This window comes from Panthera leo, chromosome C1, assembly GCF_018350215.1.
Source record: "Panthera leo isolate Ple1 chromosome C1, P.leo_Ple1_pat1.1, whole genome shotgun sequence".
Classification (NCBI taxonomy): Eukaryota; Metazoa; Chordata; class Mammalia; order Carnivora; family Felidae; genus Panthera; species Panthera leo.
In genome coordinates, this window is record NC_056686.1 from 33,194,912 (window position 1) to 33,336,460 (window position 141,549).

The following is a 141,549-nucleotide window of genomic DNA, read 5'->3' on the forward strand; positions in this document are numbered from 1 at the left end:
GGGGCTCAATCCCCCCACCCTGGGATCATGACCTGAGCTGAAATCAAGAGTCAGCCGCTCAACCGACTGAGCCACCCAGGCACCCCAGTAGGCTGTAGTTTGTAATTTGCCACTAATGGTCCATGTGGCACGGACAAATTAAGGTAAATACAAGGGACTCTTGGACTTGTTGCCTCCATTCTGGTTTTCTCTTTTAGTTTCTCAGACACCTTAGGTCCGGCTTTAGTGTTAGACTGTGTTCAGGTCTCAGTTTCACTAATTATTAAAATCAACGAATCCCCCATTTCCTCTTCTGGAGAGTGGAAACGCTAATGCTAACGTCAAGAGCATTTGAGAAAATCCAGTAAGATGATAATGTGTGTAAAGCACCGTGAACAGGGCCAAAGGCTAGTCGCCACTCAGGACACGCTCCTCTTTCCCCCTCCAGGTTGCTGGGAGAGACAACAGTGTCACAGGACCGTGCAGCTCCACCCCTTCCCTTGCATCTTCTCCCGTGGGGTCCTGGAAGCCAGTGCTGCTCTGACTCAGCGTTAGGGCAGGTGGGAGGATGTGGGGCAGGTGTTAGAACCTGTGCCTGGGAAACTACCCAGTACTAACAAGCTTCTTTCTGTAGTGCAGTATTCATCCAGTTGCCAAATCCAGACACCTCTGAGAGGCTCTTAGCTTCTCCCTCTCACACCTCTCCCACACCCTGGGGATTTCTTTCACAATGGCTCCTAGTCCGGCTACTTCCATTCCCTTCCGTTGCTGTCCAGCGAATGAGTCCTTGCTCCAGCCTGCCTCATCTGTCCTGTGGTATTACAGACCCTTCTTCCACGCTGGCTGCCAGAATCATATTTCTAAACCAAACTGACCATGTCATCCATACTTAAACCAACATTCAGGACAGTGTAAATTACTCAGCTTGCCATTCATCTGACAAATACTGGGGTGGGATGGGGTGACTTACCATATGCCAAAGCAGTTCTTACAGGTACAGAAATACAGCAGTGAACCAAACAGCAAGAGCCCTGCTCTAGGGACCGGTCACAGTCTGGACCCCAGCAACCCTTTACAGCCCTGTCTTCCCCAAAGTCCTTCCAGCCCACCTCTCCTGCACCATGCACTCTGGTCTCTGCCTCTCAAGGCTTCCTTTGCTGGCCACGTTGGAGAGACCAGTACCCTCCTCCTAGATCCCTCCATTCCCCAAGTGGCCCACAGGGTGGCCTAGGGCTCCTCTGCAAATTGAGGCCCCTCTTCCAGCCAGCTAGAGCCCCGCTGCCCCTCCCCTGCCCTTCCTGGATTGTGAGCTAAGAGCCAGGGGTGAGAGGCTTGGGACCTGCGTGGCTCCCCCAGGCCTGTGGTGGCCGCCACCCACCACACAGGAAGCGGGGAAGGAGTGCGGCCCTCACCCCACCCAGGAATGTCTGGTCCCCAGGTAAGCATCCTGACAAAGCGCGTGACCCTCCCGAGATTACTGTCAGAGACCAGGACCCTGTGGGTAAGCGCTGCCCTAGAGCCCAGCCTGCCTCCATCTCTTCCATCTTCTCAGAGGGGGTGTCTTCCTGGGACCCCGGCAGGGCCTGGACAGGACCGAGAACTGGGAGAGGGGGCGTGGCTATCTGTTGGGGGTGTGGTCTGTAGGGCTGAGGGGTGGGGAGCATGTCTAACTAGAGTGGCTGCGCTCCGGAGTCCCTGCGCCTGATGGAGCGCCCTACCTGAGCATGCTCACTGCAGTTTGTGCCCTGGATGCCAGACACAGAAGCTGTGCAGCCTCGGGCCAGGCCGTACCCTTCTGCCCTCTCCTGCCCACAGTCCCCGCGTCTGCAGTTCCCGCTTGTTCACTTCTCTGTCCTCTCTCACCAGCCTCAGGGCTGCCTTCCTTTTCTTCACTTTCTCCCCTCCACTCCCAACCATATCTGACCCAGACACATCACTGCTACTCAAGGTCATTCAGGGACACCCTCAACTGCGACCTCCCTGCCCACTACGCCTCCGCCTCCGGTCACCCCCCTTCCTCCCGGGGATCCAGCCTCATCGTGCTATTGCACCTTTTACCCCTTTGCCCCTTCATCCTTGGAGCCCCTCCCTAAATGTCGCCACATCAGAGAAACCTTTCCCCACTGCCACCGCAGACTCAGTCTGGTGTTCCCTTGTGCGCCCAGAGAAATGGGACAGCGTCTTGCCCGTCGTAACACTTGCCGCACTGCCCCTACTCGAATCTACCTCCCCTGCCAGACCCCTTCCTTCTTGGCGATGCAGCCTGGCTCTTGTTCTTTCTGCCCCAGAACGTAGTCCTGGGGGTAGCAGGCATCAGCAAATGTATCTTAAAATGAGTAAATGGAAGATTGTAGGCATTAGGTAGATGCTGGGTGTGTGGAGGGTCTGGATTGTTGAGAGTTCATTTGAGAGGGCTTCTTGGAGGACAGACTGAACAGGCTTTGGTGCGGGGGAGAGATGTGATTTGGTGCAGTGAGAGGATCCTGGGGAAGCACCAGAGTGACACATTCTACCGATTTAAGGATCCTTCAACAACTTCTATTGTCAGGCTTCATGCTGGGCACAGGGGACCTCAGTCTCCACTCAAGTTGCTTGCCCTGCAGTAGACAAGGAAGACAAGAGAGGCGGTGCCAGTGTAGAGTGCCGAGTGTCACACGGTGAGCACACGGACATGTGGCAGTGGGGAGGAGGAGTACTCACTCCAGGGGAGAGTCAGCTCAGCCTTCCCAAAGAGGACCACCGGCCAACCCGAGAGCAGAGGGAGGGCCGGAGCCAGGGGCAGTGGAGAGAGGAGGCTGGGGGCTGAGCCAGCCTCATCATAAGGGCTTATACGCCAAAGGAAGGAGGTGGACTCCATCCCCGGGAGATGAGCCACTGACGGGCTTCCGCAAAGTTCGGGAGTGACACGATCTAGTCCTGCAGGCCAATGCTGCGCAACGCCTCAGCTCTGAACCCCTCCTCAGAGAAGTCTTGTCTGAGCCCTCTGTCAGGCTGGACCCTCTTCCATGCTTCCCTGGCAGCCTGGTCAACTCCCCTTTTGGTTGAACACCTCTGCTGGCCTGAGCTCCTTGAGACACGAGGCCAGGTCTTAATCTTCTCCATGTCCCAAGCACCAGGCGCTCATTCTTGCTCATGACCAAATGTTTGTTGAATGAATGGATTGCTCCTTTCTTGTCTGGATTTCTAGAGCCCTTACTCTCAGGTCCACATCCTTTTACACCCGGAACCTGTGCATTATGTTGGAAATAGCATTTAATTGCGAAAGAGGAGGCCCAATTCAAGTCCTGGCTCCATTTCACTGGGCCAAGTCACTTGACTATCTTGAAACCTCAGATTCTTCATCTGTAAGATGGGGTACCATCGTGAACAGAGTCTGGGAGTCCCCACATGCATGCGTGAGTCTTGTGTCCCTGGGTAGACTGTATGCTCCGTGAAGGTGTTCCCCAGCACCTAGTGCAGTCTGAGCTTACAGGGAGCACAGTGCTCAGTCCTGTTGGTTGGTAGACAGCAGAGTGCAGAGTGGAGGGGAAGGAACACCTAAGGTGAAGTTGTAAGCCCTGTCCTGCCACTTCTGTGTGACTTTGAGCAAGGTTCTTCCCCTCTCTAAGTCTTCCTTGCCTCATCTGGCAATTGTGGATATTAACCCTCACTTGGCAGACCTTACGGGCCAATGGAAACCATAGACATGAAAATGCTTCATGAATGAAAGATGATAGAGTAGATAACTGATCATTAATTAAAAACAAAAACACACACAAAAAAAACAACTCAAGGAGTACAGATGAGGTGTGCGTGGCAATTGGTAGAAATGCCCCAGGCATCTGCTGACTACCCCTAGCAGGCAGAGATGCTGGGTTGCTGCCCTGGCAGCAGCTGGGCTGGGGACAGAGGTGTTTGGTCTTGCTGGGGTCAGCCCTGGGGCCCAGGAGAGACCGGGAGGGACGGGTTTCTGAGGAGGGACTGAGCAGCCGGCCTTGGCTCTCCTTCCCTCCCAGATTTCTTAGGCAGCGTTCTTCTGTCTTAGGTTTTGAGGGGTCTCAGGAGTCCTGATGGCCTTGGTGAATGGGACCTGCCTGGGGGAGCAGTGAGCCCCTTAGTGCTGCCTGATCAACTCCCAGTTCCAAACTCCCAGTCTAGCCCCCTCCTCCTGGCCTCTGACATCTTGGTGGCAAGGCTTATGGGCCCTAATTTGTCTTAAGTCCAGCCTGGGGCAGAGACAGGGGCTGGGCAGAGGGAGTCTCAGCTTTCTCACTTCTAAAATGAGTGAGGATGAAACGAGAAAGCTGCTGCGACAACACCTCGGAACTTGCGTATTTTATTCAGGTGCAGGATTGCTGTTTATGGGCAGCGTGTTTATGGTGACCAGTGGGGCGTCCCTGTTTCAGGGAGCACTGGGGCTCTTTCTCCCCAAGAAACTTGGTGCCACAGGCCATTTATGTGTATGGAGTGCAGGTTTGGTGTTGGAGGCAAAATAGAGCCAGCCAGGCTGTGGAAACAGGCAGGGCCAGCTGATTCCCTGGGCTCTGAGGGGCCCGGGGCAGGGCCGCTTCCTCTTGGGCAGGATGAAACCGCCCCGTGGGGCTGGCCCCCTGAGCTCCTCCTTGGCCTCCTACCCCACAGACCGCCTCCTTCCGGACCTGTGCCCCCGGCAGAGGAAACACCAGACTTAGAATCCAGCAGGCAGGATTACCTTTCACTCACTGAGGATGTGATTTGAGCCAATATATCTCCATTTCTCTGAGGCTCAGATTTTGCATTCATCAAATAATGACAGCACCGTCTCCTGAGGTCGTCAGGATCAGGAGAGAGAACAGAGTGAAAGGTGCCTTGTGCACCGTTTTGTGCTGGACCCATTCATCTCTTGTCTCTCATCTCTTCCCCTGTCGGAGCTGGGCCTGATGTTCTGGTTGGGGCTTGTCAGAACCAGGACCTCGGGGCACCCCCGGTGCAGCCCCGTCCTTCCAAGGGAAAGAGCAAGGCCTGCAGGACAAGGGAGGCTGACTCTGCCGTGGGTCCCTTTCGTGCTTTCTACCCCTCGGGTAGCCTCTCACCCCCTGGAACATTCCTGGGGGTGAGGGGGTTGCCCTTTCCCAGTGTTATTTTTTATTCCTGTGGGGCTCACCTCACAGGAATAAAAAATATGAAAAGTAGCTTTGTAATTTTTTTTTAATTTTTTTTTAACGTTTATTTATTTTTGAGACAGAGAGAGACAGAGCATGAACGGGGGAGGGTCAGAGAGAGGGAGACACAGAATCTGAAACAGGCTCCAGGCTCTGAGCTGTCAGCACAGAGCCCAATGTGGGGCTCGAACTCACGGACCGCGAGATCATGACCTGAGCCGAAGTCGGCCGCTTAACCGACTGAGCCACCCAGGTTCCCCTGTAATTTTTTTTTTAAAGGGCTCACCTATGACAAAAGGCTCATCTCCCAGATAGGGGAAGGGCCCATATCCCTTATACCCTGGGCCATGGGGGTACCAGGAGGGCCAACCGTGGGCTGGAGGGAGGTCTGCACTGTAGGCAAGGGGGCAGACAGAGGGGTTGGAGACTGTGGCTGTACTGGCGTGGGGGCTTTGCTGTTGTGCCTTCCCAAGACGCTCATTTTTAGCACCTTGGTCTTTACCTCCTGGTGTCCTCCAGCTACCTCCTGTCTCATTCTAGTCAGTGAAACAGTGTTGGGAGGGTACAGTTCTGGGATGAGGTCCAGGGAACAGGAGCTGCCTGGTCCTGGGAGCCTCTTTTGGGACACTTTGACCTTGGGAACCCCTGACCCCTCTCCCCGGAGCCCCAGATCCGTGCACCAGGTTCTTCCTGACCAACGACCAGATCCATCTCTATCTGAATGAATTTTCCTGGAAGGACGTTACCAATGCCTTGTCCCTGGCCAACATGATCCTGGGGCTCTTCTCCATCTTCTGCAGCTTCTGCAAGTAGGTCTGGGGCCCAGTAGGATCTTAGCCAAGAGCTGGAGCCAATGGCATGCAGGGAGGAGTGGGGAGCCTAGGTAGCCAGGCACTGAGGCCCAGGATCAACCGGGGGCAGGAGAAAGGGTAGTGATTGGGAGTCAAGAGGCCAAGATCCTGGCCTCAGCTCTACTACCAGCCTGATGTGTGACTTTAGGTCACATCCCTGAGCCTTGGTTTCTCCATCGTTAAAACAAGGAGCTTGCACTGTGATCTCTAGGTGCCTTCCAGCTGTGGCAGTCCAGAATGGTCTTTATGAGAAAACCAAGAGATTCTATTCTGGTGGCCTTTACATAATCCTTGGGGTAGGCAGGCTATCATGAGAAATTTTTGATTCTTAAATTAGAACATATGATCTGGGGAATATTTACAGTCAGCACTATTATGGAAAATCTGGGACATGTTTATGGGCCCCTAAAAAGTTATAAGCAAATTATATTTCTACAAATTGAATCATATTTTAATGCCTTGTCAAATCAGTTCTTTTTTTTTTTAATTTTTTTTTAACGTTTTTTATTTTTGAGACAGAGAGAGACAGAGCATGAATGGGGGAGGGGCAGAGAGAGAGGGAGACACAGAATCCGAAGCAGGCTCCAGGCTCTGAGCCATCAGCCCAGAGCCTGACGTGGGGCTCGAACTCATGGACCGCGAGATGGTGACCTGAGTCAAAGTCGGACGCTTAACCGACTGAGCCACCCAGGCGCCCCTCAAATCAGTTCTTTAAAGATAAATCCTTTATAATGCAGCCTCCTAACCTGTTTGATTCTCTATAACCATCAGCAAATGCCTTCTCTGGATCTGTTTCTCATCCATTAAATCATTTTATCTGATGATGTTTGAGTTCCCTTCCAGTTAAATTTTATGATTCTCTAAGTCTGGATTTTTGGGGGTCTTATAAAGTAGAGCATATCTACAGCAGAAAATCTCTAACTTCTTAGTTCAGTGCAATCTTCTGGGAGTATAGCTAAAAAATTTTTTTTAATGTTTATTTCCTTTTGAGAGAAAGGGAGAGACAGAGGCATGAGTGGGGGAGGGGCAGAGAGAGAGATACACAGAATCCAAAGCAGGCTCCAGGCTTTGAGCTGTTAGCAGAGAGCCCAACGTGGGGCTCAAACTCACAGACCATGAGATCATGACCTGAGCTGAAGTCAGACACTTAACAGACTGAGCCACCCAGGTGCCTCAGTTTTGGGAGTGTCATTTTTATGGCACGGTGGTGGGCCCATTTCCCTTTAGACACATAGGTATGGCTCTAAAGAAAGGTAGTGCTGAGCATGTTTGGAGACAGCTGAAGCCTGGGGTGAGGTTCTCTGCTTCTGCTTGGTCATCAAGCATTGCAATCAGGGTGTAGACTTAGGAATGGCATTCTAGGGCAGCCTTGCCTGAGACTATGGTGGCTGCTTTTAGAAAGGGGTCTGGGAGCATGTGCTGGACTAAAGCACAGAATCCTTGAATGTAAGATCTGAAAGAGATCTTGGAAATCATATAGAGCATCAAAATATGTAGACAAAAAAACAGAACTGCAAGGAGAAATGGGCAAATCCGTTATCGTAGTTGGGCATTTCAACACCCCTCCATCAGAAACTGACATCCATTTGGCAAAAAATCAGTAAGGAGATAGTTGAACTGAACAGCACCATCAGTCAACTGGATCTAATTGATATTTATAGAATACTTTACCCAATAACAGCAGAATACACATTCTTCTCCTCACACTTTGGGGTATAAGACATACCTCAACAAATGTAAAAGAATAGAAATCATATGAAGTATGCCCTCAGATCCCATGGAATTAAAGTAGAAATCAATACGGGGTGCCTGGGTGGCTCAGTCGGTTAAGTGGCCGACTTCGGCTCAGGCCACGATCTCGCGGTCCGTGAGTTCGAGCCCCTCGTCGGGCTCTGGGCTGACAGCTCGGAGCCTGGAGCCTGTTTCGGATTCTGTGTCTCCCTCTCTCTGACCCTCCCCCATTCGTGCTCTGTCTCTCTCTGTCTCAAAAATAAATAAACGTTAAAAAAAAATAATAATAAAGTAGAAATCAATAACAGAAAGATAACTAGAAAATCCCAAAATATGTGAAGGTTAAGCAACACGATTCTAAATAATATATTAAAGAAGAAAAGTATTTTGAGCTAAAAGAAAATGAAAATACAACTTATCAAAATTTGTTGGGGTGCCTGGGTGGCTCAGTCAGTTAAGCGTCCGACTTCGATCTTGTGGTCCGTGAGCTTCGGGCTCTGTGCTGACATCTTGGAGCCTGGAGCCTGCTTCAGTTCTGTGTCTCCCTCTCTGCCCCTCCCTTGCTCGTACTCTCTGTCTCTCATAAATGAATACATGTTAAAAAAAAATTAAAAAAAACCCAACTTATCAAAATTTGTGAGATGCGGTGAACGTGGTAGTTATAGTGAAATTTGTAACATTGAATGCATGTACTAGAAAAGAAACCTCTGCGAAAGACAACATCAGGAGAATTAGAAGACAAGCTATAGGCTGGGAGAAAATATTTGCAAAAGGTACATCTGAGAAAGGACTGTAAAATAGACAAAGCTTAAAATTCTTCAATAAGAAAACAAAGAACTCAATTAAAAAATGGGCCAAAGACCTTAACAGAGACGTCATTAAAGGAGATATACAGATGGCAGTAAGCATGTGAAGATACTCCACATTGTATGTTATCAGGGAGATGTAGTGAGATATTACTACACACCTACCGGCCAAAGGAATTGCCCAGAACACTGACGACATCAAATGCTGGCGAGGACGTGGAGCAACAGGAACTCTCATGCACCGCTGGCGGGAACACAAGATGGTTCAGCCGCTTTGGGAGACAGTGTGGCAATTTCACAAAGCTACACCTAGTCTTACCATATGATCCAGCAATCACACTGTTTGGTATTTATCCAAATGAACTGAAAACTATGTCCACACAAAACCCTGCACTGGGATGTTTATGATGTTTAATTTACAATTGCCAAAACTCGCAAGCAACCAAGATATCGTCTAATAAGTGAATAGATGAATAAACTGAGGTATTTCCAAATTTTCCAAACAATGGAGGATTGCTCAGTGCTAAAAAGAAATGACCTATCAGACCATGAGAAGACACAGAGGAATCATAAGTGCATATTACCAAGTGAAAGAAGCCAATATGCAAAGGCTACATACTATATGATTACAGTGATATGATATTCTGGAAAGGCAAAAATATCAAGATAATAAAAAATCAGTGATTGGTACAGGAGGGTGGGGGGAATGAATAGGTGGAGCACAGAGGATATTTAGGACATTGGAAATAATCTTCATGATACTATAATAATGGATACTCATCATGCGTTTGTCCAAAACCACAGAATGTACAACACCAAGAGTGAACCCTAAGGTAAACTATGGACTTTGGGTGACTATGTGTCAACATAGGTTCATCCTTGGTATGTGTCAAGAATTAGAATGTACTGTTCTGGTGAGTGATATTGATCATGTGGGAAGCTATGCATAGGTGGGAGATGGGGGGGTAGATGGGAAATTTCTGTAGCTTCCTTTCAATTTTGTTGTAAACCTAAAACCTCCCCCAAAAAATAAAGCCTTAGAAAAATTGGGAAAAAAAGAGAGATAGAAATCAATAGTATAAGGCTTCCACCTTAGCAAACTAGGGGAAAAAAAAAAAGCATGTTAAATCCAAAGTAAGCAGAAGAAAATAATAAAAATGAGAGGGACACCTGGGTGGTTCAATCGGTTAAGCATCTGATTCTTGACCTCAAGTCAGGTCTTGATTTCAAGGTCGTGGGTTCAAGGTCCGCATTTGGGCTCCACGCTCTGGGTGCAAAGCCTACTTAAAAAAGGGGGGGTGGGGGACCACCTGGATGGCTCAGTCAGTTGAGCGTCCAACTTTGGCTCACGTCACGATCTCGCAGTTCGTGAGTTCAAGCCCCACATTGGGCTCACAGTGCCAGCCTGTCCACACAGAGCCCGCTTCTGATCTTCTGTCTCCTCTCTCTGCCCCTCCCCTGCTTGTGCTCTCCCCAAACTAAATAAATATTAAAAAAAAAAAAGCAGCCATCAATGAAATTAAAAATAAGAAATCAGTAGAGACAATCAACGAAACCAAAAGCTGATTGATTCTTCGGAAAAATCAATAAAATTGATAGGCCTCTAGGCAGGCCAACCAAGAAAATAAAGAAAAAAAGAGAAGACACAAACTACCAGTATCAGAAATGAAAGAGAGCCATCACTACTGATCTCATGGACTTTAAAAGGATAATAAAGGAATATTATGAACAACTCTGTAAGTGATGTAGCCTAAATGAAAGGGACCAAGTCCTTAAAAGTCATGAGTTACCTAAACTTGCACTAGGAGAAATAGCTTATCTGAATAGGCCTCTATTACATCATTTGGCACAACCCCCTCACTTTCCAGATGGAGGAAGAGAGGCCTAGAGGGGTAGGGAGTGGTTTATCTGAGAAACCACAGTGAGATGGTTGCAGAGGCTGGGAACATAGGACCCCTGTGCCCTCAAATATGCCTGGGATTTAGAGTTGGAAGGGACCTTAGTGATTGTCTAAGGGGCTCGAGGCACCCCCTTTAAGACTGTGGGTTGAGAGTGTGGCAGGGGTGTGTGTGTGTAGTGTGTAAAGCAGTGTATTTCAGAAAGAACACGAGTGTGGGGAACACGCAGGGCAGGGTGTGTGTGTGTGTGTGTGTGTGTGTGTGGAGGGGTTGCCCAGTGCAGCCCATGACACAGCTGTCCTGTCGGGGCCTGCTGCCCTACACTTCAGGAAATGCTACAGTGCCTCCTGGATGCTTCTGATCAGCTTCCTATTAGACATGGCAGTTGGGACGATAACCAGACACCTCAGCCTCTGCTCCAGATCGGGTGAGTCCAGGCCTCAGACCCCTGATCCCTGACCCCAGGAGCCCATCTCGGGTCACCCTCCATCTTCTCACATCCAGCAGGCTTTCAGGAGTCAGCACTCCTGCTCACCTCCCTCCGAGGACAGCAGAAGCAGCCGGAGAACCGTCCCGGAGCCCCATAGTCCAGATCTAGGCCCCCCGCGGGCTCACCTGTTGATCCTTAGCCATCCTTGCCCAGGCCGCAGTTTCCTTGGCGGTGCTGCCTCCCCGCTAGGGGTGCCCCAGGAATTGGGAGTGGGTGGTGGCAGCGGTGCTTGGGAGGGGGGAAATGAAAAATCACCCCAGCAGAGCGGCTGGTTTAAAATACAAGAAAATATTTCCATGTAAGAGTTTGCTTGAAAAAAAAAGGGTTCCGTGGCTTGTGAATTTGTATCAAGTTGTGGTCCAACCCTGGATGTTAAAGGGCGGGAAAACTAAGACCTGAGAAGGAAAGATTTGCCTCAGGCCGCATGGTCCATGTGAGGCAGAGCCAGGAGGCCCCTCCACCCCCCGCCCCGCCCCCCGCCCTTGATCCCTAGGGGAGCAGCTGTTGCTCTCTGGGACCTCAGTCCCGGCTTGGCACCCCTGCAGCTCCCCCACCACAGGGGACTAAAGTGCAAGACAAATGAGCATAAGTTCTGACCTCGACCTTCTGGAGCAGGGGTGGAGCTGAATGACTTTGCTGTCTTCACCACCTTTGGCCTGGCCTCAGCCCTGCTCCTAGGCGTGGATGGGCCTCTGAATGCGTTTCTGGCCGTCATCTATGTGTTAGCTGCTACCTTCCGCCTGTGTTTTTATTCAACTGGTGAGTGGACCCCAGCCTTGTAGCTAAGGGTGGGGAGCCACGGAGGGGCGCTGTTGGATGCCAGAAGCCTTGGTGGGGGGGCGGTAACTGACTCCTCCCCTCCTCTTTGGTTCCTTTCCCTTCCTTGTCCTGTGCCCCAGGCCCACTGGAGGCTGCAGGCTGCAGTGGCAGAGACCTGGAGAGGGGCAGGGGCCCATGGTTCTCGGACCAGCTGTGCCTTTTTCTCGTTGTATGACCTTTGGGTGGTGCACAGAGACTCACAGAATCCAGAACTAGGGGTCATCCTCCACAGTTTTCTATAACAGATAGAGAAACTGAGCAAGGCAACCAAGGGCAGTTGCCTTGCCCAAGGTCACAATGCAAGGGGGCGTAGAGGTGGACCAGAAGACCTCAGAGGACCCTCCTGCAGAGCCTTCCTTGGTGCTGGGGCCCACGCCTTGTCCCAGCCGCCTGCTTCCCCGTGGGGATCCGGCGCAGAACCCACACACCATCTCTGCGAACGGCTGACCGCTTTACAGCCTGCCACTGCCTGGCGAGGAGGGGGATCTGGAGTGGGTGGCAGGGAAGACCCAACGGGCTGGCTTTGCTCAGCGGGAGGCAGCTAATCTCCACCTCTTCCTTCCCTGGCAGGTGTTCCCTTCACGTACAAGGGTCTACCCTGCCGCTATGCTTCCTGTGTTTTGGCCTCCACCTGCCTTCTGACCAAAGGCAACACGTTCATTCTGTCTTGCATGGCCTCACTTATGATTCTGTTCATGATGGACCAGAGCTACTATCCACGTGATGAGATCCTGGGGTCTGAGAACTGGAAAAAATTGATTTATCTGGGGGGTGAGTGAAAATACTGCTTTCAAATGTCACCAGTGCTGGTCTATTATCACTGCTGCTCATGGCCACCCTGTACCTCGCCCCCACACTCCCGATCTCCCTTACCCTGTTTTATTTGTGTCCATGGAGTTTATCACCATCTGAAATGTATCTACTTTTTTATTGTCTATACACACTCAAACTGCCCCCGGATAGACGACTCTCTTTCATTCGTGCAGTAATCCCTGGGCCTAGGATTGTGCCAACCACGTGGTAGATGCCCAGTAAGTATTTGTTGAATGCTATTAAGTTCAATCAGGAACACCTACCATACGCTGGATGCTGGGAACCAAACTGATAAACTAGACCAACCCTTCCTGCCTCAGGATTCACAGTCTAATAGGGGAGACAGACCCCAACCAAATAATGGCAGAAATAACTAGAAATGCATAGTTGTTTTTTTTTTTTTTTTTAAGTTTATTTATTTATAATGACAGAGAGGGAGAGAGGCAGAGAGAGAATCCAGCAGGTTCCATGCTAACAGTGCGGAGCCCGACGCGGGGCTCAAACCCATTAACTGTGAGATCATGACCTGAGCTGAAACCAAGAGTTGGACACTAGAAAGGCATAGTTTTGATGTGTTGTGGAGCACAGCGTTCTCTGAGAAGGGGACTTAATGAGACTGAAATGGTCTGAAGGGTGGAAAGGATGCTTCAGAAGGTAACATTTAAATGGAACCTGGGTGAAGGTGGTCAAAGGTACAGACTTCCAATGATAAGTTCTGGAGACGTAATGGACAACACGGTGACTACAGTTAACAATACCATGTTGTGGGGAGACTGGGTGGCTCAGTCGGTTAAGCGTCTGACTTTGGCTCAGGTCACGATCTCACAGTTTGTGGTTCAAGCCCTGCCTCAGATGAGCATGAGCCCTGCCTTGGGTGAGTCCCACTTTGCTCTCTCTTTCTCTCTGCCCCTTGTGGGATTCTCTCTGTCTCTACCCCTCGCTCACTTGTGCCCTCTCTAAAAAAAAAAAGAGGGGCGCGTGGGTGGCTCAGTCAGTTGAGCGTCCGACTTCAGCTCAGGTCATGATCTCACGGTCCGTGGGTTCGAGCCCCGCATCGGGCTCTGTGCTGACAGCTTGGAGCCTGGAGCCTGCTTTGGATTCTGTGTCTCCCTCTCTCTCTGCTCCTCCCCCACTTGTGCTGTCTGTCTGTCTGTCTCTCTCTCTCTCAAAAATAAATAAACATTTAAAAAAAAGAATATTGTATTTGGAAGTAGATAGGAGAGCAGATCTTAAAAGTTCTCGTCGCAAGAAAGGGAAATGGGTAACTGTGCAGTGGCAGACACTAACGAGACTGCTGGTCGTGTCACAGGATACACAAATATCGAATCATTACGCTGCACACCTTGGACTAATACAGTTTTGTGTTATATGTCCATAATATCTCAATAAAACTGGAAAAAATAAAAAAGGTGACCTTCAAGATGACTGGCTAGGTGGGTAAGAGAGGTAGTTCAGAAGAGAAAACGGCATTTTCTAGGCTCTAGGCTAGAAGGTGCTGGGTGCGGTCGTGCAGCCATGTGGCTGGAACTTGGTGAGAGATCCTAGTGATACAAACCGAGTCCGTGAAGGGGGTGGGTTTGGGGAACTGATCCTAGCGGCAAACGGGAAGCCTCTGAAGGGACTTCTGAGCAGCGGTTTTAAGTGGCCACTTGGAATACAATGTGGAGACCAGATGGTGGGAGACTGAGAACAAAGAGGAAAAGTGACTTGCTGTCGTATGAGAGGTGGTGGCAACAGAGCAGACGAAGGGACTTCAGATGCATGTTGGGAACAGAACCGATATTGAGGAAGCCCTGAGGTCCTGGCCACACTGGGGACCTGGCGGATATCTCCCTAGAGTTCTCCCTGACTTAGGGCTTCCTTCAAGGAATACCAGTGTTTCTTCTTTGGGAATGTGCTCATGGGGACAAGACAAACATCTACAGGGATACTTGGTTTCTTTCTTTATTCCCTGTGGGTCCATTCTGGTTCATAGGGTCCCTGCTTTCATCCTGACTGTCCTTTTTTCTTTTAATTTTTAATGTTTATTATTTATTATTGAGAAAGAGAGAGAGAGACAGAGTGCAAGCAGGGGAGGGTTAGAGAGAGAGGGAGACACAGAATCTGAAGCAGGATCCAGGCTCTGAGCTGTCAGCACAGACAGGGGCTCAAACTCATGAACCGTGAGATCATGACCTGGGCTGAAGTCAGATGCTTAACCGACTGAGCCACACAGGTGCCCCCTGACCTTCCCTTTTAGGCTCATACCCTTTCTCTGTACCACCAGCACCGACACCCCTGCTCAAGTTCTAGGCAGTGGCTCCTCTGTGGCCCAGCTAGCAGAGGCAGAACAGTGTTGAGAAGCATCTGGGTTTGCTGCTAAACAGACCCGAGTTCAAGTTCCAATGCCAGGACGTGTTAATTGCATCAACTTGGGCTGACGACCTCATTATTTTGAGTTTAGTTTTCTTCATCTATAACATGAAGCCAATAATTCCTACCTCAGGATTCTTGAGATTAAATGGGATAATGCAGATCAATCCTCTGGCACAGATGTGTCCTGTAGGGAAATTTCTAGTCCCTTCTTCCCTCCACCTGCCCTCCTATCTCTCAGCAACAGTGTTTCCCACAATGCTCTTTGCTTCTGTAGATACCACTGCTCCCCTTCTCTCCCAATAAGACATATGCTTGGCCTCAGCCTTCCTTGGATTGTCTTGGCTGTGAGAGTAAAGGAGGAAACTGTACCTCACAGATTTCGATACCACTTAATACCAGAGCCCAACTGGACAGATTCCAAAATGGCCACTCTTGATATTCCTCTTACCTGGAGTGCAGCCAATCACCTTTTTAGACGGAGGTTCCGTCTCCCCCACAGAGCTTCTGAAAAGCCAGCCTGTGGCTGTGAGACCTCATGTCACGCATTTTCCAGGACAACTCTGGTTTAAAATATTGTCCCATTGCCTCAACAGGTCAATGACTGTTCTGAAATATTATAAGTATTCCAAAGCTCCAATACATCTCTGTAACTGAAAGTGGTCTTCTGTCAGATCATATGTTCTGATTTCTCTTGAGGAATGTATGGTAGTTATCCCCACGGAAACGATGTTGCCCCGTACTCTCCAACCCTCTTTGAGCTTTCCGAGGCTGTCTAGTTTTTACAAGTCAGGCAGACACGGCTTTGAATCAAGACTTTGTACAGGTTATATCCCCTCTGTCTCTTCATCTGAAAAACAGACTGGATTCTGAGTCACAGAATTATTGTGAAACGTAAATGGAGCAATCTTTGTAACATACCTAGCAGATTGTCTAGTGCAAAGTAGATATTCCACAGGTGTTGGGGCCCTTTTGCCTGTCGGTGGTGTATCTCAGATTCAAATGTGTTGGGGGTCCCCCAAGACCACCCCAGGTTCAGTGGTTCTCTTGGGGATTCACAGGATGCATATAGTCATACTCATGGTTAAGACTTATTACAGCAAAAGACACAAAGCAAAGGCAGCAAAGGGCAGATGAAAGGGGCAAAATCTGGAGGAAATGAGGCACAGCCCCTCAAGTGTCCTCCCTGTGGGGCCACCCTGCACAAAACTGTGACAACACCCATGAAAGTCTTGTGTACCTGGAAGCTCTTTAGAGACTCAGGGTCCAAGGTTTTTATAAGGGCTGGCCACATCAGCACCCTAGACCTAGCGGTACCAAAATTCTAGACTTACACAGAAGGAAATCAACACTCAGCACAGTCTAAGGACAGGGAACCATTCTTGCCCATTAGGGAAAGTTCTATATTAGAAATAGGCTCTTTTTTTAATGTTTATTTATTTTTGAGACAGAGAGAGACAGAGCATGAAGGGGGAGGGGCAGAGAGAGAGGGAGACACAGAATCCGAAATAGGCTCTGGGCTCTGAGCTGTCAGCACAGAGCCTGACGTGGGGCTCGAACTCACGGACCATGAGATCATGACCTGAGCCGAAGTTGGATGCTTAATCGACTGAGCCACCCAGGCACCCCAGGAAAGTTCTATATTGATATAGGGAACTGTTTACTAGCCATGTTCCTGGACTCCAGTTAAAGGCCAACCTGGCAAGCAGGCCGGCCTTCGTTCATTTGTTTGTTCGTTCGTTCGTTCCTTTCTTTTTTATTTATATTGAGAGACAGAGTGACCAGGGGAGGGGCAGAGAGAGACGGAGAAAGAGAATCCCAAGAAGGCTCCATACTGTCTGCATGGAGCCCAATGCAGGGCTTGAACTCACAAACCCAGGCACCTTGCAAGCAGGCCTTTCTAAAGACAGCTGTCCCAGGTCTGCTGTGCTCTTCTGCATATGTGTAACATTGTATTGGCCACTATCACATATTAAACTTGACACAATTGGAAATATATATGTCATTCATATATATATATATTTTTTTTCTTTTTAATGTTTATTTATTTATTTTTGGAAGAGCGGGGAGGAGAGAGTACAAGTAGGGAAGAGGCAGAGAGAGAGGGAGAGAGAGTCTCAAGGCTCCATGCTGTCATCACAGAGCCTCACACAGGACTCGATCCCACGAACCCTGAGATCATGACCTGAGCCAAAATCAAGAGTCGGACGCTTAACTGACTGAGCCACCCAGGCGCCCCTGGGATGGATGGAGATATATACATATATTTCTAACAAGGGGTCTGGACAACTCAAATTTATTCTCGGCTAAGACTGATTTCTGATCTGAATCCAACCAAATGGCACCTGAGTTTGCATTACATTATAATTATCTAGTTACAAAGAGACAAAACCTCTTAAAGGCAGGGCTCGGGTCTCGTTGGTTCTTGTTTCTTAGGCCGATGAGTAAAAACTGAAGGATGGGAGGATGGGGATGAGAGAGAAGAGGGCGGGAAATACACGAAGACAGCTTCATAGACATGGAATGCTTGCCTTTTTTCTCCCTCCAGGTGTCATCATGCTGCTTGTGTCTCCATTCTCCCTAACTGCTTTTTACTGCCTGATGTGGTCGCTGTCCTACATCTTCTTTCCAGATGCTCTGTGGGGCAAGGCAGCATGCTTCAGGCTATAGCACCAAAGAAAGTGAACAGCTTCACCCACTCCCACTGGCCTCTGTGGGGTTTGCACCAGCATATCGGGCCAAGCCTTGCCTTATCCTCACTAAATCTTTCTTTGTCCCTATGTCTCCTGTGTGCTAGATACGTGTGCCTTGAACCAGAGCAAACCACGATAGGGCCAGTGGCCTTCACTTCTTCCTCTTTACTCAGGGTTCCGAATCCCTTGGGGACAATAGCTGTGTCATACAGAACAGAATTCTTTCCAAGGTAAAGTTGGGTTGGGTTTGAGTTCCAGCCCTGTTACCGGCTGGGTGATGTTGTGTACTAAGGTCAATCCCTTGAAGTGGGGTGAAACCCTTTAGCATTGGTACAGTCTCCACCTTGGCCTGATCCTTATTACTCCAGGGCGCGGGGGTGAGGGGGCGTGGGGGGTGCTTATTAAAGCATTTCTTAAACTTGCAGATTGGTTCAGTAGAGCAGAGCTAATCACAGGACAATCATGCTGCCCAGTGTGAATGTATACAGGATTTTGTAACTTAAAATTCTATATTTCGACAAAGCTTCTGCCTTTTGCTTCAGTTAGAGATTAGACACATTGGCAGCTTGAAGGCGTCACCTGGTTCCCATCTGGTTTTTTCCTCAACTATAAAATACTAACCTCTAGATATTCAGATGCCACTTCATATTTTTTTTTTAAGTTTATATATTTACTGAGAGAGAGAGAGTACCAGCAGGGGAGGGGCAGAGAGAGGGAGAGACAGAATCCCAAGCAGGCTGCGGGCTGTTAGTGCAAAGCCCAACCTGGGGCTCGAACTCCAGAATCGTGAGATCATGACCTGAGCTGAAGTCAAGGGTCAGACACTTAACCGACCGAGCCACCCAGGCACCCCACACTTCATATTCTAAAATCCAAATTGAATAAAAATAAAGAATATTGCATGGAACCTTAAAGTTGCCCCTCACAAAGAATTTAGGCCCGAAGGCAGTGACTCCCCAGCACGGCCTCTGGGCCATCTACCTCCAAGCAGTATACCAAAGGATTGTTGGCTGGCTTGGCCCCTTCCCCAACTCTGGCGCCAGAGAACCTTTTACCTCAGATCTAATTTCTTGGTTTGCAGAACAACGTATTTGGTAAATAGGTAGGAAGTCTAAAATTAGATTTTAAAAATAACCATCTGGTGAATCACACTGCCAGGATCTGGCTTTGAAGGAGCAGGTCGCGCCCTCCTCGTCCCTCCTGCTCTCCATTCGTATCTGTTAGATCATTTATATTTTTTCACGGGTAGATGAATATGTCTGTGTGCCACCAGATTTTAGGCTCCTTCAGTTCGCATGTTTTTATTTCTGCTATTTGCCACAGTGCCCGGCACTCAGAAACGTTTGCTTTGCAGGTGAATTGATTTTGTTGTGCATTCTAGCAAATTAGATCCAAGATTACTATAATGTAGTAAGAACCTTACAAATATACGTCTATATACCCGTACAAATGCATGATGTCCTTGGTCCTACACCCTTATTTCAGAGATGCTACGCTTCATCAGAATATTTTAGAAAATCCAGTTTGAGAACGGTCTTCACATACGCTCTTAGAGGCCAGCACGTAGCACAGTGCCTAGACATAGCAGGTGCTCCAAAAATACTTGTATTCTGAACCAACCAAATCTAGTCCCAAAAATCTACTATTGAAGATTAGCCAATGATGTTTTTTTCCTGGAGCCACGTTATTTATCAGATTTGGCCTCCAATGACTTCTGGCTTTTTCTAAAATTTTCAACTACATTCAAAACAAGATGCAGTCTGAAAGAGGATTTCTGTGTCCATTTTGAGCCATAGCAGCAGAGTTAAAATAAATAGGCAGACCCCTCCCCCCCCACCTGTCCAAAAGGGGCTGTTTGGAGGAGGAAAGTACCCATTTGAATATGTAAATTGTGCTTCGCTTAGGACAATAATAATTCATACTTCATTGTCTCAAACTCAAGTTTAGGTTAGTGACACAAGGATAGTTACAGGTCAACGGGAAGCCTCTAGATTTCACAGAGGTGATGCGTGCTTCCTTCCAACCACGTGGAGGGATGGCTGCCCTTCTACACTGGTTCCGGGGACTCAGGCTGCTAATGCTAATCTTGCAGGCCTTCCTCAGTTAGGAATAAAAATTTTAAAGTAGAATAGCTAAAATAGGACATTGTTCTAAAGTAAAATAAAATTGGGGTGCCTGGGTGGCTCAGTCGGTTAAGCAGCCGTCTTCGGCTCGGGTCATGATCTCGCGGTCCGTGAGTTCAAGCCCCGCGTCAGGCTCTGTGCTGACAGCTCAGAGCCTGGAGCCTGTTTCAGGTTCTGTGTCTCCCTCTCTCTGACCCTCCCCCGTTCATGCTCTGTCTCTCTCTGTCTCAAAAATAAATAAACGTTAAAAAAAAATTTTTTTTTTTAAATAAAGTAAAATAAAATTAATAAAAAAATAAATAAAATGTTTTAACATAGAACAGCTCTCAGGAACAAGTGGAAAGTCCAAGACTTTAAAAATATGCTTCTTAAGGCGCCTGGGTGGCTCAGTTGGTTAAGCACCCAACTTCGGCTCAGGTCACGATCTCGAAATTTGTGAGTTCGAGCCCCGCGTCAGGATCTGTGCTGACGGGTCGGAGCCTGGAGCCTGCTTCGGATTTGGTGTCTCCCTCTCTCTCTCTCTCTCTCTGCCCCTCCCCTGCTTGTGCTCTGTCCATCTCTGTCTCAAAAATAAATTAACATTAAAAAAATAATAAATGAAAATATGCTTCTCAGATGAGCACCTGAAGTCAGAGGGGTTGGTTCTTGATTCCAGGCAGCTCTACTTCTCCCCTCGGGATAGAGTATAGATTTCCCTTCTAGCCCCCCCCTGAGCTATCCTGTGCCCAAGGAGCAGGATCAAGTGACTGAGAATTCTGGGACTATTTATTTATTTAAGCTCTGTGACCTTGAGTGACCCATTTCCTTAACTGTAAAATGGAGTATTTACTTCCTCTCTGGGTTGCTTTGTGAATTAAATGCAACACATAAGATAACTAGAATAGGGGATGGCACGTAAAAAGTGTTAAATAAAAGTTAGATCTCTCCTCTCTCTCTCTCTAGGCTTTCTGCCTTCCCATTATACACTTCTCCATTTAAAATAACAGTAATAATAACAATTAACATTTATTTAGTCCTTTCTATGTGTCAGGAATTGTTCCTTGCACTTTACTCTTTCACTTAATCCCCCATACAACCCAATGGCATGGTGACTGTAGGCTTAAGGTCAGCACTTCTCAAAGTCTGGTCCACGGACCCCTGGAGTTCCTGAGACCCTTTCAGGCTTAAAACTATTTCCTTTTCCTTTTTCTTTTTTCTTTCTTTCTTCTATTTATTTTTGAGAGACAGAGAGAGATAGAGCATGAGCAGGGGAGGGGCAGAGAGAGAGGGAGACACAGAATCTGAAGCAGCTACAGGCTCTGAGCTGTCAGCACAGGACCCAATGCAGGGCTCAAACTCACAAGCCTCGAGATCATGACCTGAGCCGAAGTCAGATGCCCAACCGACTGAGCCACTCAGGCGCCCCAAAACGATGATGGCGAACAAAACAAAAAAAAATCTCACTTAAGAATGTCTTTGATAAAGCGGTAAAAATTATTCTTTTTATTAGACCTTGACCCTTGAGTATACATCTTTTTTTTAAATTTTTTTTAAAATGTTTTTTATTTATTTTTGAGACAGGGAGAGGCAGAGCATGAACAGGGGAGGGTCAGAGAGAGGGAGACACAGAATCTGAAACAGGCTCCAGGCTCTGAGCTGTCAGCACAGAGCCCGACACGGGGCTCAAACTCACGGACCGCGAGATCATGACCTGAGCTGAAGTCGGCTGCTTAACCGACTGAGCCACCCAGGCGCCCCTACATCTTTTTAATATTCTGTGCAACAGTGGAAGGCACGGGTAAAGAACTCCATACTGATATTATGATGGTTGTCTCCAGGAAAAGCACTGCTTTTAGTTTGAGCTGAGCTAGATGCATTTCTTGTAAAATACCAAAGGGTGACTGACAAACTAGGGTTGTTCAGACTTGGTTTTCTTGAAATACGAGCTGAGACTGTCACTTCATGAAACAAGTTTTTGTTACCAAGGGTAAAATTTGAGCTTCTCAATGACTTTTTGAACACTTGTATCTAGTACCGTGGGCTTGACAGCTTTCCAGTACTCAAAGACTCTTCTGATGAGATCAGTGGGGATATTGATGAAAATGTATTTTTAATGGTATATAACAAAATGTGTAAACATTTGAAAGATCTGCATAAGTCAGTGAAGCAGTATTTTCTAAATGATCCGCGCCAGATGTTACAAGATCATGCATGAATAAGTGATCCAAAGGGCAAGAGTCAAAGACCAGTGGATTTTAATGTAACACAGTACAAAAAGTTAATTAATATGGTATCAGATTTCAAGTTGCAACTAGCCTTTAAGAAACTACCACCCGCTGAATTTTGGTATTTGTAACAAAGAAGAACATCTAAAATGATCATTAAAATACCCCTCTCTTGGGGCGCCTGGGTGACTCAGTCGGTTGAGTGACCGACTTCGGCTCAGGTCATGATCTCACGGTTTGTGAGTTCGAGCCCCGTGTCGGGCTCTGTGCTGACAGCTCAGAGCCTGGAGCCTGCTTCAGATTCTGTGTCTCCCTCTCTCTCTGCCCCAACCCCACTCATGCGCTGTCTCTCTCTGTCTCAAAAATAAATAAAACATTAAAAAAAAAATACCCCTCTCTTTTTCAACTACATATCAATGTGAGGCCAGATTTTCTTCACATAGTTTAACCAAAACAATATGAGAATGCAGAATGCGGAAGCAGATATGAGAAACCAGCTCCTTTCCTGTAAGCTGGGTGTGAGATTTGCAAAAATGTAAAACAATGCTGCTCTTCTCACTCAATGATTCTTTATTTTGGAAAAGTATTTTTTTCACAAAAGTTATTTCAAAAATACTCATTTAAAATGAGAAAAATCAACCACAGGTTAACATAAATAACAAAAACAAAAGCCCTCCATTTTTAGAGTATAAAGAAATCTGAGACTGAAATGTCTGAGATTCACTGACTTAGGGAGACAAAAACTTGTCCAATGTTCATAGAGTTAGTAAGCGGGGGACCCAAGCGTCAAGCAGCCTGACTTCCCAAGTCAGTGTTCTCATGAATTTTTAAAACAAATTTTAACGTTTTATTTTTTGAGAGACAGAGTGCGAGCAGGAGAGGGGCAGAGAGAGTGGGAGACACAGAATCCGAAGCAGCCTCCAGGCTCTGAGCCGTCAGCACAGAGCTCGATGTAGGTCTCAAACCTACGAACGCGAACCAGGAGATCATGACCTGAGCCGAAGTTGGACGCTCAACCGACTGAGCCACCCAGGCGCCCCTCATGAATTTTTTGATGCAGAACTTCAAAAACATGTCTTACCTCTGAGAAACCGGGAGTAGATCCCCTCAGGGTTAGGGAATCCCAGGCAGGGAAGCAGATACAAGGTGCTCCCAGTTTCACTGTGCTCGCAAGAGCCTTAGCGTTCAACGCTATTCCAATTAGAGACTCAGAGGCCTCTGGAACCTTTACCTGAGGCAGATGAAACTTCTTTCCTTTTAAGTTGTGAATAAAAAGATGACTCAGTCTTGCCTCACAAGACTCAAACTTTTTTTTGCCACAACCTACAGTAATAAGGAACTTTTCCCTCCAATGCAGCTGACGCTTTCAGAAGTACACATAAACCTGAAACAAAAGCTTCATGAAACAGTATCTTTACCATATGATATTTTTGAATCTATTATTTCATTAAAAAGACAAGCGGGTCATAATTTATTAAATGGATTTTACAACCACCTGCAGTTTGAAAAATTGCAACACTACAGTATTTCTCTTGGATGGAAGATATCGGGCTGACATGTTAATACAGGCAATTCCCTACTAAGGATCAGAATCTTTTCGACCAATGCTCATGTATTACTTGGTTATTTGACATTTGAAACATTTCCCGTGAAACAAGATGGTTGGGAAAGGAAGTAACATTCACTAAGGATCTATTACATGCATTATCTCATTTATTACTCCAACAAATGATCCTGACCGGAAGAAAATACTCCATCACACAGATGGGAAAAATTAAGGCTCAGAGATTAGTAACTTTTCTAGTGTAGTAGAATTTGACCCCAAGACACTTGACTCCCCAAAATGTGCTTTGTAGCACACTACAGCATTTTCTTAGGTTTATAATCACTCACTCCAAACCCTGACTTCTTCTCCAAAAAATAAAACCAAATAATCCCTATTCAACCCAAATTCAGCAGGATATTATAGAGCCTAATCACCATTTATGGGGATAATCTTTGTAGAGGTCATCCTTAATTATAACTTGGGCTCTCAAAAACACATTCTCTACAGTGGTAGCAAGATTCTTATACCCCGCAAATTCCCCAGTTGACTCCTAAAACAAGCCACAGCAAATGGGAACAGAATTCTCAGTGATTTCAGAGGCAGCAGGGAGACAAAGAGGAGATGGGGACTGCTTGAGACACCCCCAAGGCCAGTAGGGGAAATCTAGGCACTTCCAGGGTGGAGACTTAAGGAGGTAGAGTCTGGCTCCTTTGCCCTGACTAGGTCTACTTCATTTCCATACATATTCCCACTGTCTTGACATCCCTTTCCCTACTCCCCAGGAGTATCTGGGGAGAAAGAAAAACGCTCCTTTTGCTCAGCTTTAAGAGAACTCTGTTGCTAAAGCTGAAGTATGAACCACCATCCCTGATACAAGTGCCTGAAGCAGAAATAACTTTACACTCCGATACTTAAAGATGGCAGGTGGAAGGATGGGTAGGTGAGTGGTTCTTGAGGAACCAGTCTGAATATGCCCATCGCAAACCCGTTTCCAGGCCTGATAAAGTGGTTCCCGGAATGAAAAGCAAAAAGCACCCACACACTCTCCCTGCTGGTGCAAGCCTGCTGCTAACCGTCCATCACGAGGTCAGAGGAATCCTAGCTGCGGCCCTCCACCCCGAGTGTTGGCTCACGTGGGAGTGAAGCGTCACGTATTTATGTCCGTGTGGCTGAAAATTCAGGAGCTGTTGGGTGTGCTGGGCTCTCGCCCCAGGAAGAAGGAGAACTGGAAGCACTGACTTTCTCTTCCCTCCTCCCTTCCACTCCCTCCCCAAGGACGAAGGGTTGCCTCTGCTCACCTCAACCTGTCTTACCTATTACATTCTTCCTTTTTATTAATTTTTATTGGTTTAAATTCAAGTTGGTTAACACACAGTGTTATCAAATCCTTTCTGACTCCACGGTCTATGGCTAGGCACCCCCCGCCCCCAAGCTAAAGTGAGCAAACGAACATTTTATCAGTCTTTTATTTATATTTTTGGAGAAGATCTACAGTTTCACGAGAAACACTGATTTTTTTCTCAAACAAGAGAAAAAAGTTTAAAAAAAAAAAAGAAATCTAGGGTCTAGTGTCTTAGAAGAATAAAACAAGTCTCTTCAGCAAGCATCGGGCCAATTCAGACGGGAGTAACCAGTGAAGCAGGAGTCACACACAGGAAGTTCACATTTACCCAGTTTTAGGAAGAACCCAGATGTCGTCTTGTCTGGTTCTGTAAGGTTCCAAGTGGACCGGCTCAGCCTAAAACTGGCAACAAGCTGACCAGCACAGCCTCCGGGGGCCGTGTCGTTTGGACACGGGTGGCTCACTCTCCGGGAGGCTGCATCTGTTTACAGAACTCATCGAACTGCTGCTGCTCCAGCTCTGTCATGACTCGGTTGAGGGCATAGATCTGAAGGGAGAAGCCGACATGTTAGCAGACGAGGCAGCTGCTTAAGCAGACACCACAGGCTGGGTCAGGGGCAGATGCCGGGCCTGGGGCAATAACGCAGGGACAGTGATAACGGAGCACAAGAGACGGCTACTGATTCCATCTGGAGCATGAGGAGAGAAGCAGGCAGGTGGCTTGATCTGGCTTTTGAAGCTTCAGTAGGATCTGGACAAGCAGGGAAGGAAGGACATACTAGGGGGCGGGCAGAGGGTGGTGTGACGGAATAAACAGAATGGAAGAGTACAGGATTAGTTCTGGAACCTTCGACTATGCTAATATGAAGGATATTACAGCGTGTGGGGAGGTGGAGAAAGCACTGAGGATGTTGGAGCCTTAAAAGACCTGCCGAGGCATCTGGACTTTGGCCAGACTCTGGAGAGCCAGCAAGATTAGTGCGCAGGGGAGCAACCCGATTGTATCTCTGCTTTGGGAAAGATAACTAGAGACCATGTGAGGGATCAAGTAGGGGAAAAAGAGATTACAGGCCCCTTAGGAGGCATCATCACAATAGTCCAGGGAGGAGGCGGCAAGAATATGACGAGGTAGGGCAGGCAGCAGTGGTGGAATGAAAATCGCAAGAGACATTCTCAGGTGAAAGGTGGGGTATCTACCTCATTCCTCACCTTTATCCTTGTGGTACTGACCTGTCCACTAAAGAACAGAAACATCATAAAATGCCCCCAGTTGTAAAAGAGAAAAATGAAGGAGTGTGTTTGTGTTTGGGGGTGGGGGGATGTAACTTGGATCAATTTAAGAGAAGACAAGAAAGGGGAGAAAAAGAAACCGAGCAGTGAGACAAATAGAAAACACAAAATAAAGAGCAGAAAAGGCAACCAAATGTGTAAGAGAGGATCACTAACCATGCAAGATGGTTCTTTGAAAGCAGTAGAGAAAATCCTGCAAACCTATGACAGGGTGAACGGAGATAAAAAGGGGGAGACACAAACATGACTGGCATCAAAAAGAAAAGATAATCACTGATCTAATGGAGACTAACTCCAAGTATTATGAACTTTGTGTCAATAAGTTTGAAAACTTAAAATGAAATAAATTCCTGCAAAGAGTAAAATGATCAAAACTGACTACATAGAAAGGGTGAATGATCCTACAGTCCCCCCATGTGTCTACTGTGGTGAGACCCTATAATCTCTAAGGAAAATGGGAATCCCACACAGTGATGAAGACAGTTACAAGCAACACAAATGATTATCAAAAAGCAGAATACTGATGGTTAAGGGGCACCTGGGTGGCTCAGTCGGTGAAGCGTCTGACTTCAGCTCAGGTCACGATCTCGCGGTTCATGAGTTTCAAGCCCTATATCGGGCTCTGTGTTGACAGCCCAGAGCCTGGAGCCTGCTTCAGATTCTGTGGCTCCCTCTCTCTCTGCCCCTCCCCCACTCATGCTCTGTCTCTCTCTCTCTAAAATAAAAACTTTAAAAAAGCAGAATACTGATGGTTAAAATGGTTAGCTTTTAGGTTATATACACTTTACCACAATGAAAATAAATGCATAGATCTGAATAGTTAAAAAAAAAAAAAAAAAAAAGCAGCAGCAGCAGAGTGAAGACAGCCAGTCACAGAACGTAGTAACATATATAAAAATTCAGAAACATGAACAACTAGATAGTATACTTTTAGGCCACAAAGTATTACTTGGGGGTACACAGTGGAAGAGTAAATTAGTACAGAACAGCAAGGGCACGATCGGCATAAAATCAAGGAATTAGGCCATGGGTTGGGGACAAGACCAGAGTGGGGCCCGAGAAGCTTCCAAGTTCCTGGTCATGTTCTATTTCTTCAGTTGGGTGGTAGGCACAGGGTTGTTTTATTCATCTCCTTTAAGTTGCACACATTATATATACATATGAATACACACACTTCTTATATATTATATGTAGGTTAGATATAGATCTATAGATATAGGTATCATATGTTTGAACCTCGGCTTCATCCGTTCATGCTTTACTGAGCATTTTAATCTGCATCTGACTGAACTGGGGACTAAGAAGGATATGAAGTAGCTTCTTGGAGACCAGAAGGCAGACTGGTAGAAGGGAAAATAAAATAAGCAGAGAAAGAAGGGACTCAAAATAGGTCAGCAGGTCTGAGCCAAGGAATGAAAGACTTTTGAGAAGGAAAGAGTCGCTAATAGTGTCAAATGCTACTTCACAGCCGCATGTGCCCTCTGTTCCCATTTATCCCCCACATCGCTCCATCACATCGAACATTCTAGAATGTGCCATCTTTGTAGAACTGAATGGAAACTGTGACTCCTTTTCCCCGCAAGGGTCTTGCCATTTCTATCTTAAGAGACTACATCCCAGGCAGCACAGATAAAGCAAACAGCAAGGTCACTGTGGGGCAAAGCAAAAAGCAGGAGCCAAAGGTCAGATTTAGCTGGCAGTCCTGCCCCTCAATCCCTCAGTAACTAGGGTTCTGTGCTTTAAAGTGAGGATAATACCTTCTACCTCACAAAGTCACATATCCTCTATCTCTTCCTTATGCCAGGCAGGATTTACAAAGGTCAGAATAATGGGAGGAGTAATAAGCCCTAGCGTGAGGATACACGTGGTCATGCACGTGCGGGCTGGCCCCATGCCTGGGAATGTTACATTTCAATATTCCAATATTCCATTGCAGCATATCACCATAAACACGATCAGTCCTTCAATTCAGAATCCGCACAAGTAAAAGCAGGCCAAGTGCCTGGAAACACCCGGTCTCTGCTAACAACCTGCTGCCATTTACTGCATGCTCTCTCGGTGCCAGGCCCTGTGCTAAGTGCCTTACATACATTTCTGTTCCTCATGACAATCTTGGGAGGTAGAGGTCATCATCCTCGTACTAAGGGGGGGACTGAGGTTCAGAGAGATGAAACATCTTGTCCAAGGTCCCATGGGAAGAACTGGGGTTCATAGAGGAGCGGGGATTTAGAGTTGGACTAATAAATCTAACCTGTGGAACCTCACCAGAAGGAGGTCAATAAGGACAAGAATGTCCCTGACAGCATCTTTCCTTACAGTGTGCACAAAGGACGGCTGCCTCAGGCTGTTTCTTAGAGCAACCCTCCAACTGTTCCCCAGAGCGCAATGCAATAAGAACATCTGGGGCCTGGATCCAGGTGGGGATGGGGAGGTGAAGAAGGGGAGAATAATTTGTTAGAATCCAAGTCCACAGCCCTCAGACGGTCGGTCTTAACCCAAAGGTAGATTTCTGTGTTATGGATTAACTTCAAACACTCTATTATACAGTTTACTTAGTATAAAGCGCCTCCCCCAATGAATGCAGCTCCACGAAGGCAGGCATTCTTCTCCGCCTGGTCCAGTCACGGGTCTCAAGCTCCTGCAACGGCGCCTGGCACCTAGTAGCAGCTCAGGACTTAATGAACGGATCAAATCAACAAAAATGTGAAGTCTTTCGCTATCAAGTAGGAAAAGAAGTGAGGAATAAGAACCCTCTTACACTGCTAATGCACACTGTATCACCTCTTTGACAGCAATCTGGCAATGTCTAGTACAACGGAAATATACACAGCCATTCTACTTCTAGTGATAGATGCTCTACGGAAATTCTAGCACAGGTGCCAAAGCATCTATGACATCGAAAAGTTTTTCACTACAGTAATGCCTGTAGTAGTAAAAATCTACAAGTAATTTAAATGTTCATTACTGGAAGAACGGGTAAATATACCCAAGTGGATTCATAAAACAGACTACTGTATCTCTTTTTCTCCTATGCTCATTTCTTTTGTTTCTTAAACTAAGAAACAGACTCTTAACTATAGAGAACGAATTGATGGTTATCAGAGAGGAGGTTGGGGTGGGGGGGATGGGTCAGGTGGATAATGAGCACCGGGTGATGTATGGAAGTGTTCAATCACTACATTGTACACCTGAAACTAATATTACACTGTAAGTTAACTGGAATTTAAATAAAAAGTCAAAAAATAAAATAAAATAGATTACTGTAAGCAGTGATGAGGAATAAACTACATTATTATAATAACATGAATAGTCCTAAAAAACATAATGTAGGCAAAGGGTCAAATAAAACACAGAATTTTATTTTTTACTTATTTATTTTTCTTTTTTTAAAGGAGGATTTTGTCAGGTTTTAATTTTTTTTAATGTTTACTTATTTTTGAGAGAGAGACAGAGAGAGAGCATGAGTGTATGAGTAGGGGAGGGGCAGAGAGAGAAGGAGAGAGAATCCTAAGCAGGCTCCACACTGCCAGCACAGAGCCCAACGTGGGGCTTGAACTCACGAACTGTGAGATCATGACCTGAGTTGAAGTCAGATGCTTCACCAACTGAGTCACCCAGGTGCCCCTACTTATTTATTTTTTGATAATTTTTTTTAAGATTTTATTTTTAAGCAAACTCTACACCCAACATGGGGCTTAAACTCACACCCCCGAGATCAAGAGTTGTACACTCTACTGACCAAGCCAGCCGGGTGTCCCAAAACACAGAATTTTATTAATATAAAATTTTAAAACACAAAAGAACATTGTATATTGCTCAAGGATATCTATTAATATATTTGAGTGTAAAAGCATAAAACATTATAATAGTTGCCCACAGAAAGGGAAAAAGGGTGTTAAGACAGGAATGGACAAAGAGGACTTCAAATTCATATGTAATTTTTATTTATCTGAAAGGCTCCAGGCGAGTATGACAAAATATTAATCACCACCAATCTGGGGTGCTGAGTACGCAGGTGTCTGTTATAACAGTCTGCTCTTCCGTATTTTTTAATGTCTCAAAAAAGGAACAAATAAAATGACTAGAAAGAGGGAAGACAGTGCAGCAAGCTTTCTTATGATATTAAATACTAAAAAAAAAAAACCACCCTACATGTCTGGATGTGCTCCAACAAAGGTAGTGTCAACAGTTTAGCTTTTCATTCTCAAGTTGATTGTGTCGACTGAACAAAGGAACAGGTCTGGTGGCTATAGGACCTGCGCCTCTTCTGGTTATGAGCAGCTAGCTGCTCCCCGGCCAAATCCCGAACATCTGTGCTAGGGGGTATCCAACACTTGTTGTCTCACTCTGACCCCTCCCTCACATGTCCCTTGTGTTTTTCCTTTCTTCCTTGCACAAAGGCTCTGCACCAGGAATCACGTGGGGACGGTCAGGGCTCTGACAGTAACCTGGCATGAGACTCTGGGCTGCCACTCCATCATTCTGGACCTCGATCTCCTCCCAGGAGAGCACCTGCTTTCCTGGAGGCACCACTGCATCACAGTTCTCTCTCCTGTCTCTATTCCAGCATCATCTCCAGCAGACCACAGGTATACTCGCCCATCTTTATCTCACCTCTGCTCTTTGTCTTTGCTTCAGCTCCTGCTGGGCTGATTTCTGCTTGGCCTTCTCCACTCTGCTGACAGGTTCTTTAACTTTGGATTTTTCTTTGCGGGCAGGTGGATCCATGACTTGGCTTCTGAACGCTTCCTAGCTCTGATGATGCAGAAGAGACTGATGAACGACAGAAAGAAAGAAGGAAAGAAAAGAAAAAAGAACTGCCGGTCACTTCCCTAACAATCCCTAAGCTCAGCCCCTTCCTTTTACAGGGAAGGCAGAGTGGCCCGGTGAAAAGGGTGCTGGATTTGGTGGACCAAGACTGAATCCCACCGCCATGACCTTGCTGGGCGTCACTGGGCGAACCGTTATAATATTCTATTTTTCTGTATTTTTAAATTTATAAGAAAAAGAAAAAGCAAGAAATGAATAAAACTAATATAAGGAGGGAAGAGAGTTCACCAAACTTTCTCCTGATATTAAATACTTAAAATCCCCTCCCCACTCTGAGCCTGTTTCCTGTCTGCAAAATGGGCCAACAGCCACATTCCCTGCCTCCTTCCAAGGCCTGCGGCGTCAGGATCAAGCCAGAGGACCTCTGAAACGTTCATACACGGCAGCGCGGTTCTGTGAGGACACCGCGGCCGGGCGGGGCCGGCCCACGCCTCGGAGCGGGTCGGCGGGGAGGCCCGGGCCTCGCGCGGTCTCCGGCCTCCGACCCGGCGCCTTCCCACGCCCCGCCGGCCCGACAGTTACGGCCCCCCTCCGCCGAAGGGTCCCCGCCTCCCGCCGCTCCGCCCGGGCCCGCCCGCCGCAGCCCGCCGCCCGCCCGCGGCCCAAGCCCGGCCCCGGGGTACGCCTCCCCGCCCGCCGCTGCTCTCTCCGGGGGCAAGATGGCGGCGAGCAGCGGCCCGGAGTCGCCGCCGGCCCTTCTCGCCTCGGGACTCCGGGGCCCGGCCGCGTCGCCGTGCAAGACCCCAACGCGGACACCCCCGCCTTTCCCTACCTCCCGGCTTGGACTCGCGAGCCCGCCGCGCCTAGGATTGGGCAGGGCCGGGGGCGGGGCCGAGAGGCGGGGCGGTGGGGCTGGCGGGCTCTGAGGCCCCGCCCCTGGCAGAGCCGCGCGTGCGCAGAGAGCACATCTGGCCATTCCCAAGTCATTCCAGAGTGTGAGCTCTGGGGCAGGGGCGGGGGTGACTAGCAAAAGCTTTCCCTGGGATATTTTCTGGGACAGCTACTAGGCTTTGAAGAGTGAGATCTCAAGCCGGGACGAGAATTGTTAACTTCCTGGCCTTCACTATTCTTAATTCGAAAAGTGGGGATGGTGACCGCCGCCTTCTTGGTTTACAGGCTCGTTAAGAAGACCAAGGGAGGGAGGTCCTGCTGGCCACAGTGTTTGGAGAAAGGAAATCAGGACAGAAATGTAAATAACCAATATAAACATAGAGAAACGTTCAAGCTCATCGATAATACATAATTTTACATTTTTTTGTAATTACAATTTTGCAGTCATTTAAAATAATTTTACAAATCAAAATAGCTGGTCATCGTTTCTCATTTATTAGATTAGAAGGATTGAAGAAAATGGTAGGTAAATGACAACAGAAATCTTGTTCAGTCTAATCGTAATAATAATAGTAATAATAATGATAATGGCCGCCTCACACACTGTGCTTAGAGCTTCACATTTATTAACTCATTTATTCCTGTTGATAAGTATGTATGACAATGTACATGTACAGTACCATGTTGTTATCCCCGTTTTACAGGTAAGGGAACAGAGGCACAGAGAAGTTAAATGACTTGTCCATGGTCACACAGCTAGTAAGTACCCCAGCAAGTATTTCAGCCAGGATTTAGGATAGGAAATGGCTTATCCAGAGAAAGACGAGGCCATGTAGACCCCCTACTTTTGTTCCTCTAAGGACTAGGCAAGAATTGAAACAATTGATGGATGCTAAGCAGGGAGCTGTTCAATGGATATAGACTTTGAATTTTGCAAGATGAAAAAGTCCTAGAGATCTTTTGCCCAAGAATGTGCATATGTTTAATACCATTGTATTTGTACACTTAAAAATAAGTAAGATGGGAAATTTTGTGTTTTTTTTTTTACCACAATAATAATACAAGCATGATCTTTGACTCAGCAATTCCACTTCTAAGTTATCCTAACTAAATAATCAGAGATAGCACTATTCTTAAGAGTGAAAAACTGAAAACAATAAAAATAATTGTAATAGGGGTTGATTAAATACATCATAGGATAGCTGTCATGGGAGTCAATGCAGTCATTAAAATGACATAGCAGAATATTTATTGATGTAATAAAATGTTTTTATTAAATGAAACAGTTAAAAAGAGGCACATACAACATGATCACAACATTTGTTTTATTTTTTCAAAAAAGATTATTCTGGACATATGGGAAAAAGATTGGATGAAAACATACCAATAGGTAAATCCAGATTACTTTGAGAGTAGAGGGGATTTTTATCTTCTTTGTGCTTTTCTGTATTTTCCAAAATTTCTGCAATGAACACTTAATACCTTAGCAAGATTTATACTTTCTTCTTTTAATTAGAAGTAAGTCTAATAAATTTCACTTAAAAATGCTATACGAATGGTGATTGGATTATTGTTAATAATAAAAGTAGCCAAGTTAGACTGGATTATAATACAGCTGGAAACAGGCATGGGCCTTTGGAAAATTTTAGAAAGCCATTCTAAAACGGACTGCATGCAGGGTATGAAGGAGTGGAAAAGCCGAAGTAGAAGATTAGGAAGAATAGTGGAGCCACTGATAAAAGTGAAGGTATGCTGAGTTAGCTTGGGAAAGGATAAAGAAGAGGGTAAATTAGAGGTGTGTGTGTGTGTGTGTGTGTGTGTGTGTGTGTGTGTGAGAGAGAGAGAGAGAGAGAGAGAGACACACACACACACACACACACACAGTTTGTATGTTAGTTTACACTCGAGGTGGCAATAGGCAAGAACAGTTGTCTAGCTCCAGAAAGGTACAGGTGTAGAGACACTGGTTTGGGATTCTTCATCAGGATAGTGAGGCTGGAGTCTGGAAGGAGGGGGAGTCTGGAAGGAGTGAGAGTCTGGAAGGAGTGAAAATCCCCTCCCCCTAATTCCTCCATGAGTTTATGATATCTATCTATCTATCCATCATCTGTCATCTTTTTGTGACCATCAACAGACTGTTGGCCAGTCTGCTTAATTCCCTAGTTGGCTGAGTCAGAGTTTATGTTGATACAACCACAGTATATTTTTACAATTGAGGTGTATACCATACTAAGATTACATTCACTTTATTGAATAATTTTTTTTCCTATAGTCAAAAATTGCCTTTTTCCCCCATTCACTTAGTTATGTATGCATCTATTGTTAATTCTTCCCCAAATTCTCCCTCTGGACTATAAAACATCTCTTGATCTGGTCTCGTGAATCTGGTGATCTTTCAATGTCTTTTTTTTTCTTTTTTTTTAATTGGAGACATCCTTCCTTAGGCCCATCCTCTTCTCTCCAAATTATCGTCTTGGCCTCACTAGGCAACTATTGTTGTAGGACTTCCCCTAACCACATTCTGGGGATTCCCATCTCTTCTCCCCGGTGCCAAATCCGTTGTGTCCTGGATCTTCCCATTTGTGGTTTATTCTCTCATTTTAGAATAGTGCATTCTCCAGTAACCTCCCCAGAAGGGGTTCATGGGAGGTAAATGTTTGAAACCTTGCTTGTCTAAAAATGGCTTGATTTTACTCTCACATTTGACAGTTTGGCGGGGTACAGATTTCCAGATTGGAAATCAAATTCTCTTGGAATTTTAAAGGTATTGATCTGTTGTCTTTTAGCTTCTCATGTGGCTAGACTTTTGAGAAATCTGATTTTTATTTTGATTTCTGTTACTTCCTGTGTAATTTTTGTTTGTTCATTTGTTCTCCAGAATTTTTTAGGGTATAGGTTTTTCCTTCATCCTTGGTGTTCCGAACGCTCATAATGACTTGTCATGGTAAGTCTTTTTCATTCATTGTACTAGACACTCCCTTTCAGTCAGGAAACGTGTAGTGTTCGATTTTGGGAGACTTTCTCTGTGATAGATTCCTTTGTTTTTAAAATCTTTTCTTTCTCATTTTCTACCTCTTGGTTTTGCTCTAGTTTATAAGAGATTTTCCTGAACTTCATCCCCGCTTCTTTTGTTGAGTGTTCTCATTTCTGCTCCAAAATTGTAATTTCTGAGTTTTTCCTGGTACCTGACTTTTCTTTTGGCACCCTCTTGCTTTCATGTTGTGGATTCAGGACCTTCTCTCATTTCATATACCTGAGGACATCAGTTGTAATTTTCTGCTCTTTCCTTTCACTTCCTAGATTATTTTTTGTTGTTTATTTTGGTCTCTAGCTTTGAAGCTGGAGGCTGTCCTCAAATAATGACAATAGCTACCAAATGTTGGGTGTCAAGCTCTGTTCTGAGTATTTTATATATTTTAACTAATTTAATCCTTATACTCTCCCAGTGAGGTAGTTACCATTCTTATCCTCAATTTACTGATAAGGAAACTGAGACACAGAAAGGTTAAGGCTCTCATCCTGGACACACCGCCTGGAAGTGAACCTGAATCTAATCAAACCTCCAGCTTTCCAAATCACAGGAAATATGAGGGATAGAGAAATAAATTAAATGATACCACTAGAAAGCAATCAGCCAAGTCCAGAATGTGGGACATTGTACGAGACAAATTTCTAAGTTTTACCAATAATCAAGGGTATAAAGACAAAAATCTTTAAAAAAAGGGCAAAGAGACCATTATGGAACAAAGGCACTTTAGAAACCGAACCACAAAATGTAATATGTGCGTCTCGTTTGGATGCAGATTTGAACAAACCATGTGTAAAAAGACATGTCTGACACCATTGAAAATGTGTGAACATATCAAATCATCAAGGATATCAAATAATATCAAGGGATTATGATGTATGTAGGTGTGTGTGTGTGTGTGTGTGTGTGTGTGTGTACCTTAAATGGGTTATATTTTTGGAAATTTGCCAGAGTAGAAATTAAACTAAGAAATTATTACTTCATTTAAACATGTCCTTACACGTTAACATAAACAAAATATGTTTTATGAGAACAGCTATTTTCTGAAGCAAAAAAATTAGTGAGAAGAGTGGTTTTGTTTCACACATCTGTCCATCTTTTAAGCGTCTGGCTTGATAAAAGACAGCTGTATTCTCGTATCAGCTCTTAAAAAATTTGATCCGCTGCAGTGGGCTGTGTGGTTGAAGTGGATGTGATTGGAAAAGGGGCATTTCAATCGCCTTCTCAAGTAATTGTGGATATTCTTCTTTGATACTTTGGCCAAACTTGGCCAATGGTGGTTTCTGAAAGGTTACTGCAGCATGGGATCTGCAGCCATCCCGGTGAACTTTTCTTGTCTTTTTTTCTCTCAGCTTTACTGAGATAAAATTGACATATAGGCGTACAACTTGTAGATTTGATACCCTTATATATTGCAAAATGATTACCACCATAGAGTCAGCTAATACCTCCATCGGGTCACATAATTACCATTTCTTTGTTGTGGTGGGAACCTTTAAGATGTGCTCTCCTAGCAACTTTAAAATGTATAAGCCGGTAATGAACTTTTCAGACTCTGTTACCACTGAATTCTCTTGCATTTTGAGTAGATCTTTTACCTTTGCGTGATTTTGTCAAGACATGCATTAGTCATTTGGAAGTTACTGGTTCACTGAGTTACACAGGTCTTTCAAATGTTGACACATTTCATTACATAACGTCAAAAAATCACTAATTACGTTTAAAAAATTTTTTTTAACGTTTATTTATTTTTGAGACAGAGAGAGACAGAGTATGAACAGGGGAGGGTCAGAGAGAGGGAGACACAGAATCCGAAGCAGGCTCCAGGCTCCGAGCTGTCAGCACAGAGCCCAACGCGGGGCTGGAACTCACGGACCATGAGATCGTGACCTGAGCCGAAGTCGGACGCTTAACCGACTGAGCCACCCAGGCGCCCCTAAAACAAATAATCGCTAATTATTAATGTCACTACCAATCTCAAGAGCATGATCTTTTTTTATTGGGAAGCTATCAAGCCCACAGCGGCAGATGAAATGTCAACACAGTGAAAAAAGCAAATAACAGTTTAGCATTATTACGAGCATAACAATACTGGGGGACCTCAGGAAAGGGTCTCAGGGGCTTCCGGAGTTCATGGACCCCATGGACCCCGCACATTGCTCTCCTAGAGAAACTCTTGCACATGTGAGCCAGGAAAGAATGTTCACAGCAGCACTGTTTGTAAAAGCAAAGGCCCAGGCACAACCCACATTTTTATCAATGAGGGAATAGACACACTGTTGGTATATTCATACAATGTCTACCACCCAGTGTTGAAGGAACGTACCAGAGCTCTCTGAATCAATCTGGATGAATTTCAGTATTTTAATCTGTACTCCACCAAAAAGCAGAGTGTGAACTGAGTCCTTCAGTGCAAGAGTTAGGAGGTGATCCCAGGAATCAGGAATGGGTGAGAAGAAAAGGAAGAAAAAACTAATAAAATGTGCATTATTGAGCTAATGACATCTGTGTGCTACTGTGCTCATTTCCTCTGGCAACTCTCTGAGGTGTCGCGTAGAATACAGCTCAGAACTATCCCTCAAGGTGTGAGTCTGGAGCCTTGTCCACTGACGCCTGTCACTGCCCAGCTGATCCCTTCAGGGCATTAAGGTTCCTGAACTTCTGGGCGGCACACAGGTCGAACAGCCTTCCCTTTGTGTAGAGCCGAGTCAGACAAGCAAAGAGACCCTGTGGTCTTTGAGGTGGCATGCTGGCAGCTTGCCTGCAAGTTTCAGCTACCCCAGGATCCGGGGAGGGGGATTGCTGAGGGGATATGGTGTCCACCACAGATGTCTGCTAGACTCAGAAACTAAGGTTGAGTGAACAAAAGGAAGTCACAGGGAATTACGTACAATGTATTACATTTTTACAAAGTTCAAAGATAAAGATATATCCTGCATTATTAAGGATACAGTTACGGATATTGTGCATATGCAGTTATGGATGTTATGAAAGCAAGACAGGCAGGAAAGGGTTTATCACATGTTGGGAGACAGTCAGCAAGTCTGTTTGCCAGAAAGCACATGTCAGGGTGCAGCTGGAGATAAAGGTAGTGAGGTAAGGAAGGTGGTTCATTGGTGGGTGTCTTTGAAACCAATCTTCAATTTTCCTCTAATATGGAAAGCAAAGGGCAGCGAGCTTGTGAGAAAGAACGCGACAGGATGGAAATATATGGAAGGGAATCACTCCGCCTGGGAGGGGAAGGAGGCTTTGGGGCAAAGTTCCCTCGCAGCGGGTAGCACTGGGAGGTTCCCTCGCTTTTAGGGAGCCTCCTTTCTGCTCTGTTTCTTTATCAGGGGCGGACAGGCAGGGTGTGGCTGGTTGGTGTATAGGAGGCAGCTAGAGGGGAGTGTGTGGGGCAGGAGAAGCCCCTGGCTGAGGGCTGAGGGCTGAGGGCTGAGGCCTGAGGCCTGAGGCCTGAGGGCTGAGGCCTGAGGGCTGAGGGCTGAGAATAAAAGATGAACTCTTCCCAGGCTCACCTCAGCCCTACCTGATGCTCCTGCCTGAAGCCTGATCTCCGTGGATGGACGGAGGGAGCGTTCCCAGCTTGGAGACTCCAGGTCTGCTGGTGAGGGACAAAGGGCCCCTGATTCCAAAGGTGGTGAGTCCTCCCTCTCTCTCCTCTTCATTCTCCTTAGTCCTTTGACTTTCTCAGGATCCTCAAGTTTGTTGGAGAAACTGTCCCCTTTCTCCTTACTCACAAGTACATTTTAGAAGACAAAATGGGGCAAGTGGAAATAAGCATAAAAGGATGAGGGACAAGGGGGCTGGATGGGTTTTGTCTAAAGATTCTCACTGAAGCAATATTGTTATCATTATTATTACAGCTGTCATGTATTTAGTCCTTCTTATTAGCCAGGTCCTATGCTCTGTGCATCTAGACCAATCATTTGTAGATTTGAGGAGTCTTCTTAGCCTGCTTGGGGTTGTCAAGGGAACTTCCCGTGCGTGGTTTTTTGTGTTTGTTTGTTTTGTTTTTTCTGATTTAGAAGGTTTTGAAATTAAACTCTTTAAAACTTAAACGTAAAATAAATAAAGAAATAAATAAAACTTAAACGTAAATGGGTGCCTGGGGACAACATATTTCCAACACGTGTAGTAGAAAGAAAATTGTTGCTATGTGAAGAATTTTGCAAACCGTTAAAGAGACAGATGCCCACATAAAAAAAAATGGACAAAGTATTTAGATAACTGACAAAGTCCAAATAATAAGTAATCAAAAAAATATAAATTAAAACAAAACACCATTAATTCTTTTAAAAGAGATACCATTTGGGGTACTTGGATGGCTCAGTCAGTTCGGTGCCCGACTTCAGCTCACGGTTCGTGGGTTTGGGCCCCGTGTGGGGTGCTGTGCTGACAGCTCAGAGCCTGAAGCCCGTTTCAGATTCTGTGTCTCCCTCTCTCTCTCTGCCCCTCACGCACTCACACCCTGTCTCTCTGTCTCTCAAAGTATGAATAAAAACATTAACAAATTTTTTACATAAATAAAAAATAAAAGAGATACCATTTTGCTACTCATTAAAATAACAAAGACTCTTTTAAAAACCTGAAGCCATGTGATGGCAATCTTGTGGGGAAACAAGCAATTTCCTCACTTCGGTAAACTGATATGACCTTTCTAGAAGGCAATTTGGCAGTGCAAATTAAAAGTCTCTCTATTTTAAAGATGGGAACCTCAAGGCCTAAGAATGTAAGTGACTTGCTTAAAGTTACAAAGTCAACAGTTAGTTAGGGACTAAACCAAGATTAGGGCTCAGACTTCTAACTCTGGCCCTCCAGGTCTTATCTGGTAGCGATGCTTAATACAGCAATGTGTTGGAAAACAACCTAAATATCCTACAATATAGATTTACTTTAAAAATTCTCGAATATCCATGATATCCGTGGCACATAAGTCATTAAAAGAATATTTGAGGGGCGCCTGGGTGGCTCAGTCGGTTAAGCGTCCGACTTCAGCTCAGGTCACGATCTCGCGGTCCGTGAGTTCGAGCCCCGCGTCGGGCTCTGGGCTGATGGCTCAGAGCCTGGAGCCTGCTTCCGATTCTGTGTCTCCCTCTCTCTCTGCCCCTCCCCCATTCATGCTCTGTCTCTCTCTGTCTCAAAAATAAATAAAAACGTCAAAAAAAATAAAAAAAAAAAGAATATTTGATGGTATGGGAAAATGCACACAATGTAGTGGTTAGGGAACATGACAGATATCAGCAGCATATATGGTATGGTCCAATTTTTTAAAAAAAGTTACATACATGCATGGAAAAAAATTTGACGGAATATATCTCTGGGTGGAGAGATTTCAGATGATTTAAAAATTTTAGGGGCACCTAAGTGGCTCAATCGGTTGAGCATCGACTTTGGCTCAAGTCATGATCTCATGGTTTGTGAGTTCAAGCCCCACACTGGGCTCACTGCTGTCATTGCAGGGTCTGCTTCGGATCCTCTGTCCCCCTCTCTGCCCCTCCCACATTCGCCCTTGCTCTCTCTCTCTCTTGAAAATAACATTAAAAAAAATGTACACTTAAAAAATAAATTTAAAAATTTTACCTATTTTTTTTTTTTTTTGATAATTTCCAGATTGTCTACGGGATAGAAAAAGCAGTATATTTTATTTAATAAAAACTTTTTAAAAAAAAATTTTTTTTTTTAACATTTTTTATTTATTTTTGGGACAGAGAGAGACAGAGCATGAACGGGGGAGGGGCAGAGAGAGAGGGAGACACAGAATCGGAAACAGGCTCCAGGCTCCGAGCCATCAGCCCAGAGCCTGACGCGGGGCTCGAACTCACGGACCGCGAGATCGTGACCTGGCTGAAGTCGGACGCTTAACCGACTGCGCCACCCAGGCGCCCCAGTTTAATAAAAACTTTTAAAAAATGGCTGAAATGCCATGGGGCTCTTCTGGATGTGAGCTGGAGCTGGCTGACTGGCAGGTGACTGTCAGGGCAGGAAACACTCATCCCAGAGGGCAAGTGTGAGGGGCTCACAGAGTCTAAGAGAATTTATAGCCACGACCAGGGAAGATAGGAAAGATGGCTTTTAGTTCCTTGAAGTTGGATAAGTACAAAGCAAAAGTTAAAGTTCAGGTATAGGAATGAAAAAATACCTGATTAGATTAACAATGTGTTTGGAGGACCTGCTGTACTATGGGGGACTCATAGCAGAGGTAGTAAGTACCCAGAGAGCCGGTGATGGAAGATTCCCACGCACTGTCTGTTCACCCTTTTATACTTTCAGTCTTTTTCTTCTACTCTGTCCCCCTTCTACCATCTTTTGCTTCTCCTCCCGATCTTACTTCGGTTTCTTCTCTCCATCTGACTTGGAAACGTACATTGAATACCCTGGTGCTCCTTCAGCACCGCTCTGCCCTCTGAAGGCTCTCAAAATTACAATCTGGCTAATCTGACTAATCCTGCTCTTCATAATTTTGTAAATGTAGGCATCAAGTTTCCAAATTAAGTTATTTCTAGCAAAGAACTGCAAGACAAACACTCGATATATAATTTTTCCTTTTCATAGTATACTGGAGTTAGAAAAGCTCCATCTATGGGGCGCCTGGGTGGCTCAGTTGGTTAAGAAAAGCTCCATCTAATCAAAATCCTTTAATAAGAGTATTTATTTTTTGCTAAATTTACTTTTGTGTTATGTCTTTTTATTATTTTATTATGCTTTATTAATAAGTTAGGAAATAGAGATGAGAAAAAATTGTCTATATTTCCAACACCTTAATTAATTTTAATGTTTTTAGTGTTTATTTATTTTTGAGAGAGACAGACTATAAGTGGGGAAGGGGCAGAGAGAGAGGGAGACACAGAATCTGAAGCAGGCTCCAGGCTCTGAGCTGTCAACACAGGGCTTGAACTCACAAACTGTGAGATCATGACCTGAGCCAAAGTTGGATGCTTAACTGACTGAGCCACGCACGTGCCCCACCAACACCTTAATTATCAATATTCATATTTTATAAGACTTCCTCTCAACTCCTTTCTTACACACTCTTTAGTTATAATCATTGTAAATATGTTATTTTGTATTTTGATTTTAACACATCATTATTAGTTTGAAACTAATCATTTGAAACACAGGCTTGATGAACCATAATTTACTTAGTCATTTCCTTATTGATGTACCTATAGATAGTCCAGTTTTTCACTTTTATAAACATACTGCTGAGATCATGTGACCTTTTATATTTAAGATTCTTTTCTTAGAATAGATTTCCAGGATATTTCTTACTGAATCAAAGGCAAATACATTTCTTTTTTTTTAATGTTTTATTTATTTTTGAGAGACAGAGAGAGAGTGTGAGTGGGGGAGGGGCAGAGAGAGAGGGAGACACAGAATCGGAAGCAAGCTCCAGGTTCTGAGCTGTCAGCACAGAGCCCAACGTGGGGCTCGAACTCACGAACTGCAAGATCATGACCTGAGCTGAAGGTGGATGCTTAACCGACTGAGCTATCCAGGCGCCCACAAGTAACGTTTCTTTACCTCTTGTTCCTTCCCAATTTACAATGAATTCAGCAAAGGTAAGTGAATCTCCTATTTTCAAGACAGGAGACTCAGGGCCTAAGAGTTTAAGTGATTTGCTCAAAGTTATAGAGTCACATAGTCAGTTAGGGACCAAGACAAGACTGAAACCAAGGCATCTGACTCCAGCCCTCAGTTTGCTAGGTCTACTAGCTTTTCTTTTACCATTTGGCTTTATTTAGCCTTAGATTCTTGGGAATTTTCCCATTGTCTTACTCTTTGCTCTTCTCAGATGAGATTATGCATGAAAGTCACATCTTTAATAAAAAAAGCTAAGACCTTACATTACACTCGTCACCCTCTACCCAACAACAGAATACAAACTTTAAAAAAAAGACATGAAATATGTGTCTCCTTTGCCTAACTTCTCTATTCAGTTTCTGAGTAGCTGGTAACCTGTGGGAAAGTGGGTGGGATGGGGCGGGGGGGGGGGGGGAATGTCCTAATTGTCATCCTAACCTCAGCGTGTCCTAGTGCTGTGTTGCCATTTGCAACCCTAGGGGATTAGAGATGGATATTACATGCGTCGTGACTGAAAAACAAAAACAAACGAAACAAAGACAACCCTAAAGCAGTGTGCTGTTTGCCATGAGAGAAACAGAACTGGAAATTCGTTCAAAGCTTAAGTCCATCCTCCGTTTTTCCTCCTCCCTTTGATGGCCCCACCTCCTCCAAGTCTCTTTTTGCCCTATTCCAAGACCTTCCGGGACCTGACCTGAGGACTTCTACAAAAACCCTCCTCTTTAGAAAGGATTTGAAATCTTGGGGAGAATTCAAGAGACATTATCTCTTCCCTGGAGTGTTTTTTACCTTTAAACTTCATCCCCGGTTGTGGCATGAAAAGGTTTGGTTCCCGCTAAAGGAATTTCAGGCAGTCGCAAGTAGGTGGGGAGAGTTTTATAGTAGGGAATCCTCTAGGGTGTCCTTTTGGTTAATGCGCAAGGTGCATTTAGTAATAACTAAACTGTGGTTAATGCACAAGGTGATTTAGTAATAACAACTACAGCACTTTTATTGAGCACTTTTTCTGCCGGGCATTTGCGGCAAGTGCTTTCCATGCATTATCTCCTTGCATCTGGGAAAAAGCTCCCCCCTTTATAGATTAAGCACTGGAGGCCCACAGATTTTAAACAATATTCCCAGGGACACGGAGCTAGTACATGAATGGAGCTAAGACTTGAATCCGCTGTGCATGGAAGAGCAACTGTGGAAGGGCCAGCAACAGGCCCTTGCCAAGCCTGGCTTGAGACACTAAATGCTAGAAGAAGCCTATATTCTGGTGTGCACCTGGTTAGTTCTGGGTGTAAGTTCTTGTTTCTCCAGACCCCTGCCTATGCCTTCGAAATCACACTCAGTGTCTCAGCCTCCCTGTCACCATGGCCCTCAGTCACGGCTTCCATGTTGAGCACTTACATCCTCCAATCCTCACAATAATCCTGCAAGGAGGCACAGTTATTATACCCATTTTAAAGATGGAGAAGCAGAGCCTCAGTCACAAGGTTACTCAGAGAAGTTAAGTCACGAGTTTCCACGGAGGTAAGTAGCCAAGCTGGGCTGTGGGATTCCAGAGTGCTTGCTGTGCGGCTCGTGCCTGCGCCCCCACCTCCTCCATTGTCCCCGTTCCCTCATCAAGCTCACCAGCCCTTTCTGGTGTCTCCCTGTGTCTGTCCTCCTAGTTCGGATGGAGATGGCAAGCTCCTCGGGCGCCTGGCTCTCCGGCTGCCTCGTGGCACTCGTGTTCCTCTGCCTGCCCATGCGTGTGTCAGGTAGGAGTTTGTGAACCTCTTCCCGTGTCCGGGACGTCTGCGGAAGGAGACCCAAGCGCAAGGGGGCCTTATTTCTTCTCACGTTCACTTCTAACCCCCACCCCCCAACCCCCCAGTCCTCTCCCAGGCCCCTCCCATGCCCTTCCCAGGCCCTGCCCTTCCCCAAGACGTCCCCTTCGTCCATGGCATAGCTCCTGCGCTCCCATCCCTCCCAGACGCCCTTGTCCCTTTTTTGTCCGCACCGCACAGGGGACACTGGCAACTTCCACCTGGCCCCGCTAGGGGGCACAGCCGAGCTGCCCTGCCCGCTCGCCCTGTGGCCGGTCACCGTGCCCACCGCGGTGACGTGGCTGCGGTCCCCACACCCGGACCGCTCCCAGGCGGTGCACGTGTTCCGGGACGGGAAAGACCGGGAGGAAGGCGTGATGCCGGAGTACAAGGGGCGAACGGCCATGCGGAGGGACGCCCGAGAGGGGAGCGTCAGCCTGGAGATCCGCCAGGTCCGGTTGGAGGACCGAGGGCAGTACCGATGCCAGGTCCAGATCGGAAACCTGACTCGAGAGGGCACCGTGACCCTGCAGGTGGCTGGTTAGTCATTGTCCAAGGGGGACTGAGGTGCCCCCGAGATCTGAATCGTGGGGTGCAGTTACCCTAGGGGCGGATTGGAGAAGGTATGAGGATGAAGCCAGAGACTGTCTCACCCCGTGGGGAGGAGGATGAAGGTGGGGAGAGGGTGGGCATGCACGTGCCGTGAGCAGCCCCTGCTGCCCCCCCACCCCGGAGACCGTGGGAAGAGGGGGAGGGCTCCCGCGGGGACCGCGCCCCCACGGCCAGGCGTCTCTGTTCCCTGTCCCCCTCCCAGTTGTAGGCTCCGACCCTTACATCCACGTGAAGGGCTACGACGCTGGATGGATCCATCTGGTGTGCAGGTCGGCGGGATGGTTCCCAAAGCCTTGGGCCGAGTGGAGAGACCCTCAGGGCAGGGTGCTTCTATCGCTGTCGGAGGCCCATTCCCTGGAAGCTGGGCTCTTCCGGACAGCGGTGTCCAGCAGAGTCAGGGACAGCACGCTCGGGAACGTGTCCTGCACCTTCCGCAACTTGGCCCTTGGCCAAGAGAAGACGGCAGCCATGGTCATAGCAGGTAAAAGCTGGGGCCGTAAATGGGCTTGAAGCCTCTGGTGAAAACTCCTACCTTAGTGGAAACCTTATAAAGAATTTTCACATTTTTTTAAATTCTAAGAGTAACACATGTTTGCAGCAGAAAACTTGAAAAAAAAAAAAACGAGGAACATTTTAAAGAAACCAACAAATGGCCTATAATGTCATAAATTAGAGAGAACTACTAACGTTAAAAAAAAAATGTATTTTGAGAGAGAGAGAGAGCACAAGCAGGGGGAGGGGGTGAGGGAGAGGAGAGAGAGAAACCCAAGCAGGCTCCATGCTGTCAGCACAGAGCTCGATGCGGGGCTGGATCCCAGGAACCATGAGATCATGACCTGAGCGGAAATCAAGAGCCCAACGCTTAAGGGACTGAGCCACCCCAGGGGCCCTGGGGCATTTCTTTCAAGACTGTCTTGTGTGCGTGTATCTCTGAGTGCGTATGTGTTTGCACGTATGTAATTTTCTACCTGGTGTCTTCTTCCTTTCCACTTCTAATGTCATGAGCATTTTCCGCCCATGTCCTTCAGTAGTTCTCTGCAACGTGACCTTTAAGGGCTACATAGTGCTTCATTGTGTGGTTATGGCTGAATAAAATTAATCGAAGCCCTATTTCTGGACATCTGGATGGTTTCTAATTTTTCCTCCTATTATAATGAGTGGTGCAGTGGACACCTTTGCACATATTTTGGCAAGTGACTTTGATTATTTTCTTAGAATGTGTTTCTAGAAGTAGAATTGAGGGGTTAAAGGGGTATGAACCTTTTAAAGATCCTTGAGACATGGAGGCCATGTGGCAGAGCAGAGTGGTTTTAGAGCCCAGAAAGATAGACTGTGGCCTGGGGTCCCGAGTAAGCAAGGGTCATGACCTCTGCCCCCTCCCTTCTCTTACTACTGCCACTGCCTCTCACTGAGTGCTAAGTGCTTTACCTGCCTATCCCTTTCTTTATTTAAACAAAAATTTTTAATGTTTATTTATTTTTGAGAGAGAGAGAGAGAGATCTGGGGAGGGGCAGAAAGAGAGGGAGATATAGAATCTGAAGCAGGCTACAGGCTGAGTTGTCAGCACAGAGCCCAGTGCAGGGTTCAAACTCACAAACTGCAAGATCATGACCTGAGCCGAAGTCGGAGGCTTAACCGACTGAGCCACCCAGATGCCCCTATTTATTTATTGTTTAATTAAAAAAATTTTTTTTTAGATGTTTTATTTATTTCTGAGACAGAGAGAGACAGAGCATGAGCAGGGGAGGGGCAGAGAGAGAGGGAGACACAGAATCCGAAGCAGGCTCCAGGCTCTGAGCTGTCAGCACAGAGCCCGTCGTGGGGCTCGAACTCACGAACCGCGAGATCGTGACCTGAGCTGAAGTCGGATGTTCAACTGACTGAGCCACCCAGGCGCCCAATTGTTTAATTTTTTTAAGTTTATTTATTTTGAGAGAGAGAGAGAGAGAGAGAGAGAGAGAGCAAGAGGGCAGGGGAGGGGCAGAGAGAGAGGGAGAGAAATAATCCCAAGCAGGCTCTGCCCTGTCAGCACAGAGCTCGATGTGGAGCTGGAACTCAGGAACCGTGAGATCATGACCTGAGCCAAAACCAAGAGTCAGATGCTTAACTGACTGAGCCACCCAGGTGCCCCATGATCCTTTTAAATCTCCCAACAACCCAGTGGAACAAGGATTATTATCATCTCTATTTTACAGATGGTAAGCCAGGCTTGGGGAGGCTCAGTCTCTCGCTCAGGGTCACATAATGTTGAGTGAGGTCTTGCATCCAGCCCAGGCTCTCCACCACTTGTGACGGAGCCTCTTCTGCTCTTTTTTTCTTCTTTCCTTTCTCCTTTCTTCCTGCCTAGGCTTTAATCTACTGCTGTAGCACCCCGGAATCTGTTCTGCCCCTGCTGCTAGGGCTCAGGGCAAAGATGTCACTGACTGTTGTTTCACTTGACAGGGAGGCAGGTGGGTACTCATGAGAAGACTGGAGATGGCCCCTGAGGAAGCACCTCCTATCCTCCAAAGTCCCCAGATAATGGTTTCATATAAGGCAGCATGAGGTTGTGGTTGAAAGGCTGAGTTTAACCCACTGTCTTCGGGCGGGAGCATCAACACCACTCCTAAGAGTCGAGTATCTCACTTTAAAGTTGTCCCCGGGTCATTCAGGGTTGGAGTTACTGACAGAAGCAAAGACACTCACCTGTCTTGGCTGGAGGTCTCTCCCTAAACTTGATGGAGACGGTTGGGATGTGCCTGAGCCGCCTGCCATCTGAAGTGGGGCCCTTTGAGGGTGGTTATTGGTGGTTTCTGTTTCAGCCCCATCTCCAGGGAAGATCTCCTCCTCAGCAATGGCTCTTGCTGTGATCCTGCCTTTCCTGGGGCTTCTCATCATGGCAGGCATTTGCCTCATTTGGAAGCAAAAAAGATCCAAAGGTAACTAAGTGGTAAGGGAGTCCCGGCCGAGACTGAGAAGTGGGACTGAGGCTTCTCTAGGAAATGGCCGGAAGGAAGTAGATGTGGACATGAGTTATCCCTAGGTTGCAGACCCTGCAAGCTGGCTGAGAGCAAACTGGTAGAGCCATGCTGGGGGACTCACATTGCAGAGAGGGTCAAAGAAACTGCAGAAAACTCCTGGGCAGAGCTGTGAATTCTCATCTTCTGATAAATTAGGAAAATACTGATCATGCCAGTCTTCTAATTAATTAAGAAATGCAGTGCTATCCATTAGATAAAACCCCTGTGAATGTGGTTGAATTTCATAGGATCTCGGGGTCACAAAGGATCCTGAAAGTCGTATAAGCCAACACTCCTTTCCCATCTGATGGTTTGAAGATCCTCTAATCCTTTCAAATAGTCACACACCCACAGGGACGAGGAGCAAAATCCTATTCAGGCAGCTTGTGTGGGCCATCTTTGGACAACCCTGCCTACTAGAAAAAGTCCTTCCTTTAACTGAGCTGACACATCTTTCTTTCTTCCAGAGAATCTTCTCTATGAACAGGTGGTGGAGGTAGGTAAGTGTCTTGAGCTTGGTGGGGATGTTACTGTGTTTTATTGGTTTTGTGCTCCCAATGACCACTGATTTAAATTGTGCACCTGAAAGTCCCAACATCTGATGTCCTGGTGGCAGGGGTGGTGGGGGGTCTATACCTGCCATTTCCAGTTTTTGCAGACTCTTACTTGTCACAGCTTGCCTTCCAGTATGTTTGGTGGTTTTTGTATGTGAACTCATTCCTTGGTCTTGCTCTCCACTCCTGTGGGAGTCATGTAGATCTAACGTGGGGGAAGCTTTTATTCGTTCAACAATTAGTAATTGTCTCCGAAGCACCCCAGACCATACTGGAGGCTGGGGACACAATGGCGAGTAAAAACACACACAGTCTGTGCCTTCTTGGGGCGTTCAGTCTAATCAAGGAAGCATATGTGAATGAAATGATTATACAAACAAATTGCGCACAGATGCCACGAGAGGGAGTTCTAAGGGTTGTAAAGACTGTAACCAGGAGGAACCAACCAAGCTTCAGGGACAGGAGAGGGGGGCCCTGAGGAAGTGATGTGTGATCTGGAAGACAGGCGGTCTGGAGGGAAGAGGGAATAGAAAACCATGTGCAGCAGAAGGAACAGCATGTGAAAGAAACAAAGTGTGGAAATGAGGCCAAAGATGACAGCGGATGAGGCTGTGGACTTGGCAGGGGTCAGCCCAGGTGACGCCCTGTAGATCACATGAAGGGTTTTGGTCTTTCCTATCAGAGCAGTGGTAAAGCAGTGAACCGGGCAATCTTGGCCAGAATTGTGCTTCGAGAAGCTCTCTCCGGCTGCAGTGTTGAGAAAGGACCAGAGGGAGCAATGGGACAAGATGTGGGGGCAGGTTGGGGGGCACCACTTCTGTCATCCAGATGAGAGATGGTGAGGGCCTGGGTCAGGGAGGTGGAGGTGGAGACAGGGAGGTTCAAGAGCAGGTGAACTCAATAGGCATCGGGAAACTTCAGAGTAACGGCACAGAATCTCATTTACTTTTCTTTCTCTAGAAAATCTTCTCTCAGACCACGCAAAAGAAAAAGGTAATTATATGTGTAGAATAAAGAGCAGGGAACAAATAACAAAGAATATATTCTTTCTATTTCTACATGAATGCTGACAGTCTATGATACATACTTTATACACACACACACACACACACACACACACACATTTTCCATTAATATTATTGGAATTCACTTTCCAATATCAAGGGGTTATAGGGCCGGTGGCCATGGTGAGGGGGTGCACTTGATCAGCATTCACGGGTCTGGATTGGCCTGAGGTCCCTACACCAGCCTTTCTGTCAATCATTGAAAAAGAAGGTCTATTTACTATTTAGAAAGGTACTATTATGGTCATGTGGGGTGTATGAAAAATCTGAGGAATCCATACAACTTTTGCACCGAGAGAGGCGGTATCATATGATGGGAGGGTCACAGGCTCTGGAGTCAGCGACTGGGTCAGTGATACCTGGCTCAGATCACTGCTCTGCCGCTTACCGGCCTTAGACAAGGCACTTAACTGCTCTGAGCTTCAGTTTTCTCGTCTGTAAAATGGGGACAGTAAGTCCCCTCACCTGATTGTTTTCAGGACTCAAATAGACAAAACTTCTTATTACAAAGCCTGGTACTCCTTTTTCTTCCTGCCATTTCATCTTCATTAATCGAGTGTCTGCTGTAAGCCACTGAGCATAAAAGTTAGACACTCAGGGCACAAACAAACAGGGGCTATGCCCTTAAGGTCTTGCTGGGAAGACAAGTCACTGGACCAGAAATGGCGATTTCAACATCTCCTCTCCTCCCTGCTTACATCTCCTCCAAGGCGATGGAAATGTGGGTGCGTGCACAACTCAGGGATGCTATGGCTGCTCTGTTCAAGAGCGGAAGGAACGGTGGTGTAGTGGGGCTGACCTCTGATTGGGAGCCAGACAGATGTGGGTTGGAATCCTGCCTCCTCGGCCACTTACTAGCCTGGTCACCTGGGCAAATTTCCACCTCCCTCTGAGCCTCAGACAACTACTCTATAAAATGGGGATACTAATTGTATGCACCTCACATGGTGGAGGGGGTTCAGTGCCCACCTCGTTATGAGAACAGGACACAATAAATGGAGACTGTTAGTAGTGGGAATAGTAAAAATCAACCATAAGCTCCTTGGAGGCTGTATTGTATTCAGTTTCACTGCCCAAGTGCCTAATGCCTAACACATGCCCCGCCCTTAGCACAGGGCCTGGCAGTGAACTCGAACGTGTAACTTTAGTTCTCTGGCAAGGCCAGTGCTAGGAGAAAATGTGGGCTGGATGGCGCCTCCAGAAAAGCCACAAGCACAGTAGTCTCAGGAGCTTACAGTTTATGTCCCGGGACCTGGGATCTCCAAATTTACCAATCTCTCTGCAGTTCTTCAGGGGAGTTACTGTCGAGAACAATACGAGCCAACAAGCCAATGCTATAGGCCTCCCGCTGGACACCATAGCTATTATAAACAGTAGGTTATAGAAGGAGAGCAAGGGACACACCCGTGTACACACAGTCACAAACGTACAGAAACACTCAGACAGAAAGAGAAAAGGAGCCGGGCAAAAAGGGAAGAGAAGGGAGAAACCGAAGTTCTGGGCAGCCCGGGTCACTGGGGAAAGTGGCGCCGCCAGGTTCACGGGTCTGAGCTTTGAGAGATGTGACTGGATTAGGGGCCGACAGGATGGTCATCGCCCCCTTCACTGTAGGGGACAGAGCCATGAGCCTTCCCGCGTGCATCCCAGGGATAAAGTGGCCACATGTGTTCACTTGTGCCTTTTTCTGTTTGTTTGTTTTAGGAAGGCTCCATAAAGTACTCAGTAAGTTCCGCTCCTCACCTGTGGCGCAAACCTCCTTCTGCTGACATCTTTGCTCTAGGATGAGTGTCTCAGTTTCACTCGTTGGGGCAGAAGAGGGGGGCAAGGGTACTTGAGGCCCTGGGGGCTGGGGATATACTGGCTCCCACAGCCCGCTTTTCTCAACTCTTCCCTGTTCCTCTTTCCCGCATAACTGTTATCTGCTCTCTATGCGGGAACCGTTTTACCGGGAAGAGCTGTACCTCCCAAAGGGGAAGCCGCCTGGAAGACCCCCTTTGATCACCTAGGGGGGACATTCCCTTAGGTGGGATCCAAAGCGTGTGTGTCCTCTTTAAAGTGAACGTGTGGAGAAGTGGGTCTCCGCCACTTCACGAACGAGAACTTCTTTGTAACAAAAAAAGTCTTCAGGCACGTGACATGTCTATTTTATTTTACACTGAGGAAACATACAGAAGAAAATCTAGTGGAAATTTGGTGATAGTTTCAAGTGAATTAATATTTTAGGCTTCTCCCGCAACATCTACAAATGTTGATGTTGTCGTGACCTGTGTGTAGAAGATGTGTTATTACTTGGTCTGCCGGGAAGTTGTGGGGGGCCGCAGGAATTTGGTGACCCTCTGCGGTGTCTCTGGGGCGTGCTGGCCCACGGCTGGGGGCCCGCTGCTCTTGCCGGCCCCGTCACCGGGGAAGCTCAGGGCATTGCTCCCCAGGATCTCATGTGGGGGTGTGGTTGGGATGGGACCGCAGCATTCTGGGCAGGTCGACGCCCTTGTTCTGATTGGTCCAACTGTTTTTCTTCTTTAGAGACCCTCCGGAATGAACTGAGTAAGTGTCCCATGTGCTTATGACTCCTGTATCACCTTGTCTCCTGTGGATTCTGTGTTTCCAGTGATAGCTCACCCCCTGGTTTCTTCTTTTATTAGAGTTGAAGAGAGCTGCAGCGAACTCAGGTGAGGTACACTTTCCCTGCATCTGACGCCCAAGCCCCAAGACTTCCCCGTTTCTCTGTCCGTAAACTCAGGCATCCCCTTTACGTCTTCCAGGCTGGAGGAGGGCCCGGCTGCACTTTGGTAAGTCACGCCAGCCAAATCATCCACATTTCAGAGCCCATTGCTCTGGTCCTGAGGAATTCAGACTGTCATTTAGAACTTTGTAAAAATCAAATCTGATTGTCTGCTTATCAGTTTTGAAAAATCTTCGTGATTTTGGGGTTCACATTTAGAGTTAGAAAGTCTCCCCTCTTTGTTTTGATCTTCCTATGAGTTCTCTATGAGTTTTGAGATTTATCTTAGGTTTGTTAGTTATTCACATTTCATCTTTGTGACTTGTCTGCTCCTGTCCTGTTCTGGCTACTTTTTTTTTTTTTTAAATGCTTATTTATTTTGAGAAAGAGAGACAGAGTGCCAGTGGGGAAGGGGCAGAGAGAGAGGGAGACACAGAATCCGAAGCAGGCTCCAGGCTCTGAGCTTTCAGCACAGATCCCAAAATGGGGCTCGAACTCATGAACCGTGAGATCGTGACCTGAGCCGAAGTCGGACGCTTAACCGAATGAGCCACCCAGGTGCCCCGGTTCTGCCTACTTTTTGATTAGTGAGGATATTATTTCTATATAAAGCATACTAGTTCTTTGTCATGTTTTTCACAAATTATTTTTCTGACTTTTTCATTTTCATTTTACTTTCCCTATAATATTATTTTTTTATGTATGAACATTTTGTTTTTTATGGAGTCAAATTTATTCATCTTTTCCTGTATTGTCTCTTCCGTGCTTTCACGTTGGGGAGGTCCTTCCTATCCCACAGCTGGGCCAACAGCCAGTGCTCTTGTCTCTTTCCACACCCCTGCCACATCCTTCTTTCTCTGATGATCAGTTTTCTTGGGGCATGGTGATTGAGACTCTCAGAGAAGTGAATGGGTGACGCAGAAGCTCCAACAACGCGTACTACACAAAAGTTTCGCAGGCTCATTCTAAAAGATTTGCACATCTCTTTTCATTTTATTCCGAAATAGCTTGCAATCTGTTGCTGCTGTTTTAACGAGACCTGTTATTTTCACTGTTTTGTAGTCCGTATCAGTTTTCCAGCTGCTCATCCCCCTTCTATCCACACGTCTTCCTTCAGGCAGGTCTAATAGAATCGGTGAGTTGGCACTTAAGAGAACACCAGGTCACCTTGGTTGGCACTCCAGGAGCTCACAAACTCTTCTGACATTCGAGGTCTGGCTTCCTCCCACCACCTTGACTGAGTACAGATTTCACGGATTTACTCTCCAAGAAGAGCCTGTTTTCTGTACTTGGTGAAGGAGAGAGGCTCACTGTGACCCTTATAGTCCACAATTTTAAGGAAGAATCCTTTTGAATCCTTTTCTCTATCCTAACATTTAGCAATAGTAATCATAAGCAATAATTTTATTTTTTTAATGTTTACTTATTTTTGAGAGACAGAGAGAGACAGATGATGAGCAGGGGAGGGGAAGAGAGAGAGGGAGACACAGAATCTGAAGCAGGCTCCAGGCTCTGAGCTGTCAGCACAGAGCCCGATGTGGGGCTTGAACCCACGAACTGTGAGATCATGACCTGAGACGAAGTCAGATGCTTAACCGACAGAGCCACCCGGGTGCCCCATTTTAGCTACCAAAATGAGCATCACACCCTCACTGTGTGAACTCGGCACTATCTCATGCATTAGTTCCTCAAATCTGTACAACAGCCCTACTCCCATTTTACAGAGGAAGGAACTAAAGTTGGGAGATAAACAACAAGCCCAAGATCACATAACCAGCGAGTGGCAGAGCTGGGACATCCTAGCTGGCTACTGGATCTAACATCAAAGCCCATGTTTATCATACATTAGATTCCTTTGGAACATCGAAGACAAAGGCAGTATTTCCTAAGGATTAAGGCAGCTTCACAGATGATGAAATACTTTTTCCTCTTTCACTTAATACACTGCCAACAGATCTGAGGGACTGGAAGACAGTTTTCTTTGGTTCTAGTACTTATAGGGGAGGGAGAACCATGGACTCAAATAGACCAATGACAGTGGTCACAGCCTAGGGATTATCTTTCCCTCCAAAGCTACCCAAAGATCCCAAAGATCTCAGGGGATCTAAGACCTTGTCTTCCCCAGCCTCACCTGTCGGTGACTCTCTGCAGTGGCAGTGACCCTGGACCCGGACACAGCACATCCCAAACTCATGCTGTCTGAGGACCGGAGGCGTGTGAAACTTGGAGAAAGAAAGCAGCCTGTGCCCGACGGCCCCCAGAGATTTGACTTTGTCGTCAGCGTCCTGGGAGCTGAGTACTTCACGGCGGGCTGTCACTACTGGGAGGTGTTCGTGGGAGATAAGACCAAATGGGCCCTGGGGGTGTGTAGCGAGTCTGTGGGCAGGAAGGGCAAGGTCACCGCCACGCCGGCCAATGGACACTGGCTTGTAAGACAGAGTAGTGAGAAGAAGTATGAAGCTCTCACATCCCCGCAGACCATCCTGCGCCTGAAAGAGCCCCCACAGTGTGTGGGGGTTTTCCTAGACTATGAAGCTGGAGTCATTTCCTTCTACAATGTGACCAGCAGATCCCACATCTTTACTTTCACCCACAGTTTCTCTGGCCCCCTTCGCCCTTTCTTCGAGCCTTGCCTTCATGATGGAGGGAAAAATACAGCGCCTCTAATCATTTGCTCGGAACTCCAGAAATCAGAGCCATCAACTGTCCCCAAGCCAGAAGAAAAAGGCCATGCTAATGGAGACATGGCCATGAAGGTGGACCCTTCCTTACTCCCCCCTCAAGCACCGGAGCTTTCCCCACTCAGGGATATGATCCTGCCCTGGCCTTCTGACATTGGCCCTGCCCTTCAGGGGCTCAAAGTTCCTTCTTTTTAGGGCTGTGCCTCATTATCTGCCCCCCTGAAGGTCCGGCACCGGGCCCTGCATTTTAGGCTGCTGGCCCAACACCTGATTCTGAAACATCTCATCTCCTTTCCCCAAATCTAGACCTTGTGATTTCTGTTCATATCACCTTCCTCCCAGGACTCAGTTCTAAACTCTGTCATCCTTCTGGGGACTTCAAGTTCCCACTGTCCTGGAAGAATTCTTGAAAACCAGACGAACAATCACATTAAGTTTAGGTGGTGATGGTGAATGTGTGTCACCAAGATACAGGTGTTCTCTACTCGAGGGACTATTTATAGAGGAACTTCACTCTACTTCAGCTTGCTCTTGACCTCTTAGTCATGAAGTAATGGTGCCCAGTCCCTGACTTTTCTCTGATCCCCTCCAGAATGGCGTTTCTTCTTTTCTCAGGGCAGGCCTCTAGCTCCCAAAGTCAGCTTTTTAAAAGTAAACATTTTTTGGGTCACACACTCTTCCTTCTTTCTTCTGGAACAGGGGGTAGGTCAGCTAGAGGGATAAAACAGGCCATCCTTTCTTTTCTATTTCCTTGATGCTTTTTTGCAGCATAGTGTCCTGACATCCAGAGCTAATGTACATGTTTTCAAAGCTAACTTACCTATTGATGATAACCAGGTATAAGAATTTTAAATGAGGTAGCCATAATCCCAAAAAGACTGCGGAGTACAATCACGGAGCTGGGACACACAGCTTCAAACACAGCAGCCCAGCTGTGTGTGTGACCTTGAAAAAACAGCCATGGATGAGTTCGTCTGTTACCCTGGCCCTTTTGAATCTCCTCCCGGGATTTAGAGAGGCCCAGCCAGAAAAACGGTAGTTTTAACCACAAAGGTAGAAGCATTTTTTTTTTTTTCCTATAAGACCATCATTCTGGTAGACTTGACTACTTGTGTGGCAAACAGCCTCTTAGGTCAGAGAGTATTGATTTCAAATAGGAAGTCGGTAGACCATGTGTGAGGATAAAATAATGAGCCTCATTTTTTGGTGTGGATTGCAGAAAGAAGCCTATTTACTTTCAAGTCACTCCACAAAGGTGATCTGGCCTCTTTGTGGAGGTACTGGCTATCAGTTTGCAGATGAGCACACAGTTCTACCCAACAGAAACTAGATCTTTCTGTCAGAAGTTCTCTCTGTTGGTGCTTATAATAGTTAGGGTCCTCCAGAGAAAAATGTATTTGTGTTATCTTTACATGTATAAAGAGATTTATTACAAGGAATTGTCTCATATGATTATGGAGGCTGGCACTTTCCAAGATCTATCTGCAGGGTTAGTCAGCAAGTCAGAGACCCAGGGGAGCCAATGGTGTAGTTCCAGTTTCAAGGCTGACAGGCCTGAGACCCAGGAAGAACCAATATTTCCATTTGAGTCCGAAAGTAGGAAAAAGGTGGATGTTCCAGGCTGAAGACTGTCAGGCCAGAAGAATTCTCTCTTACTAGGAGAGGGTCAGCTTTTTGGTTCTATTCGGGCCTTCAACTGATTGGATGGGGCAGGCCCACATTAGGGACAGCACTCTGCTTCACTCACTCTACCAATTTAAATGTTAATCTCATCCGAAAACACCCTTCCAGAAACAGAATCATGTTTGACCAAATATATGGGCACCCTGTAGCCTGGTCAAGTTGATATATAAAGTTAACTATCACAGTGCATGGGTGAAATTTTCTGTTTGCTTTTGTACATGAACGAGAAGTTGTGGGGAAAGGCTTTGGACTGGTAACAGACAAGCACATTATGGGATTGGTTTTTGAACAACCTTGAATTCACCCAAGCAAGCTTTAACCACAGTTAGAAATAAAGCCACAGTTTTATTTCTGATCTGCCTTCTCAGTATTTTATTTATATCAATTTATAAGCAATAGTGTGTGTGTAGGATTTATATTTCACTCACTCATATTCAGTTTCAAACATACTTTCCTGAATATCCTAATCTAATTCCCATTGTTCACACTGGCTGCACCCAAGAGAATTTACCAGCCGGAAGAGAACTGACATTGTGGAAGCAGAAGCTTTAACTCATTTAATCCTTAGAACAATTCTGCCAGGGATTTTATGGGGGAGGAAAATGGTGCTCCAAATGGCTAGGCGGTAGAACTGGTATTATAAATGTAGATTATCTAGCTCTGAAGACAAGAAATACCGTGCAGATATGAGAATATTGGATTAGGCTTTTTTTTTTTTTTTTTTAAGTAAAACTTGGGAAAAAAAAAATCCTAATCCTGGATACCTTAGAAGTTGTATTGTGTCGGATTGAGGAATGCCAGGTTTATCTATGTAGGACTGAGAAAAAAAAAAAAATCCCTGTGCAGGAGCGTTGGGAGACCCAGAGGCAGCTCCTTGCACAGGAAACGTCTAACTTCTCACAAACGGATTGGGTTAGTGGATCTTTAAAATCCCTTCTAGTTCTCCAATCCTTTGATTTTAAGGATAAACCTCGCGTGAAGCGCGGAATTCAAGGCTTCACGGATGTCTACAGGACCAAGGGTCACCAATTCAAAGTAAAGAAGAAACTGAGTTCATGACACTTGGAGGTCATGTAGGTTAGCTCTAGGTTTTCTATTACTTCCCAGACGGGTGGTTAAAACTACGTTGGGCTTTTCTCGTGTGAGCGTAGAAGGAGATCCGACGACCTTGGAAGGGAACACAGTCTCCACTTGCTCAGTTCTAAACTTCGCAAATTTCTTCTCGGAGTCTACGCTCTTCCTCAGGACTACAACTCCCAGCAGGCTTTGTTTGAGACCAAAGGTTATTGGCGAGCCCGCCTGGGTTTCTTGCCTTGTGGCACCCAATACAGCCAGTGGGAATGAAGGATCCTCTTCAGGACCCAATCCTGGAGGTGTAGGGCGGGTCCTCTCTGGGTTCCGGCTCCGGCTCCTCCCCCGGCCCACAGAGGCAGCGCTGTCCCTGATCGAGCGGCGGGAGCGAGGTGGGTCCTGGGTGGGCCCGAGGTCGCGGGGGAGGCGGATACGGCTTTGTGGGGAACTCTGAGCATGGCCCCTTCCCTCTCTCCCGGGAATTAGAGGCTGTGGCTTTGCTCCCTGGACCCAGTGGGGAGCAAATGGGACCCGGTGGTCCCCTCCGCCCCGACCCCTGGCCCCCGCCCCTGGCCCGCGCGGCCAGGCGGCTGGCCTCAGCCCTTATTTCAGGCCCTCCTGTTGGCCTTTCAGTCCAGCCCCCCCGGCACTGACCATACTTTTGGGGCCAGCCCCTCCCCATCTCCCTAGCCTCCCGCCCAAGCCAGTCCGCTACTCAGAACCCAGCTCCTATCCTCTGGGAGGCGCGTATCCTCGACTCCGCCATCGGCTTCTCCCCGCTACTTACAACCCAGCCTCCTGGCTCCCGCCCCCTGACACCTCTGATTGCAGCCTGTGCCTCCTCTCCCCAGGTCATCTCCTCGGACCCTCGGACCCCTATGGCCTCCTCTAACTGACCCGTTATGCAGCTCCCCGATACATTTCCCTGTTGTTCAACACCTTGTCCCTGTTCTTTCCAAGCTCTTCTCTCCCCATTGCCTCCCACTCCCTACCCCTTGACTTGACCCTAAAGACCCCGAACTTTGGCCCTTCAGACCACTTTCCAGCTTAGCCCCTTCCCTCTAACCCAAGCCCTTGACCTTCAGCATCTGTGATCACCAGCCCCATCTGCTTGGCTCTTATTTCTTAGTCCTGGTCGCTTCACCACTGCCCCCAGTGTCTCCCACCTTTGATCCTCCCTGTACCCCTGGGCCTCCTGGGAAGCCAAGACTGATGGGCCCTTCTCTCCCCCAAATCTTTGAAATGTGACCTGAAAGTGTATCTGTACCTTACTTGTCACTGTGTTCTTAGTAGATGGTGGTCTCCCCATCTCTCTGTAAGTCCCAATCTTGCTCACCTATCCTGTAAGTCCTAGCTCAGATGCCTCCTTTTCCATTTAGCGGCTCGTCCTTGATCTCTTCAGGGAGCCGGGTGGGTGTCACCTGAACTCCCGAACTCCTGTGCCACTGTTCTTACTCCTTCCTCCTTCCCTTCCCTCCCCACCTCCCACTCTCCCCCACTTCTCTCCAATACTAGTGGCAGGCTTAAAAGCACTGGCTTTGGAGTGATGGGCATAAGTCCCAGTTTTGCTACTCACTTGCTGTGTGCCCTTGAGCAAGTTATAATTTCTCTGAGCCTCAGTTTCCTCATCTCTAAAATAAGTTGTGTAAATGAAATGCCATGATTTGTATATAGTGTTCAGCCCAGGGCCTAGCATTTAGTATCAGCTTAAAAAAATGCGGACTATTATTATTGGTTCCTGTATAATGTGCCAGGTGCTGTGCGAGGCACTGAGGAACGGTACAAAGGTGACTGAGGCACAGTTCCTGTCCCCTTAGAACTTAACCTTCTATACCATATGACAGTTTCTGGAGTTCATGGCCTGTTTCCCTGAACTGTGCCATAAACTGAGGGTAGTAACCATAATCCTAAATCTTTTTGCTCTTCTTTTGATCCAGCATTCAGTCCTGAGGCGAGTCAGAGCTTGGTACATTATAGGTGTTCAGAAGAGCAGGATTGGAAGTGAGAGGGGGCCATGTCGCCCCCTGCATAGACAGGGGTACTAGAGCCCTAGGTGGGGTGGGCAGGGCTGGGGCTTGAATTCAGATCACATCCTTTCACTCATACATTCAAAAAACATTTGAGCACTGCCTTGTGCTGAAGAGAGATTTCCAAAGTGGCCTAGTCCCTCCTTTCCAATGACTTATAAATTTCTAGTGAAGCCAGATAATGTTAAAAGATAATTGCAAATCACTGTAAAAGCAAGTACGTACAAACAGGAGTCTGTGTTTGCATAAAGGTGGAAGTGGGCAGGAATCAAGAGATTCCTGAGGAACAGAAACAGACACAAGCAAGCCTGAAATGGGTTCTGGAGACAGGCCTGGCCTTTACTCAACTCTTTCAACAAATATTTATTAAGGACCTACTAGATATGACTGTCAGTGCTTTAGGAACAAAGACCCCGTCCCTCATAGGACTTCTGTTTTAGCAAGGGGAGGCAGACACTAAATAATTGACATAATAGATAAATAGAATGTTCGCAGGTGAGAAGTTCTGTGGGGTAGGGGGATGGGAATGTGGGAACGGGGTTGTAATTTTTAAAAGGATTGTCAAAACTAAATAAGTGTCAATGAATAAATTGTTTTTGATGTTTACTTGCATTTTTGAAAGCGAAGCAAGCCTCCTTCACCTCCCTTATCTAGATTCTTCAAGAAACACTCTCAAACAAGGACTGGGAAACTATAGTTCAGCTCCTTTTGTCTTAAAGTTTTATTGGAACACAGCCACACTCATTCATTTTTGTATTGTCTACGGCTGCTTTTACGATACAACAGCAGAGTTGAGTAGTTGCCACAGAGATCCTATGGCCCCAAATATTTACTGTCTAGCCCCTTCCAGAAAAATTTGCTGGCCTCCACTTAAAGATTTGAGGCTCTGTCCGTATTGTACATTTTAGAATGTATAGTCGTGTACCATTTTTTACCTTGTACCATTTTTTTAATTAGAAACATTTTTTTTTTCTTTCCTAACAAGATCACATAAGGGATCTTTTTCATTCTTGTGTTCTCTGCAGGGCCAGGACACGGTGTCCTCCTAAGTCCCATGAGGGACAAGGTCTTTGTTCTTCTAATGTAACCCAAATTCCTAAAGTAGCAGCAGTCATATCTAGTAGGTCCTTAAGATATATTTGTTGAATGGGTTGAGTAAAGGCCGGGCCTGTCTCTGGAACCCATTGTCCTCAACCGTGGTAACGGTAGCTGTCATTTGCTGCCACGCAGCATGCTGAGCACGCCGTAGGCATGCAGGATAGGCGGGTGTCACAGGGTTAGTGATGTGGGAGTTGAGGCTCCCGGTGCTCGAGTGATTTGCCCAGTTCTGTACTGTGTGCCACCATCGGGATACGACCCTAAATACAGTCAGCGCCCCTTCCGTTACGGCTGTTGTGTGTTCCAGAAGTACTTGCTGACTTGAAGGAATCCTCGGTCTGTCATTTTCTACCATCGCTGTCCTTTCGGTCTCGCTCCCACCCTCATCCCTTGCTCGTGTCCGCCCGCAGTATCTCCGCCGGCCCACTGCACCTTCTGAAGTGCTGCTATTGCTTTGGGGCTCAGAGGAAACCCCACGCCCGGCAGAAGTACTTCATCCCTCGTCCCCTGTCCTGGGCTATAGGAATGCCGAGGAGTCTGCGCAGCTGAGCAAGCGTTTACCGATGTTTGCATAAGTTGGCGCTGTGTGTGTGTGAGGAATGTGGTTTGTGTCTGTTTGTATTCTTTTTTTGTTTTGTTTTGTTTTGTTTTAACTTTTAAAAATTTTTATTATTTTTAAAGTTTATTTATTTATTTTGAGAGAGACAGAGAGAGCACAAGTGGGGGAGGAGCAAAGAGAAGGAGAAACAGAATCCCAAGCAGGCTCTGCACCATCAGCGTTGAACCTGATGTGGGGCTTGAACTCACGAACTGTGAGATCATGACCTGAGCTGAGATCAAGAGTCAAACGCTTGACAGACTGTGCCACCCAGGCACCCCAATGTCGGTGTCTTTGTACATAGCATGTGAGTGTGTGTGATTTTGTGTGGTGTGACAGTAGAGCTATATTTGTGATTGTGTAGCCATGTATGTGGCTACATGCTTGGGAGGGCTATGTATGTACATGGGATGTGTGTGGCTGTATGGGGCTATATGTGGTATGCAGGTCTGTGTATGTGGCTGTGTGTGGTATGTGTATATGGTGTGAGAATGTGGTTGAGTGTGTCTGGTATGTGAGTATGGCTGGGTGTATATGTGGCCTGTGTATGTGGTTGTATATGGTGTTGGAGAGAGGAAGTGGGCATTGACCAATCAGAGCACACGGCCCAGACCCTGCAGTAGGTCTTGGAGGGCCCAGACGTTAACCGTTAGTTGCTAGGTTAGGGTGAGTTCCAGGGAGGGGAAGGGTGGCGGAATGTTTAAGAGGAATCATGCTGGGCCTTGTACACAGCTAGGAGAGCCTCAAGAATGAGAGGTTCTATTCTGTTCATTCTGAAAGCAGGGAAATGGAAACTTTTCAGGAAGTTTTTTCAAAAGAGATCACCATAAAAGTAGTTTTAGTTAGCTTAGAGTTAGGCAGGAAAATGGAATTTTACCCAAATGGGAGCTCCTTTACTTGTACATGAATTATAGTCTAGACTGTCATTTTTCAATGATATTGAGAAAAGTGACATTCGCGTTGCACAAGTATCTGTTGGGCATAGACAAAGCAGATGCCTCTTTACTCTGATGGGCAGCTTTAAACATCCGTGGAAGTTTGTAAGTTTGTAACTTGAAAGTAAGTAAAGGCATTGCATCCAAGTATTCCAGTTAATTGAGGTTATTTCTAATGGATGTTCCACGGGGAAGGTGTACACCCCTTTACCAGAACAAGATTCCCTGTGGTCTAGCCTGACCCAACACCAAGGAATAAAGGTGTTGGCCATTTGTGTTCATTCTCAGGGTTCAGAAATGGGCAGTGAGAAGGAGAAGGAGCAGAATCCAGAACAGCACCTGCCTGAGGAAGGGGAATGGGGTAAGCCTTGGAGAGTGGAGGACTCGGAGGGTTTTCGGATCCCAGATGGAGAGAAGGAGCATGAGCAAGAGAGCCTGTCAGAAGGTCCACAAGAGATCCACCCAAAAAAGCCGTTGCAGAAAGTCACCGACCCCGCCAGAGAGCCCGGGGGCCCCATGGCTCACCCAAGGCCCGAGATCGACGAGAAGCCCTTTATATGTGCCCAGTGTGGCAAAACCTTCAATAATACCTCCAACCTGAGAACACACCAGCGGATCCACACCGGCGAGAAACCTTACAAGTGTTCTGAATGTGGCAAGAGCTTCTCGAGAAGCTCCAACCGCATCCGGCACGAGCGGATCCACCTGGAAGAGAAGCACTACAAATGTCCCAAGTGTCAGGAGAGCTTTCGGCGGCGCTCAGACCTTACCACGCACCAACAAGATCACCTGGGCAAACGGCCGTACCGCTGTGACCTCTGTGGCAAGAGCTTCAGCCAGAGTGCCACGCTGGCGGTGCATCACCGGACGCACCTGGAGCCAGCGCCCTACATCTGCTGTGAGTGCGGCAAGAGCTTCAGCAACAGCTCCAGCTTCGGTGTGCACCACCGCACGCACACGGGCGAGAGGCCCTATGAGTGCACCGAGTGTGGGCGGACCTTCAGCGACATCTCCAACTTTGGAGCACACCAGAGGACCCACAGAGGGGAGAAGCCCTACTGGTGCACTCTGTGTGGGAAACACTTCTCCCGGAGCTCCAACCTTATCCGCCACCAGAAAACGCACATGGGAGAGCAGGCTGGGAAAGACGCCAGCTGAAGGACAATGAGGGAGAGAGAGAGAGAGAGAGACCCCAGCCTAGTGTAGGAAGATCTGTAGGATCTGCTGCTGCCCCCTTGACCTCAAGCCCCTCCTCCCACTTTGGAGAATGGTTTCCTGTTGCCTCTGAAGCCAGGATCTCCAGGAAGTCCTGAGAAGGGACCCTTGAGTAAAAATCCCTGCCCCTTTCCAGGCCAATTTCTTGCCTTGGAAAGTGGGAGGATCCAGTCTTGGCTTCATCTCCTTGGGATGAAAGAGAAGTAGGATAGGCTTGGCACATGCTCCTATCATTAGGGCAATCATCCCCTGGCCTTTGAGGAAGTCCCTGTGAGGTGGCATCACTGTCTGAAGGTCCTCGGAATTGTGTATGAAATGCTCGGGGCACGTTGCAGTGGCTGCCAGTTCCCATCTGCTGGGCCCCACCTGTGTTGGGGGGAGCAGCCTTCCCAATGGAAGGGGCCTCCTTGGCCTGGAGAAGAGGTCTGGCCCTGCCTTAGGAACGAAAGGGAAGCCCTCAGGGAGCCTTGATCTAGGGACCTTCACAGTCCCCCATGTTTGTGACTTGTTCCCCCCACCCCACCTCCATCTGTTCCCAGAGTGATTAGCAGTAAAACTCTTCAATGAAAAGGACCTGTGTACTTATTTGGGGCATCAAGGAAGTGGGAGCTGGGGAGGCGGCCATGCTGCAGCCTCTCTGGAAGGGGGTTGAATTCCAGGAAAGACAGAATGGGTGGCTGCTCTGAAAAGCAGAGGAAAGCAGGCTGGGTCTCTGGGGCCTTTGAGCAGGAAGGCAGAAGGAACCCACATATGCTGTAGATTCTACAGGTCACATTACATCTTTGTGTCACTGACGTTTGCTCAAGGGAATAAGATGAAACAAGTGAGGAGAAGTGAAGTCAATTGCTGTGAAGTTACACAGCAGGTATGTGGTGGAGCCAGAGTTCACACTTGAGCCTCCCTTGATTCTGAACTGACGCTCTTTTCATTCCATGCACCTACTGGCTTCTGAAGGAGGATCCACTTAGGGGGCCGGCCTGGGACCAAGTGAGTCCCTGGAAATGGGAGCTAGTGGGGCCTTCTGGTGTGGCCCTGGTTCATTTGCTCTGTGGGAAGTCAGTGCCAAGTATGAGAACCTTTCCTCCCTTAGATTCTTGATTGACATTTATTTGTGTCTAGGAAAAGTGATAAGTGTTGGGGAGTAGGGGTGAGGGCTGGGATGAACCCGCGATGAGGGTCTTTGCCTTTCGTAGCAATGGTTTAGTTCCCAAGGCTGGGACAGCTTGGTGGGGATCCTGCCCAGCTTCCTGCCCTCCTGGTTTCGGCCTGGCTCCACATGCCAGATTTCCATGTTTTCTGACGGCAGTTGAACATTCACCCAGATTTCCTCCAACACATAAAGAAGACCCTTCTCTACATCTCTTGCCAATCAGGTCCTGCTCTTCCAGACTGAGGGGCCCTTTTCATTTGTAACCAATTGCCAGAATGTGATTTTGGTACCAGGCTTAAAACTGGCACCGTCTGTGACCTGACCTATCACATGGGATCCTGCCACCCAGCCAGAGACGGATGTGCTAGCAGCTTTGTACTCATTATGTTGAATTCTCACGTAACCCTGGGAAGTAAGAATTACCCACATTTGACAGAAGGAGAAACAGGCTGCCAGAAAGTGACTTGCCCAAGATCACATGGCAAGTAAGTCGCAGGGGCAGGACTCCACCTACTTCTGCCTAAACCCAAAGTCTGTATTCCAACTATAAAAGAAGACTTTCCAAATGATTCCCTGACATTTGTAGGACACTACAGTTTACAAAGTACTTTTTAAAAAGTTTTTATTTTAATCACCTGGTGCTTGTCACGACAAGGACACTCCTTAATCCTCATCACTTGTTTCACCCATCCTCCCACGCACCTCCCCTTGCGTGACCTTCAGTTTGTTCTCTACAGTTAATCTGTTTCTTGGTTTGTCTCTCTCTCTTTTTTCCTTTTGCTTGTTTGTTTTGTTTCTTGAATTTCACATATGAGTGAGATCATATGGTATTTGTCTTTCTCTGATTTATTTCACTTAGAATTATACTCTCTGGCTCCTTGCATGTCATTGCAGATGGCAAGATTTTATTTTATTTTTTTAATGTTTTTTATTTAATTTTGAGAGAGCACAAGCAGGGGCAAGGGAGAGACGGGGCAGAGGATCTGAAACAAGCTCTGTGCTGACAGCACAGCCCGATGTGGAGCTTGAACTCACAAACCGCGAGATCATGACCTGAGCCGAAGTCGGGACGCCCAACTGACTGAGCCACCCAGGCGCCCCAAGATTCCATTCTTTTTCATGGCTGAATAATATTCCAGTGTATATACCACACCTTCTTTATCCACTCATCAGCTGATAGACACTTGCGCTGCTTCCGTATCTTGGCTATTGCAAACAGTGCTGCTATAAACATAGAGGGGCATGTATCCCTTTGAAATAATGTGTTTATGTTTGACAAAGCACTTTTATCTCATATACATCTTTCTGCTTCTTCAAAATCTGCGTACAAAATATTTTAAACATATAGTCACCCAAACTTGTATGTATGAATTGGCACACTCACTAGTAATTAAAGTTGCCATCGAACACCACCGAGCACCCGTTCTTGGGCACCTGTTACCTCTGATCTCCACAACTATCCTGTAAGGTAGTAGTATCCCCATTTTTTAAAAACATTTTTATTTATTTAACTTACTGTTATTATTTTTTTAATTTAGAGAGAGAGCTCATGAGCAGGGGGAAGGAGAGAGAGAATCTTGAGCAGGGTCCTCACTCAGTGTGGAGCCCAACATGAGGCTTGAGCCCACAGCCGTGAGATCATGACAGCCGAAATTAAGAGTAGGATGCTTAACCCACTGAGCCACCCAGGCACCTCTCCCTATTTTTAAGATGAGAAAATTCTGAGATGTTAAATGACCTGACTTAATGACTATGCTGGGGTTCAAATCAGGTATTTATGATTCCAAGGCCAAGCTCTTCATTATACTCACTACCAAGCTAGGTCTACTGGTCCCCTGTCTGGGGAGCTTGGTGTCCTTCCAGACCTACGTAGAGCCTTAGTAACAGTTGCTGTGACTTTCTGGGAATCTCTGCTGCCAGTAAAACCCAGGATCAGTGCTCGAGGCACTTGCTTTGATCTTGGGACATGACTCGCCAATCTCATTTGCCCCTTTTTGACCAAGTTCATAGGTTATGGTTTCTGCACTGGCCCAGACTTTTGAGTCCTGACTAGCCCATTTATCCACTCTGTGACTTCCTTTTTTGTTAACTTCCCTAATTTTCTCCTTCATTCTCTTCATTCTCTGAGTGCAGGAGATGGGCACAAAAACCTAGAGTTACAGTGCAGGATGATATGGGTCATTATGGTTGTACCCAGGGTGCACTAGGAGCACAGGGGAGGGCCTTACGCTGGCCTGAACTGGACATTGGAGTCCAAAATTGAATAAGACAGTCCTTCCTGCAGGGAACTCAGAGGAAGAGAAACTCTGCTCAGAACAAGGTATTGGGGGAACACAGGTGGGAATGGCTAGCTCTTTGGAGGGAAGGAAAAGGTGAGACGATGATTGAGTCTGGTCTTAAAGAATGAATAGATGTTTACTCAGGCAAAGAAGAGGAAGGTTATTTCAGATGGAAGGGAAATGGCAGTGTTTTAAGGAACAGTGTGAGCGTCCTGTGTGAGGAGGAGATGATGGTAAGGGAGGGACCAGATGGTGAAGGCTGTTGGATGCCAGGATAAAAAGTTGTGGGCTGTAGACAACGGGATTTTCAAGCAGGCGAATGGTGTGATCATTCAAGCTAGTGTGGAGGGTGAGCTAAAGGGGTCAGGTACGTTGGAAACATGCCAGGTGCCAGTTGGGGGCCCTCCTGACCCACAGAGAGTTCTGTACAATTACCTCAGAGTCTTGCCAATTCCACAGGATGGAAAGTCCAAACCCTCCACCCAATTCCTGCAGATTCCTGGAACTCATGCTCTCACGGCCTCTTGCCTGAGGTTCCTATGGTCTGTGCAAGTCTCTGTTTTGTCCCCATCAGTCACAGAACGGAGCATCTTCACTGGCTTCCCCAGGAAATTCCACCACAACAAGCATTCTGTAAGTTTAGAATCCCTTTGAGAGATTGGCAGTCTTGGGGAGGGGTTCCCATCATGGCATGTCACTAGCTTCCTCTCCTCTTTCCTCTCATCGCTGCCCTTATCCTCTCTCTCCCAACTGCTCTGGAAACTGCAGATTGTTTTACTCCATAATAAAAAGCTGTTTGGCTTTTCTCAGCCCCTGATGCCAATCTGCGTACACAAACACATCAAGGAGCTCAGCAGAACAAAGGCCTCACCATTTAACAGCATATGCCTAACCCATAAAGTAGTTGCAAAAATAAACCAACAAATACCCTTGGAGATTCACAAAGTAGGCAAGCATATTAAAGGTTCAAGACTCTAGTCTGAGCTCAAGTGATTGTTTCCCCTTCCTTCTGAGACCTGGCTAAGATAACTGAAAAGGAATAGAAACACATAACAGCAAAGAGAATGGCAGGGAAGAGAAGTAGCAGGTGCAGACCTCCAACAGTTTCTAAAAGTAGATGACACACACTGATGGCTCAGCAGAGTGGGAGGAAGCCATGGCCCAGAATTCAGGCATGGAAATGAGAGCCAGTCTTCCCGGCAAAACCACAGAGAGGCTCTGAGTTCATGGTTGGCAGGTACTAATGACAGACAGGAGGAGTGGGTCTAGAAACTATACTCTCCGTAGAAAGTCTGTGCAGCTGCACAAGTCACCTCCCTCTTATGTCCAGAATGGAGAGTAACTAGCACTTACCTCCGGACAAAAATAAAACGTACACGGCAAGACCCCAGAAGGCTCATTCTATAGAAATCAAATCTGGTGTTTCATATAGTGTTGATACCCCAGAATAAAACTTTTGTCATTGTGACATTTACAAACCCTCTCCCTACCTCATCCCCCAACAACCCATCCACTCACACTACAGAAAAACCTCCCAGAAACCCCACTCAGCTTTCCTGTTCAAGGGGGTGACCTCTCAGGGAAGCATAGAGCAACAGAGGAAATACACAGCAACTGAGGGAGCCAACTCAATTACTGAGATTAACCAACTAGATCTGTCATTCCATAAACAGGCAACCAGGAGGACCAGAGTTATGAAGACAGCTAGAAGCATGAAAGAGAGAAGGGGAAACAGAATAAGTGACTCCAGACAACAGAAAGTTATAATGTAACAGTAAAATCTTTAAAAATTCTAGTTATATCTTCAGGAAGATCTGGGAAGTTACTGCCTCCATAAAACAAAAAGGTCACTAGTGGCAAGGACCAGTTGGAAAATAGGAAATACCTTTGGAAAGTTAAACATATGACAGCTAAATTAAGATATTCAAGAGACCACTTGGAAGATAAAATCAAGAAAAGCCCCAACAATGTAGAGCAAAAATACAAAGATAAGGAAAGAAGAAATAAAGCACCTAGAAGATCAATCCTGGAAGTTCTTATGATGAAGACTGCTAGTTGTCCTCCAAAATCTGTTCACCCATTTATTTTTTATTTTTTATTTTTTATTGTTATTTTTTTTTTTTTTTGGAGCACTTAACTAACCAACGTTTCCCAGCCTCCTTTGTAATTAGGTATAAGTCATATGACTTAACTTCTTATCATTGGAAAATGAGCAGAAATGGTACATGACACTTCTGGGCTTAGACCTCAGGAAAGAGCAGGCATGCCTTCAGTTCATTTTCTTCCCCCTTTTCACTTTTTGTAACCTGTGGGAACCCAGCTTTGATAGTTGCAGACTATATAGTTTGCTAGTATCGATTTGCCAGATAAAACACAGGACACCCAAATAAATTTGAATTTCAGATAAACAATGAATAATTTTTAGTATAAATATGTCCTAGATATTGCATCCTAGTGGGTAGCAGAGCAACAGGATAAAAGGAAGTGGGTTTTTGAACTTAGCATGTAGCAGTGCTATCCCACTTACCTGCCTAGATGCTTCACAACTATTAGTGAGAAACAGATTTTTTTGTACTCTAAGCCACTGCTTTGTTGAGTCTCTTTTTTATAGCACTTAACTTTTCATCCTAATACTTAGAAGTGAGTTAATTTCTTCTTTCTTTTCCTCTTCCTTTCTTTTTTCTTTTTCTTTTTTTCTCTTTCTTTCTTTCCTTCCTTCCTTCCTTCCTTCCTTCCTTCCTTCCTTCCTTCCTTCTTATGGGGTAGTTTGGGAGTGCGATTTATTCTTATTATTTAAATTCATGTTAGTTAACATATAGTGTAGTATTGGTTTCATGAGTAGAATTTAGCGGTTCATCACTTACATATAACACCCAGTGTTTATCCCAGCAAGTACCCTCCTTAATGTGCATCATCATCATGCATTTAGCCCATCCCCCTCACCTACTTCCCCTCCAGCAACCCTAGTTTGTTCTCTATATTTAAGAGTCTCCTATGGTTTGCCTCCCTCTGTTTTTATCTTATTTTTATTTATTTTATTTTATTTTTTTCAACGTTTTTAATTTATTTTTGGGACAGAGAGAGACAGAGCATGAATGGGGGAGGGGCAGAGAGAGAGGGAGACACAGAATCTGAAACAGGCTCCAGGCTCCGAGCCATCAGCCCAGAGCCCGACGCGGGGCTCGAACTCACGGACCGCGAGATCGTGACCTGGCTGAAGTCGGACGCTTAACCGACTGCGCCACCCAGGCGCCCCTGTTTTTATCTTATTTTATCTTTCCTTCCGTTCCCCTACGTTCATTTGTTTTGTTTCTTAAATTCCACATATGAGTGAAATCCTATATTTGTCTTTCTCTGACTTACTGAAGTGAGTTTCTGCCATAACAAGACTGTAGCACATCTTACTACAGATGGTGTCTTACTGTTGCCATTGGTTATTCTCCCCCATTTTAACATCTCCAAAATTGGAATATGTCTAATAATTGATACTAGCTTAGATTTGATGAAATATCACATTACATGAAAGAGATGAGGCAGTGATGTCAACAAGATGGTGGAATAAGAAGTCCCAGTCTTTACTCCCCAACAGATACAGTGACTGAATAACAAAGTATGGACCAAAATACCTTTATAGGAACTCCAGAAATGAGCACAGCTCAGATCAGGTTTTCTGTGGGGGGTAGGGGGAAGGCAGGGAAAAGAGTGGAACATGTATCAAACATTCTGGATTTTCAGAGGGCTGCCCAAGGAACTGGTTTATGTCTTACATGATTTGGCGTACTGATGGGGAGCCAAAATACTTTTGATGCCGCTAAGTACAAAATACTTCGGATGTCACTGAGCACAACATACTTTTGGATGCCACTGAGTGGGGTGGCTTTGTGCTACACCACGAGAGAACCTGCAATACCACAGATAGACACCAGAGGGAGCAAGAGATATATGAGGCCCTGAAAAAGAAACCACCAAACCTTTAACTGGGAAATTAGCTCACAAACTCAGAGAAATTGCATCCACCGAAAAGGTTTTCAGAAGTCCTAGAATCTCAAGCCAGGCTGATTATTGAAGGTTTCCCCCTGCTTAAAGCCAGACTATAGAAAAATCAGGAAAATAATGCATGGACAAAATGAGAATATCAAGAAAGAGATAAAAACTATAAAAAAAGAACTAAACAGAAATTCCAGAGTTGAAGAATATTTAATAGCTGAACTGAAAAACTCATTAGAGGGGTTCAACGACACACTTGACCAAACAAGGAAGAATCTGTGAACTCAAGGACAAGTTATTTGAGATTATTGAGTCAGAGGAACAAAAACAAACAAGAATGAAGAAAAGTGAAGAAAGCCTAAGGGATTTACAGGGTATCATAAAGCTACCCAATGTATACATTATGGGAGTTCCAGAAGGAGAAAAGAGAGAGAAAGGGGTGGAGTGGCTAATTAAAGAAATAATGACCAAGATATACCATTTCAAGTATGAGACACTCAGTAGTCACTAAGTATGATGAATCCAAAGAGGCTCCCAGCAAGACAAATTATAATTAAACTGTCAAAAGTCAAAGACAAAGAGAGAATCTTGAAAACAATAAGAGAAAAGCAACTCACTACATACAAGGGAGCTCCCATAAGATTATCGCTGTTTTCTCAGCAGAAACCTGAGATAATATATTCAAGGTGAGCGAGACAATGTATTCAAGGTGTTGAGAGAAGAAAAACCTGCCAGTCAAGATTATTATATCTGAAAAAACTGTCCTTCAAAAATGAAGAAGAAAGAGGGGTGCCTGGATGGCTCAGTGGGTTTAGCGTCTGACTTTGGCTCAGGTCATGATCTCGTGGTTTGTGGGTTCAAGCCCCGTGTTGGGCTCTGTGCTGACAGCTCAGAGCCTGGAGCCTGCTTTGGATTCTGTGTCTCCGTCTCTCTCTGCTTTTCCTCCACTCCTGCTCTCTTTCTCTCTCTCTCAGAAATAAATAAATATTAAAAAATATTTAAAAAAAAATTTTTAAATGAAGAGGAAATAAACACTTTCCAGAAAACAAAAGCTGAAGGACTTTACCCACTAGATCTTCCTTACAATAAATGCTAAAGGGAGTTCACAAGTTGAAACAAAAGGATGCTAGACAGAAACATGAAATATAAAAATATATAGCTTGTTGATAAATGTAAAAAAAAGACAGAATACTTTATTACTGTAATGGTATTGCAAAAAACACTTAACGCTGATATAGAATTTAAAAGACAAAAGCATAAAAACAAAAAACTATGGCTATAAAACTATGAATACAATTTATATAAAGATATAATTTGTGACATCAATAACAAAGTTAGGGGTGGAGAGATGCAAAAGAGTTGGGTTTTGGGTTTTTTTATGTTTATTTATTTTTGAGAGAGACAGAGACAGAATGCGAGTGGGTTAGGGGCAGAGGGAGAGGGAGACACAGAATCGGAAGCAGGATCCAGGCTCTGAGCTGTCAGCACAGAGCCCAACGTGGGGCTTGAACTCACGAGCCATGAGATCATGACCTGAGCCGAAGTTGGATGCTCAACCAACTGAGCCGCCCAGGTGCCCCAAGAGTTGGGTTTTGTATATGATTAAAGTTGTTATCAACTTAAAACAGATTATTAGCCCTATGGTAACCACACACACACAAATACCTATAGAATATATACAAAAGAAAATGAGAACACAATCAAAGCTTGTGAATACAAAAAGTCAACAACACACAAGGAAGGCAGAAAGAGAGGAAACCAGGGAAAAAATAGCTACCAGACAGACAGAAAAAAAAATGAACAAAATGCCAATAGTAGGTCTGTCCCCTTTAGTAATTATTTTAAACCTCTTATTTTTAAATTTTTATTTAGAGAGCACAAGTAGGGGAGGGGCGGAGAGAGAGAGAGGGAGAGAGAGAATCCCATGCAGGCTCTGCACTGTCTGTGTGGAGCCCGATGCGGGGCTTGAACTCACAAACTGTGAAATTATGACCTGAGCCGAAACCAAGAGTCAGACGCTTAACTGACTGAGCCACCCAGATGTCCCAGTAAGTATTTTAAATGTAACTGGATAGGGGCGCCTGGGTGGCGCAGTCGGTTAAGCGTCCGACTTCAGCCAGGTCACGATCTCACGGTCCGTGAGTTCGAGCCCCGCGTCAGGCTCTGGGCTGATGGCTCAGAGCCTGGAGCCTGTTTCCGATTCTGTGTCTCCCTCTCTCTCTGTCCCTCCCCCGTTCATGCTCTGTCTCTCTCTGTCCCAAAAATAAATAAACGTTGAAAAAAATTAAAAAAAAAAAAAATAAATAAATAAATGTAACTGGATAAGCTCCCCAATCAAAAGACTTTGAATGGCTGAATGGATTATAAAACAAAAACAAAAAAACTATACCCAACTATATGCTGTCTGCAGGAGATCCTCTTTACATATAAAAACACACATAGAATGAAAATGAACAAAAGAGAAAAGATCCCATGCAAATAGTAACCAAAAGAGAACAGAAATGGCCATATTTATATCAGATAAAACAGACTTTAAGGAAAAACTGTTACAAGAGATAAAGATGGACATTATAAGGGGCAGTTGGGTGGCTCAGTGGGTTAAGTGTCCGACTTTGGCTCAGGTCATAATCTCACGGTTGGTGAGTTCAAGCCCTGCGTGGGGCTCTGTGCTGACAGCTCAGAGCCTGGAGCCTGCTTCGGATCCTGTGTCTCCCTTTCTCTCTGTGCCCCTCCCCTGCTTGTGCTCTGTTTCTCTCTGTCTCTCAAAAATGAGTAAATGTTAAAATAAAATTGAAAGAAAAAAGAAAGACATTATAAAATGGTAAAAGGGTCAATTCGCCGGAAAGATACAATTACAAATATACACGGCCTCAACATTAGAGCACCCAAATATATGAAGCAAACATTGTCAGAATGGAAGAGAAAAACAGACTGTAATATAATAATAGTAGGATATTTCAATACCCTACTTTCAATAATGGGTAGAACAACCAGACAGAAGATCAATAAGGAAACAGAGGGCCTGAACGACACAATACGCCAAATGGATTTAACACATATATACAGAAAATTCCACCCAACATCAGCAGAATACACATTATTCTCAAGTGTACATGAAACATTCCCCAGGATAGATAGCTTGTTAGGCCACAAAACAAGTCTTACCTAATTTAATAAGACTTACATCATACCAAGTATCTTTTCTGACTACAATGGAATGAAACTAGAAATCAGTAACAGAAGAAAAATTGGAAAATTAAAAATATATATGGAAATTAAATCACACACTCTTGAAGAACCAAGGTGTTCAAATATTTCTTCACAAGGGAAATCAGAAAATCTTCACAAGGGAAATCAGAAAATATCTTGAGACAAATGAGAATGAAAACACAACATACCAAAATTTATGGGATGCAGAAAAGCAGTATTAAGAGGGAAGTTGATAGCAGAACATGCCTACATTGAAAAAGAAGAAAGTTCTCAAACCACTGACTTTATGCTTCAAGGAACTAGAAAAAAACAAAACTAAACTAAACCCAAAGTTATCAGAAGGAAGGAAATAATAAAGATAAAGGCAGAAATAAATGAAATAGAGATTAGAAAAACAATAGAAAATCAACAAAGTACTCAGTTGGCTTTTAAGATCAACAAAATTGACAAACCCTTATCTAGACTAAGTAGGACAAAGAAGGGAAGACTCAAATAATGAAAATCAAATGCAAGAGGGGACATTGCCACAGAAGTAAAAAAAAGATCAAAAGAGACTACTATGAACAATTACCTAGAAGAAATAAATAAATTCTTGGAAACATACAACCTACACAGATTGAATCATGAAGAAATAGAGAATCTGAACATACCAATAACTATTAAGGAGATTGAATCAGCAATCAAAATGCTCTCAACAAAGAAAAGTCCAAAACCAGATGGCTTCAAGGGACAATTCTACCAAATATCTAAAGAAGAATTAACACCAATCCCTCTCAAATTCTTCCAAAAAAAAAAAAAAAAAAAAAAAGAGGAAGGAACATATCTAAACTCATTTTCTAAGACCAGCATTACCCTAATATCAAAGCCAGATAGACACTACAAAAAAACTACAAACCAATATCCCTGAAGAATACGAGGCAAAAATCCTGACTAAAATACTAGCAAAGTGAATTCAATAGCATATTGAAACTATTATACATCACTATCATGACCATGACATATCATGATCACATCATAGTCTCAACTGATGCAGAAAAAGCATCTGACAAAATTCAATACCCTATCTTGATAAAAACACTCAGCAACCTAGGTATACTGCAACAAAATAAAGGCCATATATGAAGAATCCACAGGGAACATCATAATCAATGGTGAAAGACTGAAACCTCTAAGGTTAGGAACAAGGCAAGGATGTCCTTTCTCACCACTTTTATTCATAGTACTTGAAATTTATCCAGAGAAATAGATAGATAAATAGACAGATAAATAAATAAAAGGCATCCAAATTGGAAAAGAAGTAAAATTATCTCTTTCACAGATGACCTGATCTTACATGCAGAAAACCCTGAAGACACCGTAAAAAACTGTTAGAACCAATAAGTGAATTCAGTTAAATTGCAGCATAGAAGATCAGCATACAAAAATTAGTTGCATTTCTATACACTAATAATGAACTAACAGAAAAGGAAATTAAGGAAACAATCCCACTTACAACAGCATCAAAGATAATAAAATTCTTAGGAATAAACTTGAGCAACAAGACAGAAGACTCATACACTGAAAATAACAAAACATTGCTGAAAGAAATTAGACACAACTAAATTGAAATGAGACACAAATAAGTGAATTGAAAGATAATATTGGTAAGATGTCCATAGTACACAAAGCAACATACAGGTTCAATGTTACCCCATCAATATCCTGGCATTTTTTACAGAAGTAGAAAAACAATCCTGAAAGTAACATGGAACCACAAAAGAAAAAATAGCCAAAGCAATCTTGAGAAAGATTGACAAAACTGGAACATCATACTTTGATTTCAAAATATATTACAAAGCTACAATTATCAAAATAGGATGGTATTGGTATAAAGACAGACATATAGAACAATGGAACAGAACAGGGCCCAGAAATAAACCCATGTACACACAGCCAGCTGATTTTCATTAGAGAACCAAGAATTCACAATGAGAAAGGGTAGTTTCCTCAACAAATGGTGTTGGGAAAACTGGGTATCCATATGCAAAAGAATGAAATTGGATCCTTATCTTAGACCATACATAAAATTCAACTGAAAATGGATTAAAGACTTAAATGTAAGACCCAAAACTGTAAAACTCCTAGAATAAAACACAAGGAAAATCTTCTTGATATTGGTCTTGGTCATTTCTTCGATTGATACCAAAGCACAAATAGACAAGTTAGTCAACATCAAAGTAAAAAAAAATTCTGAACAGCAAAGGACACTACCAACAAAATGAAAGGTAACCTACAGAATGGAAGAAAATATTACAAATCCTATATCTGATATAAGGGGTTAATATCAAAAATGTATAAGGAACTCCTACAACTCAATTGCAAAAAACCAAATAACCTGATTTTAAAAATGGGTAAGGAATTGAACAGGCATTTCTCCAGAGAAGACATACAAATGGACAAGTATATGAAAAGGTGCTCAACATCACCAATCCTCAGGGAAACGTAAATCAAAACCACCATGAGATGCTACCTCACATCTGTTAGGATGGTCACTCACAAAAAAGAAAACAAGTGTTGGTGAGGTTGTGGAGAAACTGGAACCCTTGTACACGTTGGTGGAAATATAAAATGGCACTACTATGGAAAATAATATGTAGATGCCTCAAAAAATTAAAAATTGAACTACCATATGATTCAGCAATCCCATTTCTGGGTATCTATCTAAAAGAATTGAAAGAAGGGTCTCAAAGAGATATCCACATTCCCATTTCATTGCAGCATTATTCACAATAGCCAGGATGTGGAAACCACCTAAATGTGCATCAAGATAGAACTGATAAGGAAAATATGGCATATGCATACAATGGAATATTAATCAGCCTTTAAAAATAAGGAAGTCCTAAACTTAAACAGAAAAAATAGAAAATTTCATAACCAGCAAAGAAATAGCAAATCCATAACCAGCAAAGAAATTGAATCAATAATCAAAAATCTCCCAACAAACAAGAGTCCTGGGCCAGATGACTTCCTAAGGGGAATTCTAGCAGAGATTTAAAGAAGAGTTAATACCTATTCTTCTCAAATTGTTCCAAAAAATAGAAATGGAAGGAAAGCTTCCAAACTCATTCTACGAAGCCAGCATTACCATGATTCCAAAACCAAAGACCTCACTAAAAAGGAGAATTACCAATATCCCTGATGAACCTGGAGGCAAAAATTCTCAACAAGATACTAGCAAATCTAATTCAACTGTACATTAAAAGAATTATTTACCATGATCAAGTGGGATTTATTCCTGGGCTGCAGGGCTGGTTCAATATTTATAAATCAACATGATACACTGCATTAATAAAAGAAAGGATAAGAACCATATGATGATCCTCTCAATAATTGCAGAAAAAGCATTTGACCAAATACAGCATCCTTTCATGATAAAACCCTCAAGAAAGCAGGGATAGAAGGCATATGCCTCAATATCATAAAGGCCATATATGAAAGACCCACAGCTAATATCATCCTCAATGGGGAAAAACTGAGAGCTTTCCCCCTAAGTTCAGGAACATGACAGGGATGTCCACCCTTACCACTGTTGTTCAACATAGTACTGGAAGTCCTAACCTCAGCAATCAGACAACAAAAGGAAATAAAAGGCATATAAATTGGCAAGGAAGAAGTCAAACTTTCACTCTTCTCAGGTGACATGATACTCTCGTGGAAAACCTGAAAGACTCCACCAAAAAAACCTGCTAGAACTGATATATGAATTCAGCAAAGTCACAGGGATATAAAATCAATGTACAGAAATCAGTTACATTTCTATACATCAGTAATGAAGCAGCAGAAAGAGAAATTGATCCCATTTACAAATGCATCAAAACCCATAAGATACCTAGGAATAAACCTAACCAAAGAAGTAAAAGATTTGTATGTTGAAAACTATAGAAAGCTTATGAAAGAAACTGAAGAAGAGGGGCGCCTGGGTGGCTCAGTCGGTTAAGCGTCCGACTTCAGCTCAGGTCACAATCTCACGGTCCGTGAGTTCGAGCCCCGCATCGGGCTCTGGGCTAATGGCTCAGAGCCTGGAGCCTGCTTCCGATTCTGTGTCTCCCTCTCTCTCTGCCCCTCCCCCGTTCATGCTCTGTCTCTCTCTGTCTCAAAAATAAATAAACGTTTAAAAAAAATTAAAAAAAAAACAAAACTGAAGAAGACATGAAAGAAATGGAAAAATATTCCATGCTCATGGATTAGAAGAACAAATATTGTTAAAATGTCTATACTACCCAAAGCAATCTACACATTCAATGCAATCCATATCAAAATAACACCAGCATTCTTCACAGAGCTAAAACAAACAATTCTAAAATTTGTATGGAACCAGAAAAGATCCCAGATAGCCAAAATAATGTTAAAAAAGAAAATAAAAACTGGAGGCATCACAATTCTGAACTGTATTACAAAGCTGTAATCATCAAGACGGTATGGTACTGGCACAAAAACAGACACATAGATCAATGGAACAGAATAGAGAATCCAGAAATGAGCCCATAAATGTATGGCCAACTGATCTTCGACAAAACAGGAAAGAGCATCTGATGTAAACAAGACAGTCTCTTCAGCATATGGTGCTGGGAAAACTGGACAGCGACATGCAGAAGAATGAACCTGGACCACTTTCTTACACCATACACAAAAATAAATTCAAAATGGATGGAAGACCTAAATATGAGACCGGAAACCATCAAAATCATAGAGGAGAAAACAGGCAGCAAACTTTCTGACCTTGTCCACAGGAACTTCTTACTAAACATGCCTCCAGAGGCAAGGACAACAAAAGCAAAAATGAACTATTGGGGGTCATGTGGGTGGCTCAGTCAGATAAGCATCTGACTGTTGGTTTTGGTTCAGGTCATGATCTCATGGTTTCGTGAGTTCAAGTCCCACATCAGGCTCTGTGCTGATAGTGTGGGGCCTGCTTGGGGATTCTCTCTCTCTCTCCCCTCTCTCTCCCTCCCTCTTTCTTTGCCCCTCCCCCACTCATGCTGTCTCTCTCTCAAAAATAAATAAATAAACTTTAAAAAATCTTTTTAATGAACTATTGGGACCTCATCAAGATAAAAAGCTTCTGTACAGCAAAGGAAACAATCAACAAAACTAAAAGGCAACTAATGGAATGGGAGAAGGTGTTTGCAAATGATGTATCAGATAAAGGTTAGTATCTGAAATCTATAAAGAACTTATCAAACTCAATACCCAAAAAACAAATAATCCAGTGAAGAAATGGGCAGAAGACATGAATGGACACTTTCCCAAAGAAGACATTCAGATGACTAACAGACACATGAAAAGATGCTCAACATCACTCATCATCAGGGAAATAGAAATCAAAACCACAATGAAATACCACGTCACACCTGTCAAGATGGCTAAAATTAACAACACAGGAAACAACAGATGTCAGCAAGGATGCGGAGAAAGAGGAACACTTTTGTACAGCTGGTGGGAATGCAAACTGGTGCAGCCACTCTGGAAAACAGTATGGAGGTTCCTCAAAAAATTAAAAATAGAACTACCTTGGGGCACCTGGGTGGCTCAGTTGCTTGAGTGTTCAACTTCGGCTCAGGTCATGATCTTGCGGTTTGTGGGTTCAAGCCCTGCGTCAGGCTCTGTGCTGATGTTTCAGAGCCTGGAGCCTCCTGCAGATTCTGAGTCTCCTGCTCTCTCTCTGCCCCTCCTCTGCTTGCTCTCTCTCCCTCTCTGTCAAAATAAACATTTAAAAAAGGGTCACATAATGATGAGTTACAATTTATCCAAGATATATAATAATTCTGAAGCTATGGACACCCAATAAAACTTCAAAAGTTAGAAGTGACCTTGTTACTTCTAGGTGAAAGTTCTAAAAGTCTGTATGTGTTGCTATGTGCTCTCTTTTCCCTCTGCCATAGCAATTAGGACTGTCCTAGATAGTGCCTTCTCCATTAGCCTGGGTCCCAGCCTGAGGATGATGATAATACTTTTAGCCAATTCATGATGGACATGGAGCATGAGCAAAAAAGAAATCTTTAATAAGTTGTTTTTGACAGCCTTATTGAGCTATAATCGACACACAATGAATTAAACATATTTAAAGTGTCCAGTCTGATCAATTTTGACATAGGCATATACCTAGAGAGCCATCACCACAATCAAGATAATGAACATATGAGTTCCAGTCCAAGATGGCTACATAGGAAGACCCTGAACTCACCGAGCAATCCCTTCTCAAGGAAGAACTGAGAGCTGACCAAACAGTGTCTGCACAGCAAAGGGTAGAGAGACCACAATGAGAAAGGCAAGAAAGACAGAGACATAGTAACAAAGGGAATCCCCACTCCCAACTACTAGAATCTGAAAGATTCAGCCCTAGAACTGTGCTAAATGGCAGGAGGAGCTGCTGGAACTCTCCAGGTTGTGGGCAGTGAGCTGGATCTGGGTGCCATTGCTGGCCTGCTTGCCCACACCAATCCTGGACCCCTAGGGCACAGGAAAAAAAAGCTGTGGGTTTAAGATAGTAACTAGAATATAAAAGATCCAGGCTTAGAACATTACCAGGCAGCAGGAGAGCTGCTGGAACTCTCTCTGTGTCGAGTGGTGAGTGCTATGGTTTATTTTCCCCTTCTACCTTGCTGGTGGGGATGGGAGTAGGGTCCAGGCACCTTAGGCAGCCTACCATCTCAGCAAGCACTGGGCCCCTAGTCCACACCAGCCCCAGATGTCCAACCAAGGCAACCCTAGCACAGTGCACACTGGGACACAGGTGTAAAGCACCCTGGAACACTCCAAGCCTGCACCACTTTGGTTCCAAATGACTTGACAGGGCACCCCTGGAGCACAGTGCCCCAGGCCTACACCTGTCTCAGTTCCAGCCTCCCTGTCAGGGGCCCCCTGTGCAGAGCATCCTGGGACACCCCCAGTTTGCACCCACTTCAGCTTCAGCTGTCCTCCCAGTGTGCCCACAACGCAGAGGAGCCCTGGGATAGCCTCAGCCTGCACTCACTTCAGTTCTGGCTATCCCACCAGGTTGGCCCCAGCATAGAGTGCTCTGGGACCCCCAACCCACACCAGGCACAGCTCCAGCCAGCCAAAGTCACCAGTCACACACATTCTACATAGGGGATGACCATACATAAGATCATTCCTTTCAGTTAAGGAAGTTGCTGTTCCACCTAATTCATAGAAACAAACACAGAAAGTCAAACAAGATGAAGAGACAGGAATATGTTCCAAACAAAAGAACAAGACAAACCTCAGAAAAAGAATGAAATGAAATGGAGATAAGCAATCCACCTGATAAAGAGCTGAAGGCAATCGTCATAAAGATGTTCATCAGATTGGAGAGAAGAGTAGAACTTAGTGAGAACTTCAACAAAAAGATAGAAAATATTAAAAAGAACCCATCAGAGTTGAAAGTACAATAACTTAAGACTACATGACAGGGAATCAATGGTAGATGGGAGGTGCAGAAGAACGGGTTAGTGATCTGGAAGATGGTATTGCAGAGCACCCAAGATGAACAGAAAAAAAAAAAAAAAGAAAAGAAAGAAAAAAAATGAGGATAGGTTAAGGGAGGTCTTGGACAACATCAAGCCAACAAATGTTCACATTATAGGGGTTCCAGAAAGAGAAGACAGAGAGAATGTGGCAGAAAACTTGTTTGAAGAAAAAATAGCTGAAAACTTCCATAACCCGGGGAAGAAAACAGACATCCAAGATCAGGAAGCACAGAAAATTCCAAACAAGATGAACCCAAGGAGATCCATGCCACCACACATAATAATTAAAATGCCAAAGACTAATAATATTGAAAACCTTTTTATGTGCTTATTTGACATCCACATCTCATCTTTGGTGAAGTGTCTGTTCAAACATTTCCTTATTTTTTTTTTTATTGGGTTGTTTGTTTTCTTTTTCAACTGGAAACTTATGGTCTTTGAAAGGTACTGTTAAAGAATGAAAAGATGAGCAGGGGCTGGGGCTGGGATGTGATTAGAAACAGTAGCACAAGGAGATTTTTGTGGCAAAGGAATAGTTCTGTGTCTTGATTGTGGTGGTGGTTACACAAATATGCACATGTGATAAAATAACACATGTCTATACACCTACATCATACTGTTATGTTCCTGGTTTCGATAGTGTGTAATAATAATGTAAGCTATGATTGTGAGGTAGTAGAAAACATATATATTAGTCTCTGCCCCAGTTCTTGGCACAGAACTCCTAAAACTCTTGTAATTCCCTAAGTGATAGGAGCACTAGGAACATCTTTTGTTCTAACATTTGTTCTTTGCCCCTGGTTTCTGACACAGAGTTCCTAAGTCTCTGGGAATTTCTTTGTTCTAGGTGACTCTTGATGGGCCCTTGGATGAGGGCTGGTCACCAAAAAGACCAAGCCATGACTGGAAGCTTGAAATTTTCAGCTCCACCCACCCCCATTTTCTAGAGAGGAGAGAGGGGCTGGAAATGGGCTTAATAATTGATCATGCCTACGTGAGAAAGCCTGTATAAGAATCCCGATCGTATGGGGTTCAGAGAGCATCCAGGTTGGTGAACATATCCGTATATGCGGGGAAGGGGGTGATGTACCCCTACTCCACGAGGACAGAAGACCCTGTGCTCAGTATTCTCTCAGCCCTTGCCCTATATATCTTTTCTGGCTGTTCATCTGTATCCCTTATCACATCCTTTAATAAACTGGTAAATGTAAGTGTTTCCCTGAGTGTTCTGTTCTGGTAAATAATTTAATCTGAGGGAGAGGAGGTCATGGGAACCTCTGATTTATAGTGAAGTCAGACACAAGTTGTGGGTAACTTGGGGACTTATTACTATTTACAATTGGCATCTAAAGTAGGGGGCAGTCTTGTGGGACTGAACCCCTAACCTGTGGAATGTACTATCTATAGGTAGATAATGTTAGAATTGAGTTAAATTGTGGGTCACCTCGCTGGTGTCATGAATAATGGCTTCTTGTCGGGAACCCCCCCCCCCCATCTGGTGCCAGAAGTGTTGTGGATATGGTGGTGGTGTGAGATTAATGGGGAAATGCAGGTTTCCAACTCAGTAACCATTGAGGGAAACTGGGTGAAGCTGATATAAGGTCTCTCTGTACTATCTTTGAAAATACCTGTGAATGTAAAATTATTTCAAAACAAAAAACTAAAAAGCAAAAGACAAACAGACATTCTAAAATAAATGGTGTTTGGATAATTGATTATCCATTAGGGAGAAAGTAAAATTGGATCCCTATCTTACAATATACATAAAGTCAATTCCTAGAGTTTTAAAGACCTTGATACAAACAGAAAATTATTAGAGAACATACAGGACTGACTTTGTGACTACAAGATATTTCTTTCTCTTTTTTTAAAATTTATTTCCAAGTTAGTTAACATACAGTGTAGTGTCGGCTTTAGAAGTAGAAGCCAGTGATTCATCTCATACATATGACAGTGTACATCCCGAAAAGTGCCCTCCTTAATGCCTGTCACCCATTTAACCCAGCCCTCCAGCAACCCTCAGTTTGTTTTCTGCATTTAAGAGTCTCTTATGGTTTGCCTCCCTCTCTGTTTTTATCTTATTTTTCCTTCCCTTCCCCTATGTTCATCTACTGAGTTTCTCAAATTACACATATAAGTTAAATCATATGATATGTCTTTCTCTGTCTTATTTCACTTAGCATAATACCCTCCAGTTCCATCCATGTTGTTTCAAATGGCAAGATTTCATTATTTTTCATTGCTGAGTAGTATTCCATTGTGTGTGTGTGTGTGTGTGTGTGTGTGTGTGTGTGTGTGTGTGTATATATATATATATATCCACATCTTCTTAATCCATTCATCAGTTGATGGACATTTGGGCTCTTTCCACAGTTTGGCTATTGTTAATAGAGCTGCTGTAAACATTGTGGTGCATGTGCCCCTTCAAATCAGCATTTTTGAATCCTTTGGATAAATTCCTCATAGTGCAATTTGCTGGGTAGGTCTATTTTTAATTTTTTGAGGAACATCCATAATGTTTTCCAGAGTGGGCCAGTTTGTTCCCACCAGCAGTGCAAAAGAGATCTCCTTTCTCTGCATCCTCGCCAACATCTGTTGTTTCCTGTGTTGTTAATTTTAGCCATTCTGACAGGTGTAAGGTGGTATCTCATCATGGTTTTGATTTGTATTTTCCTGATGATGAGTGATGTTGAGCATCTTTTCATGTGCCTGTTAGCCATCTAGATGTCTTCTTTGGAAAAGTGTCTATCAATGTCTTTTGCCCATTTCTTCATTGGATTATTTGTTTTTTGGGTGTTGAGTTTGAAAAGTTCTTTATAGATTTTGGATACTAACCTTTATCTGATATGTCATTTGCAAATATCTTTTCCCATTCTGCCAGTTGCCTTTTAGTTTTGCGGTTTCCCTCGCTATGCTGAAGCTTTTTATCTTGATGAAGTCCCAATAGTTCATTTTTGCTTTTGTTTCTCTTGCCTCCAGAGACACGTTCAGTAAAAAGTTGCTGCAGCCTAGGTCAAAGACGTTGCTGCCTGTTTTCTCCTCTAGGATTTTGATGGTTTCCTGTCTCACATTTAGGTCTTTCATCCATTTTGAATTTATTTTTGTGTATGGTGTAAGAAAGTGGTCCAGTTTCATTCTTCTGCATGTTGCTGTCCAGTCCTCTCAACACCATTTGCTTAAGAGACTGTCTTTTTTCCATTGGATACCCCTCCCTGCCTTGTCAAAGATTAGTTGGCCGTACATTTGTGGGCCCATTTCTGGATTCTGGATTCTATTCCATCGATCTATGTGTCTGTTTTTGTGCTAATGTCATACTGTCTTGATGATTACAGCTTTGTAGTTCAGGTTAAAGTCTGGGATTCTGATGACTCCAGCTTTGTTTTTCTTTTTCAATATTACTTTTGCTATTCGGGGTCTTTTGTGGTTTGATAGGAAAATATTTCTTAATTCGTTCAAAAAAGAAAAAGAAGGGGCACCTGGGTGACTCCGTCGGTTGAGGATCTGACTTCAGCTCAGGTAATGATCTCATAGTTTGTGAGTTCGAGCCCCATGTCAGGCCTGTGGAGTCTGCTTCAAGATTCTGTGTCTCCCTCTCTCTGCCCCTCCCCTGCTCACACTCTGTCTCTGTCTCTCTCTCTCAAAAATAAATAAACATTAAAAAATTTTTTTAAAAAGAAAAAGAGAATTAACATATTTAACTATATGAACATTAGACATTTATAGTCACATAAAGAGAGTGAAAAGATAAGCTACAAACTGAGAGAATAATTGCAACACATAAAAGTAAGTATAATTTAATATCTACAATATATGTCTATAAACCAACAAGACAACTCAATTAACAAAATGGACGAAGAAATGAACAGTGCTTTCACTCCAGAGAAAGCATAAGTAATCCATAAACATATGAACGAAATGCCAGGTTCACTTGAAATCTGGGATATGTAAGTTGAAATCACAATAACATCCAATTTCACAACCACCAAATGTAACAGTTGAATAATACCAAATATCAGCTAGAATATATACAGTAGTGGGAAATTTTATATTGTTGCTGACAGTAGTATAAATTGGAAAAGTCCCACTACCTTAAAAAGTTGATCATGCATGTACCCTACAAGCTAGCAATTCTACTAGGTATATATCCTAGGAAAACTTGCACGTGCACACCAAGAGACATGTAGAAAAATGTTTATAATGGCATTGTCCATAAGAACAAAACAAAACAAACAAAAATAACAAAAGTGACTGTTTTTATGGTTTTGAGATTTACCTATGTCATTACAAGAAGCTGTATTCTTTGATTTTTACTGCTCTCTTGTGTGAATACTACTGTATTAGGGAAATGCTATGACTTGTTTAATCTATTCTCTTCTTATAAAGCACTAAAGCCAGACTGTCTTGCTAAACTTTCAAGGGTACAGATAATTCTTCTCCATATGCATATTATTCCAAAGGGGAGAAATTATCCAACTTATTTTTAAGAGGTTAATGTATTACTGATAACCATTTAAGGGCAGTAGAATGGATAATCTCATTTATAAATATGGATGCAAAAATTCTAATCCAACAGCAAATTTTAACATAAGGCATTACAACCAAAGTACAGCTTATTCCAGGAATGTAAGGATTTTTTGAATATTGGAAACCATCTCTGCTTTTGGCTTCCTAACCTAGTCCCACTACTTCTGAGGCAATGGCACGGGCGAGGAGAACCATCCAGGCAGTCAGCCACTACAATTACTCTGGGAGTAATTGGGACCAGGGAGTGAATGTCTGGGGCTCATTCATACAGAAAGGCTAGTAATTCCAACACACAGATAAAACAGATATGCAAGTGCATGATTTACTAACTTACACTGACTAGACTGAAGTCACCAGTAGAAGTGGCTGTTTCATGGATCCAGAACCCAGAAGCTCTCTTGAGTATAAAGGCTCAAGATAATATTTTCTTTCATGACATCACGTGTCTTCTGCACAAATCCCTTGTGCCTCCCCAGACCTTCCCCCCACTGTGAGGTAGAGCTAACTTCTCTAATTTCCATTTACTTCCTTTGCACATGGTATTATTGCCTCAGTAGATCACTACTTTACAGTCATCAGCATAATGGATGGATTCAGGTGAGGATCATCAATGATTGCTAAAACCATTGGGTGAAAGATTGCTGCACAATAGGTTATTTAAACAGTTGCAAAGTATAACTCCATAGGTTACTTGATTAACTACAAAGAGATAAAAGGACCCTTAAAATGGAGATCTGACGAACATCACCTGAACCAAATGATCAAACTTACTATCACCAATTAGAGACAAAATGACATTACATGCTTCCTAACATGATGTAACGGGAAGTACACATCACATATGTAGTATTTTTTTTGCCAAGAATGATTAACCTGAATCTAATAGTGGCGGGAAAGGGACCAAATCCAGATTGTGGGACATTCGAAAAGACAACTTCCCTGGACTCTTCAAAATAGTAGAGTCAAGAAGGACTATCCATATGACGTGTGCATGTGTACCACGTGTGTGTGTGTGTGTGTGTGTGTGTGTGTGTGTGTGTGTGTGTGTGTGTGTGTGAGAGATTCAATATAAAGATGAAAGGATACCAAAAAAGGCTTGAGGGGCACCTGGGTGGCTCACTCAGTTGAGTGACCGGCTCTTGAACTTGGCTCAGGTCATGATCTCACAGTTCGTGGAATTGAGCTCTGCATCAGACTCTTCACTGACAGCGTGGAGCCTGTGTGGGATTCTGTCTGCCTCTCTCTGTCCCTCCTCTGCTTATGCTCTCTTTCTCTCTCTCAAAAATAAAATAAACAAACAAAAATAAATAAACAAAAAAAGGCTTGACAACTCAGTGCAATAGGAATCCCTACTTGGAGTTTAGATCAAATAACAAAAATGTTATAAAGGAAACATGGAGGACAACTGATGAAATTTTAATGTTATTGTATATGAGATATTATATTCATGTTACATTTTTGGATGTGATAGTGGTGTCGCAGATATTTAGAAGAATGTTCACTTTCTTAAAGAGTTATATGCTGAAATATTGAGGCATAAAATGTCTCAATGTCTGGAACTTTCAAATGGTTCAGCAAAAAAGAAAAAATTACATAGATGGATACTTAGATAAGTAAAATGTGGCCAAATGGTGATAGTTGGTGAATCTAGGTGTTGGATAAATTAGGTGTTGGATTAATTCATTATGCTATAATTTTACCTTTCCTGGGGATTATTTTTCAAAAGAAAAATTCTGCAGGAAAGTAAAAACAAAAATCTAGAAAATGCACCTAATGTGTTTTACAGAAGCAAGAGCAGGAAAGGATAAGGAAATGCAGTGCATCCATTACTAAAGCTTTAATTCTAATTGGTTAATCACCCACTGTGTTCTTGAAACCCTAACTTTTGTCGTCCCCAAAATGGAAACATTCCTTAATTTCTGCTTGTTTCTCTTCTCTCTCTTCATAAGGTCTGACTGATCTGAACAGTTTCTCCTGAATTTACTGCCTTAGTTTTATTTTTTCTAGTTAACCGTATGTCTTTCCCTCCTCCTGTACATTATGTAAATTCCTGCAGGAGTGCTGACAACACTGACTCCATCTTTGGCCCTCCATCTTGTTCATGCTTGCGCAATGACCTCCCTGGAGGCTAGGCGTTCCAGGCCCCATGGAGGTTAATGTATGCCCTGATCTTCCCTAAAGTGGTGGACAGGAGGCGTCACGTTAGATAACTTGTAAAGATTTTGGGGTGCACAGATGGTGCCACTTTAGATAGCACCGCCTTTTGACCTCACCACAATGCCCCTTGTTCTAGAAGAGCTGTAGGTTAAGATTCAGATTAGGGGGGAAATAGCTGCATGATATTTGGATTGTCTGTTCTCCTGATTTCCTTGTCAGTAAGTTACCCTGGATAAAATTCTGTATAAACAGTAGGGAGTGGTTTGCATTGTTTTTTCCATCTCCAAGTGCTTTTTCAGTTTAAATACTTAACTGACTCTCCTCCACCTCATAACAATTTCCCTTCCTAATTTCCCCTCCTTTGATCAATGCTGTCCTTTCAACAAATGGAATTCACCTTAATAGATTAAAGGAGGAAAACCATATGATCATTTCCCTTGATGTAAGGAAAACATGCAATAAAATTCAGTGCCTCCTAAAAAATGAGAAAACTTCCTTTTTAAAACAACAAAAAAAGTATCTATAGCAACATCTCTATCAAAACTCATACTCGGAAGTATCATTATGCTTCTAAACTTTAGAAGCATTTCCTTTCACATTGGTAACTAAGCAGGCCAATAAGATGGGGTACTTCTATCACCATTAATGCTCAATATGATAATGGAGGTGCTGACCAATACAATAAGACCAGAAAATGAAGGCAGATGTATAAGGATTGGAAAGGAAGATATTTAACTGCAGATTATCTCACCATTTGCATAAAAAATAAGAATAACTAACATTTACTGAGCACTTAATATGTGCAGGTTCTGCTCAGTAAGCATTACATGTATAATGCCATTTAATCCTACTTTTTAAAAAACCCTAGGAGGTGGTCACAGTTATTGTCCCCATCTTACAGCTGGTGACACTAGGGCAGAGAAGGTAAGAAATTGACTTAAGACAACTAAGCAGTCTAATCCTAGGGCCTTAAGTTTTAACCACATTCTATATTATAACTTTACTGTCATTGATGCAACCTGCTTCAGCAAAGAGAGGAGTGAGAAGATCTGATGTAAGAAAATTAACGTGTCTTTAGAGCTGGAGGAGAAGGCATAAGAATGGTTCTCAACTTTGCATATTAGAATCACTTGGGAAGCTTTCTGAAAAACCCAAATGCCCACACTGCCCCAGACCGATTACATCGCAATCCTGGAAGAAGGGTGGAAAGGCCTCAGTTTCTAAAAAACAACATAATTAAAAGTGCTCTTAAGAGCACTCAAGAATTCACTCAAATTGTGATAGAAGTTTCCTTTCTTGCAACCTGGGTGAAGTTGCAAACTTCAGTCAGATGAATTACAGAAGAGTGTAATTTGAACCCAGGAGAAGGGAATAGACAAGAAGTCCCCTGTAGTTACGGTGACTATAAGAAGGGGTCACTGCATCCACAGGTGGCTCAGGTAGAATCACTTTGGAAGCCTGCAGAGCTCAGGTCCTGCTTCCCAGTGTTGAATCTCTTGCTGATAATGACCTCACTGTGTTAATAAATTGTCAACCCAATAGCCTCTGCTTGTTTAAGATGTCAACTTCAGCCTTGCTGAGAAGGTAACTATATCAGAGCCATGAACTGTTGAGCTGGTCACCTCAAGGTGGCCTCCCCTAGATGGTAACTCTATCATGGTTGTGAATTGCTGACCCAGTAATGTGATCTCCCTGGAGATGCTAGAACTTCTTTCTTAGTGATTAAGTAGCTTTCAAACCTGAAAAGGCTTAAAGTTAAATATAGTGATGATAGAGGCACCTACCTGGGTGGTTCAGTTGGTTAAGTGCCTGACTGTTGATTTCGGCTCAGGTCATGATTTCACTGTTTTGTGAGTTCAAGCCCTGCGTTGGCTCCCCAGTGACAGTATGGAGCCTGCTTGGAATTCTCCATCTCCCTTTCTGCCCTTCCCCTGCTCACATACCTGTATGCACTCTCTCTCTCTCTCAAAATAAACATTAAAAAAATAATAAAAATATAGAGATGATAAATCAAATCTATCATATTCATACTTTTGTGTTTAAAATATATGTCTGTGTTGTAATTTTGAATAATAATAATATAATTCGTCATATTGACGAATCTGGTAGATTAGTCTGTGAGGTGTAAGAAAATGTAATTAAGTTTGGAAATAGTATTGGAATACTTCACAATTAGATCTACTAGATTTGTGTTACATGTATATATATAAAACAGATTTTTGTCAACTACTTGGGAAAGATTTGCTCATTAGGGATGGTAACTAAATGAAAATAGAATATATGAGATCTGTAAGTTTAGTTCAAAATGCTTAATGGGGGGGCACCTGGCTGGCTCAGTTGGTAGAGCATGTGACTCTTGATCTTGGGGTTGTGGATTTGAGCCCCAAATTGGGTGTAGAGAATATTTAAAAATAAAATCTGTAAAAAAAAAAATGTTAAAGGAATTACATTTTATAAGTTTTAAAAATGGGATTAATTTTTTAAGAGTTTAGATTTTTCTGCCTGTTACTTGAACAATGTTAAAAGATCCCCTTAAACCTAATTAATATTTGTATATAAGTATACAAAACTTACAAATAGAATAGTATAGCTGTAAATTAAACATTTAAAGCTTAAATAAGACCGAAGTTTTGAATTTGTAAATGAATAAAGTTAATATTAACATAAAACCAAAGATGCTATAAACAGTTTTTTCTGTTCACAAAAATCTGTCCTCAGACATGAAAAAAAAAACCACACTGATGCTATTATTATCTGGATTTAACCAGTGAAGAAGCTGAAGCTCAGAAAGGTTAAGACAGCAATCAACTCTATGCATGTCTGGCTCTAAAGCCTGGGCTTTTTTTTTTTTTTTTTTTTTTTTAATTTTTTAAATGTCTATTTTTGAGAGAGAGAGAGAGAGAGAGCAAGTGGGGGAGGGGTAGAGAGAGAGACACACACACACAGAATCCAAAGCAGGCTCCAGGCTCTGAGCTGTCAGCACAGAGCCCGATGCAGGGCTCGAACTCACAGACCATGAGATCATTACCTGAGCCTAAGTTGGACGCTTAACCGAGTGAGCCCCCCAGGCACCCCTAAAGCCTGTGCTTCTTAACCAGTTTACATGTGGCTTCCATGACTGACCAACCCCCTAAAAAGTCAGGTGACTTTGGATCAATTAAATAAAATCTTTTGAAGTGACTTAATGTTTGCTTACATGCATTATAGATTGACTTTACAGCAAAGCAGGCAATTTTAGCTCAAGGAAAGAGAATTTATTGGCTTATATAACTGAAAAGTCCAGCTTCTGACAGGGTTGCTAGAGACTCCAATCCTGCTTCTTTCTGCCCATCTATCTATATTAGCTCCATTTAGAGACAGGCTTTCTTTCCCCTTTTGGTGCCAGATGACTGGACCTTTCCTCTGGGCTCAAGTACAGCTAAAAAACATGTGACTGCCTCTCCCAAATGTCCCCCTCAAGGAGTCATTGCATCTCATTAACTCTGGGTAGCTTATGGGTCTATTCACGAACCAATCACTGTGTCTGGGAAATGTGATGCTTTAATTGGCCATGCCTGTGATTGACCCCAGAATTTGAGGTAGAGTCAACTCCATCACAAACACAACAGGTTTGAAGTAGGGATTGTGCAGTGTGTGTGGGACAGTATCAGATGGACCAACATATGCATTGTGGACATCCCAGAAGGAGGAGAGAAAAAGAAAGGGACAGAGAGAATATCTGAAGAAACAATGCTGAAAACTTCCCAAATCTGATGAAAGATATGAATATAAACACCTAAGAAGCTCCATGAACTCCAAGTAAGATGAACTCAAAGAGACTCACATTGAGACACATTATGATCAAACTTTGAAAAGAAAGACAAAGAGAGAATCATAAAAGCAGCAAGAGAGAAATCATCAAACACAAGGGATCCTCAATAAGATCATAAGCAAATTTCTCATCAGAAACTTTGGAGGCCGGAAGGCAGCGAACCAACATATTCAGTGTTCAAAGAACAAAACTGCCAGCTAGAATCTATATGTGACAAAAATGTCTTCAAAAGGGAAGGAGAAATTAAGGCATTTTCTGATAAACAAAAGCTGAAGAAATTTGTGGCCACTCGATCTGATCTGCAAGAAATGCTCAAGGGAGTCTGGAGAGGTGAAATTAAAGGACACTAGACAGTGACTTGAAGCTATATACAGAAATAGAAATCTCAATAGAAGTAAATACATGGTAACTACAAAAGCTAGTATTATTGTAACAGTGGTTTGTAACTTTTCTGCACTTGGTGTTTTCTACTTGAGTAAAGGGAATAATATTTTAAAGGAAAAAAACCCCTCATTATTGGTTTAAAACGTGTTATGTGTTATCATAACTTTGGTTTATAACTCCAAATTTGGTTTTTGACATAATTTAAGAGACTAATTAATTTAATTTTTTTTAATGTTTGTTTCTGAGAGAGAGAGAGAGAGAGACAGAGTGTGAGTGGGGGAGGGGCAGAGAGAGGGAGAGGGAGACACAGAATGTGAAGAGGCTCCAGGCTCTGAGCTGTCAGCACAGAGCCTGATGCGGGGCTTGAACTCACCAACTGCGAGATCATGACCTGAGCTGAAGTTGGACGCTTAACCAACTGAGCTACCCAGGTGCCCCAGGAAACTAATGAATTTAAAAGAATTATTAGTTTATGTTTTGAGGCACACGATGTATAAAGATGTACTTTTGCAGCATCAACAACCAAAAGGGTGGGGACAGAACTGAAAAGGAATAGGTTTTGTTTTGTTTTGTTTTTTAAGAATGTGTATTTATTTACTTTGAGAGACAGAGAGCTTGAGCAGGGGAGGGGCAGAGAGGGAGGGAGAGAGAAATCCCAAGCAGGCTCTGCACTGTCAGCACAGAGCCTGATACAGGGCTCAAACTCACAAAGCATGAGGTCATGACCTGAGCCAAAATCAAGAGTTGGACACTTACCCAACTGAGCCACCCAGGCTCCCCAAGGAACAGATTTTTTGTATCTTATTGAAGTTAAACTCTTATAAATTCAAATTCGAGTGGTATAACTTTAGGATGTTAAGTGCAATCCCCATGTAATCACAAAGAAAACAGCCACAGAAAAATCACAAACAAAAGGAAAAGAGAAAGGAATTTAAACATTTTACTACAAAACAAAAACAAAACCAAAACAAAAAACTAAACACAAAAGAAGATAGTAATGCAGAAAACATGAGACAAAAAAAGCTATGGGGTATATAGAAAATAAATAGCAAAATGACACAAGTAAATCCGTCTTTATTAGTAATTACATGTAAATGGGTTAAATTCTCCAATCAAAAGACAGACTGGCAGGATGGATCCAACTAGATGCTGTCTACCAAAGACTCACTTTATTTATTTATTTTTTTGGGGGGGGTTATTTATTGGGGCACCTGGGTGGCTCAGTTGGTTAAGCAACGGGGTCTTGATTTCGGTTCAGGTCATGATCTCACAGTTTGTGAGATTGAGCCCCGGGGCAGGGTCTGTGCTGACAGCACAGAGCCTGTTTGGGATTCTCCCTTTCTCTCTCTCTCTCTCTCTCTCTCTCTCTCTCTCCGCCCCACCCCCACTCACTTCCAGGAGCTCTTTCTCTCTGTCTCTCTCTCAAAATAAATAAATAAACATTTTATTAAGTTTATTTATTTTGAGAGAGAGACAGAGAGCATGCACATACATGCATGAGTAGGGGAAGGGACAGAGAGAGATAGAGAAAGAGAGAGAGAAAATCCTAAGCAGGCTCTACACTGTCAGCACAGAGTCCGGTGCAGGGCTCAATCTCACAACATATGAGATCATGACCTGATCCGAAATCAAGAGCTGGATGCTTAGCTGACTGAGCCACCCAGGTGCCCCCAAAGACTCACTTTAGATCCAAAGACAGATAGATTGAAAGTGAAAAGATACAAGTATGTAGTCCATACAAATAGTAACCAAAGGGGAGTAAAGATAGCTCTCCTAATATCAGCAAAATAGACTTTAAAACAAAAAAGTTTACAGATTACTAGGGGCATGAGCAGGAGGTAAGCATGTTAGAAAAAGCAGGCCATAGAGTACAGAGCCTTAAATGACAGGTTGGGTATTCTTTCTGCAATGTGCAGTCAACAAGGCTATCCAGGAGTAAGGACTGATAATCCCAGATCTGAGTGAGAAGAACTGAAACAGTGAAGAGTATGGAGGAAGTGAACTTGGTTGAGGAGGTATTTCAGTTTACTCAGAGAACAATAAATGTTTTCCCATAAATGACTTGGCTTGAAATATCCCTTATTGAGCTAGCCTCTGAAGATACATCCTAAAGAGTCAGATGTGATTTTTGAAAGTATAAAATGAAAGACTAAAGCCTGCCTGAGCTCCAGCACCTTCACCCAAAGAATAAAAGAACAATTTTATAGATTTTTGGCCCAGTTGCTTTGGATCTATGTGGTTTTTAACAAATCCAGCATAAGTTGGCTATATAATAATAGTTATTATAGTAACCATTTAATGAACACTTGCTGTGACAAGGTACTGTAAGTCTCTTCTCATCCAATACTCACAATGACCCTGTGATGATATACGTTCAGTTATTCTCTTTTCATACTTGAAAAAACTGAGTCTAAGAGCAGCCACAGAATCAATATGCAGCATTACTTAAAGTTCTGTGCTTCCTATTTCAAAATCATGTTCTCAGCCACCACACTTCACATACATAAGCAGTTGCACTTGGCGAACAGCATATGGCACTGCCCCCGGGATTATGGGCTCACAAAAGAACTGCTTGACTTTTCTTTTTTAATGTTTTATTTATTTTTGAGGGGGGGGAGGGGTAGAGAGAGAAGGGGACAAAAGATCTGAAACGGTGAGCCCATGTGGGGCTTGAACTCATGAACGGAGAGATCATGACCTGAGCCAAAGTTGGATGCTCAACTGACTGAGCCACCCAAGAGACCCAAGAACTGCTTGACTTCTTTAGGCCTCAATTTGTTCAGCAATAAATGGAAATAAAAAATGCTTCTTTATTGAGCAGGGTGATGGAAGATAAGACCAGTTTTTCCTCTTGATTGGATTTTAGAGGAAGCAGATGGAAATAGGAGGCCAGTTAAGAGGGTGTAGTTACACTGGCACCCAACTGCAGTCACCTCATCTAGACAATGGGCATAATAATAGTAATATTTACCCCCTAGGGGGTTATAAAGATCCAATGTATTAATAGAGGTCATAGATTTAGAACAGTGCTTGAGAAATAGTACTCATTATCTAGACGCCAGCTGCTATTGGTATTAAAGATAGAAACTAGGCCACCAGGGATCCTTGTGCCTGTAAATATATGTAACCTCCAAGCAGACAGAGAAGCCCACACTCACTTTGGCTGCCTCTCAGTTGGCATTTAGCTTGGAGGATTAGCTAGCTATAATCTTGGCTAATAGAAAGAGGAACACAAAGACATGACATGGATGGAGACAGAAAGTGTTGAAAACCTAGTTCCTATTTTTTATCATTTCTCTGGTCAAGCACTACATGAGGAACATACCACTGGGTCTTGTCTAATCCTCACAGATCTCCAAGGTCAGTATTCTTACCTGTGTCCTTTGTCTTAGCTTCCAACTCCCACCTCTGTAAAAAGACAATAAAAAGTGATGAGGAGTTGTGTCTGGGCAATATGCCCCATGAGCCTGTACTCCTGGCCCCTATCTTCATGTTTCTTGAGGATCTGCCACTAAGAACCAGATGTCAAGGCCAGGTGTCAACAAAGCTATGGTGTGGGGGGACTGGGACACACTGTAGATTACATCACAATCTGCACTAAAGCATGTGGAAATAAATGATAAGCTCCAAATACTTTGATATGCCTTGTTTAAAATTAGAGTTTAAACCCTAGGCTACAAGTATCAATGATACTTCCTGAGAAACTTTGAGGGCAGCCTATTGACACAAGCGCTTTTGAAATACAAAACACTAAAAGACCTTCTATCCTCTGCTTAGAAAGAAAGGGGGGGCGGCGCCTGGGTGGCTCAGTTGGTTAAGCATCTGACTCTTGATTTTGGCTTAGATCATGATCTTGTGATTTGTGAGTTCTAGCCCCATGTCAGGCTCTATAAGTCTGCTTGGGATCCTTTCTGTTCTCCTCCCCAACTTGTGCACATGCGCACGCTCTGTCTCTCAAAATAAATAAATAAAGCTTAAGAAAGAAAGGAAGGAAGGAAGAAAGAGGAAGGGAGGGAGGGAGGAGGGAGGAAGGAAGGAAGGAAGAGGAGAGGTAAGAGAATATTTACCTATAAGTTTTTATAAAGTTTAATTAAATCTATCCTTATTCTTTATACTTATTTCTACCAGAGACAGCAATTGAATTCTGAAGCCTCCTTACTAGGAAAGGCAATGAAATTCTTGTAACGGTCAGAGGTTTGTTTTCATAATTATCTTTCATGGGTTGTTGTAACCCTACAACTCTATTTTTATTATAGAAAACTACATATGTAGAAATGTGGAGAATTAATTGTATTGGTCCCCTCAGAGTTGTAAAATATGCCACAGGAGTTTGGATTTGCTCACCAACCCTGTGATAACTAACATGCTGACCATAACCACTGATCATAAATAACAGAAAATATAAAAATTGTGAAGTCTCTTCTTACATTTAAAAACAAAACAAAAAAGTTTTCATATGGTCTAAAGGCCCTGTGTGATATAAACACCCTTTCACATTTCTGACCTCTTCTTGTTACCCTGGTCCCAGTTGCCCCAGCCTCCTTGCTAGTCCTCCAACACATGAGCATGGTCTCACCTTTGCACCTTAGAGCTTACTGTACCCTTGACTGACAAGGTTTTTTCCTCTCAGACATGTGTATGATTTGCTTCCTCGCTTCACTTCAGTCTGTACTGAAATATTGCTCCCTCAGGGAAGACTTCAGGTTATCTCGTCTAAAACTGACCTATCTGCACATGCCCTCACAATCCATCAGCTTCTCTCCTAGATTGCCTTTTACCCCACAACACAAATCACCATCTGATACATTTTTATTGATTGCTCACACTCCTGCCCCCCGCCCCCCATTCCAGCCCCAGAATGTAAGCTCCTTGAAAGACTATCTTTCTTATCCCCAGCACTGGAATAATGCCGGACACCCAGTAGTTGGCCAGTAAATGAATGAAGCAAAATGAAAGAAAAAATCTGAGTCCCAAGACAGGAAACAGCTTGCACTGGGAATCCATCACCACGTGGTTTACGAGATGCTGACCGTCAGAGCCAGAGATGACCTTGAGAATGGAAGAGACCCCTGGGAAATCACAGAAATCTCAGGGGTAAGTACCAGACTTTCTGAATAGAGTGGAAGGGAGGATATGGACTAATTCTAACTGATGCCAGCTTTATACATATCTTATTTCATGTTAATATCACTACAGGCGAGGAAACTGAAGATCAGAAAAGGGAACTGATTTCTCCAGGGTTATTCCACCAAGTAACATGTTCTTTCCAAGACACCACACAGCTTAAGAAAAAGCTTGGCAAAGAGTGTATGCTCAGTTAAGTAACAGTTGAAGGAATGAATGGATGCTTTGTAGAGAAAGTGACAGTTAAACGGCCTTATAGAGAGAGCAAAGGCAGACCAGGAGAAAGAAGGAGAATGAACAAAAAGTTTTGGGTTAGGTGAGGAGCTGTCCAGGGAACACTGAGCACATCATTGTGGCTGGATCCTAGAGTGCTGAAGGAGTGTGTTGGGAGATAAGGGCTCCAAAGACCAGAATGTGAAAGATCTTCACTACTAAGTTAAGGAATTTGGGCTTTATCATGAGATAGTGGGGAGCATTAAACCCTAGGATAATGTAGTCAGACACTGCTTTAGGAAGGTCATTCATTCTGGGATGCCAATGACAGGGTAACCAAACAGATTTGTTGTAATAGTCCCAGTGAAGGATTATCTCCAAAGCAATCTATTCTCTCTGAACCCCTGAGAGGTTGAGGTTAAAACCTGCCCCAAGTGTTCACACAACAGCCACTAGTTGGCAGCAGTGTCCCAAGGAGCAGCTTCTCCCGGGGCTGTGATGGGATAAACCACCTGGTGGACAACAGGAGTAGGTGGGAAGGCCATCTGCGTGGAGGGAACCCAAAGCCCCTAAGGCAAGGAGTATGTAAAGGTCAAAGGACAGAGTAATCAATGCCTAGAGGATGGTTCAGGTGAGGTGGTGGGGAGGGGGCAGTGGTGAAAGATGAGGCTGCGTGTGAGTGCTAGAAACTGATCCTGAATGGTCTTGAATTTCTGGACTAAGGAAGCTGGGCATTATCCAAAGGGAATTGAGGACCCAGGGAAGGTTTTAAGTAGGAGAGAGACATGACCAGATGTGGATTGTATAAAGATTTGCAAGGGTGCCTGGCTGGCTCAGTCAGTAGAGCGTGAAACTCTTGATCTTGGGGTTGTGAGTTCAAGCCCCACACTGGGTGTAGAGATTACTTAAAAATAAAATCAGAAAAGAGAAAGAAAGAAAGAAATAGATAGATAGATAGATAGATAGATAGATGATAGATAGATTTGAGAATAAGGGAAGGCAGAAAGCAGAGAGAACAGTGAGGAAGTGCTTCAGTGATCCCTGGAGAGAGATGAGTGGCCCGCAGCCTGCAATAAACAGAATGGGTCAGATCTGTAGGTGATTTAGGAAATCAAAATCATAGGATGAGAAAGGGGGCACTAAACATACTGAACATTCTTTCCCCCTTATACATACGGTGAATTGTTGGATTTTCTGCCTAAAACTGCCCTGGAAAAAAAATCAGATTGTGGAACATCACTGAATCTAAATTCTAGTTCATTTGGTCGCCTGACCAAATTGTGTGGTGAGATCTGAGGCCAAAGGAATGGCTCAGCAGTTGCCTCCCCAGTCTGGTGTTGGGACAGCCAACTCCCATGTAGTTGATGGAGGAAATACACGATGCTGCGGGGTCCAGCGGGTAACCTGATCCAGGTGTCCAGGGAGAGGAGGCTTTTGAGCAGAGGATATCCGACGAAGGAGCTCACAAACTGTCAGCGAACTTAGCTAAGCCCTGGAAAAGAAGGTGGCCGGGAGCACTCTCGTTACCTATTTACTCCTTTTCGTCAGAATGTGTAGCCGTCCCCTTATGGGCGATAGGAATCCCAGGTGGCCTAGGTTCTCCAGGTGCCGGCGCTAAGGTTCAGCGCAAAGGCACCTCCCAGAAGGCAGACTTACAAGACGCTACAGGATCGCCGCCGGAGAAGCCAGGCTGTGATTGGTGGTGGCCTGGGGCCCGCCTCCCCGCCAGCCAACAGTGCGGCCTGATTGGCGGAGGTACCGCGTAGCCCCACCCCTCCCGCGAGGCGACCAAGGGAGCGACCGCCAGAGCAGGTCCTGGAGCACCGCTGGTGGGGTCTGGGGAGGACAGCCTGTCGCCCCGGCCGTGGTGGACGCCAGGAGAAAAGGCGTCGAGGGAACGGAAGCTGTGCCTCCCACAGCATTGTGGGCCACGGCTGGGGCGGGACTGGGCTCCGGGCGCCTGCGCGCACTGCGCACTTTGGGAAATGGCCGGCACCAGGCACATAGGGGCAACCTAGTGCGGGCAGGGAACCAGGCCTTTTCACACCCTGGTCTGGAGCCCTGGGCCGGGGCGGGGCTGGGGTGCTGTGGGCTGTGCCCCGCTTCGGAGCCCGGGGATCGTGGGCGCCAAGGAGCGGCGCGGTCTCTGCACGCCATGGTCTTTGCATCCTCGAGCTTCTGCCCTGGGTACGCCCCTTCCGCCCCAACCCAGCCCTGGTCTGTTAACTTGCATCCAGCGCAGCAGCCGCCGAGTGCCGCCATGAGCTTTTAAGAGCCTGGATGAAACTCACTCCTGGCATTCTGGGCCCCTAACTCTTCTCTTTACACTGCCCCTTCGGGTGCCTCCTCGAAGTTTACAAAGATATCTTGCTTTCAGCGTTAGATTTTTGGAGAGACACAAGGCTTTCTCCATCCCACGCAACCTCTCACGTGGCCTCAACCCTTCGCGCTTTAAGCCTTCAGGCTCAGGCAGGGCATTACTCTGAATCGCACCCCTCATTTGTGAGATGGGGATGGATAGATAACGCCTCAGATTCTTTGTAACTAATAACATACATAGACACTTCCATTTACTAAGTTCCATTTCCCTTCTCACTCCCTCCTCTTGGTGCCAAGGAAATTTTATAGTTTTGCCTGACTGCAGTTATAAAGGCTTCTACCGGCAGATTCCCCTGATTTTCTCCTCTGAGTCTCTAGGGACAAATACCCTTAGTGCTTTATTTCATCAACTATTTTCCAAGCGCCTGCTGTGTGCCAAGCCTGCCTTTAGTGCTTAAGACACAGATGAACCAAATTTGACTTTCTATGACATTGATACAAGGGGAAAATTAGGAGTTGTAGATAAAGGGTGCAAGAGTACAGTGCCATAGGAAAGGAACAGAGGAGGCCCTTGAAATTCCTGGGTGGGAAAGGGGGTGAGAAGTCTTTTGAGAGGCCCCAGTAGCATGTAAGCTGGATCAGAGGGGTCATTTCCTAGTTTAAAGGTTGGAGGAAATCAGCTATGGGGTAGGGGTTGTGTAGTGTAACTGTTAAAAGTAGGGGTTCTAGCATGATTTACTTGGAGGTTTCAGGCACATAACCTCTGAGCCTTTCAAAGGCAGATATGGTACCTATCTCACATTCAAGATAATGTGTATCAAGGCCTGAGCATCAAGGTTAGCACATAGCTGTCATTTTTTGAATACCAACTATCATGTGAAGGAAAATAGGAATGTCTTGGATGCCAAGATATTTAGATTTTCTCTGGGGAATAGGGATTAGACAGATTTTTAAGCAATGGAGGGTCTCCCATCCAAGTACTAACCAGGTCTGACCCTGCTTAGCTTCTGGAGATCAGAGGAGCTCAGATGCCTTCAAGGTAGTATGACCCTAGACTAAGCAATAGTGGGTGTTCAGTCCTTGGAAGGGACTGGGTTTCAAGTCACAAAGTTCAAAGTCACTATAGCCATTATTTCGCTCCCATTCCATCTCATTCTCCCTACCCTTAACGCACAAGCATTTCAAAACCATGTTTCTAAAAACCAGCCATTTATATCTGTTTAGGTAAGTTACAGAGGAAGTAAGGTGGTGTATTTACAAGTTGGTTTGTCCAGATAGACTATAACTTAGTGTCTGTATTTAATATTGACAACCAAAAAATATATATAAATATCTTCCATCTATACACAGCAGGGCAGGAGTGTCCATGTCTTCTTGAGCAGTGAGTTCTCAGTCTCCTACGGCCCTCCTCTCATGGTGATCGTCTGGCCCTCAGTGCAAAGGAGACTAGAAGCTGGCAGCCCAGTCTGGCCCTTCCCCTCTCCTCCCTGCACTCCAGTGCTCCCAACTGGTCTCAGGCAAGGCAAGATTACTTTGAGTGGTTGGGCAGGAAGGGATGGGTATGGGCGAACCCTAGTGGAGCCTAACCATTAGGGTAGGGAGATCCAGGCCTCAGAAGAGAGCGGCCACAGCTACCTCTTGGGGTAGAAGCCTCATAGTTCGTTGTTTGATTAGTATGTCCTTGGTCATAGGTCCAGCCCTACAGATTAGCGTGGCGAAGAAGGCAAGTGTCTAGGCAGGACTTGGTCCCCACCTTCAGGTACTGAGCCATTCAGAGTGAAGTCTGGGTGTAGGTACAGGAGACTCTGGCTGATAAAAAAATAATAACAAAATCAGTAATAAAAAAAATTATAAAACCTGTTGCTTGTCTGAATAGATCTGAGCAACAGTCTTGTTTTTGTTAAAATCCTGGAGCCATTAAAGTCCTAATATTCTTCTGGACATCACTGTTGGCTGAAGAAAGGAGCCCCAGGCCCGGCTCTGCTGAAATCCATCAGTTTGAAAGTCTCATCCAGCTGCCTGTGCTCCGAGAGATCCTTGGGGCTGCTGGGAGCAGGCCGGGCTGGTGGTGTGGGGCACCTCACACTTGGGAATCGGCCCCCAGGGGGTGAAACAGCTCCTCGGGTGTCTTGTCACTTTGACCGGCTCCTCCCTGCCGGAAGCCGGAAGCAATCTCATCGAAGGTCCGGCCTTTCGTCTCGGGAACTTTGAAGTAGGTGAAGATGAAGAACAGAACCAGGAGTACGGTGAAGATGATGAAGACATATGGACCACACAGTTGCTGAAAGACACACACACACACTTGGTTGGAGTACTGATCCTACATCCTGACTGTAGGACCTTGGCTTATAGGACTTGATCTTTGATCTGAAAAAGGGAACAGCTACTCAAGGCCCAGGCATGCTGGGATGATTAAATGAGACTGCCTGCATCTGGCATGTGATGGGCTCCAGGGAGCAGGGTCCCACCGCAGAGCAGAATAGAGACAATTCAAAGCTAAGGAAAGAACCCTGGAATTGAGGTGTTTTTAGCTGTGTGACCTGGGCTTCTGAGCCTCAATTTCCTCCTCAGCAGGATTCCAATGAGAACAGCTGGGAGAGCATTTTGCAGAGCAGCATAGGGTCCTGCATGCAGGAGAGCAATGGTGAGCAGGGACAGTGCAGGGTTCTTACCTCTACATACTGGAAGCACATGCCCACAATGAAATTGGAGGTCCAGTTGGAGAAGCCAGCAACAGCAATCGCAGCTGGGCGAGGACCCTGGCTGAAGAGTTCAGCCACAATGAACCATGGGATAGGGCCAGGGCCCACTTCAAAGAAGGCCACGAAGCCAAAGATGGCCACGATGCTGAGATAGGACATCCAGGGCAGCTGTTCCTGTTGAGGACAACAGAAGGGTGGAAAGTTAGATTAGGTTGTTATGGATCCTCAGAGGAAACCAAAACTGCAGAGGTAGCCCAGGGCAGGGCTAAGAGTCCTAGGCTGGGAGGCAGTCCTGGGGGCTGATCCTGGATTTGCCACATAGCTTAGGTTCCCTCTACTGGGTCTCTGCTTCCTCATCTGAACAAAATGATCTAAGTCCTGCAGGATGGCTGTGAGCTCAAGCCTACCCTCTGGGAATGGTAATGCGGTGTGCACACGGAAGGTGCTAAGAAGAGGTCCCTGTGGTCCCCTGGCTCTAGATGCAGAGCAGTCCGCCTGAAGCAGAATGCTGTGGAAGAGCATTCCTAGGACTAAGTGTTAAACAGTTTGTAAGGTGCCCAGCTCAGGGCCAGCAGAGTAGGCCCAAAGCATGTGGTCCTATATCCTCATTCTCTTCGAGGAGGCCACAGTAGAAAAGGTATAGGCTTTGGGTCTGATCCCAGATCTGCCACACATCACCTGCTGCGTGCTGGACCTCTCAGCTATCACCAGACTTTCTATGCTCTGGTTAAGTTGTAAAATGAGCATACTGTTGCTTCCTTGCCCAGAGGGTAGACAAAGGAGGGTTCGTGCATGTGAAGTGCCTGGCACAGGGTTACCACAGTGGTTACAGTCACAGGCTCAGGGCCAGTAGACCTGGGGTCGATTCCTGGCTTTGTCCTTTATCTGCTGAGTTACGAACCTCAGCAGGACTAGAATTTCTCACTTGTGAAATGGGAATACTAACTACACCTGGCAGGGGTGAGAACCGAGAAAAGGCATGTTTCCATGTCTTGGTGGTAAGGAGGGGAGTACTTTCTAGGGCTGTTCTGAAGATGAACTAAGGTCACAGTTGAAGACTTTGGAAGACTTAGTACTGGGCAGAGCAATTCCTGGGGAAAGGGGCCTTAGGTCCTGGGGCCAGAGGTGCTGTGGTGAGAAAGCACGGAACAGGGAGGAGCCAGTTCAAGACAGGATGTGAGTGGGTAGGAGACAATCTAGGGAGCCAGAACTAGGGAGAAGGCAGCCCCTACATGGTCTCTGGATGCTTCTGGCCAGACTGGGGCTGACACAGTCACTCGGATCAGAAGCTGTCGTGAGCTTTCCCCCCAACCCCTGCTGTCTCCCAGAGCAGAGCAACTCACCAGCAGTGCCAGCGCGATGGTCATGAGCACAGCACAGCCTGCCATGCCAGCCAGGCCTATGAGGTGCAGGGTCCGCCGGCCAGCTCGTTCCACCACAAACAGCTGTGGGCAGAGACAGAGTCAGTGCCACCCCCTCCTAGTGCCTCTCTGACCATGCCCGCCCCCCATCTAGAGGCTCGTCCCAAGTGTTGAGAAAGCCAAACAGCACTGCCTCCTCCGTGGGGCTCAGCTTAAGGACCACATAGGATCTGAGGGGCAGAGAGCTGACTCCAGGCAGCAGGACAGGGGGTGAGAGCCAGCCCCAGAGAGCCAGACAGCGGAGCATCCTGGCTGTGACTTTGGGCAAGCCGCTGCCCTTCTCTGAGCATCAGTGCCATGGGCTGTTTGATATGAGTAATGAACTTGACAGGTTTGTGAGGATGAGACGACACAGCACTCAGGAAGAACCTGACACACTGCTTGGCTTGCAGTAAATGCTGCCGTTCGGTCACAAGGCCCTGAGGCCACCCTGAGCTGGACCCTGGCAGCTGACCGGTGGTGGGCAATGACGCAGACTCACCGACACGACAGTGAAGGCTGTGTTGACGATGCCGGAGCCAATGGTGGCATACACAGGCTGCTGCACCCCCGCCTTCTCGAAGATACTTGTGGAGTAATAGAAAACCTAAGGGACAGAGAGTTTGTTGGGACTTGGCCAGGTGCCGTGGCTCTTTCCCCACCTCCGTCGCTGTGGGTGTGGGACACGGGTGAGTGTAGAATGAAGGGGACATGTCTGGGTTTTGGTTCTGAAGGAAAGCTGCTCCATTGGAAGGGGCTTGTCCGTTTTAAGTTTGGGATCTGTTCACAGCACACACTTGACCACGGGATTTGGCTGGGCCCAAAGGAAAGGGTGGGTGAGGGGCACTCACAGCGTTGATGCCCGACAGCTGCTGGGACAGCTGCAGGACCACGGCGATGAGGATGGGCTGGCGGTAGGCGGGCGAGCGGAACAGCTCCAGGATGGTGACCTTCTTCTCCCGCATCATCTGCCGACTCTCCTCCTTCATCTCCTGCAGGTCGCGGGTCACGTCAGCCGTCCCGCGCAGCTTCTTCAGCACTGGGGGAACCGGAGGGAAGGTGGGGGTGGCTCAGAGCAGGAAGGAGGCCGGGGCGGGAGGGGGGCTGGGGGGAAGGCAGGGCCCCGCCCGTACCGCTCTTGGCCCGGTTCTCCTCGTTGCGGTTGATGAGCAGGAAGCGGGGGCTCTCGGGGCAGAAGGGCAGCAGGACGCACTGCAGCAGCGCCGGGACGAAGATGACGCTCAACAGCAGGGGCCACAGCTCCTCGCTGCCCATGATGGAGTCCAAGCCAAACACCTGCGGGCAGCAGGGGTGGGGAAAGCCGCCCTGAGCGCCCTAGCCCCGCCCCCACACGGGCCCCGCCCCCCCCAGTGGCCTCCGTGGTGTCAGCGGCCGCTTTACCCCAGTGTCCTCATTTGTCACATGAAGAAAGGAGGACCGACCTCACAGCATAAGTGGGAGGACAAATGGCACACGGCATAGGGGCTGTCACTCTGCAGCGGGACAACTTTGGGGAGGGGAAAGGGAAAGCCTTCTAGAGAGAGGGTAATGTATACAAGGAAGGCCTCAAGGCCTGCAGGCAGCAGAGAACCTGGCATGTGGAGGTCCCAGGGGGCTTCCCTGTGGCTGGCTCCCCAGGGGAAGGACAGGTCACGAGGCTGGGACCAGAAGGGTCAAATCATCTGGGACTTGCGCTCACACCAGGGAGGCCTTGGCGGAACTGTGAGTGACAGAGTGCTCTCTGGGGCCTGTGCCTACTAGGGTGTGTGCACGAGGCTATCCCTTGCTGCAGGGCTGTGGAAGGCTGGGTGACAACTCTGATCAGGGTGTCATCTGGACACAGGAGAGCCACCAAAGCTGTGGGGTGAGGGCAGTGCTGGGCAAGGAGACCCAGCCCCAGCTTACCTGGGCGATGAGGATGCCAACAACGATGCCCAGCTGGTGCAGGGTGCCCAGGGCCCCACGGAGGGCCGTAGGGGACACCTCCCCCACATACATGGGGACGAAGCCTGTGGTCAGGCCACAGTACACACCGATGATGAAGCGGCCCAGGATCAGCATCTCAAAGGACTTGGCCAGTTTCGAGAAGCCCATGAGCATAGAGGACAGGACGGCCAGCAGGTTTATTATCAGCATTGAGTTCCGTCTGGGGGTGGGGTCACAGGTCAGGTGGGTGCCTGGATCTCCCCAGATTCCCAGGGGCTAGGTCATAGGCAACACCCTGAACAGGCAGGGAAGTCTCCCCCACTCCCATCTGGGATGCCCTGGCCAGGGCCAGGACCCCTTCTGCTCACCGGCCAAAGCGGTTAACAAAAAGGCCCACAGAGAAGGAGCCAATCATGCCTCCTACAGAGAAGATGGCCACGGAGAGGGACCACAGCGTGGTGAGCGTGGTAGGCAAGATGCTCTCCCCATAGCGGTGGATCCAAGTCTGGTTGTAGAACTCTTCAATCACCTGCAGTGGGGGAAGCAGCCTGTTGAGTCGGCCGGGACCCAGCCTCCTTTTCCCCTTGCACTGCACTGCCCCCTCAAAGAGGGCCCAGCACCCGGCCAGACCCCAAACTCACTGCATGTCATTGAGCCAAGTCCCTCCCTTTTGTGGGCCTTAGTTTCCCCAGGTGAGAAACAAGGGGATGGGCTCCATCTCCAGAGTGGCACCAGCTCTCCTGCTTCCCCCAGGTGTGATTTCCAGTGCTCTATGGTTTCATCTGTTCCACAGAACTTGCTGGAGTGGACAGCAAATGACCAATGGTGGAACTTCAGGCACAGAGCAGAGAGAGGTTCAGGGAGAAAGTGCTTCTTCCCACTTGCCCCTTTTCTCTTCAAAGTGCCTAAGGTGCTAGGCCCTGGCCACCTGGGCCCTGTCCCCAAACCCCTGCTGGGAAGGAAATACAGCTGGACAGATGGTTCCACGTTCCAGACGCTCTGGGATGAAGGGAAGGCTCATGGACTTCACGCTCAGGGCCTGTTGTGACCAACCTGCACATAAGACATGCTCCAGAGACTTGTGCAAATTGTTTTCTGACCCCCAGGCCCAGCTATTTGTGGGAGTTACACCCTGAAGGACCCATGGCCTCCTCCCCTCTCCAGGGTGCCGAGCTGGGAGGCATGGGGAAAGCTAAGGACAAGGAAGCAGTTCCAGGAACTGGAAACACCTGTCCTAGAGGCCTGCCCACTACCCCCGCCCCCGCCCAACGGAGGGCCTTACCTGATCCACCGGTTCTGCCTGAGCACGTTCACCCTACTCTAAGGCAACACAGATATACACCCAGTGCCACGGGACTGGCCAGACCCACCCAGCCACATGCGTAGCTGGGCACAGGCCCAACATACCCAGAAACAGCTTCCTGTGTACATGCACCATCACACACACATACTAGTGCTCACACGATCTGAATATTCCCGGCTTCAGCCAGTCACAAACCTGGATGTCCCTCTTTCCCTTCAACCACCTGCAGCTAAAACTTGCGTAGCTAGCCCATCCTGGCACCCCTCTGCACATGCATGCTGCAAGTTCATGTGCACGCAGCAGTATGCAGCCTCTTAACACAACCTGCATGCCACTGCCCTTGAACCTCTCTAATCCTCCCCCAAGCCCCAGGGGTCTAGCAGAAAGGATGAGGTGGGTAAGCCATAATTGCCAAGGGGAGAACGAGGCTCTTGGTCCCAGGAATGCTCATCGAGTATGCTGGGCCTGGCTGCACAGTTGCAACGGGTCCTTGGCCTCTACCTTCTTCCTGTCCTGCTGCCATGATCTGTCCCAAGTCTGGAGACACCTGACAGAGGCCGGGCTCTAGGGGGTGAGGACAGATTGACACAGGAATGGGGAGAGGAGGAAGGCAGACCTAAAGATCTTATGTCCCAAGGAAGCCAGACAGAGTGTAGGGCTTAGGAACCTGGACAACAATTGAGTTCAGATCCCAGCTCCACCATTTATCTCAACTGGGACCGAGGGCAAATTATTTCATCTCAAATGGCGACATCAGCAATATCTATTTCATCATGCTGCAGGGGAGTAATGAAACGTAGAGTGCTTACATGGTTCCTGGCACGTTCACTGAGCCAAGGGACCCCACCATGTTCTGGTACTGACCCAAGGGCAGTCAGACCACTGACAAAGTACAACCAACCCTGCATCCCATCATTCAAAATCAAGGCTCCTGCCAGGTATCAGTCTGACCTCCCCACCTAACACCATCTCTACCTTTGCTCTCGGCCTCATTTTCATGCTCTTCATGGTTACTCTGCCTTGAAGGCCCATCCTGCCTTACCATGCTGAAACCTTTTGAGATCCAGCTCAAAGGCTCCCAGGAGTGTGTCCTCCCTGAGCGCAGGGACCCTAGTGGATTCACACTGGGACCTGTCCCAGAGCTGGTGCCAGGGATGCCTGGTGAGTGAATGAAGAGAAGGCCTTAGGCTCTCCTCCTGGGAGCCCCTGCTTCTGCTGGGGGCAGAAAGAAGGCAGATTTTAACAAAACAAAACAAAGTGCTGTGTTCTTCAAGGGATAAAACCAACCCCAGAGGAGGACTGGTTGGGAGCAGTAATGGTCCATTTATCAGGCCCTGCAGAGAACAAGCTGTCCTGGATAAGGGGACTGTCCAGATAAATGACGCTTGCCCCACTAAGGACCCATCATCAGGGTGGAAATCTTTCTCCCTTCGTCACTCTCACTCTGCTGCCCTTGGGGCTCTCCACGGGGGCAGGAAGAGGTGTTTGCCCCAGATGGCCTTTAATTGATGCATTCTGTAGTTCTCAGGGTCTTCCTCCACACCCCCATGGTTCAGATGCTGTCTCAAGAGAACTCTCCACATCCAATTTAAATTTTGCCAAGAAGTCAGCTAATGGAATTGCCTGAATTGTGTGCAGAGTCAACAAGGGCTGAGTAAGGGCTTTCTACCTAAAGGAGCTTAAAGATGTGAGGCTGAGGTTTCTGTTCTGGCTGCTCGGGTCTTTAACCCTCTTCTTGGGGCTGGCTGGAGATGTTGAGGCAGCCAGTAAGAGGACCACAATCCCAGAGGCTCCCTTCCCCCAGTGAAGTGTGCTCCTTGTGGTAACAAGTGAGAGGGACCAAACCTTGTCGAGAGGTAGCTCCTCAATGGCTCATGAGCTCCCCTGCTACTCAGATCAGACCTCTTTATGGGCATGCATAACGGGGAATACCCAGCCCCCTTCACCTTCACCTTGGCCTCAGGCTCATCCTTTCCACCCCCAGCAGCACTTCCTGGCCAAGCTGAGGCTGCGCAGTGAGTTCCTGCCTTCTGATCTGGGGGTCTATGCCCCACGTGGGGCTGAACTGGCCCTTGGCCCAGGAAAGGCAGGGAGTCCCTGGAGAATGGGAAGAACCCTACGTGGGGACAAGTTCTGGGGTCACCATCCACCCAGTCCCTGCCCTCAGCATCCACCCTAGCACTGGCTGAGTGCCCCTAAGCAAAGAAGGGCCTTCTTCCTCAGAAGGATCCCACAGACCCAGTCTCCACTACACAGTCACTGGCAGCCTCTGCAACCCTGGCTCATGTTTGAGGCCTGGCTGGTGCTTCTGAAAGCTCCCACTCCCGTGCTCCCTCCCACCTCACATGCTTTTCACGAGGCTGGAAGACCCTTGATCCTGCCACCGCCCACATCCAATCAGTCACTAGGTCCCGGTCAGTTCGCCCTCTTCATCTATCCTATTCTCTGCCTGTACAGCACCTGCCCTAGGTCTCACCCGGATTCTCCTCCTGACTCCTCCCATCCACCCAACTGATTCTGCCTCCCGTGATTAATTACTCTCCATGGAGCCCTGCACATCAAATGCATCAGGTTTAGCCAGATCTGTCTGTATCTCTGCTCCCTTCCCAACCTATTCCCAACCTCTCTACCCACCGAGGGTCTGTGTGAATGCATGCATGCTGGGCAGAAGTGGGGGGTGCTCCTAGTCAGCTTGAGGGGGGACCACCATGGCATCAGACTCTCAGGAGTTGAGGGCTATGAAGGATCTCTGTCCAATCACCCCACATTGACCCTAGAGGGCAGATGCCTGCTTAGTGACACTGTAGGAGCCAGCGTGGTGAAGCAGACCTCCTCTGGGCTGCTGAGATCCCTTAGACTGGATGGTTCCCAGTAAAACCTATTCCTCATCCCAGCAGTTCTCAAGAGGGTGGCAGTGGCGGGAGGCTTGCATCACATCTGACTCCTTGGGAATCCCCCCTCCTCCCTCTCCCCACCCGGGCAACTGTGGGAGAAGGACCACACGTCTGCCTGTCTGCAGAGGAAGTTCTGACTTCCTCTGTGTCTGGGCAGTGTCTGTAGTGAGGGCCTGGGCATGAGGCACAGTCTGCAGCCCAGCATACAGAATAAGCGGTTACTTAAGTCACTGTTGTTCTTTCAAGGAGAGAAGCTGCCATCTTCAGAGGAGCATTAAGGACAGACAGGGTTTTCCATTTTTAAAGTGCCTGAAGATATAGCATTATCCTAAGGAATTTATAGTGCAAGAAAGACCTGAAGGAACTAGGGCCCTGCCTCAAGGAGTCTTTCTTCAGACCCTGCCTGGCTGCCCCACTCATAGAGAAACCCAGCAGGTCTGCAGAGCCCCAGGGCACAGGCTTCACCTCGGGGAAGAAAAGCTTTCTAGGCTTCAGAGGAGGAGATTGTCTACCTTACAGGTAGTGAGCTCCCTGTCAGCAGGGAGCATACAAGTCAAAGTTTAGGGCAAAGATTGCTAAACATTTTATGTAAAAGGCTTGACAGAAAATATTAGGGTCTGCTGACCACATATGGCCACAGTTGCTTATTTTTCTTCCCCCGTCTCAATGTAACGTAATTTTCTCCCCCCTTTAAAAACGTAAAAACCATTCTTAGCACATGAGCCATACAAAATCAGCTGCTAGCTGGACCTGGCCTCCCTGCCAACCCTTGATCTAGAGTTCTAGATTACTGCCAAGAGAAGGGGTATGCTGCAGAACCCCCAGCCGGTCTCAACATCATCGTTCCGTGTAGACTCCTCCAACCCAGGGTCTTCTAGATCATCCTGTGAGGGAGAGTTAGAGCTCCCACCTCAGCTTCTCTTCTCTCTCCCAGATGTTACTGGGGGGCGAAAGGGTTAAAGAGCCACCTAAGCTCTGAGCTCCAGTTAGAAAGAGGAAAGGGCCAGCTTGTCCAGTTCAGTCCCTCAGCCCGGCCTTGACCACGATTTCCTATTCCCTGCTATCCCTTCCCCCACAGCTACCCTCCCTCAGCCCAGAGTTTATGTCTCCATAGCAACTTTCAGCCACACCCCAGGGTCAGCTGAGAGTTCAGAGCAGATGCCACAGGTGGTGTTGGACAGATAGCCCCACCTGCTGGGTCCCCTGGGGCCCCTCCTTGGAGCCTGGGGAAGAGGCCCAGGCAGCCAGATGGAACTGGAAGCTGGGCCCCAAGCCCACAGGAGAGGTTCCCATCACCCATGCTGCTTCTCCAGAACAGCCCTGGCATGGTTTCTCTCTAAACCCAGGCCAGGCCTTCACCCTGGCCTCCTCACTGGTCCCTGATCTCCAGAGTCTCCCCTGCCGGCAGAGAGATCTTCATGTCCCTGCAGGAGCCCTGCTCCCAGCCCTTCTTGGCTCCCCATTGCCCCCTCCCACCCCCACACAGTGACTCCCCCATACCACCCAGGCACCCCACATTGCTGCAATTTCGCTTGTGCTGCTCCTCTGCCTTCTCCCTGGCGAGTTTCAGAGAATACACAAACACTCCTCTGGAGAGCCTTCCTGAAAGTACCCCTCCTCCTCACTGCAGTGGCTCTCAAACATGGGCGGTGTGGCTTTGCAGAGGACATCTGGCTACGTTGGGACATTTTTGGTTGTCGCGCTGGCAAGGATGCTGCTAAACATCCTACAATGCATGGGACAGCCTCCCACAGCACCAAAGAACTATCTGGCCCCAAAGGTGAATGTTGAGAAAAACCCTGCTCTGTGGGCCAGGTACCTTCTCCCTCTCCCTTCTCCACTCCCACAGAGCCTGCCCACGCTTCCATCCACGCTTCTGTCCGTTGTTGCCCCAAGAGCTAACTACAAGGAAACATGTGCTCCCTCTAGACTACATTTCAACACGGGAGACGTCCGATTCATCTGTGTCACTAGGTCCCAGCACAGGGCTAGGGGTAGAAAGAGTTGTCATTAATTGATAAACACGCCATGAATTCGAGGGGCTTAAGCGATGATGTAGCTATGACAGGGCTATAATGGTGTAAGAAAATTATGCAACCGTGTGTGGGAAACCGTTGAGATGTCTGTACGTGACTGAGCTTGACTCGGCCTGGAAGTCAGAGTAAGAGGGGGCAGCTGGGTAGCAGTTATAGGTGTGTGAAAGGGTGTTTCAGTGCCCATCTGACTGTAGTATAATTGCCATTCCTTCTACGGTGGTCAAGGATGCAGACTGGAGCCAGACTCCCTGGATTCCAATCCCAGCTCTGCCACGTCCTGGCTGTGTGTCCTTGGTTTAGTCGCTTAACATCTTTGTGTCCCAGTTTCTTATAAAACAGGGATTATAGTGCGTACCTAACGAGGTGATTATAAGAAACAATCGAATTCTGATTTCTGTGCACTTACACAGTAAGCTGTAAGGGTCTGTATTAGTGGAGATGGGTGAAGGCCAGAGGGAACACAGAACTCTCTGGATCTTGACAGAGATAAGGGGAGGCTACCTGGAGCCTGGAGCCCAGTGCAGCCCCAGTGGGCAGAAGTCTGGGCTGAGAAGTGGGCCTCTAGTACTTCCGCTCATAAGCCGGGTCATCTCAGGCAGACTTCGCCTGCTTTCCAGGCCAAGTTCCTCCTTTGTCAAATAAGGAATGCTAAACCAGTGGACCATCAGGCCCCTTCCAGCCCTAACTCTGGCTTCTGAGGATGCTTCATTTTGAGACATGCCCGACACTGTCCCTTGGCCAGGAACGCATGGTTTCTAAATGGCCTTTAGTCATCTCTATTGGCAACTCGGCCATTTGGGGAAGGGAGAGGCCGTTCTCTCCACCCAGTATGGTGGTCAGGATGCCTTGTTCATTTATTTGCTCTCTGTGTGGCTGGGCTTCCCTCCTCCTTCCTCCCCAGAAGGCAGGAGGCCTGGCAGGGGCGTCACAGGGATGTGGTCATCACTCCCTGGTGAAGCCTGGAGGCCAGCCGTAGCTCAGCCTCTCACTTTCCAGGTGACCTCATCAGCCTAGTTTCTTCCTTTATAAGAAGGCAAGATAACCCAGCCCCACCCACCTTGTGGGGTGGCCATGAGGAGATGATTTATGGGGAGGTGCTCTGTAAACATTTAAGATAATGTTATGATTAATTAACCACTTCCAGGAGGAAGCCCTTTGGGGCCTTTTTTATGGAGGAGCCCCAGCTTCTGGCATCCTCACCATTAGTGAGGTGCAGGCTCCTCAGGAAAGCAGGCCGACCCGGCCAGCCCAGGGCAGCTTCCTAACAGTCCTAAACAGACAGGGGACGTCGGTGTGTGGGCGCAACACTTCTGCCACCACATGACCCCAGTGCCTGGGCCACCTGCCCCTTGAAAGGCTGCCCCCTCCCCCTCTGCATAAGCCTGCCTTCCTCTTTCTCCAGTGGCACCCAGAAGCTCTCCATTAGCTATGTTCTGGATCTTCCCAGGGGTCTCCCCGAGTGCGCAGACCTTGGCACAGCTCCACCCCTGCCCCACCTCCCACTGTCTGGGATAGAGCCTGTAGACCTTGTGGAGCGAAAGTGTCCGCAGGGCTGAGGCAGGGCTGAGTCACTGTGCTCGTCACCCTTACCCTTGTGTCATCCTATCCCCTCTTCGCAGCTTAAGTTTATCACATTGAACCCGCCCCTGCCTGGAAGGACTATGACCAGGCTTTCGAGAAGTGTCTGCAACACGGGGAGTCCGAGCGCACACCCTGGAAACACCACTCCATTTCAGTGTGTGCACAATCAACTGTGGCCACTCCGGGCCTCGCTGCCTGGCTCCTGAAGTGATCTCTGGACAGGTGTTCACAAATGCTCCCAGAAATGCCCTCTGTGCCGCCCACCAGGCCTGCTAGACGCCCCGGCCAGCTGCCCCTCCCATCCTTCTCAGCTGTTCTCCCCTTCCGTCTGTCTCTGATTAGGCGGGAGGCACTGAGAACCCGAGAACTTCACTGTGGGTTTGTCCGCATCTACAGCCTCAGAAGAATCTCGGGCCCTCCCCGCCCAGTGCCACCCTGGTGCCTCTGCTCCAGCAGCCCCTGAGTCCTGAGACCTCTCCCCAGCTCACCCTCACCCTCTCTGGTGATTCCTTACAGCACATTTAAAAATGAAGTCTTCGCATGGGAAAAAGCATCCCAGCCAGATGACCCCTGCAACCACCACCCTCTTTTCTTCTTTCTCCACTAAGTCTCTTGGAAGAGCCATCTCTAATCTTTCCCATGCCCTCCGCCCTCCTCAACCTGCTGGAGGGAGGTTTCTACCCACATGGCTTCACCCAAACTTTGGTCACCACAGGGTCACCATCCAGTCTTTGGCATTCAGCAATATGGGGCTGACTTGTCCAGGTTAACCTCTGGGGCACCTGATAGCACTCCTTCTTCACCTCATCCATCACCTCCTACTTGACTCTTCCTTCTCTTTTCATTCCAGTCTCTCCAGGACATCTCCTGCTATTTGGATACCAGTGACCAGCGCTCAGGTTTTCTCCAGCTGACCACATGCCCGAGAAACAGACCCCCATGTCCAAGTGCTTCCTGTACATCTCCAAATATGTCACCTCAGTTCTGGCACCTATCAATTATTCCTCCCATACCTGCTCCTCCAGATCCCATATTGCCCAAGCCAGAAACCTAGAAGCCATTTTTTTTTAAATGTTTTTTTATTGAGAGAGCATGGAAGTGGGAGAGGGGCAGAGACGGAGAGAATCCCAAGCAGGCTTCGCACCATCAGTGTGGAGCCTGATGCGGGGCTGGATCTCACGAACTGTGAGATCATGACCTGAGCTGCAATCAAGAGTCAGATACTTAACTGAGAGTCACCCAGGTGCCCCTAGAATCCCTTTTTAAATCCCACTCTTATCCTCACACTGAACTGATGACCAAACCCTGCCCATTCTTCCTGCGTGGTGTTTGTTTTTCCTATCCCTATTCCAAAGCGGCTTTCTTGCTATTTCCTGGTCTCTCATTTCCCATTCTTAGATCCCTCCCACCGCCCAGATGCCCGAATCCTTTCCCTAAAATGCAAATCTGATCATATCTGTCCTCTTCAATGAGTCCCTATTGTCCTCACTCTGAAGTCCCTACTCCTAGCTTGGCCGACTCTTCGGTGCCTACGTGCCCGTCCTGATGGTGCCCTGCCATGCCAGCGGCTGAGATTTTCTAGATGAAATCTACCCATGACGCCCTTTGTAGTCAGGCCTGGGCTTACCTGTTGGCCTCCCCAGCCTTCTTTCTCTTCCCACTCACCCTACAGACACACGAGCCTCTCTCCTCTGCATACCAATCCCTGTTCTGTTTCTGGAAAACACTTCTTCTATCCTGATCTTAGAGTCCCCGTTCTCTCATTAATTCACTAGGTGATAGGTCGAGACATCACTTAATCCAGGAGCTCTGGACTTTGGACACACATTAGGATCAGCAGGGGAGCATTAAACATTCCATGCCCAAACAGCATCCCAGATCAATTACATCAGAATTGGGAGTGTCAGGAGCATCCAGGACACCACAAGTGCAGAACTCAACCTCCCTCTAAGACTGCAGGATTTCCATCTGTAGATTCCCAAAGGGAGTCAGTGTCGAGGCACGCACCTTGGCAAGAGTTGCTCAGAGCACTTAGCTAAAGCAGGGCTTGGTGCTGTTCCAAGCATGGGAGCCATTTCAGACGAGTTTGGAAAAGTCCCGTCACCTCCGCTGCAGCTGAGCATGACTCAGCAGGCCAGGCCTTCCTGGTGACCTGCTCCCGGGCATCAGGCATGGCCCCTCACAGCCACCCTCTGCCTATTTGGAGGAGGACAGCTCTGACTCCCAACACTCCCAGTTCCCCCAGACAGGCCACTGGGCCTCGGGAGCCAGCCACACTCACTTTCTAGCCTCCCCTTCTGCACAATGAATGTGGTCCCGACAGGACTGTCCACTCTCATTTCGTCCTCCCCAGGAAGGTACAGATTTTCCAACTGACATGGCAACTGATCAAGGAGATAGCCTGTGGTTGTGGAAACAGAGTCTGGCTTCCGGAGCCACCATTCACTAGCTATGCGACCTTGAGCCTGTTGGTCATTTCATCTGTCCAGGGCCTCAGTCTTTGGGTCTATGAAATGGGGACTCACCACCCAACCTCATAAACATATGCAAAAGGGCTGGTATAGAGAAGGGACTCCTTACAGTATCCTGTCCTGCCCCTTGACCCCTTTCATCTTCTCTCCTTCCTGAAGCAGGTGGGCTGAGCTGGGGGTGATCACGGGGGACCCTCCCAGTCCTGACATTCAAGGAACAAGTGAGGACGGATCTGGGATGTGCTGCGAGAAGAAGGAAGCAAGCCTTCCTTCCAGCAGACCCCTAATCCCTCTGGTTCCCTAGGATAAGACACCATTTTTGATGTGACTGGCGCTGGGCCTCCAGGGGAAGGAGGCTGTTTCCACATGGAACAGGATGCTTTACAAGGGAGGGTGGTAGGAGCACCTGGTCTGGAGGGCTCCATGGCAGACTAGGGTTGGATACCAGCTCCATCCCTGCCTAGCTGGGGGGATACTGGGCAGGTTTCCTTTCTCTGGCCCCTCTTCCCACCTGCAGGAGGGGAGTGCTGGCTGATTGTTGCCTGCCTGCCTTATAGAGCACTGTGAGCAGCAAGTGAGGTAAGCACCACAAAGCCCTATGTAATCCCAGAGTGTTATGTAAATGGAGCATCATCACACCAAGCATCGTTTTGATTATTAGAAATGTCCGTGTGGGTGCGAGGTTGGTCAAAATGACTTATAAAGACCCCATGATTCTGCAGCCCTGAGATTCCAAGGCCAAAGCCAAGGGTTTTTGACCTTTTCGGGGCCAGAATAATTGGCCGGTGGGAGCAGATGGTGAATTGATGTGAACGACTGACACCCAACAGGCAGGGTGAGCATGTGGGATGTGGGGTGTGCAGTGTGCAGCACAGCAAGCTGGTGTTGATAATCCAAGGAAGGCACGGCACTCACCTTCTGGGGGGCATTGATGACTCCAGTGTTGTAGCCGAACTGCAGGGAGCCGAGCACTGCCCCTCCCACGGCCAGCATGAGGCGGCCGGTCAGCTTCTGCAGAGAAAAAAAACCATACTGTGACAGGCATGTCTGGGCCCAGGTTACAACAGGGCAGGACATGGGCTGGTTCCCTCGTTCAGATATCTGGCCTGACTCCTGGCACCACACCAGCCCTTCTCCCAGGAAACTCGGCCACTTCCTGATCTCAGATGCCTGAACCAGCTCCGGGGACTTCTAGACACTGGGCCGGCCAGACTCGTTCCTGGGGAGAGAGGGGAATTAGGGTCTTCTTTCTTTGCAGCCAGGTCTTGGCACTCCGGAGTCTCATTCCTCTGGTGGAGCCATGCCCTGGGTCCAGGTGGCTCTAGACTGTTTGGGAAGCCCAGGAATCAACTCTCCTAAACAATGGGGGCCAAATTATGTGGGAGGAGCTGCATAGGTAGGGGGAAGCACCCTAGATTTGGACCAGAGAATGCTGCCTTCTGATTCTAGCCCCCCTGCTACTTGTTCTGTGAATTCCAGCAGGCTGTCGCCCATCCTCACTCCTCCCTGGACCCTCGTTTGTTTCTGTGCAAGACGGGAACAGTCATGCCAGTCAGCATTGGAGGTGGGGTCTTGCCCTTTCCTCTCCTCTCCTCCCTCCATTGACGGGGCAGGAAACTGAATCCTGAGAGGCAGAGTAAGTCCCAAATTACTCAGGAGACTGCAAAGAGCCAGACTGGAGCTCAGGGCTCCTGACTCCCTATCTCGTGCCTTTCATGGCAACCATCTGCAGACCATGAGCTTCCCAGGGTTATTTGGACATAGATGACAACAGCAAGGAATGTGCTTTGGAAAAGTACAGGACACCAGGCAAGTAAGAGTATTGGACCAAGGTCTTTCTTCCTTTTTCTTTCTTTCTTTCTTTCTTTCTTTCTTTCTTTCTTTCTTTCTTTCTTTCTTTCATATTTATTTATTTAGAGAGAGACAGAGACAGTGTGTGAGAGAGGAGCGGGGGGGGGGGGGGGAGGGAGAGAGAGAGAGAGAGAGAGAGAGAGAGAGAGAGAGAGAGAATCCCAAGCAGGCTTCACACTCAGTGTGGATGGAGCCGGACACTGGGCTTGATCCCATGACCCTGAGGTCATGACCTGAGCCCAAATCAAGAGTCAAACATTTAACTGACTGAACCACCCAGGCGCCCGTGGCCAAGGTGTTTCAACGGGCAAAGGTCTGGGAGAGAAAAAGGGTGGTGGGTTTTTGTCCCATGGCAGCCTGGGGCATGAAGGCCACAGGCAGGGAAGAGGCCGGCAGGCAGGACAGCCCTAGGTGAGCAAGATGACCTTGCTGGAGAAAGGGAGAGGACTCTTCTTTTCTGGCTTATAAAATGAAAAAGCCAAGGGACACCTGGGTGGCTCAGCTGGTTGAGCATGTGACTGTTGACTTTGGCTTAGGTCACGATCTCAGGGTCGTGTGGGATTGAGCCCCATGTCAGGCTCCGTGCTGAGCACAGAGCCTGCCTGAGATTCATTCTCTCCCCCTCTCTCTGCCCCTTCCCTGTGCACATGTGTGCTCTCTATCAAAAAATAAAAATAAAATAAGATAAAATAAAATAAGATAAATAAAATATAATAAAATAAAGAAGCCAAAATGTGACGTGAGGCAGGCCCTTAATTGGTTGTGAAAGAATGGAACTGGGGGAGGGGCACCAAAGCAACTGGCATTCACTGTGGGCACCACACACACCCTGGGCTGGGGGCTGGGCGCTAGGGGGGAAGGTTGGGAAGCACTGAGCCACACATGTGGAGGGGAGAGCTGCTTGGCCATGGCCTTCGGCCTCAGTTTCCCCACAGAATCCCGAAGCAGCCCTGACTTCAAGACCCTCACAGAGAGCACTGGGCTTATGGTTAATCAGACAGGTTTCTAGTATGGTCTTTTCATTCCCTAGAAGCTTTCAGGCCAACGATCGCAAAAGCCAAGGTTCTCACATCAGATGCGGAGAAAGAGAAAGAGGCTTTGGCTAGTACAAGTGCACAGGCTGGTCCATTCTTCATCAGATGAGTGCTGAGACCACCTTCCCACTGGCCCACCTGGCCCCTTTCTGGCCCAACTCTGGACATCCCTCATATGCTGGAGCTTTCCTCATGGCAGAGGCTGGGTAGAAGAGAGACTTTTCATTTTACCCCCTTTTGTGTGGTTTTGAATTTTGAACCATGTGAATGTGTCACCTACTCAGAAGAATTTTTTTGTATAAGCCCCGTGGTTTCATATTACTTAGAACAAAGCATTTAGATAAAAATATAAGTGAAAAATAATACAGATGATAACGTGGATCTGGTAAGAGCCATGCTGGTAGCACAGGAATGAATGACACTGCAGCAGGGGCTCCGTGAGAGCTAAGTCCTCGTATTACAGACCCTGTTTTCAGTCTGGCTCTGATGTTCCAGGGGTGTCTGGGCCTCTGAAGTTGTTGCTCTTAGGGCCCTGTTGGGCAGCTGTGGCCTCTGGCAGTAGGGGCTACTGGGAGCCAAAGACAAACCCCTGGGCTGGAATTGCATGGGCAGGTCAAGGTCAAACTCTACTTTAGAAAACCTGCCTACCCACGCCCTGGGTTATATCCACAGCCACCCAGGCAGGCTGCTGCACTAGGACTAATGCTCAGTGGCCCATGCTCCAGGCCCTGGATGAAAGAGGCCCCTGTCCTGACATCAAGGAAGAGGTACCCCAGCAAGTGCAGAGGCCAGAGTGGTCTGAGTTTCAACAGGGGGGTGGGGGAAGGCATTGTGGGAGCCCTGGAGGGAGAGACTTCTAATTTCGCCTGGGGACAATCGAAAGATAGGTTCCCAGGAGGTGACATTGGAGTTGGGCCGTGAAGGACATGCAGACAGTCTGCCAAGTGGGGAAGCAGCGGCAAGACTGCATTCCAGGTAGACAGAACAGTGTGTGCAGGGGAAAGAAGAGGGGCCTGATTCCACCAGATTAAACAGGGAGCGCTCCGTGCAGCTGGGTGCAGCTGGGTGCGAGATACAGGGGGAGGAGCATCACCCGCTCCTGGGTAGGCTGCCCCCACCACATCCAGCTTGATCATGGCTGTACTGAGAATCAGGAGACCTGGGCTGAAAGGCCAAGAACTGCTTCCCTTCACTTGGGAGTTGGGATATGTGGAGGCCTCTGGGCCTCGGTTTCCTCACATAGGAAATGGGGATTGGAGTTCTTTCCCTCAAGAGTTGCTGTCAAGTTCTGTATCAGTGGCCATCATGGAGCCTGGCAGGGTTCACCTGACAAGCATTTGCTTGCTGAATCAGGGAAGAATGGGAAGCCACCCTCAATTGGGCCACCAGGGCACCATCTGTCCCCACCAGCTCTGTGGCTGCAACTGAAATGCCGTGATGGAATCATTCATTCCATGTGATTCCACAGATATTTATTTATGTACCAAGCTGATGAACTGCTTGGTGAAAACTTAAGAGAAGGGGAACAAAGCCCACAGCTGTGGCTTTCTTGTGAGGCCTTCTTTAGGAGTGGAGGAGCAACATATTTGGGATCTGTGACCCCCAGCAGCCCATCACCGCCCTGGGGCTGAGGCTACCTTCTAGAACATCCCACACTCTTCCAGGGTTTTTGCTCTTATGTCCTCTGCAGTCTCTAGCTGTGGCTTCTAGCAGTTGGGAATACCCATTTGCTGTTCACCTACCAGTCTGGGAACTCCCTAAAAATGGGACCTGGGTCTTACCCAGCTCTGCAGCCAGAGTGCCCAGGGTCGGGCATGGCACAGAACATTTGTAAAACAGACCACTTTGGAATTTAGCTCTCAGGCAAAACAGGCTCTACGTGTATCCACTTTGCCAGAACAGTACTCATCCTAACAGATTTTAACCCGGCCATTATCGAACCTCTGATGAGTACTGGAACATCAGCTCTGAGAGGCAGAGAAACAGGCTAACAGTAACTCACAACTCCCGGGACCAGAGAGAAAAGATCTCTGAAATTAGGCAGAGTACAAACCCTGACTCTCCTAGGAGCACCATAGACCTCTCAGTTCAGCAAATGCCCAGGCTCAGAGTCTAGCACAGAGGAGGTCCTCACCCCCTCACCCCGACCAGCCTTATGCCAGTGTGAGGGTCCCAGGGCCCACTGAGGGTTCTCCCCCTCCCAGGGTGTCAGCCTCAGGACCTCTCCTCCTACATGCCGGGATGCCAAATGGCACCGGCCGTGTCGCATCACTTGCTAAGCATTGTGGCCTTTTGACCCATGCCTGTGTGCCCTTCCTCAGCACAGTGCTCCAGCCTTGGGTTTGGCCCTTGGTCAATATTGGCAGAGGGAGGGCATATGGCTACTGCCATTCAGAGGCAGGGCCTTCTCTGCAGGAGGGTCACGGTGCTGGCACGATCCAGACGTTGCTCTCATCTTGGCCTCCTCCCACAGCTTCCCCATGGTTTTGGGAGGTGCACTGAAGCCTAGGACATGGGGAGCTTTTAATGGCTTGGCCCCCAGTTCTAAGGAGGGCGGGAGGGGTTGGTGAGGGAGGGGATTATGGAATCCGTAACAGCTCCTTTTTTATTTATTTTGTGTATGGTTCTGTTTGTTTTTAATTCTGGGCATTAAAAAAGAAGCCCAAGAAATTGCAGAATTCCTATAGCACTCTTATGCGACAGATGGGGAGCCTAAGGTCAGAGGGCAGAGGCCCAGGATAGTCAGAAAACAAAAGCCAGGGCTGGGACTTGAGTTCTTTGGATTCCTTGACTGGCAGTTTACTCTCTGACCTCTTCCATCCTGCCAAGTCTTTTCACAAAGAAGAGTGATGGGTTACCCCCTCCAAAGCCTAACCTTCAGGTGACCTCAGGCATTTACTCCTCTTGCCGTTTCCTTCAATGCACCCCACGGTGGCCCTGGGGACAGAAGGTACTCATCAATCTTTAAAGCAGAGGGGAAAGGAGGGAGCTGCTGCATTTATCAGTACCAGCAGCACCAGTGAGGGAGGCCCTAGGCGCCATGCCAGGGGCTCACGGGTACTGATTTAAATCACCGTGAACACACGCTGGGGGAGAGATTACTCTGACTTCACAGATGAGAAAACGGGAGGCTCTGAGAGGAAAAAGTAGATAATCAGAAGGTCCTCGGCTTCTGTGAAGCTTCCAGCAGGAGGTCTCTGATGCCAAATCCTATGCCCTTCCTGCTCATGTCCTCCCCCACACCTTGCTTCCGGGTACTCTCCCTGAAGGAAACAAGGTTTCTACCTGGTGCTTCCTATGTAGGTCAAATTCTATTCTAGAAACTTTTGGGCCTTGGCCAGTCTGAGCCAGGACAGCCCAGGCCAGAGCTCAGAAAACTTTGGCCACTTGGGTAGATTTTGCCCTAAGCCAAGGTTGGCAAACTATGGTCTGTTGGCTAAATCTAGCTTGCCAGCTAAGAACGAAGTTTACATTTTTAAGTGGCTGGGAAAAAAAAGACTAATATTTTGTGGTACATGAAAATGATACCAAATTCAAATTTCAGTGACCACTAAGAACATATTATTGGAACACAGTCACACTCATTGATTTATATGTTGTTTATAGCTGCTTTTGCACTACAATGGCACACAGGGACCATATGGCCCACAGAGCAGAAAAAGTTCATCAATCTCTGCCTGAAGCCCTATGTCCTCTGAACGGCTATGTGCAAACCTAACACATGAACTGCACAGGATTTTCAAAGGCTTCCACGTAAAACCGAATCATTCTCTCTAAAAAACCAAAAAGGTGTTTGTCCTAAAATGGGATGTTAAAAGCAAACAAGCAGGGTTGTATGCATGGGCCTTGGTCAGGCCCTGGACATCTGCAGAAACCGACACCCCTGACAGGTACCCATTCAGTAGTGAGACGGGCACCAATTCGACCTTGATGAAATTAATTTGGTAAAACCACGGGAATATGCAGAGGTCCCTGGCAGCAGACAAGTTCAAGTCCCAGCCACCCCCCCCCCCCCCCCCCCCCCCCGGCCCCGCACTCGCATGACCTTGAAAAAGCCCCTTCCCTTCAGACCTCTTTTTCTCCACAAGAAAGGTTTCCTAATAACACATTACTAAGGGAAGATCATACCTGTATGCACGTTCCCAACACTACTCTAGTTAATGGGGATTCGGCAATAAACTACAGCAAACCCCTGCCTGCACGGAACTTGATATTTTAGTTGGGGGCGGGCGGGCAGAAAATAAATACCTAAAATACATCAGGCGGTGAGTGGTATGAAGAAAGTGATGGGAGTGCTATGGCTTAATCACAGTGGGATATGCCTGTAATGGAATATTATGCAGCTGTTGATGAAGGGAGCATCAGGGCAGACTGTTAAGGGAAAAAGCAAGGTGAAAAATAATGTGTAGGATATACATTTTGTGTAAGGAAGGAGAAGAAAATGAACTTGTACAATGGCACTTGGCTTGTAGGGGCAGAGCAAATACACCTGTAAATATTTACCTCTGAGGGGTGGTGGGTGAACAGGATGGGCTGCTCAGAACTATGTAGAGAGTGAGATTCAATCACATAAAAGTCACATTTATAGGCACATATATACACATGCCCAGAAAGAGGTCTGTGAGGGTAAACACCAAACCATTACAACTGGGAGACAACATTCACTCTTTTGCTTTGTATGACTGACTCCACCAGTTCTGTAATTTTTTAAAATCCTCAACCTGACCCAGAGAGGTGGATATGACCCCCACTGCACTTGAGAAAACAAGCTCCAACAGGAGGTGTGTAGCTTGCTTGAGGTCAAGTGGTAGAGCTGTTTCTGATGGATGCCTTCCTCTGCCCCCGGCCCGACTCCCAAATGACAGTGGTGGGCCAGCCGTGGGCTAGGAAATTTGGGCAGATGTCCTGTCCAGCTGAGGCCTCAGTAGCCAAAGGTTCCATAAGCTGGGTGTGGCAAGAGGTCTCTCCCCTTTCAGGATGCTGAAGCCCTCCCCAGGGAGGCGAAAACCAGCAAGGTATTGGTGCTGAGGTCTTAGAGAGGGTGAACTCTGCCCTCATTCTGCCCTGAGTTCAAGGCCTGGGAGCCCTGCTCAGTTACTATAAAACCCCAACATTTATGCATTAGCTACTGCCTCCCTGGCTTGGTGGCCGGATGGCAGAGCCTTGGGCTCCACTCCACCCCTCCCACGGAGGGAGGTAACAATCAGAGGTTTGTTTTGGCGGCCAGGCTTGGGCCTGCCGGCCTGGTCACAGCCTCTGGGAGACCACGAGGCCAACCAGGAGCCTTCTCAGTCTCCACCATCCCTGGGATGCCAGTTACCCAACTGAGTGGCTTTGTCACCTGCGTGCCCAGGAGTGAGGCGGGGGAAGGGTGAGGCTGCAGATCCCAAGCCAATGCTGCACACTTCTCCCTTTGTTCCAGGCCTCCCCAGCTCTGCCAGCCCTGGGGGAGGGGGAACTGAATGCCTGTACCCTTGGAGCCAGAGAAGAGCTCTAGGCCCTATACCTCGTGACCAGGAGGCACTGGGTAAAGCTGAGCTCCCAGAAGTCACAAGCTGATTACGGAGGATTTGGGACTGACCCAGCTCTGGGGCAAGTAGAGTTGGGTCCCCAAATGGCTCAGCATGGGACAAGGATCATCGTGGATATGTTTATACTGTCCGTGCACCCAAAATGACCCAACAAAAGGTCTTCCCACCTCAACAGCCTCCCCCTTGAGTTGGGGCACTTGGCCAGCTTCACCATACCTGCCACGGGGTAGCAGGCTCCACTCCAGGGAAGGAAATCAAGGCTCTGAGGAAAGTCACTTCCCCAAGGTCGTGTTTTTGTGAAGACATGTTTTATTTCCATTCACAGAAGGGTTTCAGCTGTCAAGTTATGTCTAATCCAACTCTTATTTATTTGTTTGTTTAAAAAAAATTGGGGGGGGGGGGAGTGCCTGCTGGCTCAGTCGGTTTTACATAAATAAAAAAATAAGCATTAAAAAAAAAGACTTTTTATTTACTTAGCGCATGGTTAGAGAGAACAAGCTGGGGAGGGGTAGAGAGAGAAGGGGACAGAGGATCCAAAGCAAGTTCCCTGCTGACAGCAGAGAGCTCGATGCAAACCATGAGATCATTACCTGAGTCAAAGTTGGATGATTAAATGACTGAGCCACCCAGGCACCCAAAAAACTGTTCTTAAAAAAATTTTTTTAATGTTTCTAAATTTATTTTGAGAGAGAGAGCATGCATGAGCATGGGGGAGGAGCAGAGAGAGGGAGACAGAGAATCCCAAGCAGGCTCCCCACTGTCAGCACAGAACCCGATGAGGGGCTTGAACTCACAAACCATGAGATCATGACCTGAGCCAAAATCAAGAGTCAGACGCTTAACTGACTGAGCCACCCAGGTGCCCCTATGTAATCCACCTTTGAAACTCCTACTGCACCCAGAAGGAGCTTGGCAAGTCCTGGAGTGTGGGAATTCTTGTTCATCTGGGGTGAATGGAGGGTTGGCACAGAACACAAGGGTGTGGAAAAAGCACCTTTTTTTTTTTAATACTGTAGAACGTCACAAGTTTTTTGTGACACCCTTATCTTGGACAAGTTTCTTTCCTTCTCAGGCCTCATTTTCCCCATCTGTCAAACGGAGGGCTGGGTCATGCACCTGAAAGTCCCTTCCTGCTCCAACTTTCCTTTATCCTCTCATGTCTTCCTAGAAAGGCTGGCAGCATGTTTTGCAGTAGAAGGCTCAGTGTGTGACCTTGGGAAAGTCATTTTTCATTGGACGGTGATGTCAATTGTGGCTCGTATCTCCCTCACAGATGAGACAGACGAGACAACACAGCCACATTAGCTGACCCATCTCTGGGCCCAGCACTCCTAGCCAGGTGCTACCTCTGCAACCTGGCTTCCCAACAAACCCTGCTGCAGAAGAATTGGTCAGTGGGATCTTTAATGATTTACCCAACCAACCAACACTCGTGGCCTGGGGATTCTGGGGCTCCCCAAAAGCTCACATTGTCAGAACGCCAGGCTTCTGGACAGACAGAGGCCACCACCCAGGTACAGGTCACCTGGGACCAAGGTAAGTCTAATGCATCATAGGAGTCCAAAGAAGCAAGGAACATTTATGGAGCATCTATGGGGACAGACACATTTTTTTCTGAATTCTTACAGACACTCTAATAAAAAATTACATCACTCTGCAGATGAGGGAACTGAGCTAAACTGGAATTCAAAACCACATCCACGGGACTTCTAAAGTCTAAGCTCTTCATACCACTGAGGAGCTGAGGAGCCCTGCAGATGTCTGATTTCTCCTTCATCTGGAAGGCAAGATAGCAGAGATCCCGCAGAGACCCAGGGCACCACAGGGAACTAGCCAGGAATTCTTCACAAAGGGCTGCATGAGATGTCCCAGGGGAGGGCTCACCTGCTGCCCAAGAGGGGGCATGAGTGAACCCTTGGCTGGGAGGGGAGGCATTCAACCTGTCCCCCCATTCAGTTAAATTCAGCCCCATGCGCAGAGGACACGGTAGAACACAGGGAAGTCAGTTGAATCTATTCTCAGTGATAGGAGATGAAGGGGAACACAGCAGAAAGAACTTCAGGGGCGCCTGGCTGGCTCAGTTGGTGGAGCCTGAACTCCTGACCTTGGGGTTGTGAGTCTGAGCCCCACGGTGGGTGAAGAGGCTACTTTAAAAATCTAAAAAAATTAAAAAATTAAAAAACAAAAAAAAACACCAAAAACTTCAGAGTCAGACACGCCTGGTTTAAAAGACCTTGGGTAAGGGCCATAACCCTTCTAGGCCTCAGTCTTAACATCCTGCACAAAAAAGGGCTGTGCTTGCTGACCAAATCAGCAGTCTCCAAAGAAAAAAAGTTTTATTCCAGAATGTATACAAATGACCTACACGGGGTTTAGGAGGGGGAAAAAAAGTGTGGTTTTTTTACCATAATTGTTACCTGTGTCTTTTTAAATTTCTATTTTATGTAGTCATATAGTCTACTATTGTAACAGGGCTATATACACGAATTTTTAAATAAACCACCGAGAAGGAGGTGCTCCAAAATTATTTACTGATGGGCAGACAGTCAAGTTTGGAGCGTATTGCATGAAAAACACCTACCAGCTACAGCATTGAGAACCAGCTCATACAAGGCAGCCTTTGAGAGTTTAGGCAAACTCCCTTGAGCCCAAAATTCAAGAAAGGCTGTGGTGAAAGGGAGCAGTGGAGACTGAAAGCCCTTTCTGACTAGCCTGGGTTTAGATCCAGCCCCGCCATTTATTAACTGTGTGACTTCAGGAAAATTACCTCCCTTCTCTGAGCTCCAGACCTGTGAACCAGCAGGGCTATATGGAGGGTCAGTGACACCATGGTATTTTAGCCAAGAGCCTAGTAAACTGTAAGTGGCTATTGATTTTCTCCTGCACTTTTCTGTCTCTGCTCAGAATGTTCATTTATCCACTCCACAAATAAACACCCAGGTCCTGCTGAACAGTTCTTACTGTTGAGGAAGTAAAAAAAAAAAAAAAAAAAAAAGCCATTCTCTTTTACAGAAGACAAACTGAGGCCCAGAGGGGTTAAGTGGCCTATCAGGGCCCTGAGATAAAACAGCAAGTATCTGGACTTGAAGGTCTCAAGCCCTCACCACCAGCTAAAACTCACTTCTTGTTTTATTTTTATTTTGTTATATTCATATCCGAGCATAATGGCTCACCCATGAATGTGGGGTTCCCGACTCAGGGTCTCAACTCAAACCCAAGGGCCAGGGTGGGGTGAAACAAGCTGTCTGGATTCAACAGGTATGAAGGAGATCCTCTGTACCCCTTGAGAGGACAGCCCAGCGTCAGTCAGGCGCCACTCTGCCCAGGCAAGACCCGCTGGGTCCCGCTCACACCTCCACAGCCCACAGGAAGGGCAGTGTAGAGTTCAGTCCTCTCCCCGCCTTCCAGACTTTTTTAAAAAAGGGGTGTGTGTGTGGGGGGGGGGGGGGGGGAGACACCCTCGTGCCTCCCCCTGCCAAGAAGCTGGGAAAATTCAAGAGGGAGCTTTTCAAATTAAAAAGTCACTTGCAAATACTCTATACAAGGGGGAAGGGAGGGAAGAAACAATGCCCTGCACACAGGAGGAGATCAACAAATATTTGTTGAAAAGGAACCGTTCTGGGAAAGTCACAAAGATCCCCTGCAAGACAAGCCTCTTTACAGATGAAAAAAGAGATCTTATCTAGGCAGTTGTTCTCCCCCCGAGGAAGAGACCACATCTCTTCAGAGTACGGAGTGCCCGCCGGACCCCGGGCTCCTGGCGTGCGCTCCTCTCTCCGTGGCGGCTAGGGACCCCTTCCCGGGCCGGTCCCGAGGGGCTCGCACTCTCTCGGGTGCTCTCTCGACCCGGCCCTCGCCAGCCCCGCCCGAGCAGGGAAACATGCCACCTTGGAGCTCCTTTCCCCGCTACTCGGCAAAGCTTTGGGGCCTGCACTACGCGGAAAGAAGGGCCTCGGAGGCCGGCTTTCCTTCTCCGCCCTGGAGCCGGGCATCCTGGAGTTGAAGCCCCGGCCTGAGAAAAGTGCCCTCCGCCTCGGAACCTCGGAGGACTGGCTCCGGGACCGCGCGAGGCCGTGTCTAGCGCCAAGCAGCAGGCCGCGCGGAGTGCGGCCCCCCGGGAAAGGGGAGCACCGGCTCCGAGCTTGCCGAGTGGGGGCGGGTCCCTCCGCCTCCGCGCGCCGGGGCCGGGGCCGGGCCGGGGGCTCGGCTCGCTCAGCCAATGGGCGCCGCGCTCGAGCCCCCTCCCCCGCCTCGGGAGGAGTCGGCGCGGGGCCTCCGCCGGGGAGATCGTGAGCGACGTGCCGCGCCAGGGCCCTGGGTGCCTTGGCCCCGCCGGGCCGCGTGGACGGCGCGGCGCCCCCGGAAGGAAGCCAGATACTCAATGCGGGCGCCAACTACGCACGCGGCGCCCTCGCGCCCGCCACATCCCGAACCCATCCGCACCCGCGTCCCCTGCCCCGGCAGAGCGCGGCGCTGCAGGCCAGCGCCGAGGAAGGCTCAGAGAGGCGCGCCGCCCGCCTCGGGCGCACAGCGCGGAGGGGCGGCGGGGGAAGTTCGGGCAGGCGGAGGGTCGGAGGGGTCTGCGCCTTTGTTCCGGGCGGGGAGGGCCCGCGCCGCGAGCGCGCGACTCACCTTGCTGCTAGGCTCCATGGCCGCGCTGCGCCGGAGGCTCTGGCAGCGCCGGGTGCGCGGGCGGTGACGGGCGGACGGGCGGCGCTCTCCGATTCAGGCTTCTGCTCCGGTTCCGAGACTCCGACTCTGATTCCGGTCGTTTGGCCTCCTGCTCCTTGGCGAGCTCGTTCCCAAGACCCTCGGCCCACGATCTCCGCGCTAGCCGGGGCTACCTCTAGCTTCTTGCCTCGAGCGCGCGGACGGTAGAGTTTATAGGACCCCAGCCATTGGCTGGCGCTGCCGGTGTGTGTGGGGTGTGTGGGCAGAGCCTGGGGGCGGGGCCTGGGGCACGTCCGGGGCGGGGCTCGCGGGGAGGGGGCCAAGGGTGGGGGAGGGGTCGGGGGATGAGGGCTGGAAGGCGCCCTGTCCGCACTTCGCTCTGGCGGCGGTTCTCTCCCGCTGCCCGTGCCCTGGGTCCCAGGAAGCGCGCTCGCTGTGTGACGCTAAACAAGTGTGCACACCTCTCTGAGCCTCAGGGACTTCTAGCAAAATGGTGGAGCTGGTACCCGGCTGTACGGCAAATTGGGAGCGGCGTAGGGTAGCGCTTAAGAGCGAGGACTCTGTGGAGTCCTTACTCCGCCGCCAGATAACTTCCGTAAACTAAGGACAATAATAGTGCCACCTCATAGGTTTGTTAAGATTAAGTGAGTTAATATTTATAAAGTGTTTAGAACAGTGTCTGTTTCGTGCTAAGTGCTATTTAAGTATTTGTTAGATTAACTACAGGAGGTCTCGCTCCGAGATTTTCTCCTAACCCCCGTCCACCCCCAACATTCCTGTTTGCCAGCCAAGCCTTGCTTTAGCACGGGCTGGGCCCTCTGCCTGAAAATCCATACCCACCTCTTCTCTGGGCTTTCGCATCATTCCTTTATGAAGTCTTCTCTACTCCTGACAGGACATGTGAGTCTATGGCAACAGGTAAGTGTGAAAAATACGAACGCTAAGAGCACAGGAGGCCTTGGGTTTAAGCCAGCTCTATTGTATACCAGCCCTAGCATGATCCCAGGCAACGTGCTGGCCTTTGAGCCTCGGTTTTCTTACGGGTAAAACGGAATTAATACCAACTTCAACCTCATGTGCTGTCGTGAGAGTTATAATTTCCAGATAAGTCCATGAAGTACTCAGCGCTTGCTGACACACAGCAAGTCCTCCTTAGGGGTAGTGGTATTACTTCACCTTCTTTCCTCTTCTAAACTGTGTCTTACTTGAGACACAGTGAAGGCAAAGACCCCCAGTCCAAAGTCCCGAGGTTAGGCAGAGCGTCCCTTTTCCTGTGGAGAGGGACAGAGAGGGGTTACTTTCAGCTGGAAAGGAGAAGGCTGAGCTGACCACATGACTCCTGGACTCGTTTGTCTGGGCTGTGTGTCCACTGCTGCAGAGGGGGCCCCCTGGCTGGGCCCAGAGCTCTGGAAGGAGGAGCAGGCCCCTTCTGGACACACACCTGCAGGCGGCTCCTATTTCTGTGGTCAACCAGCTGCTCAGCCTGGAAAGCTTGGGGGTACCTCTTCTTCAGGTACCAGTGGCCACCAAGTCCTGTTGATTTCAATTTCTGTACCACCCCATCCTCCTTCCTTCCCTGCTGTCTGCAGGGCCTCTGCTCCTCTGGTCTCACCTCCATTCCTGACCTTCACTGTCATGCCCTGTGTGACTGATGCTGCCGGAGAGGGAGCAAGGCCCAGCCTGCTTAGTTTACCAGCTCTGCCTCACCTCCACACCGGCATTTTCTACATCTCTACTCTTGCTCGGGTTGTTCCCTCTGCCCGATTCCCTCCACTTCCCCCCTCAGTGTGCCAGAATGCTTCAGACTGCACAAAGTACCTCTGGAATGGGGCTTCTGGAAAGTGTCCCAGAGTCTCCCAAGAGAGAATCTTTATCTTCTTTACCCTTGGGCCCGTCTTTCTTTTTTTCTTTTTCTTTTTCTTTCTTTCTTTCTTTCTTTCTTTCTTTCTTTCTTTCTTTCTTTCTTTCTTTTTCTTCCTCCTTCTTTCCTTTTCTTTCTTTCTTTAGGTTTATTTATTTTGAGAGAGAGGGAGAGAGTTCATGGGGCTCAAACTCATGAATCATGAGACCATGACCTGAGCCAAAATCAGGAGTAGGTCGCTCAACTGACTGAGCCACCCAGGCACCCCATACCTTTGGTGTTTCTTAGTGTGCTGCTGGTCCTTCCTATCCTCCCCTAGACGGAGCACCCTGAGGACGGCTTCTGTGGTGGAGACACATGGTGAAGGAGTGAAGGCAGGTGATAATGAACGATCAGATGAGTAGCTAGTCTGCCTGTTTCCTGCCAACGCTTCCAGTATTTCCTTAAGTACCTTTTTGGTTTTGCCACTTCCCTGCTCAAATTCTCCATAGCTCCTTGTTTCCAAGCACATTCAGTCTATTGTTCATGCCTCTTCCCAGCTGTGAGTATGTCTCACTCAGCCCATGGGCCACACTCACCATCAGGCTTCCTTTCCTTCTCTAGACCAGCCCTGTATTGGTCACTTCCCCAGGGATAGACACATACGTGTCTGTTGCTAGCTTTATGGAGCCCCTAAACTGGAAAGGATGGAAGAGGAGAAATGGAGAGCAATAATACCAAGTTGAGTGTACAGGGATAAGAATGTGCATAGGAGCAGAACTTGTACCCCAGAAGAAGGAGAGGGAGTAGAGAGCTTCAGGGAAGGGAGGGGGCATATTGAGCAGGGTTTAGAAGGCTGAACATGAGTTCACCAGGTGGATCATAGGGAAGGCCATTCTTGCAAGAGGGAAGAACATGTGCAAAGACAGCAGGTAGAGAGAGAGTAATTGCTAAAAGGAAGAATCTCTCGACCATACTCAGAAACTGATGGTGGACCCCTGGATTCAGACTCCTGAGTCCCAGTTCTGCAATTTATTTGCCAAACATCACTGAGCAAATCCCTTCTCTCTGAGCCTCAAGACTCATATCTGTAAAATAGGTATAACAATTTCCTCCTGGATCGGCCTGAGGAAAAATGGATATGTGTAAAAGTTTATCCAAATAAACAGTATTAATTAATAATGTCAAATCAAATCCCCTTCCTGTGTGCAGGGTAGCATTAGAAGACAAAGCAGAATGGCCAGAAAAACAGCTTTACCTTCATCCCACTTCATCATATCTGCCCAAAGAGACCCCCGTTATCTGCTTGAAATTCCATTTCTGGGTGTTCTCTCTCTGTAAAAGTTTTATGACCCCCCCAGAGGCTGCCTTTTAGAGGTAAATTCATGAGAAGCTATTAACTGGATCAGAGGTTCGATTCTCAGGTGGGCTAGTTTATTTTGGGGGGTGGCTGAGTCCTGGAAAACAGGATTTAACTCCAGCCAGAGAGGTAACACCAGAGAAAAAGCCTAAATGGCATCTGAGCCTGGAAGTTTGGGATGTGAGGGAAGAGAGAGCATGAGCAAAGGCCCGGAAGGGGTCATGAAGGTGCAGCCTAAACCACAGACCCCTCCTAGGCAGCCCCTGTGGCTGCCACGTAGGGACTTGGGAGAGAGAGGAGATCAAGTTAGGGAGAACTGGAGCTATGGAAGAGCTGGGGTCATAAAGCCCCTCAAATGCCAGGGTATAGGAGTTAAGACTTTATTCAGTGAGCGTTGGGGAGCCATGGAGGGTTTTTGAGCAGGGGAAGGACCGAAGGAAATCTCAGCTTCCCCTCAAGCCTCCCCTACCCCAAGGTTTTAAAGAAGGCTGCAAAGGAGGCTGTGGAGTCCTGGTGCTCAGCTTGGAGGGACTTAGGGCCCCTCCACTCCTCCTCAACCCCAAGCTGTGCTCACACTGGCAGCTTTGTTCCCTGGAGGCTGCCTTTAGCTCTGGAAGGAACTCGACTTTTTCTGGGTCTGATTCCAAGCAGTTCCAGCCCTAGCCAGTCGGAGGAAGGGCTCTCTGGGACTGAAGGGGCGGTGCCAGGTGGCCCAGCGGCTGCTGGCGCCTGGGTGCGTGCCTGAGAGCACGCACGTGGGCTCGGGCGGAGCTGTGCAGGGCGGTCCTAGCGGCTCCCTACCCTCGAGTGAGTAAGGAGGCCCGGGAAGAGGTTTTTTTTGTTGTTTTTTTTTTTTCCTTTTGCCTTTAAAGGCAAGCTGCCCGGAGAAAAGGCGAAAAACCGTTGCTGAGTAAGCCTCCGCTGATGCAAGGGGGGCTGGCCCTGGCTGGGACCGGGGCGCCCCTAATCCTTAGTATGTTTTGCAACTCAAATCCTCCCAGGCTGCAGGTAAACACGGTGTTGGACTCCGGGAAGGAAGGCCTGATGGGCCAAGCAGGACAGTTTTCTGTTTAATATTTTCATTCTAATTTGCACACCTGTTCAAACCACCCGCTCTCCGAGAACTTTTCAGTTTGCCTTCTTTATCTTTTCGTGCACCCTTCCCCGGATCTCTGCAAGCGTTCTCATCGGGGCAACCACCTGCTCGCTAATGCTGGAGGACAAAGAGGGAATATATTCCTTCTCCATTCTCTCCAGAGCGCCAGGCTTGTCTGTACAGCTGCCTCCATGAGAGCCCTCTAAATGTCCTACAGGTACCTACCTAGCACTCACTTTGTTTAACTCTAAATCCATCTTCCCCTCCCCCCCGCCCCCCCCCCACACGGTCCCCACCTCAGAGATGGCTCCTCTATCCACCAGATTGCCTAAGCCAGAGACCTAGCATCTTCCTTGACTCCTCTTTCTCTCTCATTCCTAATATCCTGTCCTAAGAACTCTGTCCTTCACAAAATATCACTGGACTCCACCCCCTCCTCTTCATCCCCGCTGGCCCTGAGCCAGCACAGTCTAGAACCCCCGTTACCCATGCTCCCACTTGCCACCAGAGTGGTCTCTCTAAAACGCCCAGCCACTGCATCCTTCCCTTGTTTAAACATTTTTCCCAGGCATGCCACACATGGCTACATCTCGCAGACATAATGTGGAGTGAAAGAAGCCATATGCAAAAGAGTGTGATTTCATGTATACAAAATTCAGAAACAGGCAAAACTTACCTGAGGGATTAGAAGTCTGGATAATAGTTACCCTGGGAGGGAAGGCAGTGACTATCAGGGGAGCTGATATGAGCGCTGGGACTGGTATAAGGCAGGATCAACATTACTGACATTTTCCTTTTACCCTGAGCTTTCATATGACTCAACACGGTACCATTACTAATCCCATCTTCATATAAAATTTAGATATTTTGTCATCATGGATTTTTTTGCATTAACTTTGAGTTTTTGAAAAATACCACATTGAAACATTGTTTATCTTGATGACTGAACTTTTTGACCCCTCCCCCCACCCCGCCTTAAATTTTACTGTGGAGGTGAGAGCCTCACTTGCTATATCCTAGCCCTGACCCGGCAGGGAATGTTTTGTAATCAGGGTGTTAGTTACAGGGTGTGTTCAGTTTGTAGAAATTCACCCAGCTGTATACACTTTCAATTTTTGCACTTTTCTGTATGTACATCATGCTTCGATTAATTTTTTTCCTTTTTTTACTTAACGAAGTAAGTCCACTTGCCCTAGCATCTGTAGCACCAAGAACAGTACCTGGCACATGCTGGGACTCAGTACATAGTTGTTGAAAGAATGAATACAATATTATTCCAGTTAACTTAATTCCCACAAGAACTTGATGAGATAAATATTTTTCTCTCCCATTTTCTTTTTTAGATTTTTTTTCATGTTCATTTTTGAGACAGAGAGAGCAGGAGAGGGGCAGAGAGAGAGGGAGACACAGAATCGAAAGCAGGCTCCAGGCTCTGAGCTGTCAGCACAGAGCCCAACACAGGGCTCGAACTCATGAACCGGGAGATCATGACCTGAGCCGAAGTCAGAGGCTTAACCGACTGAGACACCCAGGTGCCCCTCTCCCATTTGTAAAAGAGACAACCGAGATTCAGGGAAGTGAAGTAATTTGACCAAGATCAGGTAGTAAGTGTGAGTTCTAGCACCTTGATGAAAAAAATAAAAACTCTGACAAGCAGCACTTGTTCAGGTACTTGGCCCAACACCAGCACAAGCATGTACCTGGGTCTGGCTCTTATCAATTAGATTACAATGATTTGAGCCTTATCTTTCCCCAGGTAACGACCTCTTTGGGGCAGGGGCTCAGGCTTCTGTCTTCTCTCTGTCCAGCTAGTTGCTGAGCACAAGGAAGAGGCTGTAAATGTTTAATAAATAAATGAAGCAAAGAATGAATGAATGAGTGAGGAGTCTGTCAGTGATATGTGGTATGGAGAGCACAGGTATTGGAGACAGATCTGCTAGCTGTGTGTCTTTGGGCATATAACTTAGGCTTTCTGAGTCTCGATTTCCCCAACTGTAAAATGAGAGGAATATTAGTACGTACCTCAAAGACCAATTGAGAATAGGAAGTGAGAAAATGATTGTCGGGTGACCGGCATATAATAAATAGTTGAAAAATGATAACTGTGTTTTACGTTCTCAAAGCTGGGTTTACGTCAGGGTGGCAGGAATCTACCTCTTTGGATTTCCACGTATTGTTTTCTGGGGGCCTCTGGAGTTAGAAGGAGGGGACCTGATGCAGCCACGAGGGCTTTCCTCCTCAAGCCCACAGACAGGGAGAGTACTGGAACAGTCCTGAAGTTGGCCTTATGGCTCAGCTCCATCCGGCCAGTGGTACCATATTTGACACGTTGTGTTCTCTCTGTGAGCCTCAGTTTTGTCTCTGTAAAATGGAGCTCAGAACAGTCTTGACCCTATGGGGGCCACTGAGGAGGGTTCATCAGCTTGTCCCTGGGCCTCGTGCCCAGTAGACTCTCTGTTAAGGTTGCGTCTGAGGAATTAATCTGGCACCCTAAGGTAGGACCAGCAAGAAGACTGGAGCGTCTCAGCGACCCTGAGAAGCCCAAGGACTGATGGGAAAAACAAACAGCCTGACCGGGGTCTCTTTTGTTCTTAGAGACTTGTTTCTCCTGAAAAATGACATTGCCCTTTATGCTGATGCAACTTTTTTTAAGTGTGTAAGATACCTTCCCACGCATCATTCCTTGCGTCCTCCTCACACCTTGTGCTGAGGGCAAGACTAGATTTATTCAGATTTCCACAGTGCGGTTGAGGAGACCGAGACGCGCAGGAGTCAGACGCCACACCAGAGGCGGGATCTGGTAGCAAATCGAAGGTATGAAACCTGGGCTTCTTAACGGCCGAGTACCACCGTGCAGCGATTGGGATCCAGACAGCTCATTCCCCAAGCAAGCAGCCTCGACCCAGCAGGTGTCACGCTGTGCTCACCCCCCTCCCCCAGCCCCCACCTGGATGCCACCTGGCAGTCACACGCATATTCATCAGGAGTTGCTGGCTGACTCACACCGTTTATACCAGAGCTGACTCATGCTTTAGAAGGGGGAGAGTGAAAACCAGTTGGGCGCCCCAGAGAAACCCTCCCTTCCTCCATGAGGCTTGAAATGAATGCCCCAAATCCATGGAAGTTTAGTTCTAAAAAAAGGAAAAGTGTCGTGGGCTGGCTGGAGACAGAGGACTCAGAGAGGGTTGGTGGTTCCGCCATGCTGGGCTGTGTTACGGGTCTGCTGGGTGACTTCAGGCCAGTCACTGTCCCTTTCTAAGCCTCAGTCTCTTCCATTTTGTTACGAGGAGCTTGTAACAGGTACCCTCCAAGGCCCTCCTGACTCTGGGTTGAGAGGCCTTGTCATAAGAAAAAGTCATGCGGGGGGCGCCTGGGTGGCTCAGTCGGTTAAGGGTCCAACTCTTGATTTCGGCTCAGGTCATGATCTCACCGTTTGTGGATTCGACCCCTGCATCCGGCTCTGTGCTGACAGTGTGGAGCCTGCTTGGGATTCTCTCTCTCTCTCTCTCTCTCTCTCTCTCTGACCCTCCCCCCACTTGCTTTCTATCTTTCTCTCAAAATAAATAAACTTAAAAAAAAAAGAAGTCATGTGTATGGACAATTTGCTGTGTGCCAGGCGCATGGCTAAGTGCTCAGCGTGGAATTATCTTCTTTAGTTCTTATAACCAATCCCAGACCCACTCCATTTCACAAAGAAGTTAACCAAGGCACATTTCTCGAGTAATGTGCTCCAGGTCAAGCAAGTAAACAAGTGGCAGATCTGAGAACTGAACCCAGTCTGTTCCTAGAACTCTCATAAGCTGCTCTACACCCATTCTGTTGATTTTGCTAGACCTCACTTTTCTCATTAAAAAAAAAAAAAAATCGTGGTAAAATATACACAACATGAAATTTACCATTTTAGCCGCTTTTAAGGGTACAGTCCGGTGGCATTAAGTGCATTCACACTGTTGTGCAACCATCACCACCATCCATCCCCAGAACTTTTTCATCCTCCCGAAGTGAAACTCCTTACCCATTGAACAGTCACCCCCATCACCTTACCCCCAGCCCCTGGCAACCACCATATTACTTTGGGTCTCTATGAATCTGACTGGTCTGGGTACCTCATATAAATTTTTCTCATCTTTAAAATTATGATAATAAAAGTTCGGGTAATTTGTTCCTTCTCCCAGGGGAGTACTTGGCTCCAGTTCTTCCATTCAGCAGCTGTGTGCCCTCAGGCAGGTTGCTTCATCTCTCTCTCTCTCTGAGTCTCCCGTTTCCACAACCCTAAAATTGGCCTAATGAGCCCTGACTTGTGGGGCCGTTAGCAGGATTCCAGGAGACCATGAGTGAAGGTGTTTGGAGGGTGCGATGCCACTGCTAGGGCTTGTTATATGTACCTTCTTCCTGGAGCACTGGGACCGGAACCCTGGCTTAGATTTAGGGGTATGAGAGCTGGAAAGATGTTCAGGTTGCACATGTCAACCTATGTACAGATGAGAAGACTGAGGCCCAGAGAGGTAGAAATGACTTGTCCGGAGTCGTGCACAGAACTCCACGCATCTGTGGGCATCTATGCCTTGAACACTGTGACCTGCAGATGGCAGGTGCCCAATAGATGTTTGCTGCTGAGGCTGGAAGGTGCAGGCCATGGCATAAAGAGAGGGTCTTGACTGCTCAGCTGTGGAGCCCTGCCCTCAGGCAGCTTCTTGCATTCCATCCTGTGTACCTGGTATTGGAAGGTGGCTGGTAGAGCCTTGCTTATAGCAGGTGCTGGGGCGATATTCTTCTATCTTGGCTTGTTCTTCTTTTCACTGGTTCCCAGAGGCCTGGGAGGTTCTCTGTGCCTGAGAGTCCCATCTTTCTTATACCCTTAGAGTAATCATTGTTAGGATTTTTTGGGTGCAAGTATCAATATATTTAAGCCAATTTCAGCCAACAAAGGAGAATTTATTAAAGGATACAGAGGTGCCTCACAAACCAGGGGCAGAAAGGCAGTTGGATGCTGACAAAGCTGTGCCATCAGCGTGGAGGCTGCCACAGGGATGGTCTGTGTCGCTCATCCCTGCTTTATTCTTCTTTCTCTGCCCAGACAGGCATGTCTCCACAAGGCAGATTATGCCAGAATATGCGTGGGACCATTTCAACGACCCTCAGGCTGATTTGCCTGTCTCCTGGTCCTGGTTCTAAGTTTGTAGACAAGAGAAGCATATCAGCCCAGTTTGGGTGAGATGTTTATCTTGGGTCCGATTGGCTATAGTCAGGTGATGGGGTCATAGAGCACATACCAGGCTGGCAGGGCTCACCTCTGTGTGGGGGTGGGGCGGAGGAAGATGTGTGATTCCTGATGGAGGCACACAGGCAAATATGTGCACCCATTAAAAATGTTGTTTAGGGGCGCCTGGGTGGCTCAGTCAGTTAAGTGTCCGACTTCGGCTCAGGTCATGATCTCATGGTCCGTGGGTTCGAGCCCCGCGCTGTGCTGACAGCTCAGAGCCTGGAGCCCGTTTCAGATTCTGTGTCTCCCTCTCTCTCTGCCCCTCCCCTGTTCATGCTCTGTCTCTCTCTGTCTCAAAAAAATAAATAAACGTTAAAAAAAATTTTAAAAAAATGTTGTTTAATGGACATATACCGTCATTGACATGGAAAGAAAGTCAAGAGGGTTTTTTTGGATGAACAAAACAGGTTACAGAACAAGCATGTTTATGCCATTTTTAAAAGTAAATATCATATGTAATGTAAATGAATCTCTATACACAAATGTAGGCTAAATATTAATTGAAATGACGAGTAGTAGACTTAGGGGTAATTTTTATTTTCTTCTTTTGTAATATCTGCATTTTTCTGATTTTTTTCCCTAAAGAATGAATATCAGTTGAGTCATAATGAAGGTGCTCTTACTTCACAGGGCTGCAGTGTGTGCTAAGACATTTATTCACTTATTCCATAAATATTTACTAACCATCTCGTGCATGATGGTGTTTGCGAAAGCCACGCAGTGATGGGCCAGTGGTAGATACTCAATAACTGGGCTCAGCCAAGGCTCTTCTGTCAGGTGGCACACACGGGAGCTGGGTGCTCAGTCACAGGTGCTCTGTTCTACGGGTCTACATACATTTCAAAAATCTAGGAAATGAAAACACTGGGGTGCTTCCACTATCTAAGCCACTCCAAGCTGAGTGGCTTTAAACGGCAATGATATGTGATTTCTCCTGATTTTGTGGATTCAGCAATTCTGCTCCCTGTGGTGCAGCTGAATTTCCTCATGCAGGTGCATTCAGCGGGATACTTGGTGCGGGCCGGTCTCTGCACGTGGTGTCACACTCTCCTCTGTCTCCAGTAGCCTGGGCTTCCTTACAACCTTGTGTCTGGGGCTAACAGGGAGTATTCCAAGTGGGCAAACCCCAATGTGGGGAAACGTATCAAGCCTGCTCGTATCAATGCAAATTGTTCTGAATATAATTTGCTTTGTTGTCTAATCTATAAGGAGCACTTTCTCAGTAAGTGAATATTCTTCCCAGCTTGACTTTTAATGGTTGACTGATAGACTATCATTGGTTTAACCAATCTCCCATTGATAAATATTTAGGTGGCTTTCATTTGAGGGCAGTTGTGAACAACTCTATGAAGATCAACTTTGTACCAAGAACTAGGTATGAATCCTTTCAAGAGAGGGATTATGAGGTCAAAGGACAGGAATTTTTAAAGCGTTGCCAAGTCACCCGTCAAAAACATGGTATGCATTGCACTTCTACCAGTGTAAAGGGACCTGCCCTTCTCACAGTCCTCTGCCAATACTGGGTGTGGTCTGTCTTTTTTGTCTTTGTCCATTGGATCGGTGAAAAATAGTATCTCATCGTCTTCAGAAGAGAGAAAATTAAAAGTTGCCTCACCCAGAGGCTTAAGGAGAGTTCTTGTCATTTACTCAGAAGTGGCCCTTTAGGCCCTTTTGTGTCTAAAATCAGTGGACACAAAGCCAGTGCGATGCAATGTGTTTCTGTCCGCTGACTCAGGCTGTAAAAAGGAACACAGTGCTGACAGCTGAGCTCCTGACAGTGGAGATGAGGTCACTGTGTCCCCGCTGTGCGGTCGATAGGGACAAGTGCTCTGCTTTCCGGTCTGGTGTCTGCGGGTCTTCCGGTAGTCACAGGGCACATGGCCTCACCTGCCACGCTGCCACACCCATCTTGGGTCTGGCTCTTTCCCCTCTGACCCACTCTGGAGGGCCTGATAGTTAGGTCTGGACCTGGCTGGCTATGACTAATGAGAGTTGTAAGGAGAGGCATATAAAGCGGGACCCTGCGTCCTTGGCCTTGAACAGCCAGAGCCATTCCTCATGGCCTCAAAAACTCATGAACTGGGGGACACCTTCCTGTGTGGTAGCAAGGGTCCTGGACTCGAGCCAGCAAGCAATGGAGCCTTTCTGAGCCTCAGTTTCTTCATCTAGAATCTTCATCTAGAATGTGGGGGTAATAGAGCTTTAAGGATTATGTTCTTTCTCTTGCCTGATACCTGTAACTTTCACGGGATCCTCAAAGGTTGGGAGTGTCCTGCTCACTTTACAGATGTGGCAAAATGAGGCCCAGAGAAGGGAAATAACTTGCCCCCAATCGTGCAGCTAATAAATAGCAGAACTGGAAAACATGAGTGTGATTTTAAAACCCTGCTGTCACCCAGCTGGACCAGTAGAGCATTCTCAGTGGGTGGGATGACTGGGCTGGGGACCCACCACGGAGAGCCAAGTTTACTGCTGGAGTTCTCCAAAAGGGTGCTTGACTTCACAGCTATGATTCTACTTTGTTCCACTCTTCCCTCAGAAG

General features: G+C 46.7%; 5 protein-coding genes across 18 annotated transcripts; 3 read left to right on the forward strand and 2 right to left on the reverse strand.

Annotated features, from left to right (window-relative positions):
* Nucleotides 1-1,310: 1,310 nt before the first annotated feature.
* Nucleotides 1,311-17,639, forward strand: TMEM269 (transmembrane protein 269). Of its 3 annotated transcripts, none has more exons than XM_042951798.1 (7): nucleotides 1,311-1,417; nucleotides 2,528-2,636; nucleotides 5,764-5,908; nucleotides 10,715-10,812; nucleotides 11,491-11,634; nucleotides 12,265-12,465; nucleotides 17,408-17,639. In XM_042951798.1, the coding sequence occupies exons 1-7, from the start codon at nucleotides 1,403-1,405 to the stop codon at nucleotides 17,527-17,529; spliced, it is 834 nt and encodes a 277-aa protein (XP_042807732.1). In that variant the 5' UTR covers nucleotides 1,311-1,402; the 3' UTR covers nucleotides 17,530-17,639. The 3 variants fall into 3 exon arrangements, with proteins under 3 accessions (XP_042807732.1, XP_042807733.1, XP_042807735.1); XM_042951799.1 differs by having other exon boundaries at nucleotides 5,770-5,908; XM_042951801.1 differs by lacking the exon at nucleotides 2,528-2,636 and having other exon boundaries at nucleotides 1,324-1,417.
* Nucleotides 17,640-24,868: 7,229 nt separating this feature from the next.
* Nucleotides 24,869-31,746, reverse strand: LOC122227371 (small vasohibin binding protein). 4 transcript variants are annotated; one of them, XM_042951802.1, is made up of 3 exons: nucleotides 31,660-31,746; nucleotides 30,672-30,812; nucleotides 24,869-25,314 (listed from the first exon to the last, which is right to left on the reverse strand). In XM_042951802.1, exons 2-3 carry the CDS (start codon nucleotides 30,783-30,785, stop codon nucleotides 25,228-25,230), a joined length of 201 nt encoding a protein of 66 aa, XP_042807736.1. In that variant the 5' UTR covers nucleotides 30,786-30,812; nucleotides 31,660-31,746; the 3' UTR covers nucleotides 24,869-25,227. The 4 variants fall into 4 exon arrangements, with proteins under 4 accessions (XP_042807736.1, XP_042807737.1, XP_042807739.1 ...); XM_042951803.1 differs by having other exon boundaries at nucleotides 30,672-30,830; XM_042951805.1 differs by lacking the exon at nucleotides 31,660-31,746 and adding an exon at nucleotides 31,250-31,413.
* Nucleotides 31,747-38,194: 6,448 nt separating this feature from the next.
* Nucleotides 38,195-56,742, forward strand: LOC122228034 (erythroblast membrane associated protein (Scianna blood group)). 9 transcript variants are annotated; one of them, XM_042952882.1, is made up of 12 exons: nucleotides 38,195-38,386; nucleotides 43,986-44,075; nucleotides 44,456-44,663; nucleotides 44,938-45,216; nucleotides 47,537-47,653; nucleotides 48,202-48,234; nucleotides 49,249-49,281; nucleotides 51,054-51,074; nucleotides 51,876-51,896; nucleotides 51,995-52,021; nucleotides 52,115-52,141; nucleotides 54,226-56,742. In XM_042952882.1, the coding sequence occupies exons 1-12, from the start codon at nucleotides 38,309-38,311 to the stop codon at nucleotides 54,948-54,950; spliced, it is 1,659 nt and encodes a 552-aa protein (XP_042808816.1). In that variant the 5' UTR covers nucleotides 38,195-38,308; the 3' UTR covers nucleotides 54,951-56,742. The 9 variants fall into 9 exon arrangements, with proteins under 9 accessions (XP_042808816.1, XP_042808817.1, XP_042808815.1 ...); XM_042952883.1 differs by having other exon boundaries at nucleotides 38,195-38,383; XM_042952881.1 differs by having other exon boundaries at nucleotides 38,195-38,353; nucleotides 44,325-44,663.
* A 1,118-nt stretch (nucleotides 56,743-57,860) lies between these two features.
* Nucleotides 57,861-63,927, forward strand: ZNF691 (zinc finger protein 691). Its single transcript, XM_042951384.1, has 2 exons — nucleotides 57,861-57,901; nucleotides 62,456-63,927. Exon 2 carries the CDS (start codon nucleotides 62,465-62,467, stop codon nucleotides 63,323-63,325), a length of 861 nt encoding a protein of 286 aa, XP_042807318.1. The 5' UTR covers nucleotides 57,861-57,901; nucleotides 62,456-62,464; the 3' UTR covers nucleotides 63,326-63,927.
* Nucleotides 63,928-101,232: 37,305 nt separating this feature from the next.
* Nucleotides 101,233-129,687, reverse strand: SLC2A1 (solute carrier family 2 member 1). The gene is made up of 10 exons (XM_042952003.1): nucleotides 129,410-129,687; nucleotides 117,277-117,372; nucleotides 106,445-106,605; nucleotides 106,056-106,296; nucleotides 105,284-105,446; nucleotides 105,002-105,189; nucleotides 104,653-104,757; nucleotides 104,094-104,195; nucleotides 102,721-102,924; nucleotides 101,233-102,329 (listed from the first exon to the last, which is right to left on the reverse strand). The coding sequence occupies exons 1-10, from the start codon at nucleotides 129,425-129,427 to the stop codon at nucleotides 102,129-102,131; spliced, it is 1,479 nt and encodes a 492-aa protein (XP_042807937.1). The 5' UTR covers nucleotides 129,428-129,687; the 3' UTR covers nucleotides 101,233-102,128.
* Between the last annotated feature and the right edge of the window lie 11,862 nt (nucleotides 129,688-141,549).

Bases quoted from the DNA above. Each gene is read 5' to 3' on its own strand.
- TMEM269 (XM_042951798.1), top strand. The intron at 2,637-5,763 runs GTGAGCACACGG...CTCTCCCCGGAG, and splicing joins AGAGTGCCGAGTGTCACACG to CCCCAGATCCGTGCACCAGG. The intron at 11,635-12,264 runs GTGAGTGGACCC...CTTCCCTGGCAG, and splicing joins CCTGTGTTTTTATTCAACTG to GTGTTCCCTTCACGTACAAG.
- LOC122227371 (XM_042951802.1), bottom strand. From the start codon at position 30,785: ATGGATCCACCTGCCCGCAAAGAAAAATCCAAAGTTAAAGAACCTGTC. The intron at 25,315-30,671 runs GTGAGATAAAGA...TTCTCCCTTCAG, and splicing joins AGCAAAGACAAAGAGCAGAG to ATCTATGCCCTCAACCGAGT.
- LOC122228034 (XM_042952877.1), top strand. From the start codon at position 38,309: ATGGACGGAGGGAGCGTTCCCAGCTTGGAGACTCCAG. The intron at 38,346-43,985 runs GTCTGCTGGTGA...CTGTCCTCCTAG, and splicing joins TCCCAGCTTGGAGACTCCAG to TTCGGATGGAGATGGCAAGC. The intron at 52,022-52,114 runs GTGAGGTACACT...TACGTCTTCCAG, and splicing joins GAGAGCTGCAGCGAACTCAG to GCTGGAGGAGGGCCCGGCTG.
- ZNF691 (XM_042951384.1), top strand. From the start codon at position 62,465: ATGGGCAGTGAGAAGGAGAAGGAGCAGAATCCAGAACAGCACCTGCCT.
- SLC2A1 (XM_042952003.1), bottom strand. The intron at 105,190-105,283 runs GTACGGGCGGGG...CGGTTCCCCCAG, and splicing joins GGAGAACCGGGCCAAGAGCG to TGCTGAAGAAGCTGCGCGGG. The intron at 102,925-104,093 runs GTGAGTTGCTCT...TGTCCTCAACAG, and splicing joins CCATCGCGCTGGCACTGCTG to GAACAGCTGCCCTGGATGTC.